Genomic DNA, 144,179 nt, shown 5'->3' with positions numbered 1-144,179 from the left:
GACCCCATCGCACTGCAGGGCCGTAGTGCCGCAGTGGGGAGTATCATCATTCTTCACAGTACTCCACTTGGATTAGACTGGAATAGGATAAAATTTCAAACATGATAATTTTAATATAATCCAGATTAATAACATTATTTTAATGTTCTTTTTTGAATATGCATAAATATTATTTCAATATCATCTCTAAGTTATGCAACAGGCCTTTTTGTCACTTTGAATAATTGGTAATTGAAAAATCTTCCCCATCTGTTTATAATAAGAAGCATCTGTTCAACATCTGCCAGGAAAAAAGTCTTTGGTGGAAGAGAATGTGTGGATTATGGAAAACAATCTCTGTTCGGAGGCCAGAAATCATTGGGAGAACCTGCATAATCTACATTTTCAGATTTTAAAAGAATGCATTTCCAGACAGAGATAGTTACTGAGGGGAAGAGGAAAGGCTGCTGAGCTCCACCTCAGCCTTGACACACAAAATACTCCTTTTTTAACTCTGCCTGAATTTAGTTTATTATAGCAACATTAATGAGAATCACCCATTCATCCTAGAATCACACCACTTCAGATATTGACCTATATCTTAAAAAACAGTTATTTGCCATTATATGCTAAGTCAAGTCTGCTAACATCTTTGCTTTGGGCCTTAACTGAAGCCTTTAAAATCATCAGTCCCTTTGCAAGGTGGACATCTACATCTGTTAATCATTCTTTTTCTCTGTCCACTATGAGAAGAGGTTAGTCATGTTCCTCCAAAATTTTTATAGTATTGTAAATACCATGCCATTATAACCTAACATACATTCTATTCTCCTTGACTTTTTTACCCCTTTTGAAGCAATAAGGAAATCATACAATTTGTTTCTTGATTCTAGATGAAAGCTTTTTACTATTGATATGATCCCAGTCTGTAACAGAAAATCAAAGAGAGCACATCTCTCTAAAAATATCAGTGGTTTACCATGAACCATATACATGAAACACTTTTTCTGAGGAAAAAAAGAGATCAGGGCTGAATTGCAGACTGTAGTATTTGTAAATAAAGCAGTAAGTGGAATGAAAAAAACCCCAGTATTTTGCTATTTTTGTTATGTTTCCCAAGTCTTTCAACATAAAGGCAGTATAAATCAAAATTTGGAATATTCTTTGCTAGTCACCTGTATATGCCTTTCAAAGCACATGCACATACTGTCTGCCATAGAAGCACTGGAAAGCAGCAAAGCTAAGCTCTCCCACAGTGCTTGTGTTCCCTCTGATCAAACCTAAACCAAAGTGGGAATCTCCCCTTTATTTCCTGATGTCATTGCACACACATGACCATATGAAGCTTTTCTGAGCAAGTTTGGCTTTCTTAACAGGTAGCAGGAACACATTGATAAGCAGCTGGGAGTAAGTAACTACAAAATCATAATCCTTTGTTTTGGTTTCAGAGCAGTAGCCTTCTGAAATGCATGAAAATTCAAATTCTGTTGGTTACAAAGCTAAGCTAATGCTGTTCCAAAGCAGATTCTCCATAAAGCAGTGGAAGTTTATACAAGACAGAAGAGCTAGGCAGTATTTAAACACAGGCTTCCGAACATTGCATTTAGGAAATGATAAGGATTTTGATTAAAATTAATTTTTTGCCTTTTTTTTTGGAAAAATATCTAGTAAAGTCAATTTACATATGATTTAGTCCATTCATAGTATGGAATCTTCTATTCCATCTTCCATTGGCTCACATACGTGAAGGGCTTGAGGGACTAAATGAATGATTATATATTCTATAGCACACTATTCCTCTGATAACTTTTCAAAGCAGAATTAGGAAGCTTGCATATTAAACACCCGCGATCCATGATAATGATAAGGTCAACTTCAAGAATAAAGATAGATCTGTACTTGGAAGTTTGTAACTCATTATGTTCATATAAAGTTTCAGTTTGATCTAGAAAGATCTCTTCAAAATTAATTCAACTGAAAATTCCATTTTTCCAGGTCAAAAATACCCCTAAAGAAAACTTAAACATTTCTAATATTCTTGAGCAATGTCCTGGTAATAGAAGACATAATGGATTCAAAGAGGAGTCTGAATCATATTCCATATGAAAAGGGGTTTTCCTTTTGCAAAGCAAATTAAACAGATGTTGCAGGATTATGGGATTTTATATTTTTCTTTCTACTAGAGTCTGTGAATTTGATGTTGTTTTAATCCAAAGAACAATCTATTGCATATTAAATATGTATCTTTAAAATACATTATTATATATTGTTGTTATTATAGTAGAATAATAGAATTGTTTAGGCTGGAAAAGATCTTTAAGATCATCGAGTCCAACCATCAACCCAACACCACCATGCTCACTAAACCACGTCCTGAAGTGCCACGTCTTAAGTGTTTCTTGAACACCTCCAGGGATGGTGACTCCACCACTTCCCTGGGCAGCCTGTTCCAATGCCTGACAACCCTCTCAGTAAAGAAATTTTTTCTAATATCCAACCTAAACCTCCCCTGGCACAACTTGAGGCCATTTCCTCTTGTCCTGTCACTTGATAGAAGAGAGCAGTACCCACCACGCTACAACCTCCTTTCAGGTAGTTGTGGAGAGCGATAAGGTATATAGCTGCTGTTCTAGTGTTGTTTAATTTATTAAATATATTACATTATATTAGGTTAAATTAGTATTACATTACATATACTGATATTTACATTTGTGTATTTAAAATAGATGTGTATTTATGTGTGTTAAGCTGTATCAGTGTTGTTGCATGGATTTGCACAGATACAAAGGCAGGCAACTGAAGTTTCTGCCGCATGTTCTTTGATGCTGCTGGAAAACTGCATTCAAATAATACCAATTAGACGTGGGCAGGCTGTCCCAAAAGAGCTTTCCTTTCTCTCGTTATTGCTAATTGTACAAGCTTTAGTCAAGAAAGAGTGGAATTCAGCCCTAGGAAGCAGTTCTCCTGTCTTTTCTAATAATGTCTCAGAAATCCTAGCTTGTTGGAGTTTGAAAGGCGACTCATACTAAGCAGGCTGAGGTAGAGGAGTGAGTGGGATGCATAGCGACAATGTACCATAAAATGGGAGGGATTTTTTTGATTAATGCTTTATCTGAAACGCACATTAACTCCGTTGGTTCTGAGATATCTTACAGATAGCTGGGTACTTCTGTCATTATCTCACGGTCCAAGAATATTCATTTTCTTTGCAGAAATGCAAAAAGACTGAGGATTTATGGTAAGAAGGATGGGAGGACAGTGCATGAATGCCTAGAATGAAACCTGTTTAGAACTGTGCAGTGTTTCCTTTTGATGTTAACAGCCAATGCCTGGTGTAGCTACACGTGTGTGTGGTACAGGCAGAGGCAGGTAAAACCCTGTGTGTGGATTGCTCTGCTTGAAGCAAGGGGGAGGTGCATTGATACAGGTCACTTTTTGTAGGAGTGTTGCCTGATGCTACAGTGGTGCTACCAGTTAACTCAAACTCTAAATGCAGACATACCAGAGGAATTCCTTTTAAGCTAATACAGTTTTCTTTCTTTCAAGCGAGAGTAACTTGGGACTGATCTATTTCAATAGAAGAGTTTTGCAAAAGGTATCCACATACTTAAGTGTTTTATCAGTACATCCTGTAATAGAAAATACTTGAAAGCATGTTCTGCTGCTAGCGAAGAGTACTTTGAGATGGCGTGACTGCTTCGAGATGGCATGCGTTAGCTTCCTTGCCCTGATCGCTGTGGAGAGGCAGCGATCCTGAAAAGAAACAAGCCAGTTTAAGGCACAAGCTGCAAGATTTCCTGCTTGTTTCCTTCACAGTTTTGAGTCAGTATCCAAGGGTTCCCCAAACCCACAGTTCAGATCTCAGACTCTTCCAGAGTCTGAGGCCAGCTGGCATTCTGGCTGCTGGGATAGCTTGTCAAGGAGCCAAGAGTGCGAGCTTACCTGGCAGCCTGGGAGATGTGGCCTTGCTTCAGTCTGCATAGCTGTCAGCATGGACAATGCCAGGGTTCTGACAGAGCAGCAAGCCTTCCAGAAGGTAGTTTTGTAAGAAACAAAAAAACCCGCTTGCCCAAAATGCAATGTTTGAAATATTTATTATGAATTCAGCTGGTGGTGCATAGGGATTTGACAGGATGTACCTGACTTCGACTTGCAATGATACAGTTACTTGATGTGATACTTGAAGTACTAAGGTATATCTTCTAACATAAGCAGATTCACAGGGTAAGGTTTGTCAAGAATTGTTTTTACAAAACCCAGCTACTCCTGTCCAGTCCTCTTGCTGATTACCTGCACAAAACCCCCCCCCCGGATTCAGATTTTGTTCTGAACTTGAGATATGGACAGTTTTCCAAACACCACTGCTCTAATGCTGGATGCTGAATACACATGCATTTTATAACGTTTTACTTTTTAAGTGTAAAACTAAATGAAACAATATTGCCCGTTTTTAGCAGCAGCATTTAAATACTTAACCAAACATGAAGTTTAGCAGAACTTTGGAGGTGAGTGCAGAGCCATAAAGATCCTGGGATGTTTTGCACAGATTCTGCAACGCTGGAGCTGAAGAGAGCAGCCAGGAAACAATATTGCTGAGCCCGCAGGGACTGTTGCCCCAGCTGGGAAGCGGGTGAAGGCTGTCTGCTGCCTCCTGCCTGCCCCTGCCCAGCTCTCCTGGCTCCGCTGGGCCCCCCCGGCATGTGCCCGGCATGGAGAGGGGAGCAGGTGGCGAGTGTCGGCACAAGGGGAATCCTCATCCACTGCTGCCTCCTTAAGGCATCTTTCTGCTTGCTTTGTTCTGCCTCAGCTGGGGCCAAGAGTCTGACCATGACATCTGAGATCTGGCATAAATTGCCCTTGTAGATGTTAACCTGATCGATTATTCTGTAGTTCTCTGTAGTAAATTCTCATTTTGCATTAAAATCGGATGTTGTCTCGTATCATAATCCTGTACGTTGTTTCCATGCAAGCAGAAGTTTATCTATAAGAGAGTATTTTCTTATCAGCTAATGTAAAGGATAACTGCTCTGTTCTGTATAGCTCAGTCCATAATGAAAAGTTCATATAGTTTTGCATTGCTGTTACCTCTCATCTTCTCTTTGATGGTCATACTGAGTTTAATGTGTGTAGGACAAGAGTTGTAGTAAGCAGCTGTTTTCCACAGCCATCCTTTCTTCTGCTGTAGTGTGCTGTTTTGTGCCCTCAAAGATTACTAAATCCTGCCTGCATTTATCTCTTCATCCTTCTGCGATATGCACAAATGCTTTTGTTAAAACTGAATCAAACAGTAGGATGACACATATGTCTGCACTATAAGATGACGCATATGTCTGAACCTCTTCCACTCATTCACATTCTCCTTCTAGCCACTCGGGTAGAAAGTATCTTCAGCTCTAAGAAACAGGAGTCTCTTCTGCTGGCCTAACTGATTGACAAAGTTGTGCCTTTAATCCCTTAATCAATGTCAAAGCCAAATACACAGAAGTATTAGTGGAATAAAAGCTTTGGTAGCGTGGAATACATTAGAATGCTGCCCTGGGGAATCAAAGACAGTGTCTAGCAGGTGACTGTTACAAAGTAGGCAAACACAGGCTGAGTTTGCATGGCAGACAATCAGAACAAGCCACCTACAGCTCCGGGTTGTTATCATTTGCAAACAGTGGAAACAGTGACATAAGAGGTGCAAGAATGTCCTTTGAATGGTGTTTATTGACACAATTTCAGATCTTCATTTGATTGTATATTTATTGAACTGCTCAAGTAACACTGAAAAGTAATTATCAAGCAATTACATTGACCTAATGTGCCCTTTCAAAATTTGGTTGTATGTTTTGTGTCATCTTATCCTGTCACTCAGTGAAATCATAATTAGGTTTCATTGCAGCGTAAATGTTAGTGAAATGTGCTGTCCAAGTCAATCAGTGTTATGAAGAAAATAATCTAATCCAGTTCCTCCTCCTCATGAACTTCTTCATTAGTTGCTAGATCTTATCTCTAGTCTGTACAGGTCAAGCAGAGAGTGGCTTCAGCAACAGTGGTGTTACCTCTTTGTCTGGGGGCTTTGTCATTGCATCCCCATGTGAAGAAGGCAAGAAGCGTACCTTTTTATGGAGAGCTGTGTCCCGTGGCCGTAGATCAGAACATGGGCTTTTAAACGTGGGAGATTTGCTTGTGACATGGTTAGAACACAAATACCGCAAAATGAGATGGGGCCTGAGCCTAGCACCGTCGATGATGGTAGTGCAGGGTTTACCTGTCACAATCCTATCCCATATTTGACAGTACCTTGACAAAATGTTTAACTACATAGCAATTAAAGAGCAGCAAAGAGTTTACAGTATAATCTTTTGTATGTAGATATCACCAGATAATTTTGGTGAGAAATTTGTTTTCTGTACTGATGATTTCTTTTAAGATTGCCATGATTGTTGCCTCAGTCATCTGAATATCAGTAACTCAGGAGTGTTGAAGATGCAAAGACAACAGTGTTGTCAAGATGCAAATGCTACAAATTCGTGAATCCCTACCCTTTGTGATTAAGTTAGACACAGGGTTCATTATGTGATATTGGTCTTCTATGTACAGCTGCAGGATAAATTATGATTTGTATCATATTTGTTCATCAAATTATTATTTGATAAAATAGGATTTAAGGTGCAATACAAGAAAAAGTAAAGTGCTCAGATGTAGCTCCATTTTTCTGATCATTCCCTAGCTTTTCATTCTTCTATTGTAGTTCCTTTAACACTATAGTACCTCTGGTTCTGGTATTAATTATTCAGCTGTTCTCCAACAAAGCAGTCAAGTGCAAAGACAGTCTTTTGTTAATGCTTATTTTGGTGATGACTCTGTACGTTGCAGTTAAGCATGCGGTAAATAATAGTGTAGCATCCTTACCGCAGCTTCCTATATGAGTCAGCAAGCACGTAGACAGGAGGGTTTTAGTCTTTATTGTGTTTGGGGTTCTTTTTCAGCATATGATTAGTATCAAGTTTCTTTTCAAGTGCTTTGTTTATGGGTATTTCTTGTTAGAGCTTTGGTTTCCAAGATACTGTTCTTCCTCACTGAAAGACAATATAATTTTTCTGACTAAATCTTGCCTTTTCATCAATTATGCCATGAATTTCCCCTGATGATATGGGGGGGGAAAGATATTTCATTTCCGTTTTGATGACAAAATTCGCTTATATGCAATGGTGAATGGTTGAGATCCTGACCTGATCTAAAATCTGCTGATATCAATGAGTATCTTCTGTTGGCTTTTGTTGTCTTTGGATCAGGCTGTGAGAGCATGATCCTGTCCACTGAAGTCAGTGGCAATTGTGTCTTTGATTTCACTGAACACTGATGAAGACATTTAATGAACAGTGCATTTAATAGCAGTTGGCTGTTTCTCTGTTAAAATGAGCTACTTGCAAAAACTTTGTTTCCTAGGTACATAATGTTATAGGTGGAGAAATGAAAAGTCAGATAGTCAAGTCTTCTGGAAATTCCATGGGCTTCTCATTCTCCTCTGTTTAGCATTTCTTTATGACCAGCATGACAGCAGTCATTATTCCAGATACTGTTACGATAAAGCCTCATGTATCATTCAGCAAACTGAAAACACAAAGTTCTGTCCAAATGTACTGTAATAAAAAATCCAGGAGTAGAGCTGCTTGGGGGTGCATTTCATCATGTTTAGTTTCAACATCCTCCCAGCAGCCCTCATATCTTAAGTGATGCATCACACCCCTGTATGGGCCCGTTTGTTTATTCATTTTAAACGAGTTCCATCATCTGCAATCACTAATATTTCAAATACATTGCTGCACAGCTGTAAAATTACTTTCTATTACTACCCCTGGGCTGGAGTCTGGCCGTGTTACTCTGCAATCTACAAATCCCATTGCTTGTTCCCCAGGGACACTCAATCCCCACTGAAGAATCATTTCAAAATATTTTATTGGCAGTTTGGGTCTATGGATTAACGATAATTTGATGACAAATAGTTTTTTCCTTTCCCTTTTCTGTTCTGAAAGAATCATCTCCTTGCCTTTTTTGTTGTGTCTATGGCTGTAGAGCTATGGCACCTTTTCTGCCACAGGGTCACATTATACCTCTGTGTTATCACTCCTCTTCTGTGAAATCTTCACAGTCACCGTAACAGATAAAGAGAAATGTCTATGATTGATTTACTGCCCTTCTGTAAATTGGAGTACAATACCCCTTGAAGTTACAAAAATCCAAAGTGCAGCCTGAGTCTCTCTGTTCCACTTTCTCATTGCTCTGCATTTCTACAATAAATGAAGTGCTACATCTGCTTTTCAGCTTTGTTTGAGCAATCTCATGATCATTAGTCCCCTGGGATAGAGCGCAGACCAAGAGCTCAGGTGATCTTTACTAGCAGAGACAGTACATGACAAACACTTCTGCATATCTCATGTTTCTGGGTTTCTGTCAGAAAAAACAGCCACACAATCTGAATTTTCTATTGCTTGGCCCTTATTCAGTACGATGAAGATAGACTATATGTTTTCATACAGAGTGCAGCACATATGCTTTGCTGTAGTTAGTCACATATTGTAAAGCTATTTTTTTACATCATCTTTTACTTTTCCTGTTTAATTTTGTGTTGTCAAAGAAATAGTATGAGATACTGCATAAAGATTGATGTCACGAGCCATTCTGTTGTTAACAGTATTTTATGGCAAGTGACCTGAGGGTACATAGTTCTGTTCTACCCTTTTCATATTGGCATGTATGCCTGTAGCCTCATGATGGAAGTTTCAGCAGTTTTGGAGCTCAAACAGTGGGCTGGACAGGCAAGCAAAGAGCATTGTACGAGTGAGAGGAGGAGGAGGAGGCTGAGGGGGCACCACAAAAGCCAAGAATGTCCTGTTGACTCTCCTGGAGCACCCAGCACAGGCGATGGGCCAGTGCTTGGGCAAAGCGAGCAGGCTGCCATCAGGAGGGCACTGTGCTCATGCTGAACTGCTCCCCGTGCCGTGGCAGCAGCAGGGTGACTCTCGGACACCTCCCTTTGTCAGCTGTGCCTTTGCCATTTTTTTCATGTCAAATCTAGCAGTGGCCTAGGTTGCTGGCTCTTGCCATTACTGCCGGCCATACCAGCCTCAGCTGTTTGTCCACCGATCTCTCAGGAACTTAGTTTACCCTTTTCTTTCCACCTCTCCCTAACCGGAGTAGAGCCCCAACCCTTTCTTCTTATCATTGGTGCTTGGCAGTGGCTGAGCACTGGGAACATCACCCTAGTTACTCTCCTAGCTTCTCAAGCCCCTGAGCCATTTGGGGATACATCTGCATTTCTCTTAATGATGTCATTTGTTCTGCTGTGCGACTACAATGAGGGGAATTCCCCAGCGTTCCTCAGGATGTCCGGTACTGTCTTCAGCCGGACAGCCTGGAAGATGTCTCATCCTGCTTCCTTTATGCAGACACCAGATTCTTTGGAGCACATCATTTATTACCATGGAGTCATCAGTCAGACTTAATAAAACAATAACTTTGATGGGGCATTTAAAAATACACGGCTGTTCATAATGAGATCTGATGCCGTGGAGTTATAAAAGGAACTGTAGGGGTACATGGGTGATACTGCAATATCGCTTTTGCCTTGCGGGATTTATTTTGTAATTTAATCTTCACGTAAGCAAATGGCATTATACATTCCTGAGTTATTTAATGAAGAGCATGACAAAGTGGTAATTGTAAAGGCTGCTCCTTCCCCAGGAGTACATTCCTTTTCAGCTGGCTAATCCCAGCATCCTGCTAGATATAATTTGTCTCTGTGCTGCAGCTTTTTCTGTTTCTGTCTATGGACTTTGATTACAGTCCACTTGGACTTTGTTTTTTTGAATTACATGTGAGCAGGTTCAGTCTGAAAATAATAACATCTTTCAGGTTTTCTATTTTCAGTTCTTTTCCGTACTTTTTCCATTGGGATGCCTCACCTTAATTAGTTACAGTAGCTCTTTAGTTTGGCACATTATGGATCATCGTTTACTTCATTACTGAAAAGTCTAGGACTGATTGATAAAAAAGGTTTTGCATTTTGTTGTTAGCTATAGTTCTCGTAATTATTTTGGCTAATTGCATCCTAGAGGTTTTATCTTTGTAGGCCAAGATCAATTTATTAATATTTATTATTTAGACAAATTATTCAGAAGAACACTGACCTTTCATTTTTATGTGAGGAATAAATCTTGATTCTGCCTGTTAGTACCTGAAAAGGTTAATATCATAGCTAGAAAAACTTCCATTAAGAAGACACTGAAAGAGGAGATAACGTACCAGCAGTGGCACATACAATAAGTGTATATAATGTGATGTATCAGTCTTTTTGTAGATGGAAGTAAACAGGTATTGGTTTGTCCTGGGAGGAATTGGCTGTTTTCACTGATCTATGTTACGCAAATTCCCATAGGCGTCAAATGTTACTATGTCCCAGCGATTGAGGTGCTGCGTTGATGGATATTGCACTTTTCTGTGGTGAAGAGCTTCTTGACTAAACTGGTTCATAGAAGAGAGGATGACAGTGAAACAAAGGCAGAGTTTCCCTAAAAATTGTTGCGCCTACACAAGACTCCCATGCTTCTGCTGTGGTGCCCTGTCTCTTGACTGTGGCAACTTTTCTGATTTGCTGGGACTACTATGAATGCTAGTGGGCAAATGCAAGTACATACGTAACAACGCAGAGTCTTCTCTCAGTTTCCTCAAGGCAATCGCAGAGCTTAGGACAAAATATTTTTGCAAGGGTTCCTTGATTCGCTCTGCAGGTGTGTTAGATGAAGGCTATAGCAAACATGCATTTCTGTTAGAGTCGGAAGACAGTCATCTGCACAAGTTTGTGTTTGTGTTAATGAATTATGTGCAATAAAGCTGTTTTGGGGTTGATCATGGGCATCTGCTTCAGAGTTCGGATCACTCCCCAATCATACTGCTGAAAAAACCGTCATTGTCTACCTCTCATGGTGTAAAGCGTTTATGAAAAAATGCAACTGATTGTTTATAACACACTTTGTAGATTCTGCCTTGTGACTGAAGTTTAAGTTGTGATTCTAAGTCAGACCACTTGGTTGATGACCTTTGGCTAATGGATCACGGTTGATCTTCCATCCTCTGGGATTACCATTCACTAGTGGATACTTTTTTCAACTGATTAAGTATAGTGTCCCAGCAGCCTGGTTTTAGTATCTGCACTATCCCTTCTTGATTTTCCTGTGCTAGCGTGGGTTTGCTCTCCCTCCTGGATGACATGGCAGGTTCACTTCTTGCATCCATTTCAAACTTGGGAAAACTCTGCTGACACAGCTGAAGCTGTACGTCAGACCGGTGCAGAAGAAAGAAAAAACACATAGACCAACTCTCTCATCAGTCTGACCCATTGGCTGTAGTGCTGACAGCACAGAAAGCCTCTAGTGAAAACAGAAAGTCTTTTCCATGCAAACAGATGAAGGCAGCCTCAGCCCAGCCCTGGCTGTGCCCAGAGTCAGCGGAGCAGAGGCTGGCCCTGGTCCCGCAGCCAGCCGTGCTGAGAAGCCTCCCCTGTGCGGCTCTGAGGCCAGAGCTGGCCTGCACAGTGGGCACAGTGGTCAAGAGCTGTCTTGTAGCTGATGGTACGGATGTGTCCCAGCATAGCCCACACGTAAAATAATGCCTGGCTACATTTGGTCACTTAGCATTAGTTTTCAAGGCACTTCTCATTTTCTTACAGGAACATGTTTAGCTAACCCTGTATTTAATAAACTGTAACTTTCTTTCCCCTTGACAGCTGTTGGGTTTTCATCTTCAGTATTTTATAACAGTGTAAAGGTAAAAACCACTGAACAAAACAAAAAAATAAATAAAATGCCTCTTTTTCATTGACTTGAGAAAACAGTGAGTAAAACACACTTTATTTCTACCCTGTATTTTTTTATCCCAGAGGGATTGTCTCAGGAACCTTTGTGGTTTCTGAAAGTTTCACTTTAAAGGCTCATTGAAAGCTTACAACTTTTGAAAATAATGCCGATAAATAATAGAACTATTTGGTTTTCTTTGTTTCCCAGGGTTAATCTTTATGTACTTCACATCCCAGTGCCCTTGATCCCTCCGAACTTACCAGTCTAGTTTCCACTATGTGTGCCCTGAAGGCCCATCACTGGTTGTAGGGCTGCACGTGTTCGGTGAATGTGGTGTAATACAGGACCTCTTTCCTGACACGGGGCCTCGGATGCCACATAGGTGTCTGGTCCTGACTTTGTTGCTGAAGAAGAGTTTTGCGAGCCTGAGGAATACAGAGCCTGAGGAATACAGACCAGGTTCTCGAAGCACCGGCTGTTCCTCTGTGTACAGGGTAGCCAACATGTCCGCACCACAGCTGTACGTAGAGCTCCTCAGTGACCAAAAATGTGAAACCGAATGTAAGGGACTGAATGGCCGTGGGGTCCATTCTGTTTCCTCTTCAATGTGTGGGGAGCCTCTGGCAATTGTACAACATTAATTTTCTGTGTGTGTATTATTCTTAATTGTATGTTGCATCGTTGCCATATGGTCTATATCTGGCACTTAGCTTTAGAAGCCAGCCGATTTCTTATTATTACTGCAGGCAGCAGCACATAGATAGCATGACCTAAACCAGCTGGTCTCTAAGGTGGAACTCCCTTGGTACTTAACTTGTGAGGCTTTCTTTATGAAAGTGTGCAATTAGTTTAAGGCAGTGGGTTCAAACCTTATGCCTTGTTTCTGTATTTAAAGTTAATATATTTAAGTAAGTTATGATTGCAGTCATACAGACATATGATTTTAAGAATGTTCCCTTGTTTAGGTTCATTGCAGGGTAAGTATAATGACTTCATGTTATCTGGAGCAACATTTGGATGAGAGATCTGTCATCAGCTGAAATTAACCTGCACATGTCTCAGAGGAAGATGAAGAGCATTTAAATATGCCAGCTGGAAAGCATTTGCTGTTTCCTTTTATTCCCCCTCTAACAGTGAAAATCCCATAATGTACATCTGTGTAGGTCTCATAGTGTTCCAAGTAGCAGGAGGTTTGTGTGGCATTAGGACATGTTAAGCCATTTAGACAACCTTGATGTGTCAATAATCCCTCCCATGAATTAAAGCTGAGCAGCATCTCCTGCTCAGCCTCTCAGGCACTCTTGCCTACTCAATTTGATTTGCTTAGGGTTAGCAATGGCTTTATTAGGAAGTGAAACGCTTTTGTGAATATAACCTCCTGACCAAAGCTGGTGGCAGGCTGCTACGGATTAATCCCACCCTCCAGTCTCAGACAGCATCTCTGGATACCGCTTGGAACAGAAATCACTCACCATTAGAAGTGCACACAAAGACATAACTAATGAATCCAGTTTCTCTTACGTGTTGGGCTAGAGCTGCTTTTCTCCTTTTGAGTGCCCAAAGCCTTCCTTTGTGTGGGGTGGGAATTTAGCTGAGGAGGAATTTATTCAAATATCACTGGAGTTTCAGTGTTGCCCAAGGATTAAATGAAGCCAGTCTATTTTGCACCACCCTATACCAAAACAGTTTAAATCAGAAAGCTAAAACAAGATAGGTTGATATGCGCTCCATAGGCCCTAATCATTGAATAATAGCTGTCCTTGCTTTCTGATTCTGCAGGAATGCAGACATATATTTCAATATAGTTTTGCTGACAGAACAAAGCTGGCCCCTCACAGCTCAGCTCCAGATGTCAGCCCTGTTCTTGGCACGCCTGCTACACAAGACAATCTTCACTTACCACTTCATCTCTGAAGACCCCCTTCATGTGGAAGACATCTGCTTAATCAGCAGCAAAGTTTTGGCCATGTTTTGACATGAGAAAACTCTTTGTTTTCTTTAGAAGGCTCATGCAATTCCCGACTGTCTTCAACTGCTGATGACAAAAATATGACAAAAAGAAATCCTTCCCACTTCTCTAGGGATGTAAGTCATAACCTGTCTCTGCAAATGAGGGAGAAGGCAAAGACACAGCAGGCCCTGAACAGCTGCAAGTTAAGGAGTGGATCTGCACTTTCATTAACTGCCCGAACAGTAAATGAGTTTGAATATCTGAAGCACTATTCATTTTTGTCTTCAAAGCTTGGGAAATCCATCTTGCTTTGTAATAATATGGAGAAAATAACTAAAGCAAAAGGATGCTTATTTACAGAAATGTACAATAAGTTGTAGCTAAAAATACATTTAACCTCAGCTAAAAAATCAGAATAGCATATCCCAGGGCCTGCTTCATCGTTGAGAATGGAAGGATAAAGCATTCTTGATAGATCAAAAGACAAGCCTTGTACAGTAGGTCCCTCATTTTGGTCCATTTTGGGAAATGTGTTCAGCAGTGAGAATGAAAGGGCACACACTGCTCTGGCTGATGAAAAGCAGGCCTAGATGTTTCAGATTAACATTCTAGTGCAACCAAAGAGGCTCAGCATGTCTGAGTAATTTACTGCAAATTGGCAGATGGCTGTAGTAAAAGGATTACCATGAATCAAGTAAGATGGCAAGTGTAACAAAGCAATAGCAAGTAAAAATAATATTGATTTTCTCATTCCTATTAAAAACTAAGTGAACACCAATAGCTTCAAAGCATATTGAATGGCAGCAGCTTTTGACGCCAGCTAAGAGCTCACCCAAAGCTCCTCTTCAGTTTCTCATATCCTGTCCTGACCTCCCAGTGGCTCTGTCCCCGCTGCCTGCACTTGCACTGATTGCCTGGAAGTTTCTTCCTGCCGAGTTGGTCTGACAGCATCTTGGCTGCTGCCTAGTTACTGTTGCAGGCAGAATTGCCTTTTAGGTGCCCCAGGAGAATCACCCCAACATCCTTTGTTCTTTATATCATCACCTAAAAGCCTCCATGAATGGAATATGTCAAGCTTTCAGCCATTCGTGTCCAAACGCCTGAGTATGTAGAACTTGGGCTTAGGGACTTATTCATTAATATAAGTGTTTGCTCTGGCGTGTCCTCTTTTGTCCTTTCAATGTTCGGTCCCGTCTTCACTTCCAAGTAATGGAAGAGCCCACTCCAGATGGATCTAAGACAGCCTGTATTAAGTTGTAATGAGATGATCCCCTGGGTTGGCAAGAGAAGGTGGGACAGAAATCATCTCTTCCTGTGCTTGCCCTGCAGGATACCCAGCCTTGAGGTAGGTCAGTGTGGGACGTAGCTGATGGTGGAGAAGGCACGTAGGTGCTGTCTCCTTCTCCCCTTCCCCAGCACCAGAGTGACCCTGTTCCGTTCCTGAAGCTCTTAGCTTTTTATCCCACTTCCAACTGCAAGAATTTCAAGAGGACATACCTTCCTTGTTTGGGAGGATAAGGTTAGTAGTTATAAATGAAATGTGAACGGATGTTGATGACTACTTTTCCTGGGCTGCTGATTCTGAGTAATTAATTCTGTATGGCATCCCATTTGACGTTGGAGGTGCAGCTGACAGCCTGTGATGAATGAGCTGTATGGCTGCTTTCACACTCGCTGGAGTTTGGTACAGACACCCTCTAGAGTTTTACACCACTGCATGCTCCCGTGTCATACCGTGTTAATAACACGTCCTGTATCCCAGGGGGGACTGCAGCATTAATGGTTGTCTGATCTTCCTAATTAGCTTGACAGATTGAGAGGTCGGGGCCCTATTAGAAATCTTGTGCCAGGTTAGTTGCACTATGTTATTTTACTGTTGTATTTATCACATGCTAGAATTCCTAAGTGCAGTGTCAGATGTGTTCTGACTCAAGGAAAAACTGGAAAGTAAATTTGGCATTCATTTTGAAAGAGCTTGTTTGTTAAAGGTAACAAAAATGACTTATTTTGAGTCAGATTTTACACTATTTTCGTTGTGCATGTACAAATTAAAGAAAAAAGGAAATATCGTTTCCAGCAGAGTAACATTTAATCGGGGGTAATGTGATTATAAAGATATCCCTTTCATGAAAAAGGTGATAAATATTAACAATTTAGTATAGATGGTGGCTTGTGAGGAATCTGCTATCATGTTGTAGTGCTACAGCTTTACGCTTTGTGGGAGCTGTGGCTTGTTGCCAGAAAGTGGGAAAAATCAAGTCTCAGGTGTATTAAAATGCATTTAGCATTTTAGCTGGTGATACTCACGTGTAACTGCAATATAAAAACCTGCTATGGGAAGCCAGCTAGTTACATCTAAAAGGAAAAGCTGGCATGATGCCATTTAGGTTTACAGCAATTTCTATTGATTTAGTGTTTCAAAAGTGAGTGTGTGCTTTCTGAATAGGGAGAGCACCTCAGTGTGTCATTAGTCTCTCTCCACTTTCTAACACAAGGGCCGCCAGTGTAGAAGGATGCAGGTTTGTAAAGAGAGAAGGATTGCCTGGCTCCACAGACTGTGAATTTCACATGAAAAAACAGAATTGGCAGAAAGCCTGCCAAAGGACAGGTCTAACTGGCACATCGATTACTTGATTTTTCTGTGGTAATTACTATTTAGTTCAAATAAGTACCCAAGCAAGGCCATAATTACACGACACATATGTCCATATCGCATCCAAATTTACAAAAGTATAAAAATAACATCTGGCATCTGAAACCCAAAACACCAAGTTAGCTCAGAGTTAAATTTTCTCTTAGGCAGGTTGTTGCAATACAAAGCTTTTCTCTAAGCAGAGTTTGTTGAAACTTACTGCATTTCGCTTTCAGTTGGAAAACATTTCACAGGACTCCTGACCAGGAGGCCCGTTTCCCCACGGTGTTGGGGTGTACTCTGCAATGGCCATCAAGGGACAGATTCCCACCTCAGCTGTATGTGCAGAATTTCACCCCACTGCTTGGAAGCCATTAGGAGTCAGTAACATGGTGCCCAGGATAAATCTCAACAAGAGATTTCTATCAGGCTTTCTGTTCCTGGAGTCAACACTGCAGATTCCTGTCCTGGTAATGCCTACAGCTGGGCAGTGGAGTGGGGTGACTTTTGGTGAAGGTTTCATCTCAAGGAAGACAAGTTTTCCTACCGAGCATTGCGCAGTATAGAGTCTATTTGTCGCATTATATGTACAGTGCAGTGCGTTGCTTACTTTTGAAATTGTGTATGTCACAGATGTGTATGAAATAATTAAACAATAAGGTTGAATAAGCAGTTGTACTTTGCTCTTGCTTGATAAACCTCAGAAATAATAGTTTGCTTCCATCTCTTGCTTTACTGGTTATTTGGCCTTTTGGTTTCAGACTTAGATTTCATTCATAACGAGATCACTCCGTTTGTGTTTCTATACTCTAACTGCAGCACGGGAGGATGAGCCCACACAATGCATCTTCTGTTTTAAACACTTTGGTCATTTCAAAGTGCTGCACCCCTGATGAATTAAAAGATGAGCTCATATTTTCAGAGCAAGCTAAAGCATTAGAAGAATGTGATGTGGCATGAAATGTCAACCTTTCTGTTGATGAACTCTGTTGGTTCCTTCATTCTCTCTCTCTCAGGCTAATTTTAGAGCATTTTCAGTAATAAGAGTCTGGAGTGTGTTCAGATGTTCTTATATATTGCTTAATCAGAAATTTTTGTAATATTTGAACTATCTGCAGTGCAGTTGCTTTAGCTCAGAGGACAGTAAACAGGTATATTAGTTAGACACAGCACTTTTCCTTAGTTAATAACTGTATTTTAATCTGTAATGTTTCTTACTCTCATTATTTGTGTCAGACAAGATCCAGGAAAAGTCAGTAACGGACAAGGTAGCTAGCTTGTGAGATGCTGTACAGAAGATGGACAGAAAAATGATGACCAGCCCAAAAGTGTCACTGTCTTTCTGCATGCTGTCTTCTCAGAACTTGTTGAAGGACTTTTCTTCCCCACTCAGCTGAACATATATTCTGTTTCTCCTCTAAGTATTTGATCAAATACTTACAGGATACTTGAGTATCTGGTACTGATTAATTGGTATGTGATTCACTAACCAGAATAGTCTGATCAAAAGATCAGTTACCTAAACAAGATCTCTTCATTCCTGTTTCACTTCAGAAAGACGTTGTATTACCTTTTATTGACAGTGTTAGAAATGACATTGGCATATTTTTTCCAACAGAGATTTTGTGTAAATACCTGCCCCTTCAGATTTTACTGGCATTTATTGTTTCATATGACTGTTTTCACATTAATTCTTTATTTAAACAGCAGAGTTTTAGATGATCTTCATAGTGTCTGTAGCCCTTATATTAATCTTTTCTCATATCTGCCTTATTTTTCAAACTTTTAAATTTTCTGAATTATCTGAAAATAATTGCTATTTAAATACATACATTTAATGTATTTATTTTAATAGTGGGCTTTTTTCTCTTATTTAGAGATAAGCTTTAATTTTCACAGAATTATTTTATATCAATATGTCATAACACTATCATCATAATGTATCTCTAACCATGGATCTTAATCAAATGCAATTAGAGAACGACTGGTTGAGGATAAATTGCCACTAGTGTAACAGGAACTATTAAAGCAGTGAGCTCTAAAAGGAGGGAATGTGAGCTAGTAGTTGCCTGAGCATCAAAAGCATTTTGATTTTATTTTAGACTCCGTGTTGTCCTGAGTAGCAAGCGCCAGCTTGCACTCTACTCATACATAGCAAAACTGGATTCTTTACTACAATGAGATTATTAATGCCATAAAACTGATTAAGCTCTCTTACCTATTTACAAATCAATAATGAACCAGCTTTGAGCAGCGTCTGTGGCCCTCTTCTGTATGGCACTTTCTTACCTTCTCAAAAGCGTACCGCACACATATTGCTGTGTTACTACTCTATGAATAGTCTCTCTGCCAGAGAAAGAAGAGTTGATACCCACTTGGGCAGTTACAGATTTCACACATCCAACACATTACAAATCTCTGAATTCTGCTAATGGTTCAAAGGTTCATTAAAGGAAAACTTTCCCAAAGGGAAATGTATAGAAATGAGGCTATCAGGTGAAGTCCTTGCTGTGCCTTCCTGGACAGCATTTGCTTTTGCGTTTGCTTTGGTTTTCCCCGTTGAACTCTGCAGCGAAGATGCTGGGTGACTTTCCTCCTCCTCTCGCTCCATCAGCTGGAGGGGCTGCCCTGCTCTCGGTGTAGCACTGTGCGTGGGGTTTCTGCCCGAGAGGGCACACTGCAGCTAAACGGCTGCTTTTGGGGTCCACATGCAAAATCGCTCTCCAGTGCACAGCCTCCAAGGGGGCTGCCAAATGCTTAGAATGACTTCCAGAAAATAATGAGATGTAAACAAACAGCAGTGGTGTGTGACAAGCATTTCAAGCCCCGCAGCTCTCCTGTGGGCCACCCCATGCAATTGAAAAACCCGGCATATTTCTGGGTTCTTTCTTATATAAACTCTTCCTTTAATTGGGAACTTGGAACCTGAGAGCATCTGGCTTCTCCTCTCTGTCCCTTTTCTCCATTGGCTTTTTAGTTCCTTTAGTTCTCATGCCACTGCTTTCCCCCTCCTGCAGTTGGGGGCTATTTTCTAGCATCTGCAGTGAGATTAGGACTGGGATCACGACTTCAACATTGCTGGGGTCCCGTAGCCAAGCCCTGGCTGCATCACGCAGCAAGGCAAAGCTGGCTCCAGCTGACAGACAAGGCAGGCAGTTGCTGAGAGCAGTGTCATTTCAGTGGCAACAAATCATCCAAAACCAGTTCTTGGACAAGAGGGAGAAGATAACTGCAGGCTGGTAGGGGAGGATATTTGCCAGCTGGCCTCGGGCAGCAGGACTGCTAGAGCCAGCTGTATCTCCAGCTATCGGTAGTAAGGAAGGCAACAGAGGAGTGGGTGGGCCAAGCCAAAAAGATAATCCTTGCTGTGACAATACAGCGTGTCTGGATGCAGGTCAGGGGAGCTGGCCTGTATGAGGATAGCTGTAAGAGAGTAAATTCCCAATGGATGTACCAGGGAGCTCAAATCTGCCAATAAATCTGGGATTGCTGGCAAGCTCTTCTAGGAAGACTGCTTAATCATAGTCTTGAAACTGGAGATCAATAAGGACGAAGGTATGATGGATTTGACTGCTTCAGAAATCGCTTTTTTCCCCCCTCACTTTTGGGGTGATTCCAGCTGATGGCCTTCACCAGTTGGACACTTACACAGCCTCTGACAGCCCTACTAGCACAGGATTTGTTCTGGTAGAAGGGAGTCTAATGCGGCACAGCCCCTGGTACCAGTGTTTCGTAACCAAATCCCATGCTCCTTGGGTTTTATGTAGGGGGTCTAGCACAAGGGTAGAAGGAAAAGTTTTAGACTGCTGGCAGACATAAAGCGTGTCAGTAGTGCAGTTAAAATAGAAATAGCTTTAAATTTGTTATCTTTGGTACCCATAGGACAGAGCCCTTCTTGAACTCTGCATTTCCACAGCTATACTGTTACCAGCGTGATTTTGGGTATGTCTATGTGGCCACACATTACAGCCCCGCATATGCACATCTTCATGTGCAGTGCATGGTGCCGCGATGCCGGAGGCGGCAGACCTCCGTCACTGCAGCGCTGCTGACAGTGCCGCCAGCGTGATCCCTGACTGCCTCTCAGCATTGCCGTACAGCTCTCAGGCGTCAGCCGCTGTATCTACATGTTGGCAGGTGTACGGTGTGGATATGAGCTTAGGCACCTCCTTTCCTTAGGAAGTAAAGAGGCGGTCTTTTTGTTTTTTCCCTTTTTTGCGGTAAGCTCCCAGGCATCAGTCCTTGGCCAGCGCGTTGCAGTAATGCTGCTTCCTCACAGCGCAGGGCGGGATGGTGTTCCTTACTGCCAGCAAGCAAATGTCAAAGCTGATGGCACGTTCAGGTACAACAGTCATGGAACTAAGCCATTAAGTAAGTTCGTGCGTTTATGTAGGTGTATATACATGTGTATGTTCACGGAGAGTGGGAGAGAGATTTAAAAGCCAGATACTTTACCTGTCCTTGACATTGTTTTGTAAGTGGGTAAAACTTCTGATGGTTGGACTGAAGGAAAAAGTGTGTGTTGCCTTTAGTGTACAGTACAAATGCTAAGTACTATCCATTAGAAAACAGCAAGACTAATTACATAAAGCTTTATCTGATGCTAACATCAGTGGAGATCTTCGCAAGAGTTTCAGCAGGCCCAAACCATTAAGTCTTCAGAGGAAGAAAGTACACTAGATTTTAAGGGACTCTTTCTGTTCTTGTTTTTCTCCTGGGGTTGTCTTTCCCTACTCAGTAACTAGTGACTTTGATACTTCATATTTCTGCTAAGGCAAATATTTCATTTTACTTTTCATTAGTTCAGATTAGCCAAAATTTGAAAGATGGACTAAGCAGGAAGTACTGCAAGATAGTTTTGCCATGTAAACGAGGCAGGAAACTCCCATCTAAATTGTTCCTGCAAGTTTAACAAAGTGAACCCTCTGCAGGGGTTCTTATGGCATGAGCAGAGGGTAATTAGTGGTGACTCAGTACAGGGAAAAAATCCTCAAACCTGGCTGTCACAAGTTGTTCATCATCCTCTGACTGAAATGAATGGCAATTGCTGTAGTGCCACTTTGTGGTGAAATTGAGAAACAGATACACATAAACCTTTCCTTTACACATAAACAGTTACCGAAGTGAGGAGCTGAGATTCCGACCCGTGGTTTAACTCTGCTCAGCTTGGGTGCCCTGGTGCCCCTGATCTCTGAGCTCACTGACCTCCTCGAGAAGGGTCACAGACTTTGCCCTGAAGGTGAATGACCTCCAGGCACTTTGGCCAAAGAGGGCAGATGTTCTCAAAGCACTGCTGACTTCACCAGAGTACCACCCTTCAGCCTCTCGAGAGCAAAGACACTTCCAGCCTTTTGAGCTAGAGCACTTCATTGGCTTCATCCTAATCTAAACCTGACTTTAATCCAAAGATTTTTTATGCTGTACCAAATATCTTTTAGGCTGTGCTATGTTCTAAATTGTAAATTGCCTGCAACTAGTAAAATCTCAAACCAGGCACTTGCATCTTGACTAGGGCACTGGGGCCTGAGCTGAATGGAGCCATCACAGCAGCTCCTCTGGATACATCTGTGTCAGTGGGGCCTTGCTTGGGACCCCGTGCTCTGGGCACGATACTGTGGACGATGTAGCAATGCTCGGTTGCATCTCTTTTGGTGTCCCAGTTATCAGGAGTGATAACCGCAGACAGGAAAAGTATGGCATTTGCTCTTTGGGCCTCAAAGTAGGTAATTTATTTTCATTTTGTTATTCAAGTTACTGTATTCATGAAGGCTACTTGAAACCAAAAAGATGGGCAAGGCTTTATTCTCTCTTTTCTGGCATAGGCAAAAATATACTCTTAAAAATCATGATATATCTAGAAGACAAGATCAACTCAAAACTCCATGAACTTCAGAGGTGTCACTTTCCTAAAACTGAAAGCATATTCCTGAATCTATTTCTCAGACTTCAACTTCATGTTCAAGTATCAGGGAGCATTATCATATCAACTATCATGACATCAAAATTAAATCAATACACATTCCATACATGCTGCATGCACACAATGCTGTTCCTACCCTGCCCAACAATACTGATGTAATTTCCTTGATTGCAATGGAGCATTACATGTGAAGTATGCCACCTTGCATCAGGACAGAAAAAGGAACAATATACTGCTTTTATTAGCGCAGATACATCCAACTTCTAAGTGTGGGCCAGTATCTGCACAGCTTTGCTGCTATGACACTGTCAGCCAATATTTAGGTCATTTCTTGTCCAAGAAATGTTCTGTTTGTTGAAGAAACACATTTGCATAGTAAAAAGCTAAGGTCCTCTTCAGTTCATGGACTACTAAATGTTTCCAAGAATCACAGCAAAGGACTGTAATAACCACAGGTTAAAGGATTTTCTATTCAAGGCCAAAAAGCCATGAGGTAACACTATTTGTATTTGCTGGGTTTTTTATTGTTTGGCTTTTTTGAGAAAGGAGAAGGGGCCACATGAGGATGCCGGCAGTGGATGCCTCTACAAATCCCAGGCTGTCTCTTTCCAGCTCTAGCATGCAGTCCCACAAGCCAGGCTCAGTGAAATGAAAGCTGCATCCTACAGAAAACAGGATATACACAAAGAATCCTTGTCCCACAGCCCCAGGGTTTAAGACTGTGGCTGTTTGCTGCAGCTGCGGATCTCCAGTGGTCTCGCTGCTGAGCCACCCCACTGGCAAGGAGTGTCACGGATGCCCAGGGATCTTTGTGGCTGGCTTGCCTTCTCCTCTGCTGCTCTACTTGTTGATCTTTCCTACCTTTTATCAAGTTTTACCTTTTGTACCCCCTGTAGACAAGTCCTGACTTTCTCTTCTTGTCCCTTTTCCAGGGAACAACATGAGCTTTGCTGTGTTCAAGGCCTCCTGTTGCTATGACGTGATAGTGGAATTATGCTGTGGAGGACTGTGCTGAGGTAGGTGCCAGCAGATTGCCCGTTGTACTACCTTCTCCCTTCTAGCTTTTAAACTAGAAAGTGTGTCTTCTGCATCTCCTAAGAGGATCAGATCCCCTCATGTCCTCTTAAGTGTAAACGTTGTTGCCCTATTGATGAGCCACGCTCTCATGTACTAAAGCAGAGTGGGATCTAGCTGGGCCACTGAGCCATTGCAGGCAGCTTCTAAAACAATAAAGGGAGGAATTCCTTGTTCTCATGGCATTGCTGTGCCTTCAATGGTTTGTTTTCCATTCAAGTGAAATCTTGTCTTTCATGGTAGATTCTATATGTATTCTTTATTTTATTACATTTTCTTCATCAAAATTATTCAAATGTTGGTTTGGGTAGATTCAAGGTATTAGTAAGAAAAGTTCAGTGCATTGCCGTGTTTTCATGCTTAAACCTTGTGAGAAAACTTCTCTGAGACTTTTTATCCTCTCTCCTGATAAACGATAGGTGCTAGGAGGCCAACAGGTAGATACTTTACAGCCTGATGGCCCAAGAGAAGTGGCCTAAATCAAGCCTTAATTGCTGGCAAATCTGGAACAAAGTGCCCAAGATTAATTGTCAAAGGATGGCAATCTCTAGCCATAGTTTCCAAGGCTGTTCAAAGTGAACATTGCATTTTATTGCTTGCCAGAGGCTACGGAAAAATCTAGAGATGCTGCTTTCCCATAATGGTCTTTACAAGTACCAAATATTGATCTGGTATTGATGACTCTAAGGTCTAGTCATCAACTAGATGTAATGGTAGATAGACCGGTACAAAAATGTCTGGGGAGGGGGAAGAATGCACACACTAGAGGAAGAGCAGGACACTGTTAGTTGGATGCAATTGTAATTGAATTTTGTATTGTCACAAATTAACGTTTTATCTTTAAGAATTACCCGACTGTTCTACAGTGTAGAAGTGACTGGATGGACCTTGGTCCTATAATTTAGTAGCCAGAAGAGCACAGAATTAAAGGACAGCCCAGGTACCCCATAGAGAAGTGTGCTTAATCCTTAACTCTGGCAAATGTGCGCAAACACACAAGGGGCTGGAACATCCTCATTCTTCGGGTTTTTCTGAATCCTGTATCACGAGGGCTGTTTGTGCAATTAACTGACAAACTTCCATCAGAGATTTAGTTTTTTGTTTACCAGTGTTTTGTGCTACATCATACTCTCAGCAAACCCTGACCCAGTATGAAACGCAGAGTTTCACTGAATGTGATGGTACAATAGATATTTATATTACAAATGAGGTTTTTTTGCTGTGACTGAGATTTCCTTGAATACCCACATAATATTAATGCAAAAAAGCCATAACCCTACAGAAAGTGAATGTCTAACTTTCTAAACCACCTGCAAGATTTTGTTTGCCATCAGATTGTCACCATAATGCTTACAATTGAGAGTTAGGTATTTTTAATAATCTCATTTTGCTGGTGATTTAATCTCCTCTTGTGTTTTTATAGTGCATCCTTGTGACTGAAATCCAAGTATCGGGAGTTCCTCACAGAAGTCCCGCAGCAGAACCGTTCTTCAGGAAAGCAAGTTCTGGGCATATAAGGTAATGTTAAATTCCTAACATAGTTCCACTGAGTTGTCTTAGAGGATGAATGAGCTAGAACAAAGTGAAACATTTCTCCCCTAGTTAGAATGTGAGGGGATGTTTTTTATACTCTGTGCTTTGATCAGATTTTGAAAAACAGATCAGTAGCTTAATTTCAAATAAAAAATGAGACACGTTGCAGGTAAAGTTAATTCTTACTCCTGAGATATTGTTTTATGTGATGATAATAAACAACCTTCTGTTTCGATGGTTTTGGCAATGTCACAGAGCCAAAATAACAAAAATCTGTGTTTTCCTTGGAAGTTTATGAACATCTGATATCTCAGGTACGTATGAAGAAAATAAACTCATTGTGTCCATATTGCAATTTCTAACTTTCATTCCAAGGTAATTTTTCCAAGTATGTTTTTCAAAAGATTATATATGCAAATGGCTTTGGCACCAGGATTAGCAGTTTTAAAATTTGTTTTCACAAACCTCCATGAAAATATGGCAACAGAGATAAAAACTCCAGGGAGAAGGCAGAATGAATGGAAACAATGCCTCTGATTGAATAAGGTTGAACTTTGCTTCAGTCTGTTGGGCCTCTCACAGTTACATTCCCACCCCCACGAGTCAGTAAGGTATTCATCTGCACAGGCAATTGAGATACACAGTTATTCATTTACAGAGGGAAAGTTCAAAGCCAGGCAGGAAACAACTGAGTGGAGACCAAAGTTTCCTTATGGAGAAATGGCAAATTCCAGAGTTAAAACTGCAGGAAGCCTAATAATTTCTGTGCAGAGCAGTGAGAAAAGACTGTAACAATGTCAGAGAGATCTTCACAGGACGAGTTAGTGGGGGGGGTTATGTTCTTTTTTTTTTAAAAAAAAAGAGGTTTATAGGAGAGTAAATGTGCAGCAGTGCTCTATATCTCTTTTAATTTTCATTTCTAAACAATAGGTCGGAGTGGTCCACATTCAGGAAAGGTCTCCCATTAATCTGAAAGAACTGGAACTGGCCTTGGCCTCTGATTTCATTACAAATAATGGAGCTCTTTAAAAAATTAGGTGTTTGAAGGCCTTACAAAAAAAGAATCACATTTTTTAATTGCAGAAGGATCAAAATAATTTGGATGACCTGTATTCAAAGATCCCAAAGCTTATATACCAGGATGGCTGTGCCAGTTTTGCCAATATGAGAATGAGAACCAAAGCCAGCTGAGATGAAAACAGTTTCTGAATCAGATTAGTTTAACATGAATAAACTCCAAGTCAATATCACAGAGTTTTGCTGGAATTTGGGGGAAAGGAAGTGAGGGAGCAGAAGAGAGTTAAGTTCTAGTCTTCAAATTTTTGCTGGGGAGTAAAAGCTGTCAATTAAGAAACAAGTCCATATTGCTCTATGAAGCCTTTTCTAAGGTTTTTGAAGTTCTGCTAGTAATGCAGAACAACTTTTCTTTTGTACCTCATCCTGTCTCATTCAGTCTGTCTTTGTCCACCCAGAACACCCCAGGCTCCTGTATTTGGCCATGTTGACAGTTTTGCCTTCTGATCCTACCGGCTGTGTACCCATGTTTGTAACTTTCTTGCAGTGTTTCTCTTACACACCTGCTGACGCTTCTTTCTGCCTTACACATCTTCAAAATCTGACTAATCCTTTGCCAGTGTCCAAAGATCATCAGAGGAACTGACAAAGGAATCATCAGTTCCTTTTATTTAATCTCCACCTGCATATGACTGGTCCCTCACTGCTTTCAGCTAAAAATTCTGCAAGAGGTGATGAGGTAAGGTGCAAGAAATACCACTGAGTTCAGAAGCTTTACAGAAATAATTAGTGCTGGAAATTGCAAAGACTAAATTAGCCTCGTTTAATGTGCTAATAGGTGGGCTGTGCCTCTGTACTTTGCCCAGGGCAGAAGGTAGAGTTCAGCTCTTCTGTCCTGAGTGGGCAGAGAGCAGGAACCCGCCATCTGCCTCGTAACCCACTCTTCCCTGCCGGCAGTGAACGCTGCTCTGCCCTAACCCCTCTCTGCCCTGCGTGCATCAACACCAGTACAGGGTGTGTGTGTCTTGGCCTTGGGTCTCTGGTGTTTGAGGGGAGAAATAATGATGACAGAGCAAAACCAAACTGCGTATTCAGTGCCTGTTTTGTTGTTCAAGGTGAGTAAGGAACCCCAAGTCAGACTGAGTACTTCTGTCTCACCTCTAGTTATTGCTGAGCATGCCTTTAGTATGATAGGAGGATAAATAGGGAAGAAGCCTGGGTTTGACTGGCATTTGAGATACAAGTGCAACTGCAAACTGGTAAAAAGTATCTTTCAAGAAATCCACACAACTTTACACTAAAGCTTCATAGAAGAATGTACTTGATGTAATACTCAGTTGTTGCTTAAAAATACAGTAATATTTTGGAGTCCTAAAAATCACAAAGCTATCTCTAATTGCCATGCTTTGTCAAACAAAGTCAGTGTCAAAATGGCAGTGATTAATGCTGACAGGGACCCTCTAAGTTACACAGACAATGTTAGAAGCAGGGGCTGCTGTAGTACAAGCAGCGTGGTGTATCTGACACGATTACAGGCAGCCTTCCAAGAAGGGGCAGAGTTACACCAGGCACTGGTGAAGCTCTGCCACCACGGGCTTGTTTTCACATGATGGAACTTGCTGTTCTCCAACTTTGTCTTGCATCACTTTTTAAGTCACTAGGCTGCTGGTATTGGCAAGTGGTGGTTTGGGGGTGTTTGGGGAAAAATGAGATTTTAATGGTATATTCATGTGGGCTGCTGTGCAGCTGTGCTGCGCAGCCATGCTGGAGGTGTGTGCAGCTTGCTGGGAGGTAGTGCTGGTCTGGGACCAAGGCAAGGACTGACAGAAAGTAAGTGGGGAAGTAAGTAAGATGTAGCGGAGTAAGTGAGAAGAAAGAGCCAAAGGTTTTACAGGTGCGTTCTTAAGCAACAAATGCATTACCTAAGGTCCTGAAGTGCGATGTATAGACAGTTTAAGTCCTGTTGTAGCCTTTACATGTCCTTAAGAGACAGTCCCTCTCCTAGCAGGGGCAGTTACCTGCCTCAACACTTACTGCACCTGACACTGAAATGGAACCTAAAAACCCACACCCGATAGCAGCAGAGAAATGAATTAAAATTTTTGATGATGCTTACACCAACTGTATTCTATACGTGGGCTGTACAGGAACGTTGGCCGACAAGAGCTGGCTGTGGCTTCACAGCTGTTTAAGTCGCAATCACAAGATGAAATCAATGCTGTAGCTACAGCTGCAGAAATTCCAGAAATTCCTGCTCTGGGTTGCCTGCAATGCAAATCAGGGTGTGAGTGCAGGAGAACCAGTGCTAATGCTGATCTCTCTCTCTCTGCTTCCTCCCAAAATGAGTGCTTGCTTTTCTTTAAAGAAGATGTGTTTTACCCTAAATTTATCAGAAAAGACCAGATAATTGGATGATATAAACTGGCATAGCTCCAGGAATGTCAACAAGCATTTAATTTCTGGAGTAATTTCTGCATTACATGGCAGGAGGAACTGCTGCTTTGTGGTAGACGGTAGGGCACGTGGATACTAAAGCATATGCAGTAAGACGTATTGTTACCTAGTGATTAAACTACGATAGTGTATTTTAACAAGTTTGCATTGTCTTAATCATTGAATCCAGTCTGCTGGCACTCACACTTAATGAATTTCTGCATGTACATTACCTACCTGGAATTAAAACTTTTCTGTTTTTCAAAGGTACCATTGTTTGTGCCTTTCCAAAATTCTGGCAAAATGTATTTGACAGTAAGCTCTACAGTCGGGGACTTGTCACAGTGCTTTTAGATCTCCAGATGTTTTGCTTATTTTTAAGTCCAACACATACACTGTAGTTTAATGAAGAAAAAAACAGATTTTTTTTTTCATCTGTCATCTCTTTATCACTAGCTCTTGGTGAATGACTAGAGGATTTATGGGACGCAGATGCAGCCCTCGGCTCCAGTGACGAGATTATATATAGTGTAGTGCAAAAACTACACCCTGGCTGCAAATGCCATGCAGTTGTTACAGTCATGTGCCATTTTTCTGAAGGAGTCTATAATACAAACTCCTCTTGGATTTCTAGCACATCACTGGGCTTATAAATATTTCTGAGGTTAAAAATAAGATGAACAGCTCTGTCTAGTGGCAATTTTAATAACTACATCAGAAGGTCATTATTTCTAACAGAATTCAGCACATATGTGTTGAATCAAGTGAGTTTAAAAATAGCTGGTTGGCTTTCTTTTACACATGGCAAATGCTTCAAGTACTTCTGGAGAGACACTGGATAAACATGTGAGGCCATCTTCTGCCATGAGTTTTCTGCAAGTTCTTTTAAGAGATTTGCTGCCTTTATTTAATTTTCACCAAAAGCAATAAAAATCCCTGATGCTTTGCCATTCCTAAAGCTGTGGTTGTAATCTGTAAGGCCCTGCGCTTTCCCTACCCCCTAAAGTATTCAATGCTGGATGTTCAAAATCCATCCCACGCTCACAAGCCTGTCATACTGTGTTGGAAGCCTTGCAGGACCAGATGTCATTTTGGTTTGGGTTTTGTGCAAGTTCCATGATGCTTCCCTACGTAGTTCTTAACAAAACCACATAAATGGGTAAATTATTGTGGACCCTGCCAGAAATTGGGGGTGGGGGATCCCCCACTTTGAACAGTTCTGAGGCTGGAAAGGTCCTGTTTCAGACCACTGGTGAACAGCTCCCTGTTTTGGGCTGTCTGTGCACTCACCTGATGTGGAAAGCATGAGTATATTTTAGTGATCTTAAAATACCATCGCTCCGTTCTCTGTGTGCCGTAAGGTCAGGAGTTGAGGTGGCTCCGCTTTTGGGATGGAAGGTAATACCCAGCGGGTGGGAGCGCTCCGCTGGACTGGCCTGTGGCGTCTTCACCTGGCCCCATCTTCTCCCACCCCATCTGTGGGCTCAGAGCAGCTGGCACCAAGGGGATGCGGGAGTGTGATGGGGAGAGGGCTGCCTTCAGCTGCCTGTGGATATTGGGAGCGAAAAAAAACCCAGTTACAAACAGGACATTGAAATGCCCCTCTCTGTGGAGAGTTCTTAGCTAAGAGTTGCTGCCAAAGGGCAAATTATCTCTGGGCCTTTTGTTCTATACAGCGAGTAATACCTGTATCTAATGTTATTGTGTATTCTTCATGACAGCCCTTTGGATAGCTTGCTACAATCTGAAGGAAATTCTAAAACACTAAAACCAAAATGTCACAAAAAGATATTTTTTTTCCCTGAAATATCAAAATTATTTATAAAAACGTTCTTCAAAGAATTTCATTTAACCTCATGATTTTGGTACCATAAAGTGCATTGTATGATGTATGAAATGGGAACAAAACCATACAAATCATCTGGTGGCTCTTCTGTTAACAATTTTGGTTTTTCTATCTCACAGGATGCTTCCGTAAATTTGTAACAGGCTAATGAGGCACATCCATAGATGCTACTGCTTGTCATCTGTACTAAATCACTGTTCTGTTTAAGAACATGGGTCCTGGGGGGAAAAAAAAGGCTTAAGTGCAAGGTGGTTCAGGTGAACCTTTGCAGAGACATTTGAAACTGCCAGAGAACTAAGATCATGCCTGTAGCAACTTCAAACAGCAAGAAAAGCAAAAATTCTTTTTCTATGGTGTGCTCATAGAATATTCTCAGGTTTTCTGTAGCGTGCAAAGCCACCTTTTCGACAGTGCTGATTTAGATTGTGCCTGTGTCTCAATTTTTGGTAGATTTAGACTGTGTCTCAATTTTCACAGTGGTATTTTGTAATAGAACACTTTCAGAGCCCTGCAAGCTTTAGATAAAATATATTTTCATGAATAAGTTCTTACAAGTTAGGAAAACAATGATCTTTCTTTGAACAGATCATCTCTGTTAACAAGTTGAATGTGAGAAGTAATTAAAAAATACTGATACTAGCACTTGCACGCCATTAGGTTACAGAAATTTTCCATGAGCTTTATACCGCGTGAAATATTCCAACATTGTCAAAGCAGAGAAACCTTTGAGTGTAGGCACAGCAAAGACCCGCATGTGAAAGGCAGCCTGTTGTACTTCGTGTCTCTGGTTTTCTGCGTCGAGGGTTTTACCCAAGGTGTTACAATATGTGGTCATCTTGTCTGGTGACCTGTTAATAATGAGGCTAATACCAGCACGGTTAGATAATACCTAAGGTGACAGTCAGCTGCGAGGCAGGGTGATGGTGATCCCCCACTCCTTCCTTTCAGAGTTTGCACCTCGGGTTTCATTCAGGTTGGCATAAAGGCAAGTGGCTGGTGTTCCACTTGATAGAAGATGAAAGGGCACAGCAAATGCTTACTTTATTTGCAGATGCCCTGGTTATCCCAAGTTTTTGGATGCAAACACTATTAGCTTGAGTATCTTGAGGTTCAGTTAAAGAAATGTGCTGCACCCAGCAGCCTGTTAAAAACCGTCTGCACTCTAATAGAGATGAATTGGACTGCGGCATTTAGCAGTCAGTGTAAGTACTAGTCTGGAGTAGAGCATATTGCCCAGATCCTCCTTGCACTTGGTCGTTAGCAATTCCCAGGTGCTAAGGTGTTATCTCTGGTCTGTAAAGTTTTAGCAGCCTGACGCCCACCTACTCGGTCTTGCTTTTCTTGCTCTGTCATACTGAGTTGTGTGCTCATCAAGATAAAGAGGTTTTGGAAACCCAGAGCCAGCCCACCTGCCCTCCTCCACACCCACCCACTCCTTCTTATCTACTTTAATTGATTCTTAGAGAATGATTCAAAGCATACTTGTTCTTAGGATGTTGATGGTAAAAAGTACCTTTCTATCAAAAGGGAAAATGGGTGTGAAGGGAGAAGTTAGTGAAGTTGTTGGTATTATAATTGAGTTGTATATTTGTGTTGTATATGTGCATATGCATCTGTGCATAGTGCTGCCTAGATCTGAGACTACAAGTGCCTGTATTAATTGTGGTAAATCAAAATAAGTAAGCACAGATAATAAAGACATTGTATAAAGCATTTCAGGGTAAAGATTCAGCATGCTATCCTTGTCTAATGACTTCAGTTTACAGGAGGATCAAAGGTCAGCCTAAAAGATGGAAGATGAGGTCACTCATCTCAAGTGGCTCAAGATTTCAGATGAACTGCATACCCAACAACAGGGCAGACAGCACGTCTGTGCTGCAGTAAGAGGTTAGAGCTAAAAAGCAGATGCTGCATAGATGGCAAAACAAGTGGCACAATCCTTTTATATTTAAAACTCTCTTGAAACAAGGACTCTGCTTTTTCTAGGCAGGCAAGGCTTTATTTCTTAATCATGGCAAGCAGGTAGAGACAGAAATAAAGCTGTGACTAGCTGAAAGAGCCATGTGCAGCAGAACTTTAATGTGAAGTCTAAACTTGCACGTTTGTCTGAAATGTCCAATGAAGTCAACAGAATTTTATAAAAGGAATGCATTCTTGTTAAATCTGTCTCCTCCCTTGCAACACCTCCACTCAGCAACATAGCCTGCAGCCTTGACTCGCTTTTTGCATAAGCAAAGACTGAAGATAAGGAGAGAGAAACGATAATAGAAACCTGCAGTTTGCAAATTGCCCTGCCCAGAAAGAATTCTGGACTTTGATTCAATTGCTTTCTCTGGACTATTGCTTTATCCCAGTTCTCTGCAAGCGCTTTTCCCTGTGCACCCTATCACTTCGGGTTGTTGTCTTTCTCTGTCATATACCAGATCAAACCTAGCGAATTAGGTTTTTCAGTTATTTTTGTCCAACATTTAAAAGCTGCAAGTCCTGGATCATGTCTCCTTTTTCTCATTCTCCCCTTGTGCTGGGCTTTCTTTCTTATATCTCCTTTTATAAGTTCTGACTCATTTCACTCTCTTTGTGTGCTCTCATTTGGCATCTCCCATGGTGTCTGCCTGCCAATTCCTTGCAATCCCCATGTCGTCTTCTGCACTCGGTATGTTCTTGGCCGCCTGCCAATTCTCAGGCTTTAAACTTCAGTATTTCTAGGATCTGCTCTCTTGAGATTTTTCTCCTTTTTTTATTTCCTCTCTCCTTATAATATTTCTAATCATTTCTCCTTTGGCCCTGCATTGAACTCTCTCTAGGCATAAGGAAAATAAGAATATTCTTTTGCAGCCTGACTTGGACCATATTGAATTCAGAAGGGTGGTATAGAGATTTGTTTAAATATGCTCCTGGAGGCTTTATTCAAAGTGCAAGGGTCTTTCAGCTCCATCTTTAATGAGAAAGATCTGTAGATAACCCAAAATTCAAAGTTTTAATATGCTCCAATGATCTGTATATGCTAAACACTTCCCTTTGTTCACAAACTTGGGGAAGGCAAGAGATGACAGGCAGCATTATTCTGGCAGTTTTATTTTGTTCTTTCTATTTGCTATAAAGGGCGTTTCCCACAAGCAATCATGTACAACTGGATGAGAGAAGCTAGCTAATTTACAGGGAAGAAGAAATTCTGGGATTTTTTTCCATGCCAACACTTTGATAAGTACTGCAAATTTGAAACAAGTATGTCAATTAAAATGTTCACATCTGTACCTTTTTACTAATGGCTCTTCTGTTCTCTTTATAAACACATTTCTAAGCCTTACTTTAAGCTCACTGCTGCTTTGGAATTCTGTTGGTGTTCTGGTGGTTCCAGTTTGTATCAAACGGTTGTTTTGCCTGCTTTTTTATATAATAGTGTATTTCAATAACATCTAAAACAAACTTGCATATTTTAATATTAAATGGTCACAGTCACTCTCTCATACTCTTCTTTTCCCTTGTCTTTATTCTACCTCTGTGGGAAACAGGGGCACAGAAAGAGATTAAGTCTGTGGATCTAGAAATAAATACGTGCTTGTAGAAGAACTTGCCAATCTATACCTGAAATGCTCCGATCTGCATGAGAAGTCTGTATCAGACTTACTAGCTGGATGAACATATGTTGCAGGCTTGGTTTCTAACCTGTAATATTAAGGCAGTAATTTCTCATGTCATATTTGCCAATTAATAACTAACATAATAATCACATACTGACATATACAAATAGAGAGGGAAACTGTCGCCTCATCCTTAGGCTAGAATATTGTGTTATTCATTAATCTGTTTATACAGTTGTATAAATAGGCCATATGGACACTCATTAATGAATGTTCTTTGCAAATTTAACCCCTTCTTTCTCCTTCTAATAATTCAGTCTTGACTTCTGCAAAGTGTTTGCACAATTGGAATAAACTTACGTGCTGGACTAAAAATTGTTTAAGTCAATCAGAAGCTATAAGTCTTTCCACTAAGTTGAACTAAGTTGGACTCATATACAGTATAGATATATTTATAATCAGATATTTCTGCCTATGGGTTTTTTGCATAATAATTTTGATCATATTGATCACTCATATATGACTTATCATGTAGGTCAGACACTACCTTTTTTTTTTTTACTTGATTAGATATTTATAACCTCTTCCGTTGTAATGTCACCTTCATCAAATTGCCTGAGTAAGGATGTCTACTATACATGTGTGTATGTATATATATTTAAAAATATAAATTCCATTCTATGTACATGGTTTCTGTGTGGGCAGAAAAATACAATTCACAGACATTGCTCCCAAAGCTATTGTTTCTCGAACAGGCAGAAATAGTTCTGGTGGTTAGCTGTCCTACACTTAGTTCCTTCAACAGCTAGTGTACACTGCATTTTAAACAACCCTTCAGCCATTCTCGCTGGAACAGATTTCCTTCACGCAGCATTCGGTGTCCTTTGCCAAGCTGAAACCTGACCAGTAGCTCAAGTTCATGCTGGGCAAATGATGGCCAGGTAAGCATTGTCCACAGCGCAAGCCCACAGTGCTGGCTGAGTAGCCAGCTTCCCATGGCAGTTACACGGACCTGCTGGATACACACTGTGCACGTCTGTGATGTGCCACAATTCATACTGGCTGATCAGCGCTTACCAGCTAATACCAGTCAGGAGGTTTATTTACCTTTGCTTTAAGGTCATATAAACTAGAAGTATAGTGATAAACTGTGCAGATTTTTCTGTTACAGACCCTTGAATACTTTCTTTACAATTTAGTGTTTTTATAAATAACTGTTTTCTATTTACTTTCATGAGTTGCAGTTGACAGCAGTGGGACTCAAAAGTATGTTATTTTTCTTATTAATGCCAGATGTGTTCATCACAGCTAAAATACTGCAGTGAATACCAAAGAAATTATGCCTTAAGTGGAGTCTGCAATGTAAATCTCAGGGTACTGTTCTCCAGTGATTCATGTAAACTGTCTTTCATTTGTTTGCTCCTTAAATTCTTGTATTAAAGATACCCTAATCTGTAAGTATAACTGTCACTTAACAATGCTTATATTTAGAGCACTCTGCTAAGGATCACTGCTCTTTGCAGCAGCCATAGTAAACAGAGCAAGCATAAAGGTCCTAGAACCAAACACTGAGTTTTCGTGGAGGAAGAAATCGGAAGGCACAATAGACTGTGTATGAGGGTTTGCCTGTTTACATTCTTCAAGAAGAGTCGGTAACAGGGTACCAGAACATGCAGTGAATGGTTGATAATTGCTGCGGTATGCAAAGTGGAAATCAGTAAAAAGACCATTCCTTCATGTCTGCTCAGTGGTAGGCATTAACCCAGAGAATATTGAGCAGGAATGCAAGATGGAAGGCTGTAATAGATAAGGACAGTGTGCAGTGGAGGCATCTCAGGAGTCAAAGACAGTGTGAGAAAAAACAGTGTCTGGAGCTCAGGGTCACTTGATGCGTTTGCAAATAATACATACATGTGTTGCTGGTTGGATCTGTTTAAACTAGTTTATCTCTTACAAACCGATTTTTTGCAAGTGATTTAATTGCTAGTTGGATGAATGCTTGTAACTGCCTGTCAGTCATTGTTTAAAGCGTTGTTTGCATTTTTGTGCCTCAAATATCTAGCATTAATTCTGGAGTAATATGATGGGCGAGCTAACATGTATATATTATTCTGTTCTCTTAAATGAAAATAACTATTTATTAATGTCCAATAGCAATTATCACACTAGATATCTTAGCTGCAGCTCTATTTCATGTGAGCAGAATTTAAATGGGGTTGGGTCAGCAGTAATTCAGCCTGATTAAGAATATGGGTTTTGGACTCTTTGATGGACTCCTATTGCTGAGCTGTATGCACATTTGAAAAGAATAGCATCAGGGAGCTGGCATGGATGTAAATGAGAACAAAACTTACTCCATAACTGTTTTCTTTACGCATCTGCTTCTTCTTTTATATGTGCAAGGGAAAGGGACAGGTAAGGAAATATAAATCCATGATTTTGTGATGTGTGAATTAATTGCATTGATAGATTTAAAACCTCATCCTATGGAGAGAAGTAAATAGGAATGTGTACTGGATAAGTTGCTATGTGGACAAATTTCATAATACTGTGCGTTACTTTTTTTAGGAGAGGATTTTCTCAAAAACTCAGATTGCTGGCTTAGCTTGATTGTCAGGCAAGGATACAAATCTTGCCACTCACCTAATCAGAACAAAGTTAGGCTAATGATGACAATTTTAGAAAGTTCTAGGCCTAATAACATTTTTTGCACAACAGAAAAGAATAAAAGCTGTCTTCCTTTCTTAAAAGCAATTGTGTAGATAATTTTGCATACAGTAGAATGCACCACATCCTGGCACTTTGCCTGAGTTGCCAAATGGCATCAGATGCAGGTTTGCCTGGGTGTTACCTTGAGGTCTTTTCCTTGTTTACTGCAAAATGTGGGCCTTCACAGCGTTCTGCCAAACCCGCCTACAGAGGTGGCACAGATGCATCGGCCCTCGTGTGGAAACCCCTCTCTGGGAAAGCCTCCCAAGAGAGCGACCTACCTTGGCTCAGGCTCTTTCTCTTCTGGGTTTACATCAGACTATAATACATGGGAGCTGTGAATAATGAAGATGGGGATTATGCTTCTCTAACAAATAGGCAAAGAAAAGCCGTAGATTTCTCTCAAATTTTCCTGTGCCTTTTATCTTTTACTTTATCATCTATCTTCAGGTGAGATCAGTCAGTTGTGGAAAAACCTTCATGAACTCAGCTTGGGCAGTTTTTGGCAGTAGATGAAAAATGCTCTTAGGAGTGAGCCTTAAGTTGCAAGGGAGGCTTGGGGAGAAAGTTTCGTCCATTTATAATCTAATAGTTTAACCAGCGTAACTTTTGTCCCGAATTTTATCTCCTCGAGGACAGGGAAATCTAGCTTTCTCTTCTTCATTTGCTTCTTACGTTTCTGCTGCTGCTAGGCTCTTTTTTGGGCTAAAATAAGGTGAACAAAGAGTGAATCTAGTTCTTCTGTTGCTACTAGATGAAGCAGTGGCTAAGGTCAAACACTTCCACACTTTTTCCACCTTCAGAGTTTTAGTCATACTACATTTTCAGCTGGAGGCTTGCCAAAGTTGGTTGGAAACAAGCTTATCAGTCTAGGAATGTAAGTCATGAACTTCTTTAGCTCTTTATCTAACATAAGAATTTGAATACAGAAGAAACAAAGGACTAATAGGCCTTGGATTTTTATGTCACAGATGCTATATTGTCTATTACTGTAGCATACAGCACAAGGAATCCTTGAGCAGCGATCTAACTATAAGCCTGTAATTTCTTTGTACCGAAAAACTAAACTCGAGTTGTGTATGGTTAGGCACTAACGAGTTGGGTGCTGATGAGGGACAGGTGCTGCTGGCTGGACACTGGGCAAGAGTGTCCTGGAGCATAGAGAATCTTTTCCCTGGTTCCTTTCTAGCAAGGAAAGAGCAATGGTGAAACCATCCTCTGAAGCTACTCCAGTGTGATTTCTAATGTAGCTGCATAAGCCTTTCTGCACCTGCTGATTTTTCCATGACGTGAAGGAGATACCAGGTGCCTGAGCCTGTGCTCAGCTCTTCTGCTGTCCATCCATATGTTTACAGAGCAAAGCAGCTCTCTGCAGAGCAGGCGTGGTGTATAGCTCGTGCACATCTCCCCAGTGAAAAGTAGGTGGCTGTGTTCGGTGACATCTTTGCTTGCAGACTGGTGAGCCATTTCTGTCCACCAGCAGAAAGCAGATAAGAGGACATTCGTATCTTAATGGTTCCTGGAAAAAAGTCTGGTATTCTAGCTCAGGTCCTGGATGGGACTTAGAAGACTTGCTCTAAACATGATTTAGATTTGACTGATGAATGAACAGCACCTGTTGTAGGCTGGGGACAATGCTCCGTGGCCCTGGGACCACCACGAGGCCCACGTTACACACCACACAGGGAGCCACGTGGCAGCTGTGCTGGGGACGTGATGGACCATAACCGTTCCTTGTGCCTGCTGATGATGGACCTTGTGACTGCTGCCCTGCCGAAATCCTGTACTGAGCTAGATATGGCAGAAGGCAAATGAAGAAGCCCGACAGAAACTTTCTCTCAAACTGTGGAAATCAAAACAGAGGCCTCATTTATTAAAATAATTAAGTCATGTATTCATTTTCACTGACTGGGTTTTTGCCCTGTGAATGGAGAATTTGGAACTGCTTGTTCTTCACTTGTTTTTCCATGTCTTAGACATTCTCACTCTGGTCATGTTTTGTTCCATCCACATCCTTTTCCGTGTAAGAACACAGTGTCTGCTGAGCAGCGGCTTTATAAAAGAAATTAATCTCTAAGGCAGTGCACTTGTGCTTTTTGTCTTACCTTTAATAGGTGTTAAAATGTATGAAATATTTCCTAAGTTTTTTAAGAATCATCTCAACTACCACTACTTTACATGTTGTTATTTTTTTTTAAAGGACTCCTTTACTAATTTTACTCTTTATTAAGTGAACAGTCTTTAATAGTGTTTATCACAAATGCACATTTAAATCTATTCTGTTCCATTCTGGTTTTTCAGAACAGTCTTTTCACTTCTCCATAGAGAACAAGAAGGGACAAAAGGTGAAGCATGTGTAAGTGAAATGATGGTGTACAGCCTGGTGGAGAAAGTGGATCTTTTTTTTTAAAAAAAAAAAGTCTTGAAATCTCTCCCTTAATAGATTCAGAAGTTGCCTGCTTCCTTGCTTGTTAATGTGGGTCTATTATAACTGCGAGCTCAGCTGCCTCTGTTTAGCTTTGTGAAGAGCTTTTCATACTGTATTTTTTAAATACAGAACTAAAACCATGCTGAGCTTTTCTTTTGCCCCGACAAGAGCTTTTATGTGTGTGCAGTGGCTGCCTTCCATTTGCTATCTTGTTCTTTAGTCCTGGGCAAAGTTCTGTATGTTTTAGAAATAGACAGCCCTACCATCCTGGCATCACCTCTGGTTACTAGGAGCTTCTGGAAGCACCCATTTTTGGATTCATTATTTGCCTGTCTTCCCTTTGCATAAATCAGAGAAATATGTGTTCCCTTTGGGAGGGATAGGGACAATGGAAAATAGTACCCTTCTTGATAGAGACCTCAGACTCTTTGTCAGTGACAAGTCAGCTGTGAATATTTGTATTTCCCCAAACAAACATGTACTGTACATATATGCTGATAGTCTATTAAAGATCCTTAACCTCAGCTGCTCTATCCAGCAGGTTTGGAAGTATGCAAGGCATGCAGAGTACTCTTCTGGCAGGTAGCAATGATGCGTTGAGAAAAATAGTCTATGACAGAGTGATTTCTAAGCTAACTATTTTTTTTAAGAAAGGTGTATAGAATCATAGAATTGTAGAATAGTTTGGGTTGGAAGGGACCTTTAAAGGTCATCTAGTCGAACCCCTCTGCAATGACCAGGGACATCCTCAACTAGATCAGGTTGCTCAGAGCCCTGCCCATATGTAAGTATATGAATACATACAGGTACAAGACTAATGAAAATAAACATGCTAAAAGAAGAAAAGAACTTGCTTTAACTTTAACTTGCTAAGCAACATGTTTGGCATTTTTTGTACCTCTCTTAACAGTCTGAATAAAGAAATTAAGAGCTGAATGGGCAGAAAGCCAGAGCTCCCCTTCCAGCTCTGTTTCCCTTTGGGACTGCTGTATCATTCAACAGGGGACTTTTCACATGCTTCTACAGCCCTGCCAAGGGCCTCTTGAATCCTTTCTGTACAACTCGCTTCCAGCTTCTCCAGCGGTCCCATCCTTGGTAAAGGGGATGTGGCCATTCGGTCTGCCCTTTCAGTTTTGGCTGCATTTGTGTAAGTGTCAGGAGTGGTGTAATGACATCTGTCCTTGTCCCTTTTCCTGCCTGCATACCTTTCTCTGAGCCCGGGTCTCTGTTATTTTCAAGCAAAAAGAGCTTCATGTGAAAGCAAGTCTGGGAAAGCCAGGCAGCTGTGGATGCATTTGGTGATTGTGGACAGAAGGAAGATATATCACTAGGGAAAAAAATATGTGCATTTATACATATAAACATATGTATTTAATAATGTGTCCAAAAAGCCCAAATAATTCATTAACAGAAGTATGTAGAATAAAAGCAGCGTCTAAATGTTCATCCCAAAACAATACATCCCTCTTTCCTGTTTCTGTGATGAATGCCAGTGTATAGCGTCCACAGTATGGACTGCAGCCATGTTTCCGTTACACCCTGATAGAATAAGGATAGGGAATTTACCCTGTCACTTGGCTCCTGCTGGCCTCTCTTAAGAATGGTGAGGGCTGCCAACAAGATCTTAGAGGCATGTATTATCACATGAATGAGATTCCCATTACAAGGATGGAGCCAAAGGCTCACAATTTAAGAATCCATTTTAATGTTTTTAATGGATTAAGGCCATACTTTTATTGTGCTTTCCTCTGAGGAAAAAAACAACTAGACTTGTACTTTAAGAAAAAAAGGTGAATGATAAGATTTTAGGTAGTTCAGGCTGATCTTTTTAAACAGACATCATCTAGTGGAAAGAGCAGAGTAGCTGCAATTTGTTGCTCTAATTTTTTGAAGACTGTGCAATTAATTGAAACATGGTAGAAAAAAATTATTTGTATGGGGTTTATAAAAGCAAGATCTTGCAGGATTAAGATGTGTGAAACTAGAAAGAAAGATTTTCCTTATCATTACCATCTCCCTTTCCATATCAATTTCCTATTTGTATAGAACTTCACATAACAAATGCAGATTTTTAAACCGAAGATTTCATTTCTCTGCTGTGTTTGAACTGTGTCTATGGTGACATAAAATAGAGGAGAACTGAGAAACCCTTTTTTAAAATTGACACCACCCCCCCCCCCCCCCCAACTGGTTCAAAATACAGTGTATATAATGCCAAATATATTTGTACTTAAAATCCCTCCAGGTGCAATAATGCAAGGAGTTTATTAAAACAGGTATGGACTGTTGTTAAAATAGAGTTTTCTTTCTGAAATCATAACCGTTGGGTAATCGGTTGGGTAATTAAGAATCAGAATTTGACTGTACAAAGGGCAAAGAAAGGTTTCTAATTATATTGCAATTTAAATAAATCTTTCAATCAGAGTAGGACTCCGTGAGAAGGGCTATTTTTAGGCTTAATTTTTAGAGCAGACCTCTTTTGTTGTAAAACGGTGTACTTCTAATAAATCTCCTGTGTTTCAAAGATCAACTTTCAAAACTTTGTGACACAGAAGCTTGCTCTTTGTATATTTTTTCCCCTATTGGAAGCGTCTCAATTTTTGTAGCTCTAGTTTTGGATGGCTAGTTACAGTTAAGTAGTTTAGTCCAAGAATATTCGTGTGGTTTTTATCATTGTGATTGCACTGTTCTGTTAATGGTTTACTTAAAACAAAGATATATATTTGCTGTGGAGTTTGCTGCCCAGTCATAACTATCTGGAGTATTGCAAGTATTTCTAGGTTTTCACTCACAAGGATAAGAACATCTGCAGCTGGCTGTCCTTTCTAATTTCTCTTACTTCTGGCTTAAGTATTTCTCTTGGAATTCTCAGGAGATTTGTGAATGGCTTTTTAAACTTTAAATTGCTGATTAATTTTCACTTGACACCTAGCAGGCTGTTCTGGCTGATACTGTGCCAGAAGAGTCCACTGCAAAGCCTATTAAAATGAGTGAAGAGGCTTCCGATGCCTTGACTAAACTGCCATCTCAGTGATCCAGCCAGCTCACGGATGGCAGAAAACAATTTATTTCAAACTCCCTACAACAGATTTTGCTTATCATTACGAACATGGCCAAGTTAGAAAGGGCCATCTAGACTTTTTCCCTGTACATTGTCATGGACTATTGCTGCAGCTATCGTGAGTACAGCGGATGTTTGCCAAAGGTCTCTCACAGAGCGCAGCTGGATTCTGCCCTTGGTGGGAGCCAGGTGCCTGCTGCTGGTGACTGGAGCATTTGTGATTCGGGGCAGTGGTTAATAACCTACACAGCAGTGATTAGTACTGTGTAGCTGGTCAAATGTTTCTGCCTTGTCTTCAGATAGGATCTGAGTATTTCTGGTTCTTGTGACTCTTTGGTGCTGAGGGCTTATAGTAATGCAAAGTATGGCCCATTTCAGAATTGATTTCCTCATGCTCTGAGATACTACAGTGAATGTTATCATTAATAGAAATAAAGTTAAACATCAACAGCAAAGAAAAGAGAATCGGGGTACAAGAGGAAAGATCATGTATTTGTTTCGTTAAGGCATGTCTTTATGGTCTGCAGAAAACTTCCATACATTTATTTAGTGTTTTAATTTGTTCTTTGGATAGTTAGTTCCTCTAAGAAGTTATTTATTTTTATCCCACTAAAAAAATGAAGTTAAAAAGACCCTGTCATACTGTTTATAGTGGATGATAGTTGATTTGCACTTTGCTGTTTCTCTAGATAGCCTAAATTCTGTGTCGAAGCTACTGCAGGACACCCCTCCACATCCCAGTTGTACAGGGTGAACTATAATTTTTATTGTATCCCCATTGGATGGACTTAAATCTGTTTAAACCTAGAACGTATAAATTGAGCTTAAAAATTAATTGTAAATCAGTAAACTCATTTAGGAGTATTTACAAAGGAGTTTGGACAGGCTTAACTGAACAGATGATAAAGAATTATTAGTTACACAGCTCGAGAGGTGTGGATTGTGCCATGGCTCAGACTGTAATGTAAGACCAAATTCCTTTCCTGTGAGCTTTACTGTATGGTTGTTGCCAAGTCACAAGAGTCCATAAAGGCACATGCAAACTAGTGTACAGTAAAATCCATAGAAAAGATCTGGATAGAGACACATGTTGCTTGACAAAAATGAACATTCTCTCCAAAAATGAACATTCTCTCCAATTCAGCACATGACAGTTCACCTCTTGCAAACATTTGTATCTGATATTTAACATCCCTGAGCTAGGTCTTAAAAATAATTGCTCTTATCAAAGAGCCTATATAACTCAAAGTGACATGACTTAAGATCATTTATTTTGCTTATTTTGCTACTTGAAGAATTGATTATGATACAGAGCAAGAAGGTATCAAGCTAAGTATACTGGGTTGTAATACATTCTTCTCTTTTGTCTTAGAGAGAAAAACATGTTCTCTGTTTCCTTCTGGCTTCTGGCTTTTATCACTGAAAAAACCAAGAACATAAAACGCATCATAACATTGCCTGGCAATGTTATCCATTGTTTCAGTAACCTCCTGTTCAGCCAGTGAACACACTGACACTGCAGTGGGTTAGTTCTAAACGTTGGCCTGAGAAGTGCCATCTTAATTCAGTACTGTAGGACAGAGGATGCCAGCAATTCAGTATCTCTTTTCTTATTTGTCTGATTTTTTAAGAGAGAAAGAACATGCAGAAACAAAAACAGGAAGCACTTTTCAGTATCATAGGCAAACTGCTGCTTGCAGTTCTCTTTTTAGGTTTTCCAAGTAATGACACAAAGGTTAATTTTTTTTTCTCTTGCTTTCAGACTGCATTTTAAAATATTTTCAGCAACTTTATTTGTCTTTCATCTCCTGAGAAACTTTGAATAAAATTGTAAGTGAAACATAAGCACTTTGACACCACACATGAATCCAGACATGTATTTAACAGCACAGAGCTTGCTAGGAAGAAGGCAGGCAGAATTTTCTGAGAGCTGTGAAGAAACATTCTTGCTGTATGTGTGCATACCTTAATCCACTCTTTACTTTTTTTCTTCTCTACCCCAGAGGAACATAATTCAACATTGAAAAAACCTCCATACAACATGCATAATATCAGCCTGTAAAAATAAAAACCCAAAGCACCGTAGGTAAGACCATGTACAAATAACAAGCAGTATTGTAACAGGAACCACAATCCACAGAGCTTCTAATCATTCAGAAGACCACCGAGCATTGTCACCTGTGCTGTAAAACCACTGAGAAGTCTCAGGCCATGTACTAGCTCAAATGACTTTTTTCAGCTCCCTAAAGCAAGCTGAAAACCAGCACTGCTAATAGTTGCTGCTCAGCTTAATGGATCATGAAAACGTTAGAGGTGATGTCCCAGCGCATTCAGGGCAGTTCGTGTTTTGTTTCCATGGCCATCAAGTGAGTGCCATGTTTGCTTCCAGTTTCAGGTACTTGTAAGGCCTTTACAAAGTCAGTGGGACTCAGCTGAGTAAGTGCTCATCCTTTGAGAAAGGCTCTCGTCTATTAAAGCTCTTCCCAACTAGGTAAAGTATGTGGACTTGAAACTGCACGAGCAGTCTGCTCTTTGTTAGGCCCACGCTTACGCACGCTGGCCAGCTGACCTGCTGGAATAAATAAGTTCGCATGACTCTCATGCTAAGATTTTTCAGAGTAATTTGAAAAGTATTTAAACTCTTTATTAACATTTATAAAACAGCTTATTCTCCACGGCAGCTATGCTGGGCAAGGTTTCTGCTTATTTTGGGTCCAGTATTGCCTCTTTGGAAGAATGCCTTTTTCAAGGTCTTGATCACCTTCAGTTTGATTTAAGGGATAAAATTAGTCTGTGACTAATTTTGAAGCCAAGTGAAAAGCAATAAAAATGTTTTGTCTATGGGGACTTGTTTCACAGATAAAATTAATAATCTCATCCAAATTTACTGCTTAGGCAGAGCGCACTAGCTGTTCTCCTTCAGACAGAGGCCTTTGGCAAAACAGTACTTTCTCTATCTACTTCTTTTTTTTTTCCTTCCTTTTGAATCCAGAGTTCTCTTCTGGGATTCTGTTCTGTTCTTGGCTCAGTAAGCGTCTCTACCCCCACCTTTTCTCTTTCTAGTCTTGTTAGAAGTGTTCTATGAATTCTCAGACTTCTCACTCTGCTTCTAAGTTGCTGTTGTTTCAGCTGAAGGTCCTTTTCTTTTCTGCAATATTCTGTCTTACATACCGCCTCTCCTTTTTGTCTTCCTCATGACTGCACCTATCAGTTCTAGAATTTCAATTGCCAGAACTACCATTTACAAACCATGCAATAAATGTGCTTCGTAAGTTGTGCTTCTGTTAACACTTTGTGGTACTGAGACCTGTGCAAGCACATCACTGTCTCAGTCTGTTGAGACATTCGCCTCTGCTTTGCTGCTGCAGGAGGAAGTACTTCTTGGTATCTGTTACAATGGGAGATGTAGTGCTATCGAAGTTGTCTTTGAAAATAATCCCAGATTCTCTGCTTTTGCTTTTACGAATCTGCACTGAGCACAGGCCCTTTGGGAGGGAGATGTAAAAGGACAGCTGGAGATCTCCTTTGTATAGGGGAGATACTAAGCTATAGAAAGCTCTGGTGTTGCCAGTTTTGTATTTCTTATTGCAGCAGTGATGTAGTGGACGTGGGGCTGAAGTGTATGACTGACTCCCTGACCAATCCTTCTTTATATAATGACTCCTGGCTGGTCACAGGCATGCCATTTATGTCTTCATGATTTGACAAGAAGCTGGGGAGAATGGTCCTTACCAGCAGAGCAAAATACAATAACAGCACCTGAGCCGACCAGGTATTAAGACAAGTACTTTTAAGAGATGATTGAGTTGCTTAGTTAATGCTTGTGCTTTCAACATAGAAGTGCTACATCTAAGTGCTGAGATGTGCTTTGGGAGTTTGTGTAATTGTTTTATATAGACATATATATATACACATAAAAACCTGTATAATTTAAGGATGAGAATTATTTTGGTAGAGCTATACGTGTTCTTGTGCATTGTGTATCTAATTGTGTTCACTATTAGTAGTCTCCCACCTTAGTTAACAAAGTTATTTGAGAGAAGTGAATAATGAAAATTATTTCAGAAGGGCTTATTGTCTGAAGAAGAAAGATTGTTGAAAATGGTGGTGTGGGGGATGAGAAAATGGAATTTTCAGTCTGGGGTGTGTCTTTTCATTCTTAAGGACCTTTTGAGAAGCAGAGATATAAATGAACTTTTAAGTTCTGTATGGTAGGTTAGGAACTAAGTCACAGCCAAGGTGAAGGATTAAAAAAAGACTTAGATAATATGATAGAAATTATTTCCAAATGAGAAGAACACTTAACTGACTGCTATAAAATAAGAACATGAATCTGACTGGAAAGGAGACAACTTGAGAAAACTTGAGCTTAGAGAAACCATATAGCTGAATTTTGGCACACACAACAACAGAATAAATCCCACTACTTAAAATATATTTGAGCTAATTAGCGGGTTCAGAGTTGAATTACGAACATTTCTAATAGCTTGAAGAGGAAAGATAATAAAAGAAGTGCCAATTTTTCAAAATGTTTAGGAAAGGGACAATCTTACATATACTGCTATCGACGCATTATTTGGACAATATATTGTGCATAGCACACTGCCCTGTAGAAGGGACTGGTGAAATCTGAGAATGGCCTCTCACTAAGTAGATCGGGAATTCTATCAAACTCACGGTTATTCAGGTCCAATTAGTCCTACTGCAGCCAAAATCATGGCCTTGTTGAAGTCAATAATACAACTCCCACAGCCTTTTGCAGAACCAGGATCTCAGCCGTTATGCATGCATTGATGCATAGTTTCCACTGAAGGAACTTCAGCCAAGAAGCTAAGTGAAGCGTGGAATCTGAATGTAGAGAGTACAAATGGGAAACGTGAATTTAAGGAGGAAAGGCACACTTCAGAGTTTCAGCTTGTTAGAGAAAAACAGATACAAGCTTTCATGCCTCACAGTCCAGATTTCCTCATTTTCTGATTCTGTTGCTATGGCATTCGTAAAATTCCAGCATTTTAATGCAACAAAGGGGGAATCTGGTGCACAACTATGGGTTAATCAGTTGTCCAGTTGTTTGAAACTAAACCAGGTTCAGTGTTTCTGAAAATCAGCCCAATTTAGGTAAGCCATTAAGTAGGGCTTAGGTATCTAACCTGAGAGATTCAGGTTTGAAAATCTCAGCCTCCATTTACAACAGCTGCCCCATCTGTAGAGGCCATAGCACGGAGTTCACAGTGCTCCTGTGGAGGTACGTGGTAGTAGGTTCAGCAACCAGCAGAGGGAAAGCGGAACCACGTCTCACTTGAAACTGCAGGGCGGGCTGGCCAGGTCCAGCGACACAGAGAGGCTGCCACCACATAGTGGTTCCTAAATTTTATAATTTAATTTCTGTATGAGCAGAATGTTCATTCCTTAAAAAAACCAAAACCAAACCACAAAAATCCCCAACAAAAAACAAACTTAAAGAATAAGAAGCAGCTCTTTGGAGACATAGCCACAGCAATGATCCTCTCTTCCTCCTGTCACTAGTTCGGGCATTTTCTGTGCAACATGAGGACAAAGAAAGAATAAAGAAAGAGCAGACATAGAAAATAGTGTCCTTTGGCTGCAAAGACATGTTTGTGAAGGCTCCCAAGCTTTCTTTAGTTTCTAATAGCAACCACAAAATGTCTTCAGCTATGGCAAGCAAGGCTTCAGTCCTTGTGTCAGGAAATGTTTGAAGTACCGTATCTTCCTGCTAAACTGTTTAAATAGCAACATCTTATGAACTATAGTAATCAGTGAAAAGAATTTATATCTACATTTTTCAGAGACTTCAACTGTTCTCCTATAGAAAGGATGTTCATAGAATTCCTGAGATGAAATTGACTGTCAGAATTTCAAACATGTAAATGGAATCCTAAAACTGGAAAAACAATGTATATGAATAAGCTGGAGATGAAGGGACCCTGTTTTCAGTTTCACAATTCTCCTTTAAAATTCAGATTCATTACACATTTGCTGAACAAAAAATAGGTGTAACTTCTGGAAAGTTTGATAACCCTTTACAGAAATCACCTACTTTAACAGTAGACAGGCCTAATACTACTGGACCTAATTATTTATATTGAAGTCCATGAGAGTTTTACTAGTGAAAATATTGTAGATATAAGCTTTGTTGGAAAATAAAAAGTAACAGCAAAGGAGGACATATAATTCAAGCAAGGCAGGAAATGGCTTTCACATCAAAATTTGAAATACCACATACACACGCAAAATTTGGTTAAGATATTGAAATCTCCAATATTTCCTGTTGGAAAATACCCAAGCACCTCTAAAAATTATGGAGTTGTCAGGTAGCTGCCTGCTCTCGCAGCAGATGATCTCTGGATCCACTTCTGATGTGATAAATGAAGAGACATTATCAGGAAGTACTGCTGTGAAAGCATTGGGGTAACAAGTAATATCAGCTTAAGTGTTGGTAAACATAAGGTTATTTTTATGATCATGTAGGCAAGAAATTTATAAGTTGCATTACAAGAATCAGAGGTAGCAGTACCTCAATCATTAGTCATGTTTCTCAGGGTACTTGTTCTTTCTTACTCTTTTTCTGCTGTTCTGTTCCAAGCTACATCCCAGTTTAACAGTAAAAATAGCATCTTGTTTCAACTTTGATTCCCCATAAGCATTAACAAGTTCTTTATTACTGCAGTACAGTGTGATTCGGTTTTCCCCTAAAAGCCTTTCGTTAATGCTGCAAAGCTTTCTACTATTGCTGATTATTTTAAAACAAGCTAAAACAATTAAGAGGAAAATAGAAATAATTAACCTATCTTCTGCTGTCTTTGACTGATTTATAGTTAAAGTTTAGCTGAGCATTATTTGAGTAAAATCTCACAGTCTACAATTGTATAGAAAAGAAAGAGGAGGGGAGAAGCTACCCTTTCTACGTGGCATGGCTGTGACTGCCTGTGAGTTTGCCTGTGTTGCTGGAGTAACAAGTGTCCTCTTCAGTAAAATTCTGCTACTCTCATTGGCAAGAAGCTTCACTCCCTTGCAGTTCATGTCCCTGCCAGAGTGGAGAAAAGCGTAACAGAAGTATTTCACCAGTGGCCTGGCTCCGTCACACTTACATCTCGTCTTTTCTTCAGTTTGTGGTGACCTCTGTCACTCCTGTTGTTGTGGTGGGGTTTTTGTGAGACAGTAAGAGTCTTATTCCTTCATGCATGCTAATTACAAGATAGAGATGTCCACTAATCTTCTGAGAAGAGTTGGCTCTTATTCAGTTGACTGTAAACAGACTGCCCGAAGTCATGAAAAGAGAAGAGTTTAAAAAGAATGTAATTTATATTAATATTTCCTAGCTGCCAGTTAATACAGATGGGACATAGAGTTGATTTCACTGCAGATTAAACAGCAGCTAGGCACTTCCCTTAGGGCCATTTCATCCCCTTCACCTCTGCTTGTAGGCACAGAAGGGGACAGATGTTGCTGAAAATGCCAACTGCAGGAGGCTGGCTGCAGCAAAAGAGTTACGGACCCCAAAGAGCAGCGAAGCTCACCTGCACCGTTGTGAAGTTTTAGCGGCATGGCTAGTTCAGGACCTGGTTTTGGGAGAGGACAGCTTCCAAAGTAACACAACTCGCAGCACGTGCATGGGAATTATTTCTGCTGCAGTCAGTTTCCACTGGCACAGGTTCTTGCTTCACACCTCCCTACACCCTAAAACTGACTGGGAGATAGAGAGGACTGATAAAAGTATGGATTAAGAAGCAATGATAAAGCAAACAGAGTAAGTAAGTTTATTTAAAAACACTGAATTACAGGTATTTCCTGAACATCTCTAGCTATTTGCAAGGCTGAAGAGCTGTAGCCCAGCACACACCAGAGACAGCCCTGAGCTTGATGATAGATTTTAAATGTTTTTGGAATTGAACATACAAAGCGTCCAAGTATTTTTCTTACTTTTCTGTTGTTTGCCAGAAAGCACAGTCCCAACTCTGAGTTTTTACACATCTCCTGTAAGTTACTGCATGAAAATTTGAATTTGATTTTTACATTAAGATCTTACACAAATGTATATATTGAAACCTGTAACCTTTCTAAAGCTATATTTAATCTTCCTGACTTGTTGGCTTGTTATCCTGAGAGAATCTCTCATTTGGATCTGAGTGACAAGATATAATACTGAGGTGGAGGGATGAAAATGGTGTATTTAACGTAACTAAAATGTGTAGAGTATGATACTGATTACACTGCCATCTATTAAAATTATCCTACAGGACACATACAATGAGCACTGCATTTGGGACTGTGAAGCACGGGCGTTTAATTCATAAATAAAGCCAGAGTCTCACGAATGCTTTCTCTCTTTGACTTCACAGAGAGGAAGAGTGTGCTCTTGATTTGGATGTGGGGAAAAGATGAATAATCCTCTATTTTCCTTAGTAGATTTTCAGGGAATAACCACATTCACCACTGAAAATATCTGTGCGTGTCTTCTAATCTTGATCTGTCTCGTACTGGTTATGATAAATGTAGTCTTCTGGATGTCAGGGAATGTTTAGTGGCAAGCAGGTACAGAACTGCTTTCTGGTTTGGTGCAAATTCATAACACTAGCTTTTAGGTCTTTTGTATTAGCTAGGAAATGGTGGATTGACTTAAAATTTTCACTGGTAGATGTTCAAGGTCATTAACTGGATTAACCCAATTGCTGTGAAGACATGGCTGAAAGCTTTACTGGCAGATTTCTTCCCTCTACATCACGGGGTGTACAGTGTTTCAGGTTTTACGGTTGGTAAGCAACTGTGCTTTGTCTGTAATGGGCCCTACAGAAGGAGGAAACGTTCTCCCTGCGGCTTAGTTCCTTTCAGTTTTTTTCATTTTTGGAAAAGTATCTCAGTGATTTGATACTGAGACCTTGCTTTGTATGAGGTGTTAATAAGTACATTTAAATTTCTTTCTTCTCTTAAATCATATAGTTTTTTACATTTCTTATGATGGCAATTTTATTGTAAGGGTTTTCTTTCTTTTTCACTGTGTATGAAATTGAACACTGAGGTGGCTGTTCAGAATAAAATTATTCTTGTAATTGCATCATAGTTAATAAGTATGTGTAAGAGAATAAGCTTGTAAAAGCTGATTACCTCAGTTATTAATAATTAGGATTTATGAGTTAAGTAATATGCTGCAACTATATCCAATTCCTTGGCAATTTCGTGTGGAAAGTTGAAAGATAATTTTAGAAATAATGCTGTGTGTGAATTTTCTTTATAATTAATGCATAAGGCTGTGAAATCCTAAGTGACAACTGAACTAGCATTTTAGGTGATGCTTGTGGCTTCTCCTTGTGTGCTTTGGCTGTTCGAAGCTGGTGTAGCAGTTTGAAGCTTTGTCTCATTTGTGAGACATACAAATTTGTCAATTTTAATTTAATTGTGCTTTGCTTTATTTTACTCTTAGTAAGATTTTTGTTCTTCCTGGATTCTTCTGGCAGAAGAATGAATACATCCAAAGTTTATGTGTGTGAACACGTGGCTGGCTGTTCCTTAGGTTTTCTTCTGTATTTTACTACCTACTAAGCAGGCTTAGTATAAATAATAGGTTTTAGTATCTTTAAAAAGATAAGAGAGTAATTTTAATCTATTCTCAATTTTTCTGATTCAGTGATGTATGAACTCTTGCAAGTCTGGAGAGAACAATTAAAAACCTAACGATTTTTTTTCTGGCCCTTCTCCTTTCAAGTTTAGCCAGGGGTTTAAGCGAGTGCCCATCTTCAAATAAACAAGTTATTTTGTTGAACTTGAGTTGGAAACTTTGCACTCTCAAAGTCAGGCATGTGTTGATGACCCAGAGTGAATTACAGCCTGCCCAAGGCTACCCTGGCCCTTTCTCCTCTGATTCCATATTCAGGCATATGTTTAGGGGGGGATCGGTTAGACAGCCTTTGCAATACAGTTTGCCATCAAATCTGATGATAGCCCTTCTTTTTGTTACAGTTCTCTTTTCTAATTAAATTCCTTTCTTGTAACAAACACGACCATCACCTCAGCTTTCAGACTTCCTAAGTATCAGTTCAGGATTTGGTATCTGCCAAGTAGAATCCTGGTGGGGTTTTTGGTTAAACATACTCTCAGGGAGACGAACCGCCCCCCCTTGCTCCTACCAACCCTAGTGACTTGAACACTTTTCTAAATGTGTGTGCTTTTTCTACCCCGAGGACAGAGCTCTCATTGCTCATTCAGGAACCCCCTGTGTCACAGATGCATAGCACAGGGCCAGCTCCGTGCCCCCCAGAACTCTCTCCTGCAACCCCCCAGTTGGTCTCCAGCCCTGAAGAAAGCCCTCCGAGGGGCTGCTAGGTGGCAGGGCCCCACTAGCGAGGCATCTGCCGTATTGTACTGCTGGTGTGTGTTGCAGGGCCAGTCTCTACATCAAAGCTTTTTGTGTTACTCTTTTTCAGTTAAAAGTCTGTGGAGAAATCCAGCTTTGCATCTTGCAGGTAATGAACGCAAACTGCCCTCTCAGCCAGGTGTGAGGAAACACGTTCAGCCTAACAAACCTTTTGCTGCTCCCAGCTACTTAGCCGTTTCCTGAAGGTCACTTAGATGTAAATGACCTGAATGTTTCACCACTGATTTGGGCGACAGAAAACTTGAGAGTGAAGGCCAACATGAACAGGAATAGGCATGTGCTGCACGTCCTTTGGTGCCTCATTGTCCCATCGCCAAACCTCTGGATGGCAAAGTGTCTGGGGCTGTGAAGGCAGGGTACTGGACTTGAGCATCTTCAAGCACTGGAGGCATTTCTGTTCTGCCGATCCAGGCCGGGTGCATTACACAGGCACAGAAATCACACCTAGATTTGATCTGTGATGCATTTGAGGGAAGCCTGACAAATAATTCAGTTTTGCAATGCAATACTAGCAAAGCATTCTAAATTACATTTTATGTTCATATCCAATGTGACATTTAATAGTGCAGGTAAATAACTACTCATGCTAGATGCTCCACATACTGTGACAAGATAGGGATTATTTTTTTCCAGCTCAAGTGGAGACAGATTTTAATTGCGGAGAAGCAGATAGTGAAGTAAGGGCACGTTGTAATTAGTATTAAATGTAAGAGAACAGAAGAAGTATCCGTGTTACTTATTTCAGGGACTCTGCTGCCGAGGCTCTCCCCTCCTGGCAGCGCAGGGACCTGTGGTGTGGGCAGCAGGAGCCGGGCAAGAGCTCGTACCCCGCTGGGGCGAAGGCAGGGCAGCACCCCGTGCAGGCGTGAAAACGTGAACCATGTGTTTCGTTTCGCTTTTTAAAACCTACTCTGTTCTTCTATCTAGGTTTAAGTTCTGTGATGTCCCCAAGTCACAGGTGAGTTTCAACGTTTTTGCAGACACAGGTTTTCCAGGGCGATGTCAGAATTCCCAGCCGATTCACGGTTTACGTCCTGTTTTCTAACCAAAAAGCTGCTCCTTTTCCCAGCTTTCCCCCAGCACGACTTCAGCAGGCGGCAAGCCAGCCTCAGCGGGCAAGTCGAGGGCTTCCCCCGGGCAGGGCGCAGGTGTGCGGGCGTGCGAGCCTCCGCCCGGCCTGGCCCAGCTGGGGTGGCACACGACTCCGGTCACGACTCCTGTCACGACTCAAGTATCAAAATCGGACGTTTTCCCGGCGCGGAGGGTGTTTGTGCATTCCTCCAGCGAAAAGCCCGGCGCCGTCGTTAGGAGGAATTGCGGCGGTTGGAAAAAGGCCCCCGAGCGCCTGGAGGCTGGTCGGCTTCTCCACCCACCGAAACCGGTCTGGATGTCGTTCCTGCCGCCGGCACCCCATACTGCGCGCGGGATTACGTCAGCGCCGAGGTGAATTAATCCAGTTTTTGACGAGGTGCGACTCCGGTGACTCCAGTCGAGTCCCGGGCTCCTCCAAAGACTGCGCTGCGCCGCCGGCCGCGGCGCTTTGCCCTGCCTCGGCGTTTCACCGCGGCCGGGCCGCCCCTGCCGGACCAGCGCCCGCCTCCCTGCCGGCCGCCCGGACCGCCTCCCGCTACCTGGGCGGCGGGGGCCGGTGGAGGGCGGGGACGCTGCCATGAGGTGAGGCTCCGGGCGGGACGGCGAAGGGAGCGGGCCCTCCTTCCCTTCTCTTCCCTTCCCTTCCCCTCCCGCCGCCGGGCGGCCCAGCGCGGGCTCCTCGCAGGTGGGAGCGGCGCCCGCCGAGTGCGAGCCGGGGGTGTTGCTGCAGTTGCTGCGCCACCTCTCCTCTCCTCTCCCCTGCCGCCCGGCCCGGCCCGCCGCCCGGGGAAGCGGCGCTGCCCGCCGCGGCCTGAGGAGCGGTGCCGTTTAGCTTCCCCTTCGGCGAACTGCGGGGAGCGGGCGGCGGCGGGAGGTGGTTGGTGCCGCCACCGCCGCCCTGAGGTTTCGCGGCGGCCCCGAGGAGCGGGCGATGGATGGGGAGGGCGAGGCGGATCTCTGCGGCGACAGGGCGGCGCCGCGCTGGAGGAGGAGGTCGACCCCCCGGCCGCAGCCCCGCGCCTGGAGCAAGCCCCGGCCCCAGTCGTACCAGAGCCCCAACGGCGTGCTCTTCACCGACTTTCCCGTGGAGGACAGGTGCACCTTCACCGTGACTCAGCCCGCCGGCACCGTCAGCACCTGCCCGGCCAGCGGAGCGCTCCGGAGGGGCCCCTCGTTTTTCGGTTCCGGCATGGGGTCGGTGTCCCGCGGGAAGGTACGGCCTCCAGCCTGTAAGGCGGTCTCCCCCGAGCGGTCCTCCCCGGCGCTCGCTCTGGTTTCGAACAGTTCTGTCGGCTTTACTGCCAACGGCACCGTTACCTCACCAGGAGGCCAGCTGGGGCACCCCCTGCGGATTTCCAGTCAGTCGGCGCTCACACCGCAGCAGGAGCAGGTCGCTCCCAGAGGCAGCCCTCGGCTCTCGCCTGCTGGAAACGCGCCTTCCTCGGACAACAACCAGGCGGCAGCGCTGCCCCTGCCATGCAGCCGGCTTCCCAAAATGCCAGACAAAGTGCCGCTGGGCCCCCCCGAGGGTGCCCGGGCCGCGTCCCCGGAGCAAGGCGTGCGGCCGCGGCGGCCGGCGTCCCCTCGGGAGCCGCCCGCGGAGCAGCCGCAGCCCGTGGTCCTGAGCACCAACAGCCCCGCCGCTCTCAAAGTGGGCACGCAGCAGCTCATTCCCAAGAGTCTGGCTTCCGAAATAAAGGCGACGAGCAGAGCCAGCAGCCAGACCGCGGAGACGAGCAAGAGGGTGCTGAAGGTCCGCAGCATGGTGGAGAGCCTCAGCGTGCCTCTGGTCGCCGACGGCGAGGAGGAGGCCGAGGGCGACCTGGACAGCCCGGGGACCCTGAGGCGAGGCCTGAGGTCGACGTCCTACCGCAGAGCGGTGGTGAGCGGCGTGGACTTGGACGGCTCTTCCAATCTTAAGAAAAAAAACAGAATGTCCCAGCCCGTACTGAAAGCGGTTGTTGAGGATAAGGAGAAGTTTTCGAGCCTGGGGAGGATAAAGGTAAGTTGTGCCGGTGGGTGACGCGTTGATTGGCATGGGGTAGGCTGTACGGGAGCGTGATTTGTAATCTCCGTTTTCCGTAAACGCTGGGGGATTTCCCAGTTTGCTTTTTGTTACCGCAGAACTTCTCGTAGCTATTGTTGAGTCTCACAGATCACTTGCAGGCGTTGTTTTCAAAGTAAAGCGGTGGAGGCTTCAGGGACGCTGTTCTGTTGAAATCTGGGCAGCTCAAAAACGTGTTGATGGCAGCCTGATGCTTCCATTTCCTGCTGGATTCCCCAGCACATCGAGGTTTTCTTGCACAATCAAATCGATGTTTTAAAACTTGTTTCCCAGAAAGTAGTAAACAGGAAAAAGAGAGACGTTGACTTAATGCAGTCTGCCTGCTAGAGTAGACAGACTGACAGAAAAATGAACTGCCTCCCTTACTCCTCCAAGACATTATTTTTCAGGTGTTTTTAAAAATCACAGTGTGATTTTTTTAAATTGATAGAGACCACCTCATGTATCTTTTTGTAGCTTAATTTTAATGCCTGCAAGTAAAAGCAGAATGCCTGGTTTTAATTCTCGATTGTAATTCCTTAGGAGTAGTAGATTTATGTTGCATGTTAATGTATTAAAATTAAATTTTACAGACTTACTGAAAATAATGCTACCTGAAGATATCATATTGTAATCTTGTATTTCCTACCTTTTAAATATAATTTGTTCCTTTAAAAAAATATACTGGTAGATTTCTGCAGAGTGTTTGGAATTGTGTAATAAAGTACTCCAGGCTAAGGGCTAATGCTGTAGCTATTAAAATAATTATCAGCTTTATTATGACAATTTTCAGCCAAATTAAAAACCCCATTAGGGTTATGGAAGCTTTTGTGAAAATGCTAGAAGTGGTGGCATAGGAATTGATCACACTGTGAACCACTACTGAGTAGGGAGGTGGTTTGGTTTGGTTTGGTGTTGGTGGTAGACTTTAACAGTAAGTTATGTTTAAAATAGGAGGACATGACATTGTCCTGTCTTTACACACAAAACTCTTTTTGCTGGTAGCATTTTTTTAAATAGACTTCTTAGACCATGGGACTTGTTGCACCAAAACAGCTGTTTTATTTCAGAGGTTTGTTTTGGCCTCAAAACGTTAGTTTACAGAATAATTAATGTGGTGGTTCTTTGCAGAGTGTGTGCAAAAAGGCAGCCGCTCAGTCATGTACTTTACATTCTCGTAGAAAAGCCTAGTGACAGTGAAATGAGTTGCAGGGTCACTGAACTCTTGCAAAGCTAGTGTACTATGCTTTTGAAACACAGGAAAAATGAAGTATTGGGGACAATTATGCATAAACAATGCGTGAGAGAAGGAAAACTAGAGTAGCTTTTCACTTTCTGTGACAAAACAATTGTTTTCATGAATACTTTTCCAACATCAGAAGTTTATAGATTAGGGCCTGTTAATTTGATGCCGAAGTATCAAATAAAACAGAAGTAGTTGTTACTGTTGGGTATTTTGCATTCTTTTAATGTGTATCTATCTTTTTCCTGTTAAAATCAGAAGAAAATGCTGAAAGGACAAGGGACGTTTGATGGGGAAGGTAAGCCCTTTTTTGTACAGACTTGATAATATGCTTGATCACAAGAGAAGGGAACTCGAGGATCATTTTGCACGCTACTTTCATACATAGTCAAAGACTAAGTACTTTGTTTTTCAGTAAACTGACTAAAATATGGAACCATAATTTTGTCACTAGACAGACTTTAGGGAATATTTTAAAGAATGTGGAATGGCAGGCTAAAAGTGGGTTTTTGTTTGGCAGGCTTCTTTTCACTTAAACTCCTGTCCCTCCTAAAAGATTAACTGATTGATATGTCTATCTCAGTCCTAACAGTTCTGTAGAATTACATAATGAGGCTTGTTCCTCCAGCTGTGACTCTTTCCAGGTGCAAGACATAGCTTTTGTGGATCAGCTTATGGGTTTGGGGTCATCACTTGCAGCAAACACCTGAATTGTTACTCTCCTAGTTTATGGTTCATGCAGCTGTTTCTCTTTTACTCATCAGGCAAGGGTGCTGGGGTAAATTCTTTGACCTTGTAATCTTGCTACCTGGGCTTCAAGTTTAAGTGTCAGAAAAACACTATCCATGTATCTGCTTTTTTATGTTACTCATTAATTCTGGGCTTCACCAAGTTTGCTGCTTTTCCCAATATTTCAACAAGAAAAAAATTCTTTCCTGGCTATGAGTCCATGGAAGTTTCATTATAATAACTGCTAGTCTCTTGGCTTTTCTCTGCTTAATGCCTCCTTAAGGTCATCTCAGCTGCTGCGTTGCCTTCCTTTTCCTCTTGTTTCTATTTTCAAAACTTTCCACATTGTTCTATTTGCATCACCCCCTATCTTACTCTTACTTTCATCTTTTCTCACACTATCTTCTCATGACGTTTTCCAGATTCTCTTCCAATGGCTCCCTTCTATTTTGGACTGATCCCAACTAATAACGTTCTCTGTAATGCCTCTCTCAATTCAGTTGCTGTACGCAATTTCCTGTCTTAAAACTATATAGACACATTCCAAAGAACGGATGCAAAAGGCCAGATCCTGTATAACACTCAGCCAGGTCTGTATGGTCTGGGCAGGTGAAACAGATCCACCCAGCCTGGAGTAGGACTACAGGAGTTGCAGCTGTGCATCGAGCAGCCAGACCTTTCACTTCATTCCTCTTTCTCTTGTTGGGGGAGATTGCATATTGTCCAAAGCCTGGCCCATCTCTAAAGTACCTTTTAGAGCTTGCTTTCTTAACAGCTTAATCTGTCTGTAGCTTATTCTGGTCTTGAATTTCTTTGTCCTTTCTGTCTGCTTTTGAAAAGGGTGTGTGGTCAAGGAGGTTGGGAAATGGAAAGGCTGTGCTCCACACCTGTGTTTCTTTGCCGTTGATATTATTGAATTAATACTGGCAGTACTGTAACACATAATGACTGTATTTTGTCATAGGCCTCATGCTTATTCACGCAAGCTTTGAAGTTTCTATTTGGAATAGTTCTGACCTCAAATTTCTGAAATTTGGATCGTTTCCTTCTCTTAGTGAAGTGTGAAGGTGGTATTTAGAGCTGACAGAATACAAGTTGGCATGGGTAGTGGATTTACAGTGGTTTTGTAGATTAAAATAGCTAGACCTCCAGATTAGTGACTCTGCACTACTGACACGCTTGTTCCATTTTTAAATTGCTGGCTAATTATGAAACATTGTACAGCAAACCAAGGAAGAAAAAATTGTTTTCTGTTTTTTCTTGACAAAGGACACATCTGTTCTTTAATTCAGTCAGTGTGGATCTTTTTGGTAGTGGTACAGTGATCCATTGTTGCTGTACTGCACCATTGTCCATCCTAAATAAGATCCTATCTTTGTCTGTTGGAGTTTGTGAACGGCACATTGACATTTTGGTTTCTTTCATTGTTTAAATGTTACTTACAATTTTTATGAAAGCAACTAAGCTAACTTTCTAGCAATTAATGACATACTGTTGTTGTTTTATAGAAAATGCTGTATTATATCAGAACTATAAAGAAAAAGCTCTGGACATAGATTCTGATGAAGAGTCTGAGCCCCGAGAGCAGAAATCGGATGAAAAGATTGTTTTTCACTATAAGCCCCTGAGATCAACATGGAGTCAGCTGTCCATTGTGAGTATTTGATCATTGTATAACCAGACAAAGACAGAGTGTGTAAGAATGCATTGAAGCAAGTCTTTTCACTTGCTACCGGAGTTTTTGGGTGAAGTTTGTCATCTTCTTTTCCCTTCCAAAATATAAGGTGTCTCTGAATATTTTATTTTTTTTATTGACAAGTTTGCAAGTATTCAGATGTTACTAATCCACATCCGGAGGGTTCAATTTAGCTTTTGTATAGGTTTTATGTAAGGTAACTCCAACAACTTAAAGCATAAATCATGTTTTCTCAGTCAATTTTAGTAGGTATAGACTGATGCTCCTGCCAGAATCAGTTTTCCTGGTTACCTGACACCTCCCTTTTTCTAGCACAAGTGTTTGTAGGCTCACGTGGCCACATAACAGACTGGTTAGAGTATGTGATTTGAAATTACCAAGAAAAAAAATTGGTCTAGTTTATGATGAAATTAAATACAACTTTGAAATGCAAAGGAATTAATATTTCATAGTTTTATGCTTTAAGATACTTTTTTTCCTTTAAACTGTGCTGGACAAAAAAAAAATCAAGCATGCCTCTCTTGTTTGCACATTGAATTCAAGACCCTGACTTTGTATGTCCCACAGTCACTCAAGATGGCTGCTTAGGCCTTGCCTGCACAGGTGTTGGCAGCCATACTGATGCAGGTCCTTAGCAGAGTTACAGTTTATGCTAATGTATGTTACTGCATCTGGTTGTTCTGAATGAGATGGTGTCAGAAAGCCTGAAAACACAGGTTTAAATCCTACCAGGATGTAAACTCGGGAGTGAAATCTGTGCTTTGTAGTTCCTTTCAATAAATTGGAGTGGTGTGGACCAAACTTTAAACAGGATTTAGTCCTGTTGGGTTTTTTGGGGTTTTTTTTGTTGGTTTTTTTTTGCTAAACTTTGCTTTTCACTTCATAAGAACGACATTGAAGTCCTGATCAATTACTGATCTTTGTTTTACATAAAAAGCAGTGCAATTGAGAAAGTTCATTTTAGGGTCCTGTATTTGGCAAAGACACAGCTGATTCATAAAAGAAAAAAGTGTTTGAATTCACTAAAAGGGTGAATTATACTAAAGAAAAGCTGCAGTTAGTTGCAAACAAGTTTCTTTTGAATTGTTCTAAATTGCTGCAAGCCATCTCTTAAGTTGATTTGACTGTGTATGTTTAATGGAAACCATTTTAAAAAAGCTGAGTGTTCAGATGGTGGTATTCTGCTATCCTTAATACAGTCTAGGAAGCATCTGCAGTGGCTTTTTCTTAGTAGCATCGTTAAACAAAATAGAATTCAGCTGTTGTAATCAATATTATAGTCTTTGTAGCTTCCCTGCTAATAAGCTGGCAAATTAATGATACTAGGTGATATTTCCACAGGCTTTCATTGTATGCATGATTTTGAGACTAAAGAAACTCAAAATTCTGTGTTTCTCTGGTTAATTTTATCCTTTGATCGTTTCTGTGGCTTCTGGAGGGATATCCCTAAATTGAAGGGTTTGGGGATTTTTTGGTTTTTGTTTATGTAACTTGTAGAATGTTGTAGAACCTCATCTCTGTATGGGGCATAAGAAAGATTATAACGTACCTGATCACCTAGAATATTTGACAGTTGGGGCCACTGGCTGTATATATCCTATATAAATTAGTTATTAAGCCTCAGCAAGATCTTTTAAGGCTATTTAGATTGTCTGTTTAGAAGAGCTGTCTTGCAGATGTTGATGACCTTTTGCAGTTTAATGTATTGAAATACGAATCCCTCTTTGATTCAGTAATTATGAAGAAGGCAAGACAATGTGGTTTTGAAAAGATTTGCTTTCAGTTTTTCAAGAAATCAGATACTTTAAATGTAGTTAATTTCGTTAATGTTACAAAAAAGTTTGTTTAAAATGAAGTAAAATTGGATTTTTTCTGCCTTCTAGGCAAACTGGCAGTTAAATGTTCAACAGCTGAGGTATTTTGGAAGGAATGCTATTCAGTAATAATAATAATAATAATTTAAAACCACTAATTTGTTGTGAGACCAAAATAGTATAAAGATCATCTTGGTAAGAGAACCATTCCTTGCCATGCTTACAGTTACATAAACGAAATTGTTCTTTACGATTTCTAGCACAGCAGACTTGTTCAGTGTCTTTACTCGATTTACGAAGTTGGAAGTGGGGAGTATATGGGAAAAGGTAGTGCACTGTGAAAACAAACAAAATATGGGAATCTGAATCTCATAGTGTCTGTGTTTATAACTCTCTGGAAAAATTACATGCTGTCAATGTGTATTAAAAAGTGAGTGTGGAATTGTAACAGGAAGTCAGCTGGAAAATATCAAAGTATTGGGTTTCAACATGGGTTAGGCAAGGAGGAGAATGGTAAGTTTATGCTATTTGTTAGCAGTGACTATGCTAGGAAATGGAGGAGAAAGACAGCAGAATGAATCTACTTTCTGCAGGATGTTTCTTTGGCCGTATAGGCTTGACAGCTGATGCAGTTCTGACCAGACTTTCTGTTTGAGGGGGGTAGTGAAACCTTCATGTATGAAGTTGTCAAATCCTTTATGATAATAAAAAAAAAGGGTGTTTCTATCTTCCTGCAGTGTACGCACACATGTGAAAATAAGATTGAGCTTTTTAGATAGCATTTAAAGTCTGAATAAGAGCGCTATTTAAATCCAGTTCCTTTCAAATTCCTCTCTTGAACCCTCTTCCTCTTTAGATTCCTGTTACAGATTAGACAGCTAGCAGCAGCTAAGCAGATGATTGGGTAAAGAGCTACCTTATGCACTATCTTTGTTCCTTCCAACCTTCATCTGTTAATTTAAAAGTTTAATTTAGGGAGAATAACCAGTATTTCCAAAATATATTCCAAAAATATCCTTCAATATTTTTGAAGAATTCCAGCAGTCATAGGCAGTGATATTAACTTGTGTGCTACATTAAATGTACTTACTTCCCAACAAATGCAGCATTCAGTTGGTAATGGATAATGGCAATGTGTATTATTGTGCATGCAAAGAATCACAGCATCAGTTAGGTTGGAAGAGACCTCTTGAGATCATCTTGTCCAGCCCCCCTGCTCAAGGAGGGTCAGTTGGAGCAAGTCGTCCAGGACTGTGTCCAGTCCTGTTTTTAATATCTACCTGGGCGGAGACCTCACCCCCTCCCTGGACAACCTTTTGCAGAGTTTGACCTGACTGGTGGACTTTGAACTCGAATGTCTGTTTTTTCAGGTCCTTACTGTCCAGCGTGGAGAATATGATGCATGTTCACTTTTCATTACTACTATCAGTGCTGCTGTAATTCTTAAAAAATACTCTTTAGATCTAGCACTGGAAACAGATGTCCCATAGCTGTAATGCTAATAATTACTGAAGTATTTAATATTAAATGGGTGTTTTAGCATCAAGTCCTCCATTTCATGCCCAGAAGATTCAGTGTATTCATAGTGCTGCATCAAGATTTTGCATGTTACCTCAATTGCTGTCTCTCTAACCTGAAACACTTTCCAAGCTTTGGTCATCTTGTGTTTCATTTTTCTGATGATCTCTTTCTCTGGTTTGGGACAAGCACGGTAGTGACTTTTCTCATTCATTTAAAAAGCTGCAGCAAGTTGCTTTACCGAGCCACTCACACTGTCACCTTTCCATGGCTGCCTCTTCTGTGTGGTATCAAAATAAAAACTACCTGGATTTACTGTCAAGGATCTTCAGGCCTGATCTCTGCATTAGCTCTCATTTCTCTCCCAGTATCAAAGGGCTCATGTTCAGTTTGGTGTATGGTGCAGCCACTTACTGTATTTCTCAAGGAAATATATCTGGGGACTTTTCCCCCTGCAGCAGCTCCTTATTTTGGAGGAACTTCTTGTAAGTAACCACAGAGTTAACCTGTCATTCTTCCACCCGTTCCTTCTCATCTCTATGGTTGAATCAGTCATAACGGAGTTGCTGGAAAAAAGCAGTCCAGTGTGACAATAAGAACGTTAGTAGCTGTAGTGTTGGGCTTCTTCCGTTCTTTCTGGTTATGTTCTTAGCTTATATTAAGTTTTTGTTTGCATAATAGCACAAACGTGATTTTTAGGGTCTTTCAGCTAAAACATTTTGGACACATCAAAAATAAGAATTGAATTTTTCACAGAGTGTGCCAAAAATAGGCTCCATATTTGGGCCTCTTTCTCTTTGGAAGTGTTGCCGTTGATTAAGAATAGAAGGTTGAGCCATTTGCTTATGTGATGAATTTATATGTGTACTTTGTATGTATGCACCCATATATGACAAAATAATGGTCACAAAACACAGCAACAGTTTTTTTTGAACAGGAATACAGTGGTTGCTGATTGACCTCACTGGAAATTTGCAGTTGCTGTACTAACAGGCAGCATTGAAATCTCCTGGATATGTTCATAGGTATTTCCAGCATCAGCATATTTTTAGAAAAGTCTTCCATTGCATCCAGAAAGAAGTGACATTGTACTCCCTAATGAGTGCTTTAAAGCTTTCAGGTTGTTGATTGAAAGGTACTTTAATAGAAAGGCATCTAATTAGTTCTTGCTTGGTATTCAGGCGTGTATGCTTGTGGTGACATAGGGATCTGTAACTTGTGTTCAAAAGAACAGTTACTCAAACACTGGAATATTTGTTACTTTTGTAAGTATATACATGTGCATATATACTTCTGTGTGCATGCAAACCAAAGTGCAATGCTTCTTAATGTTGTGCCATCTTTACTCTTGAGCCTGCTGTCCAGGTTTGTGGCACCTGGTATGCAGGAATAAAAAGGAACAATATATCCTTCAAAATTCCAGGGAATAAGTGGAGTAAGGAGAGAAAGCTGTTGATTTTAGTATGTTAGGAGCATTTGGAGAAGACTGAAAGAAAAATGGGAGAATGGAGTGCATCTGTTGGATCTCATGTCCTTGTGACATACTACTGCTCCACAAAGAGAACAGCATCTTGCACGTGTGTAGTGCTGTGCAGTGACCTCTTTCCCCTTCCCTGGTTCACCTGGTTCAGCATGCCATACACAGGTGACCCTCCTGATTTGAGGTCCTGTGTTTAACACTCCTCTAGGAAATGCATGAAGTCAGTCCCTCCTTGGTGCTTTGCATTCTGGTTTGTTTGTTGGGGTTGGTTTTTTTTGTTGTTTGGGGGTTTTTTGTTTGTTTGTGGTTGTGTTTTTTGTTGTTGGGGTTTTTTTTATGTTCTCCTGATAAGTGACATAATGTGTATTTGCACCAGGAAAGGATAAAATTCAGGGGTCTCTGGTGTGGAATTTGGTAGCTGAGCATGTGGCTTCAGGCTGTGGAAAATGTGGCTGCGGCTGGAGTTCGTGATGGGTGTGTATGGAGACCTGGGACAAACTTGTTTTGACTGATGTGGCTTTAGGGTGCAGAGTGGGGAGAGACATCATTGTAGGGTTGAGGATAGAAATACAGGGTTATTTACTCAGGCATTTGCCATGTCTGTTTAGGGTAAAGCTGGAGCTACTCCAGAATAATTTTTTGGTTAACAAACTGTCTAGGTAGTTTGTCTACACGTTTAGGTGCGTTTAACAAATGAAGACACTAAGATTTTTCAGGCTGACTTGGAAAACGAACCTTGTGATGTACGTCTGTCAGTTAAGAAATCCAACTTAAAAGGAGAAGGCGGTTTTCATGCTTGTGTGTGTGTGTAAAATCCAGGGAGGTTGTGCAGGGTGACCATGATTCAACTGTGCATGCTTTTGCTGCAGTAGTTCTGTGTTTGTGTCTTGGGATAGTTTTTAATGAAATTATTTAGTTCTTTCAATAAGTCAAATGGCAGATGTTACTGACTTAATTTTTTTTTTTTTATTTCTGCTGGTTGATTGCTGTCTTTCTGAAGTGGCCAGATTCTTTAGCTGAATTCTTAGTGCAATGTTTTGATAGTCCTGTTTGTTTTATGTTTGGGGTTTTTTTAATCACATTTTTCTACAAAAGATGTTAATTTTTATTTTTTAGGTAAAGAAGAATGGATTATCAGAAGCGATCGGCCAAGAAGAAAGAAAAAGGCAGGAGGTACTCTTTAAAGTCACACGTTCTTTTACGTTGATTGTTTAGGGATGCACTGCGTGCCTGATTTAATACTTTCTATTTGTTGATAAGGAGGCAAGTTCATCACACTGCTTTGTGTCCTAGAGTGAAGTGTCTTCTCTCCCCAGGGAGAATAAATAAACAAAACCTGCCTCTTGCTGATGTGCATATGTCCCTGCCATGGGTCTCCTGCCAACATCCGCGGCTCTTGCTGGAGGAGTGGCTCCTAGGTATGCTCACTCCAGCAGATGCAGCCTGGTTGATGTCTGCTTGGTAGCAGCAGACAGTCACTGCTGCAGTTGCTGCTGCTTGCTATATTGGGGAAGGTGTAAAATGAACCTGGTGTTCGCAGAGGGTAGGAGGTGGCACATAAATTTTTAAAGGCAGTGAGGAGCAAAGAACAGCGTTTTACAATGCCCCTCAGTTGTAACTAATCCTGTGAGCAATTGTGAACAATTCTGAACATGTGAGCACTGTGTATCTGATGTAACTAACCTTTTTTCTTTCACACTGAAATGGAGTAGGTGCATCCATGCTGTCAACAGTACAGACAACAGCAGCAGTTACTGATGCAGTTATCTTTTTCTCTCTCTGTCTCTTTTTCCCCTTTGCTCCTTTTGTCCTCTTTATCCGCTTTCCTCTTCCACTTTGCTCCTTTTGTCCACTTTATCTGCTTTACCCTCCTTCCTTACTTACAGGGTCTATATCAAAATGAATGAGAGGTGTTGAAAAGAATAGCCTGACCTAGCCAGCTATATACCGGCAGTTCTTGAGGTATGTCCTTCAATAGGAAAAAACCCCAAGCTTTTTTGACTAGAAACACTGTAGCATTACCTGCCAGGTAATTTGTTCCAATATTTTCATTTCGCTTCAGGACATACCTCAGTGAATGTAGCTGAGTGAGACCTGACTGGGGTTTTCTGTGAAGTTCACAGATGTGTATAGTGAGCCTCAAATATTAATTTAGCTGCATGACCTACAGCTGTTGTGTTCATACATGGAATACAGAAACATCTTGTATTGTGTATATGAGATTTAGACAATGGTTTGTTGTTTTTTTGTTGTGTTTTTTTTTTTTAATAATGCTACAGTTCTTTCTCTATCTTCTTTTGCTTTTTTGGGGGGAGGAGACTGTGCAGCAGTTCGGGCCATGTGTTTTGCTTTTCTGTCTCCTCCTGCTGGGAAGCTTTGAGACACAAGGCATTTATTTCAGTCATATCCTTTAGGACCCTTTAGTCTATGTTTCCTAGAGTCATATTTACATCCCTTCAAAGAGAATAAGTTCTTTAGATGCCTTTTAAATGTAAAGTCTTTAATGTTACCAAAAATGTTTTCAAGCCTGAGGGATTTTTTTATTTGAATATTAGAGGCCCATTCTTTCAGAGGGAGCCTAAATAAATGTTCTTAAGATGTAGCTGTACTACCAAGTTGTGCTTGTGCTGTATTTCTTTTAAATTACCTTTTATCAATTATTTTTCATCTATTTCTTAAATTGCTTTTTAGACCCTATTAGATTATATTGTCACTGCAGAAAAAATATACTTGTTTGCTTCCTACCTTGATCGAATGGCAGTGTCATGCATTCATATGCATCCCACTTCCAGAACACATTAGTGAGATGGATCTCTGCATCTTTTGTCTAGAGAAAATGTGTCATATAGACAGACTGATTAGAACTAAATTTTCGATAGATCTTTTTTTCTTGCAAGCTGGAAACTCTGTGTATGTGTGTACAAACTGCAGTATACATCTGGCCTCTTAAACTGTCCATCAGGATTCAAACATCTGCTTACCTTGATATCATGCAAATGAACTACAATATGGTTTCAGATGTCATTCAGAAACACTGTTAGCAAGCACCTGGTAAATGCCACCCCAGCCTCTGAATGTGGTGTAGTTACTCTATGTCAAAGTCAAGATTGTTTCTTAATCCTTTTTTGTTCTCCAAAATGTGTTTGGGTCATGGTAGGATGATATTGTCTCCCTTCCTTACACATTAGAAGCAAAGTATCTTTCTTTGACCCATTTATTTCTGACTATGCTAATGACTTTCTGTTACCAAACTGGAAGAAGTCTATGAGGGTCCTCAGTAAAAGCATAAACAAACCCCCTCCAGAACAATAATAATAAGAGAGCTTGTATATTTTCTTGTGTTGAAAAATATCTGCATAGAAACCAATTAGCCGTGGAACTCCACAGCAATCGTTAGGTAAATCCTTTCTTTGTGAGCACAGCTGGGACAAGTACAGTGAGGCTGAAGATTGGAAATGTAAGTTCTGGGCAAAGGCCAAAATGCCCTTTTTATGCACCTTTCTGCACGTTGTTAGCCAAGCAGTAGGTAGATCTGCCACCAGAGTTTGGCTGACGTGTGTGTTCTCTAGATTCTTGAGGCTGATGGAGTTGGCAGGCAGGCGATTTAATGTTATTTTAAGCATCACCTTTGCATATCTTTTTGCTCAGCAGTATTCACTCGTGAATAGCACGTAGTATGTGGTAGCTGTTACGTAGCTGCTGCTGTATCTCTCACCAGATCCTTTTAGCTTTTTAGGCAGGTAATAAGATGAAGACACTACTGATACATACATTAGACTTCCTTTCGTTGTATGTGTAATGGCCTTTGGGTTTTCTGTGGAGTGCAGTTGTCTTTGCACTGCATAAACCTTTAAAGCTTCAGCTAAAGCAGAATTTTTTTTTTCTTCCCCAAGAAATCAAAACCTTGTTATTTCATTATTAAAATCTCAGTTCTTTGAAGAAGACTTTTTAGAAGGTTAGAAGGGCAAAAATAATTTTGAAAGCACAGTCTGGGAATGCTGAGACTCAGGATACCCAAGAGAAATTTTATTTGATCAAGAGCTTACCTTAGTAACACCAGCAGAATTCACTAGACTTGAGCTCTTTGAGAAATCTTATGAACAAATGTCCCCAGCAGAATGTTCTGCATTTTTTTCCCAGTATGGTTTGTCTCAGTGCAGCTGGGAATATTCAGGAAGACTGCCTTCAACCTGCCCATAGTCTCCCTTGCCTTTATACCTGGTCATGGAAGAGCAGGGTTTCTCTAGAGCACGTACATCAGACCATCGAAGTGAACTCCTCCTGTAGACCGTCAGGTGCAAGACCCTCTCGCTGTCTCTCTCTGTGTTTGTAGGGGCATGGGCATTAGCCTTTCTAAATACTCAGATCTGCACTGCTGCATTTAAAGTATATATTTCTCCTTTGGTTTGAGAATGCCTAGGGAAGTTAGTTGCAAATAACTAATGAAATTATACATGCAAGTATTAACAACATTGGTTATATTGAGAACAAAGTTGCGTTACCTCTGCTGATGGTATTATTCTGTGTCAGTAATGCCTGGAAGGCATTGATGACAAATGTGACTTGGAGCTTGTGACAAAAGGCTACATGAAAATTATTTTTTTTTTTCCGTCTATATACGTACAAGAACTCTATTAGATTAACAGCAAATAAAGCCTAGAGAGGCAGAAGGTATCTAAAAGCTGAAGAGGTTTCTATGTGAGATGTGAAAATTTCCCATGGAACAAGTATGGGTATTTCAAAGTCCAAGAGTCCATTAAGAGTCTGCTTTGTATGTCAGCCAGCTGATGGAAGTTACAGTGGCTACTCCTTAAGTGGTAGGCTGATAAAACAGAGAAGTTGTTTGTGGGAGGTGAGGGAATGTACTGGAGGTCTGCCTGGCTGGTGTCTGGTCACTAATCACTAACGGGGATAGTGGCTGCCACCCCCTCCTGTCTGCTCTGCCTCCAGGCTTCTGTCCCTGCTCCAGATAGCTCAGCTTCTCATCTGCCTGCTCCTAACTTGATGTTTTAAAAGTGATCGAGGTATCACTGCTGATGCATGACTAAAACCTGAATTTTGCAAAGCGTTTTGCTTTTCTGCAGATGCTTCGGTAAGCAGAGTTCTGTTACCCAAGAACGCTTTCAAGTAAATAACTTAGCAGCTTCCGTTTAAAAAGAGCAAAAGCAAAACTGGCTGGTCAACAGTAGTCTGACTGACATGAAGCTTCCAACCATACCACAGAAACAGATGTGGTTTTGGTTTTTGTTTGGTTTGGTTTGGTTTTTTTTAATTAAAACCAAAACCCACCTCTCAGGAGTATGAATGAGGAGTGAAAATAGTTGCGAAAATATTTAAGTTTTTAATTTTCAAACTTTTTGCAGTTGCATTGAGAAGTCTGAATATAGACTTTTTTTTTAAAAACCTTTTTTTCTAATATTACATCACTTATTCGAAGTAAATGGTGTAACTATCATGGAAATGAATAATTATGTTACAGTCTCTAGCTTATATCCAATAACTTTCTCTTTGCACCCTTCCTCCACATTTTCCTTTAAAAAAAAAAAAAAAGGTGCCTAGTCAATAGTGAGTCTTTTCTCTCCTCCCTCCACTTTGCAGGCGATATTTGAAGTGATATCTTCTGAGCATTCTTATTTGCTGAGCTTGGAGATTCTGATCCGGATGTTTAAAAATTCCAGGGAACTGAGCCTCACAATGACCAAAACAGAGAGCCATCACCTTTTCTCCAATATCACAGATGTTTACGAAGCAAGCAAAAAGTAAGTGTAGCAGTGCTTTTCTACATTTTTTTAAAATTATGCATTTTTAAAATTATAAATGTAAATTAAAAATTAACAATTATAAATGTATTTACAATACTGGGGTTTTTTTAATTTTACCTGAGGGGTGATTAGTGGTAGTCAAAATATCTTTCAAGCAAGTAATGAAATGTATACAAAGTAATGTCTTTAGTGTTACCACAAAATGAAGGAACAGCTGCAAGGTAGGAAATTCAGCAAAAATTTAGGCCTGACAATTTAAGAATGAGATGTCAAATGTTCCACGTGTTAATATGCAGAGTTGTAGTTTTTTATAAGCTGTAAATAAATCAGAATGGAATTTGATTCTCTGTTCTTTGAAAGCACCAAAATACATGTGCTCGGCAGCGCTAAAGAATCATTTCAAGTAATAAAAAAAGCTAAGGTTTTATTTTGCTAACCATAGATTCTGTTTCTGTAATATGAGTAAGCCCCTTTTTTATTTGGATTGTATTTTCCTTATATATCTCACAGGCAGCTCCTTGAATAGTAGAGCTTTGGTTAGTACTATCTGTGATATGTGGTAGTATTTGCAGAGGCAGGCTATGCCTTACCTTTGCTCTTGTTCTCTGAGGCATCTTGCTTTTATTTGGAAAAATCTTGACTTTTCTTGCCAGAACATACTCTATTTTTAAAGTTGAACAGTTGTTTACTTTTCTGGCTGTTTAGTAAGGAGAACTTACAGGTAAGCTGACAGGAGATGTCAGGCTATTATTTTGATACCTGTTTGAACATAAAAGCAGGTTTCTTGTTGGAATCTCAAGTAACCATTTTAGTGGTAACCATTTCTTCCAAATGTTTGAAGATGGAAAATATGAGTAACAGTGGACATACACATGAGTTTGACAGACTCACGTTGCCACTATGTTTGAGCTCACATTTAATGGGGATAGGCATGGTATTAGTTTCCCTGAAAATTGGTAGGGAAGAAAAGAACATAGTGTTTTTTAGTAGAAATAAGCAGGTTAATCCTTCAAATCCAAACAGTTCCTAAGCTAAATGTTGATGCATTAAGCATTCATACCTAGTCTTTGCAGTGTATCAAATTAAGCTTAGTCTGCCCTTATTAAACTGTTAAAAATTGAGCAAGAGTTTCATACTTGCCCTTAAGAACTGACTCTTGCCAGTGTTTTACTTAATCAGATGAATCACTGTTTACTTTGTACTGAGTACTCAATGTGCAGCATACTGTGTGACTGTGGTATCTTTTATGTAAACAACATAGGCATTTTACTGTTTATGAACAGTGCTGTGCATGCCATAAGCACCTGACACAGAGACCTGTATTTCTGTTAAAAAGATGATCTGCTCTGCTTTTTTTTTTTTGGTAACTTTCTTCAGTACAAAGTCAATAACAAGAAAAAAAAGTTACAATACAAATAGTGCCTAATGAAAAGGAAATGTTGGCAGATCTTACACAATATGAATGCTGAAAAGTGTGTTTTATGATTGCTGATAATTACTGCTAGCATTACTTAATACAGGACAAGCATATGTACATGCACTCACAGTGTACTTCGGGGTTACGAATACTTGAAGGTCTATTTCAAAAAGTTGTTTAATGAGGCTTTTATTTGTTATAATTTGTTTGTTATCCTTGCCTGGTTAATAGCAATATCAGCAGGTGAATTACTGTGGTCTACATAACTAAAATTAAAAATGTCTATGCTTCTTTTCTTATACCTTATTTCCAGCTTGAAATCAAGCACAATGGCTAAAGAGGATGCACATGGCCTATTTAAGATACTGGTTGATCTTAACTGTAGCACTGTACAACTTTAAATATCTCTCTCTCTACCTATGGAACAGAAAAATACTAGCCTTCTTTTGGAAATGGGGCTAATGGTTGGATAAGGAATCTGTCAGGCTAGGAGTATTTTTGGAGTCAGTCCTTCCCACCCTTTCAGTGTTCTTTTTTTTTTGTGGGGGGTGGGTTTTTTTGGGGGGGTGTTTGTTTTGTTTTGTTCCCTTTTTCTTTTGTCCCCTTTGTTTCCTTCTTCTAGAAATAGTGATGTTCTGAATTCTTCAGCATTAAACCCACATTTACCTTTGTGGAACTTCTCAAGTTTAATGTTCCCAGTCATGGTAGTGTCCTTTCTTGGCTTCTCTTTCTCTGAAGCCCCACGAAGTCTGTGGATTTTTACATCAGTTGTGCAGCGGTTTGACTTTTTCTTCTGAAGTTTATGCAGTAATAAGATTTGTTTCATGGGGCATACGTGTAAGAATTTAATGTATTATGTCAAGTGCAAACCTAATTTAGGAGCTATATAATAGGTGTACATTTGGACTTATTCAATATACCTTCATTTCTCCTTCCCCCTGTTCCCTTTTGTTTCTCTCTCATTCTTATAATTGAGGTCTTTTGCCAGAAGTCGGATATTGTCTGAACCCACAGCCACCACAGGAATGAGGGTTTTATGACAGCAGTGTTGTCAGGGAGTGCAGGTTATCTAAGTCCTTGTTTTCAAGCAGTAGTACTTTTTAAAGGCTTCTCCTACATTTCATGTAAAATGTGAATTGTAAAATATCATGAGCCTTTTTTTTGCTAGACAAGTGTTAATGTCACGGAATCGTCATGTATTAGAGGGCAATTGCCATCTTTTTTAGATAGCTTAATAGAAATCAAAGGTTTAATTGGCCTGTAGTCTTTGCCTCTCCTTTGGATTGTTTCTGTAGGACACAGCTGGCTATACTAGTACAGCTATATGCATAGGTGTGTGTGGGGGTTTTTTCCCCATGTTTTTCCCTGTGTTGAATAAGCCTTCCAAATCATTAAATCCAGTTTCTCACTTAAAATATTTAAAGCAGAGATGGGGGTGGGGAGAGCAATATTTTTAGGGGAATTCTTATAACCCTTTTGATTAATAGTCTTCAAAGGAAGTTGGGGGGGGGGGGGGGGGGGGGGAGAAAGAATGGAAAAATACCACACTAGCCTAAAATTATAATCTTATTCTTTCTTGTGTGGAAAGTCAGATGGTTTAAGAACTTGGTTTTTTATAACTTGGAGTAAAAACAGAATTCATAACTCCTTCTTAAATTTAAATGAAAACATATTTTGTTTCCTGAGTTACGTAATACTGTTAAACTATACCAAAATTTTGTGTTGGCTTTCTACAATCTTATTTGTGTAAATAATGAAAATTATTTTGAAACAGAAGCCTCTTTCTTGGCATCTCCAAACAATTGCTTCCCATTTTCAAGGTCTTTCAAGGTAGCAAAATCCATCCTTTTGTTATAGAATTGTAATAAAATTGAGGATCTGTCCCATTATGCTGTATTTTAAGCAGCCTTTCCTTTACTAAAAAATACAAAGTCTTGAGTATGAGTGTAGTTATCAGTGGTTTTGGTTGCTCAGACAAAAGTTTGGTGAGCTGAAGAACGTGAACTGATAAAAATACCATCTTTTAGTCAAAATTGCTTAAAGCTTATATCTAGGAACTTTGACTTAGAACATGTTTAATGGAAACTCTCCAGAAATGCCAAGATAGGCTTCTAATGCATGACAAGGCCATTTCTGAGGGAACAAAGCTGCCTTTGTTAGAAGCAGAATACAGACAGCAAAGACTGTCTCTGCTTTTGGGAGCTCATTGGAATTTCTCTAACAAAGAAGAATTGATCTGAATAATTTGTGTAGCATACAATGTGTTTGTTTATGGAAACATCTTGTAAGGTGGCTTCAGAAAGCTTAAGTCTTTTATTGTGTATTTGCCTGTGCATGTAATATGGGAGTTCATAACTGATAGAACACAAAATCACACAAATTGCAACCCGAGTCAGTGTGAGCTGTTAGATTGAGATGTAAGCTTGTGGGGATGCCATAGAGATAAAAGCTTGTGTAGTCTATGACAATACTGCACAATCAATCTCACTAGTAAGAAAAGCTCTCTCTAGTCTAAGTACGTGGTGCAAAAGAGGTCAGTTTCCCAAGAGCCTGTCTTGGGAAAGAGGAGTTACAGGGAAATTTGTGAAATGTCTTGAAGAACAATTGGTCTGACAGGTCAAATCATCAAATTTGTAGGAGAAAGGAAAGCTTTAGCATGTTGTTTCTCTCTGCCATTAGGCCAGCAAAAGGCAAAAAGCTTATGAAATATCAGAGGATTAGCATTAGCAGAAAAAGACACAAACAAAAAGTATTTTGACAGGTTCTGACTGTTCTTAAACTCTGTGTCTTGATTTCGGTAGAGAATCCCCTGTGGGTTTGTGGGGTAGGTTAACATCTTGTCTGAGTATCTTTAATTTAATTTTATATGTGTGAATACATATTAGGAACCAGGTAAGCTTTCTCATAGCACTTTTTTGAAATCAGGTTAGTGTTTTGCCTCTTTCCAACATACTTTTAAATGATGCAGCTTCATCTTTTTCTATAGGAAAATACAGTCCGAGTGTTCATTTAAGAAGTGTGTGTATTGAATCAGTTAAGTAGGCATTAAAAACATTACTTTTAGAGAATGCAAAGTTCTGTTGCTCAGTTTCTTTGGAAGATTGCACCCCCCCCAAAACCTGCATATAATAAAAAAAAAGTAAAAATAAAAATTTAAATGCTGTAAGTAGACCCTGGGTGATTCAGGTGAACTCTAATGAAAGAAAACTATTCATATGTTAGAGATCACCAATTTGATTTCCAGGTAAGACAGTGATACAAGTCATTAGCATCCTTTTTTCCTATTTGGTCTAGACTGATGGTCTTAGTCTCTGTTCTGTATTTTATCACAGTTCTTGCCATTAGCAATTTTTGAAGAAAGCTGAGTAATGTCTCAAGGGCATCCAGCTGAGTGTGGTTACCCTGTTGGATAAGTGACACTGAGGTGTGATCTGGGGGAGAATTTCTGTGCTCTTTCAAAGAAAGTTGTTCGTACTGGATGTTTTGAAGCAGATAAGTGGCTTCCTTATCAGTAAAGCTGAGTGATAATGTTGGACATAGTGGACAGAGTAATGGGAACAAGAGGGACAAAAGTTGTTCCAGATGATTGGGAAGCAGGATGTGAGGCACCTGTGGCTCTGTGCAGAAGCTGGTGTGTTGCCCTGACCCACAGCAGGTGCTGGAGAGCACTCCGACCATACATATTCTTGGGTTTTCCAGGTGTTGCAGAGCACTACTGAATTTACCATTTGTGGTTTGTGCCTTTCTCCCAGCCTTGCTGCATGATCTGCTTTTACTGCTGATGGGGCCTTTTTTGATTGTCAGGAGATTCCAGGGGTTCTAGAGGACGTATTGTAGAGCAGTGAGGCCAAAATGCTGTATTTTTTTTCTTTACGTTTTAGATGCCCACAGAACACATTTATGGGTTTGCATCATATTGACGAGTTGGGACTGTGCATTTCTCCTTGTGTTTACTCAGATTGCTTCCTTCGTGATTTGTTCTGACATAAGCGCTCTTTGCTGAACTCTTTGGCTTTAGTATGTAGGAATTATTTGTTTAGAGGGTTCTTCTGGCAGCTGAAATAACTCTCTGGGTTGACCTGCACTGTTTCTTTGCAAATGACTAGCAGTGTTGGTAAACTAACTTTAAAATAATATGCAGTTGGTATTTGCATTCCTAACCCAGTGACTGTTTTATGATTTAGCTTCCTTATTGGAGTCAAGATTAGATATATGACTTCAATACTTGGGAACAACAAATCTGAACAGAATCATACTTCCCTCAGCTTATTTTCTTGGGTGAATGCAACTTAAGAGAAAGAATGCAATTTTTTTTTCCTTAATGAGTTTAGAAATTTTTTTACATGTATATGCATTGTATAATAATTAATTTAGGAAACACCTGGCAATTACCTATACAAAAAGTGCCCTTGAGGAAAATACCTAGTTTTTCAGAAAATACAATAAGCCTTTAGCTTCAAATTATTCACTTAAACATATTGAAAAGAATACCCCAAACTCACAGATATCCACCCATCACCTTCATGGTGTATTTTCATGCTATATAAATAGACTAAACTGTTGCCAGCTGCTGATAACGTGTAGGAGAAGGACACAATAGGAAGATATTCAGGCAGTGACTGCCACAGTGACTGGAGAAGGATGAGACTGTGTGCTCCGCTGTGTGCCCTGCTGTGTGCCAGCCTGTTCTTCCTGACACGGCTGCACTGCCCTCCTTGGTAAACCTGGACTTGGATCCCGTAGCTCTCCTCTCCTGTAGCTCTGACGTGTCACCTGCAGTCACAGGGGAGACCAAAGCAGGGAAGTGCTTTTTTGGCCGGTACCTATGGAAAAGTTTCTCAGCCCCAGATATTCACTGTTGATAGTGAGCTGTGGCGTGGTCACCAATGGGGATGGGTTTAACTCTTAAAAGATGTTCTGAGAACAGTCAGTGGTTTAACATGACATTGTTTTAGAGTAGGAAAGAGAAGTGAAGTGTTTTTCAGTGCGTTCCCTTCTGTCCTGCGTAAAGTCCTGTTCAAGCTGTCCATTGTGTTTGCCATTTCAGATGCCCCTCTGAAGGAGCGTCAGCTAATCATAAAGAAAACTGGATCTGTTCACAATTTGGTTGTCTCTGACTTGTGCGATCCTCTGTGAAATTAAATATAGCTTATGTTAGATTTCACAGTCTCTACTCGGGCATCCTTATCTTTGTCTTCACCACGCCTGCTCAGAGGTGTTGTAAAAGATCACTTTTGGAGAGGCTGTCTGAGAATCCTCAATGACGCTGCGCATGGCACAGAAAGCCTTGGTGGAGGGCATTTGCCGTTGTGTGTCTTGTTACCAGTGAATTTAGCCTGAGCCTGAAGTCAGTTATTAAAATCAGATGAGACTAGAAGCTGGAATAAACTTGCCTTACTTTGTCACTCTGATGGATTGTACAGTATCTTCAGGAAACGCCAACATAAACATAAAACTTCAGTTGTCTTTATGGTTCTTTTTTTCCAATGCCGGATATATGAGATTTAAGTTTTAGTTGCATAAAACTTGTATTTCTTCAGAAAATCTTCGGTATCCCGGGGTCATTTAAATGCTGATGATGTGACCATGTTTGTATTTCTCTAGCATCCTGCCTCCGTGGTGTTTTACCCAGCAGATCTTTAAATGCTTGTCAAGCTTTGCATAGACACAGTTTAATCCCTTTAAAATAATATTAGCTGGTGCAATCTGTTAAGGAGACCTTTGGATTGTGTTAATGATTGTGTTTACTTATTTTGCTAATTAAAATAGACACTATGTAGCTGGATTTTGTTTAGGAAAAAAAAAAATTAAAAAAACAAGGCAACTGATTTGCCAATGTTTTCCACATCCCTGGAGTTGCCATCTCATGCTTTGCTCAGAGTAGACCCTTCAGGGCATTGTTTCTGAAAGATTACGTGATTACTACATTAGTAGTACATTAAGTATCTTGTTTGGGTTTTAGGGGTTTTTCTATTTGACAGTGTAGATATACCCTCTATAGATGAGCTGTTTTTACCACATAATCAAAACCTAAATGACCTCTGTTTGCCAAGATCAAGAGTAACAGATGAAGGTCCTCTCATTACAAACTGCAGTACTGACTGAAGGATAGAGGGAACCCATTCTTTTGATGACTTTTCTCATGAGTTTTCTAGAGTAAATCAGGGTGTTTTTCAACACTTTCTTTCCCCCCCCCCTAACTTCACTGAAATAATACGATTGCAATATTCTCAAGCATTTGTATGCCAGAGGAAGAAAGAATTGAACAGTCCTGCTCAACCTTCCTCTGTGGTAGCGTTGAGTTCACCTGAAAAGACACAGGATACAGGCTGCACCTTTAACCACTTGGCTGTTTTCTGTGTTACTCTGGTTTTCTCTTAAGGCCTTTGCGATCTCTCCCATGTAATACTCTCTCTGGTTCTTCTTCTCTCTTCCCCACAAAACATGATTCTACTTCCTTATCTCACTTGAACTGGCCTGACAGCAAATGCCAGGGAATAGTGAGCGGTCATGTGTATATTTCTCAGAAAAAGGTTCAGTAAAAGAAATGGGAAAGCACCAGAGGCTGTGAGATATCAGTTACAACTGCTGCGTCATCTCAACTGCCTGATTGTAGATGTGCATTTTTATTGATTTTTTTTTTTAATTGTGGTTGCTGAAGCTTGACAATATTAACACTGTCAGATGAAAGGTAATTTAAGTTTCTATTTTAAATTTATTAAAACGGTGTTCTTAAATAGTGGCCATTGGTAACTTACTTTGTTTTACCTCTCTCTATAGAGAGTTCTAGTAATCTTTTTCTTGCCTGTATATGCTTGTATTCAAAACTTCATCTGCATGCTGTCCTCTCGGTATGCTTTATGTCTTGTATTAATGCCAAAATTATTTTGACAAATTAATTGTCTTTGTGTCCCTTTCTGAAAAATTTATGACTCTGAAGCTCTGTACTGTCAATTTATCTTCCTATGGAAATGCAGCACAGATGGTGTGTAACCCAGTGTCTCAGATTCTTAAGAGGAGAGACTCACTGTCAGGTCCCCTTGGAACTTTTTCTCTTGTAATTAGATTACTTTTCAAAACTCTTCTGCCAGTCCTTGGTCTAGGACTTCTGTGTTAAGTTTTTCCTTTACTTCTATCATTAAGTGCTTTTGGAGATACTTTTTTCTTTTTTCTCTAGCTGAGGTCCTCAGCCTAAGAACTGATATTTCTCTAATTAATTGTCTTCTAATGACTGTTTTTAATGTTAACAGTGTAGCTTCTTTTCTTAAAAGAAAAAAAATGCCACCCAACCCCCCAGTTTTTCCTCACCAGTGACTGAAGATGGTTTTTGTTATCCAGCAACAGATAGTTTTGGCATCAGATAAAAATAATTGATTTTGAGATGAAATATTGTCTGAAGCAAGGATTGAAACCATATTTTAAACCATAGGATTGAAACCATATCCTAGATTAATGGCTTTAAAATTGTGAGTTTAACCAAAAGAGTCTTAACAGCCCTCTGTTGTAGAGGGCTGTTGTAGGCCCAGTATAGTAGAGTTTGTTTGTTTATTTGTATCCTTTATTTTTTGCACACTGATGTAAAGGGTTTGGTTTTGGTGCTGGTGGTGTCTGGAGGTTTCCCTCCTTCCCTATTACTCCCTCAGTTCAGCCAGCTGCTAGCCAGGTGAGATGTAGCTGAAAAATACACCGCAGAACAAACCTGGCCATCATTTTCTTTCTGTCACCTCCTTCGCATGCCCATTGGAGCAGTTCCCAGACCTCGTCAAGTGTCAGACCACAAGCAATTGTGGTGACGTACCTGAAAGAGTGTGGTAGGAAAAGGAATTAATAAGTTGGACAAGAGCTGTGGAAGCTGGCATTGCCAGAACTATGGCATGAAGCTGCCATCTGCCATAGTATTTATTTGTACTGAAACCCATCTGTATATTACGTAAACATATTCTCTGTTAAATGAAGAAAACCCACCCCAAAAACCAAACCCACAGCAGCATTTGTAGCTGACTTCTTGGAGCCTCTGGCTCTTCTTCTGTGGCCTAAACTCTGCATACAGAGTTACTTATGTGAATATTTGTGTTTAAGGACAGTAGAACAAAAGTAATTTTAAAAAATTTTAAAGCCTTCCAGTTGTAACCCAAAAACTATTTATTTAGTAGGTATAGATCCTCTCAAGCAATCGTGCTTTGTTGTTGGGTCTTGCAGGGTTTGTTCTAGTCGCAGCTTACGAATCTTTCACCAATTTTCAGATTTACTGTTGATGCAGGAAGCACAAAAGAGGAAAACTGTATTTATTTGCATATTTCTTTGGTAGTAAAGTGGATGGATGTTCAACAGTTATTTGAACTTGCATCTCTGCTTTCCTTGTACAGAGACTGATAAGGAACAAAGAAGCAGCCTTTCTTAGTGAGACTGAGCGATAAGTCTTCAAGAGGTCAGTCTGGTTTTAGAGAACTGCCATTGCCCTTATAGCATAAAAAGTATGTGTAGCTGTAGTTGTTAGTAAGTCTAGAAATAACTGTGTTTAGCAAGGCTGTCATAGTGGGAGGATATATGTATATTCCCTTGGCTCCTCTCCTGTATCATTGGGTCAGCGTGCTTTGTTTAAATGAGATTTTAAACCTCAAATTCATGAGATGAAAGCTTGCATTGCAGATAGATGAGTTGTGTTGCATTGCTCCACGTTACTCTGGACAACGGTGAGGCTGGTCTGCAATTATACCTAGGAAATCTTGTCTGCTGAAGTGTGGTATTTGCTATCCTATATGTCATACTGTAACTTCTACTATGGGTGTGGCCGTATCAATATGAAGATCATGTATACAGACGTTTATATATACATTTTATAGGACAAGCAGCTGTATGTGCAGCAGTATCAAAACCCGCAACTTTCTCCCTACCTTTAAGCATGTGTGATAGTTTGCTGCCCTGCATAACTTTGTCTATAGATGTGTAGGAAAGAGGCTGAAGCGTCTGCGGCAGCACGAAGAGAAGCCCAGCGGCACTTGAGGCAGCGCTGCGTCGTCTCTGGCAGCGCTGCGTCCTGCCCCTTGGCCTTTCCCCTGACGGGCATCGCTGCTCTCCCTTCTGGACAGCGCTTGCGCAGGGCTAAAACAGTGTAACGTGCTGATTCATACACTTGCACTTTGAACTTGCTTTCCTTGGGTTATGGACGTTAGGCGGTTGCCAACTTGGCACAGGTGCCCTCCTGAGAAAGACGAACCTGGGAGAGTTTGCTGTCTGCGTCTGGCGCAGGGCTGCTGGGAGGTGTGCGGCCGTGGCAGTACCCACTGGGCTCTGAGAGGGAGCGGGGCAGGAGCCTGATGGGGGAGTTTGTCATTTGAAATGAAATGACACGTTCCAGACTTTCTCTGGAGAGTTTCCTGGGCACTCTCTAAATCACCGTTATTTCTAGACTGTGGTGGAGAGTTCCCTGGCTGATACCTTCCCTCAAGACTAAGCAATGCTTAATTTATGTTTTCGTATGGTTCATATTTTTGTATTAACAAAAACTTCTTCCCAAATATCAGGATTGGTTAGTTCTCTTACTGTGAAGGTGCAGGTGACAGCCCAGGTTTGTAGAGCGTGAGGGAAGTTATGCATCCAGTTGTTCTCCTCCATTCTCCAAGGTCTCTGCTTGCTGTGTCTGTTAGTTGGCCATTCTAGCAAGTGTGTTATATGGGAATAGCCTCATCCCTGTTGCTAGAAAGTTCACAAAATGATTTATAAATTCATTGTTTGAGACAAGCAAGAGATCATTTTGTTCTGTGACAAATGAGTATGTAAGTAACTTTTCAGACTTAGGGAGAGGGGCAGAAGCACCCTGCTTCTTCTCAGTAGTATAAAAAGCATTATTTTGTTCAGCATGGGAAAGGTTTTTAAAATGAGGACTCCTGTTGTGATGTCTCCATAATTTATCAAAAAGATTTACATTTCTAGTGCCACAGAGTGGTCTTTGTGGGTTCATTTGTCAGTGGGTATTAATTGGTTGAATCAAGATTTGTTTTTCTGAAATGCATACCATTGAACTAGATGCTATGAGCACTTACCCGCTATCTGAAGAATCTCGCTGTAACAGAATATATTGGCAGGGTTGCCATGGCCTTTTTATTGTTCTGGATTCCTGCCAGAATACTATAAATAGTTGAAAAGGCAAGTGACTTGCCGTTAGGATAGTTACTTGTGGGTAGGCTTGCTGAAAGTTGTTCCAGTTTGTTGCAGAATAAACAAATAGGCTGTCAGGGTCTGTCATTTTTTTGTGTTTGGTTTTTTTTTCTTTTTTTCTTTCCCCCCTTGTTTGGTTTTGTAGTTGCTCAGTGGATATTACCTAATAAAAGGTATTTTTATGGACTGTTAGCTTTGCAGTGTTTAGTGTTACAAATATATGTGGATGTATGTATTGTTTTCTATTATTTGGATTGTGGTAGTTCCTGTAACAAACTGATTAATTTCAAACACCTGTGGATGCAGTCCCTCACTTGATTCACCCTCCTTTCAGCCATTCTTTTCCTAAAAGCTCTGATTCAGCATAAAAATAAGGCTGTAATTTTCCCCATTTTTACTATTTTAAATTCCCTCTCTTCCCTTCCCCATTCCTCCCCCCCCCCCCCCCAAAAAAAAAAAAAATTAAAATAAATAAATAGTGATGCAGATGTTAAGCTTCTGTTCCTGATGAGAAGATTCAGATTTGGAGAGGCTAATCAGAATTTTTTTATGACTTTTTTATCTGGAGTTATGTGGAATTGGTAATTGTTTTTCCAGTTCCTTATCTCTAAGCGGAGGAAGCTAAATTGTACTTGCTTCCACTCCAATGGTTTTTTTTCCTGTTAACTGGATAGTAGTGTGTCAGCAGCAACATCCCTACAAAGCTAAATCTGCATTATAATCTTCTTTATGCCAGATATACAGGTCATTATAACTTGGAAAACATTAAGCAATAATAATAATAATAATGAACTTTGAAATAAGTGATCTACAAGCCAGACCACAGGTCACTTCCACATACAGAATGGCTTTGATGGTGATGGACTGATATTTTCAGTGACAGAGCAGACCAATAGCACTGTCCAGAAAGGTGAGCAGTAGAGGATTGCATGGACCTGCAAGGAGATAAAAAATTAGTACTGTAAGCAGTAGGAAAAAAGTCATAAATGTTTGAGAACCTTCATTCTATGAGTGCTATGTAACCTGTATACAAAACTGCAATGACATCTGGCCCTCTCACCAATCTGGTAATGCTATTACGTGTATTCTGTCATTTTGCAAACAGAATAAAATGATTTTATAGTAACTTTATCAATTTTTTTTTTCCTCTTAGCTCTCTTGGGTGCTGATCACCTGGTTCTGGTAACTTCTGGTGTTCCACATTTACTTCAGTTTCAGACAGAACTTCAAGTCTGTTCGTTCCCAGTCTCACTCACAAAAAAGGCTTTGGTATCAGTTTTCTTCTATAGTGACCCCTGATGTAAATGAACTATTTAGATTTTTTGCAGTACCTCCGACCTTTCTGTATATTCCTTTTATGTCCTGTCATTTGATTCTGCATGCTTTTTGCTCCCAGATAATAACTGATTCCATAATATAATTATTTTTCTAACTCTAATTTGGCCTGCCTACTTAACGTCTCTTTTACCTGCCTAATCAAACTTTTTTTAATCCAGTGCGATCTAGTTTTGGAATATCCAGATAGCAAGATACAATATTTGTAAGAATGTAAGTCCTGCTCAGTTAAGGGAGAGTAAATGTTGAGAAGAAATGTGGATCAAAATGATTGATATTAAGGCATTTATTTTGTATATTTCTTTATGGCATCTGATTAAGTAGAACTTTGTTGATGGGAGTTTTGCAGTTGTAAATGAGACGTAGTTTAGGCCTTATAAAGGTGAATTGTATGGAACGGTTCATAACACTGTGCATATACCAGTGTGCATTTGTGTTTATACAGCTGAATTAACTAGAGTTTTTGAGAAAGTTGTGGATATCAGTCATTGATTAACACAGTGCAGATGAATGGGAAGAAATAGCTGAAGAAAATTGCGTGAGCAAGTATTAGGACTGTTGTTCCTGGTGGTGATTACCAGCTTGTTAATGATCTGCCTAAAGACATGGGAAAACCCTTAACACCAAAAGTTCAAGGAGGAAACTCTTGTCATAAAGACAGGGCAAACTCCAGTGTTGGTGAGAATCTCTAGTGTTTCTACATCTTGTGCTATAAAAAGAAACAAACAGGAAATTAATTAAACCTACGTTTCTAAATTTGGTACATAGCCTTTAGGGGAGGGGGAGTTTTAGAATATTACAAATTGGATGTTTCGCTTACACAACATAAGGGCAAGATGAGGGAAATCAAATGCTGTCTTATGATGCTGTTTGACTTTCACTTAACTGGTTCTAACTTTAACCAGAAAAGTTCCAGACTTAACAGAAACAAATGTTTTGCATAAATCCTTCTGGTGTTAAATAAAAAAAGCCAGTCACACAGCACAACTAATTGCAACTACTAATTTGTAGTTGGTTAAATTGAATGTAATCACTCGATCGCTGATCTTTATGACAGAATCTGTCCTAAAATTTTAAGTAAGAAGTTTTTATGATGTGTGTGGTTCACTGATTATATATAGTAATTAGCAGATTGGATGCAAAAAAAGACAACCTTTGATTCAAGCTTTGATGCATGATTTCCAGAGGTAATATTTCTTGTAGTACATGTTGTGGGGGATGGGACTTGGGTTTGCTGCTTCTCTCTGCCCCCTCTTTTTTCTGTTTGTTTTTTTTTTTTTAAATCTCCTGCTCTCCAAGATTTTTACTGTTCCTTACAATGACTGTGACTACTGATGTCATTGATGAAGCACCAGATAAATTCTAAAAGTGGAAGTTCTAGCCCAGCATGGTCAAACACCTTGTCAGCATGCCATAACATACGGCAGGAAGAAATGTTGTATTTCCTAATTTCATGAGGAAAGTAAATTGGCAGCATGCTGAGTTCTCCCAACTACAAATGTCTTGAGTAGAGCAGAAACGAATTCCAGTTGTCTGCGGTTTTTGGTGGTCAGTGGTTGAAGTCTGACTGTTGTGGTTCATGAGAAATTGTAGACTGTGTGACTTGGAGACTTTCCTTCCCTCCCGCCTCTTGGACCCCAGTGAAATTTCAGGCAACTGTTAACTTCAGTGTTTGTCCATGTATTGTATGAGATCGCATAGCAACTTAGTATGCTTTGCCAGCTAGTACTGTTCTTGATACTAAAAAAAAAAACAAATACGTAGCATAATACAACTCAGTGACAACTTGAAATATTTTGTGCTTTGAAATAAGATGGGTGGAGGACAGAAGGATGCTGGAAGACTCTGCCTTCCAAATGTGGCAGGCTATTAAAAAATACTGCTGCACCACTTAAAGGGGAAGAGCGGGTGGAAAACTGCACTGTAGTAGGCAGTGTTATATCTATTTGTAGGCAGTGTCCTGTTTTTCATTAAATGGTAATACTGATAAACATCAGTCAGTTCAATCTGCAGTTACTGTGTCAGAACTTTAAAAAACAAAACCAAACAAAAAATCCAAAACCAAAACAACTCCTCCGCCTTGATTCTTTTGACTGTGTGATTGACCAAGTGAGAATCTGGCAACCACTCAATTTGGGCAGCTGCTTCTAAGCACACCTGGAAAAAAAATTCTTAATTTAGTTAACCCATGTTGTTAAACAGTGTATGATAAGCTTCTGTTCATCCTGTTCTCGTCTTACATTTGATGTTTGTAAAACAAACTATAGAGAATATTGGTGCAGCACTTAAAAATGAAATGCTGCAAGGTGACAGATTTTGAAGAGCCAGTGTTAGTAATGAGAAAATGTAATAAGGGACCAAAATAAAATAGAACTTGTTTCAAAATATTTTAGCTTGATGTGAGATGATGTGTTCCAAGAATTTTTTTTTATTAGCTGGTTTACTCTAGGGACTTCAGGATTCTTCTAGTGAATCATCTTGTATAAAGGCTGCAGGCAAGACTAGTATATGAGAGATTTTCAGCAGCTTCTAGATTTTTAAGGATTACACTGATATCAGAGTGTCAGTGCAGGTAATTCTAGTGACCTGCCATAGTTGGATCTGTGTGATCCCTTACACCCCAAATAGTAAGACATTTCTAATGAGCATCACAGAAATAAAGGCTTTTTTTCCAGGTGAAATCAGAAATGTAAAAAAGGAGTGGAAAGTTTTCAGAGGCCAAAGGGACTCGCATGTGGAACAGAGGACAAACAATAGGGAAGTTCTTAGAACAAGCTTGTTTAGCGGAGAAAGTCAGCTCAGAATTTTGGTTTCTGTTCCCATTTTCACTGTTTCCAGTCGATGTTTGTTTTCAGTGGTAGATGAAAGTATTTGGTACGTGAGCACCTTGTCCAGCTCAGCCTGCTGTATGTTTTTTTGCTGTTAGTTCAGCAGTTCACACATAACTTTATTTCATTGAATGTTCTGGGTTTGTACATCCTTTATTACAAGAGGAAATGTGTTAATGTGAGCTTGAAGTTGTTTCCTTTCTTTTTCAGCCCTGTTTCTGGACATTCTAGTCTAACCAGATCAGTAATGCTGTTTTGGTTTTGGCAGCTAGAGAATGGGAAGTAACTTTGCCAGCATTGCTTATGTTGAGCTCTGCCAGGTGACACTGGCAGCCTTTGACTTCTATCATGTAAAGATTTCCCTTATTGTTCTGCCAAAGGAGATATGATGTCACCCTTTCACAAATCATTCAAGTTGTCATTAGTTTACAAAAGTCATGGGTTGCGTCAGGTGAAGTGTAAATGTTGCGAGAGAAAATCTGCTAATTTTTTTTTGAGTAATTTATTTTCTTTTTTCACAGGTTCTTTAGAGAACTTGAAGCAAGACATCAGAACAACATCTTTATTGATGATATTAGTGATATAGTTGAAAAGCATACTTCTTCAACATTTGATCCATATGTAAAATACTGCACCAATGAAGTCTATCAGCAGCGAACACTGCAGAAATTACTGTAAGTACTGATTTTAAAATACAATTGCAAAATCACCCCCTTTGTAGTAGGGGGCTGTGCAAAATCTGTGGCTTCCAACTAAGCATGTACTTACATGCGTAGCTTTTCTTAATGTACACAAGTTCCTTTGAAGTAATCAAGAGTGACAGTGTGGCTGGCTGCATAGTCCAATCCTATTTGTGGTCATGTGTTACGTTCCCTTTCCACTGGTAAGTACAGCTTAATTAGTGTCAAGATATACTTTCCTTGTTTGTTATGTATGAGTCTGTCTGCACTCAGTCATGTATGGGAGAACTTGAGGTTTCTAAATCTCAGTACTGGTCTTGCATATCTACATAAATAAAGCTGAAGGTTTAGTTGGTATGACTCCTTCAAATCACACTTTCCTATTAATAAAATTATGATTTATTTAAAATCTAGCAGCTGTCACAATTCTTTGGTAAAACATACTGTTTAATTCTCTCCCCCTTTTTTCCCCACCAGAGCCACAAATCCAGCATTTAAAGAGGTGTTATCACGGATTGAGTCCCATGAAGATTGCCGGAATTTACCAATGATCTCTTTCCTCATTCTTCCCATGCAGAGAGTTACTCGTCTTCCCTTACTGATGGATGTAAGAACATAGTTATTTTTCTGTTTTTCTTTGATGTATGTTCTTTTATGTTAGTATTCCTTCCTATTCCATTCGTAGTTCAACCCAGTCTTTTGTATCTTCTTACTTACACCAGGTGCAGGGCTGTAGATACTGGTCTATTGATTATGAAGTGCTGTAGCATTTGTTTGGTTACTGCGATGGGTACCTCCTGCTCCTGATACCTCATTCAAAAGTTGAATATTTAGACATTTTCATAGAAAAATTGTACAGTAAAGGGTCAAAATGATCCTGAAACCAAGGAGGAACCTAGCACAGAAATTGTATATAGTGTTAGGATTAAAATTAAACCCTGCAGTTTAGAAAACAAGACTCCCTAACATTTAGATTAGGTAAGGGTCCTTTTGCAGTAAATACTTTCAGGAAGAGGGTTGTTAAGCTCCTCAGTTATGAGGGTCACAGTGTAACCCTGCAGAGTGAACTCCGTTCTCAGGGGCACGCGAGCTGTTCGTGACTGGAGCAGTATTGATGTGCTCGGTTTCACAGCAGCGTCTTATGCTGTGAGATGTTCCCTTCCTGTGCAGGTTACCGGGTGACTTGGGAAGCGTGGTGAAGTGCAAGTGAATATTCGTGAAGCAGAGTTCACACCAGGGCTTGTGGTATTTCGGTTAAGATGCTAGAACTACATTTATGAGCTGGACAACCAGCAATAGTGGTTGGGTTTTGGTCATCCAAAAATCCATGCTCAGATTCTAGCATTGGTAGGATCCAGAAAGAGGACTGATAATTTTGTTTTCCTATATATTTGCAAATTGTGCACTGATGAGTTTGATCATCTGGATAGTTACTTAGTTCATTCATGGACATTGAATACTCTTTGTAGTACATTTCTAGGTAAAAAATGGAATAATAATCTAGTATTATTTTTGGTGTTTCAGTAGGTATGCGTTCTGCTTCTTGGTTTTTTTCTTATCTTCATCTCCTTCCTCTCTTTGGCTAAAAGACTCTAAACAAGTGAACTAAGCATTTTATTTTCCACTGTTTCAGTTTTGTTTATTTGTTTTCTTGGAGATGATTGTGTAAACCTTTTATTGAGACTTCAAAGTGAACTTGATTTTTAAGGCTTCAGTACCAGAAATAAGGCTCTAACTACATTTAGAGAGGAGGGAACATAATTAAACCAAAGACTAATTTAATGTGAAATATCTTACGATGTTCTTGTTTCTCAATCAAAAAAGTGATTTAACTGGCCTGTCATTGATTCAAAATGCCTGTTTCTGGTAGGGCTTCACCTTCACCTCTGACTCGTATCTATTGACAATTTATTCTTAAAACCATCGTGTAAGTCATAGATCAGATTTACTTTTCATTACTTTCCAGCACTTCTGTGTTTGGATGCTGCAGCCGTCTTCCCTTCCATGTGTTTTTTTGTTTTAATAAAATAATACTGTTATGTATATTTTTCAATGTTACACATAACAGTGTAGCCTTAAGAGCCTTTTCTGTTTTTCTTTTGGAAATACTTACCTTCCACAAAGAGGTCAGAGAGAGGAATCTGGTACAGTTTTCTTATTGCAAGTATGGTTGCACATAAATTGGTATCTCAACTTCCAGGAAAAGCTTAATATTGAAGCAGGAAGAACCTGTTATGCACAGCTGCAATGGGATTTCATTGTGGCTTGCAAGAAGTTGGGACACGAGATGGCAGAAACTTTCCCTTTCCTGGAAGGATGTGGCTGGCCTCTTCCACTGCCATGGCTGGAGGTTGGCCAAGAGGTGCCAGACATCACTGTGCTCCAAAAAGCTTTCTAGGGAGGCATTCCTTAGTGTGACAGAGCACTCTGAAGGAGGGTCTTAGTATTCCCTCATTTATCCCAGTCTACAGCTGTGACTTCACCTCCTTGATTTCAAATAATACGTATATAAAATTCTGTATTTGTTACAATCTGTGCTGCTTAGTCCTCTGAAGTAACTGACACTTTGTTTCAGACTATTTGTCAGAAAACTCCTAAGGATTCATCGAAATATGAGAACTGCAAGCAAGCTCTGAAAGAAGTGAGCAAGGTGTGTTCTTAAAAGTTTAATCTGGATGCAGAATTTGTTCTGCTCTGTTCTCCTTCCTAAATTGTACTGCATGCTTTTGTCTTTCAAAAATCCGCTGTGAGAAGTGGCTGCTTTTGGTTTTTGTTAGTCATTTGATGTTGTGCTTTAACCCCAGCTGGCAACAAAGCACCATGTGGCTGCTCACTCAGTCCTCCCCCCTCCAGGGGAATGGGGAGGAGAATCAGAAGAAAAAGGTAAAACTTTGTGGGTTGAGATAGGGACAGTTCAATGGGACATCACAAGGAAAGAAGTAGCAGTAATGACAATAATGCTGATAAAAGAATGTATAAATCGAGTGATGCACAATGCAGTTGCTCACCACCCAGAACCTGATGCTCATCCCCCACCCGTCCTGAGCTCCCTCAGTTACATACTAAGCATGACATCGTACAGGTATCGAATATTCCCATGGCTAGTTCTGGCCAGCTGTCCTGGCTGTGCCCCCTCCCAGCTTCTTGTGAAAAATAACTCTTCCCCAGCCAAACCCAGGACACTTGAGAGTTAATGCTCATGTTTATTACTCATTTTGTTCGCCTGTTTCGTTGTGTAGTTGGACAAATGTATTCTGTTTGCTCCCAGTCATTCCAACAGAAAACCTTATGGTGGACCATAAATATAGAAAAACCCAAACCACTATCCTGACAGTAGAGAAAAGAAAGTCTGAATCTTCTAAGCAAACTTAAGCATTCTTTCTTCTTTTATCGTAAGTTAACCAGGTCACCTTCTGTCAGTTGTTCAAAGTTGTTCTCTTCTCCTCCTGTAGTCATGCTTTTTTGCCAAGAATTGGTGGAAGAAGAGCACAAGTCCATTTTCCTTCCATGTGTAGATTGTAAATTTCAGCAGCATTTACTTGTATAATAAATTCTGGTTCCTTCCATTTGAACCTGAGTAATCAGATTACTGATTTTTTATTTTTATTTTTAAACTGGTGGGAAATTCCAATCCATCTGTTTAATGTATTTATGTTCTGGAAATAGATAACTCTTTAAAACAGAACTTTGTGGTATGAAAAGAAAACCTAAAGATCTAAGGACTGGCTCTTTTTTACCTCCAAGATCTCAGAATTTCAGAAACTATAGTGCATCATAGACTGTTGTGGAATGTGAAGTACTGGGCGCTGTTTATTAAAACAAAAAAAATCTTTCTCTGCATGTTGGGCTAGACATTACCTTGAGCCTTGAACATTCTTGCCTACTTTAAGGGAAAAATTGATGTTTTCCATGCATAAATAATGCAAATGGGAAGAGCACTGAAGCATTAAAAACTAAATTGTTTTATTTAAGAAAGGCCACTCGGGATCATTTTTATGCCTAAATTACTGTCTGTTTATTACTTAGGAAAATACCCTAAACTCGGCAGCACTGTACTGCTGCCAACACAGTTGGGTTTTTCTGCAGGAACAGTGCGTGGTGTGTGAAGTGTTTGATTACAGAGGGAGGAAAAGGCCCGTTGGTGGCTGGGAAATCCACGTGTGATGTTGCGGGGCCAAGGGGAATGCATTTTCATGTCTTTCTGTCTTCGCTCCCCTGTTTCTACGTGCTCCCCACCCCCACGTGCAGACTTCAGTAAAACTATAGCCTGCTTTAAAACTGCATTTTGAAGGTCAGCTGCAGTAAAACTTATTCTGGGATACTGTTTGCCTTCGTTTAACAAGATGGTACTGTAACGTTTGCTTTGGAACTTCCTCCTGTGAATGAGTTGGGTGTGCGAGGTAGACCTGGCAGCATGCTGCACTGATGGGTTGGTCTGGAAGGTTGTTTATTTTGGAATTGGTCATTAACTTGGATCAGAGAGCTAGAACTCTTCCCAGAGCTTTGGGCTGAACCTTTGTACCATCTGGACTCCCCTGAGAATAAATAATTATCACAGTATCATAGGATAATTCAGGTTGAGGTGGATCTCAGGAGGTCATCCAGTGCAGCCTCAAGGCAGAATCGGCTATCAAGTCCAACCTGGTCACTCAGGGCCGCATTCAGTCTGGTCTTGAAAGCGTTATGTCTGTGACCGAGTGTGAAAATGTCAGTTCCTTTTGGAGTTTTATGCTTCCCCAGAAGAGCGTTTTATAAAGGAACAAAAGTTTGTATTGCCAGTCTTGAGTACATTAAACCTGTTAAATAAATGTCTCATTTCTAGCTGGTGCGTTTATGCAACGAAGGCGCTCGGAAAATGGAAAGGACAGAAATGATGTACACAATTAACTCCCAACTGGAATTTAAAATCAAGGTATGATGATGATGTTTCTGACCACAAATCATGTAGCATATGAATAGCTTTGACTACATCTTAAGTTTTGATAGGTTCATTGCCAGCATAAACAAAGTAAATTGGTGTACGCTGTGATATTGACAGGACTTTTCAGTCAGGGAGGACAAGTTCATATTCTGGGGTTGCTGAATCCCTGGAAACTCAAAGAGTAACTAAGGGCTGTTGCATCTAACCAAGCAGATGAAGCTTCAAGTTGAGGCTTTTCAGGGAAAGAGAGTATCGGGTTATATATTTTTAGAAAGAATACATTAGCATTAATTACTGCAGAATGGGGTACGTCCAGACTCTGGATTTACCTTTGTGGACGAAACCCTGTCCCTGTTGGGAGTGACTAAACCGACTAATACCAGTCATGGCACAGTTTTATGCTGTTTTATGTAACTCATAACAATGTGCGTGATGGTCTTGTCACCATTCACACGCAGAATCGCATGTTGCCTCTGTGTCCCCCCTCCTTGCCATCCATTTCCTCAAGGTTTGCCAGGCCTTGAATTGTTGGGTTTTTTTCTCTCTTCTTCCTCTTCACGTAAAACAAAAGCGGAAGAATGGACAGCATCATTTCTGATTTGTACAAGAATTGGTGCAGTTCTCAGCTGCAAATGGAGGCCATGTCACTGAACAGCACACCTGGTTAATTAACTGATCTGTTGAAGTCTCTTGTAGTGTGGGAACTTGCTGGATGGATTAAAAATAAATTTTTGGGGGAGGTGTTGCATTGCAAAGCAGTTCTGTTTCTCATTTTGGCATGTTGTCTGGCAGCGTGTGAACAAGGTCTGATAAATTTCATCACATGTGAATTGATGTTTCTGTGAGCTGTAGGTAGTTTTGAAGTTCTGCTTAGATTTCTAACTGCAGTTGAAGAACCACCATGTGTTTCTTTAAAGAGCGAACTAGGATTTGTAATTGATAAAGTAAACAGTGGAACTTCAGTAGCATCTTCATATCACACAGTAATTCTTGCAAAGAAATGATCTCTTATGGCTGGATAAAAAACAAATTGGTCAAGTACTTTAATTAGAAGGGTTATGTTACAGCAAAATGTTTTTCTAATTGTCTAAACCACGACACTAATATATATTGTATTAAGTATTCTTTGCCTTAAAGACAAAGATAAGTTGCTGTGAAGATTTTGCCATTAGGAGAGAGGCCAACTGCTCCTGCTTGGTGATGAGATGTTCTCATGTACGTGATAGGAAAAGTATGCCCAAGTAAATACTTAGAGACCAGGGAAGGTTCCTAATAGTATTTGACACTCTGGATTTACAGTGGCATGAAACAAAAAACCAGGCCTGTTTCAGGTCACCTTAGGATGTGTTTCTTAGAATTATGATCCATTTCTACAAGATTGTGATAGTCTGCTGTAAAAACGGTCAGTTTGAGGAGTCATCCTCAAAGTAGGAAAAAATAGTAGGAAAAAATAGCAGACATAGTCACAGTTAGTAGGGGTTTTAGTGTACTTCCAAGATACTTGAAGTACATCTACTTTTTTCTAGTCAGTGTTTGTTAAAATACCATTTCTGTAAATAATGTCTCAAACCATTATATAATGAGTTTTCTTTTGTGAGAAGAGTTTATTATCATACATGTAGTAAGAAGAGGTTCATGTTTTTAAAAACACAGTTCTTTAAAGGGTCTTGTTCAGTCTTTGAGGAAATGCTGTCTCCAAAAACTAGTTTTTCAACTTGTTTGAAGTACTTTTATTTTCAAACTTGACATGATGACAACAACAATAAATAAAACACTTCTTAACAAGTGGCATCACTACATTTGCTAACAATGGTGATTATAGTATCAAGTCTTTGGAGAGTCTAAAATAGAGTTTTGGGTAGTCCGAAGTCCTTGGGTGATCCACTTTGTGGTTTTATTCATAGTTTTCAGATCTACAGACGTACCTAATGGTGTTTAAGTGCTTAAATGGTTTGTAGTCTCTTGCTCTCCCTGTGGAAAGAGGATGCATGCTATCGATCCTGACTTTGCAGAAGCAAAAGGCCCTGTATAATTCTCTGCGCATGCTGTAACTAGCAGCTCTCGCTAGTTTCATGGGAGTAATAGCAACTTCATGTATTTTGTTTATCTGTATTTTTTTAATGCAAGGTGTTTTTTTTTTTTCTTTGTGCATCTTAAATATAACCATTTAGTGGTTTAGACCTATCTGTGGTTTGAGAACTTGCCAGCTGGCATATAAAAGGCTGCTTGGCCACATGTCAATACATTTTTAAGTTCCAACAGCTTGTTTTATGTAGAAAGGAGATGGTATACATGATGTACTCTCTTTGGCAATTAAGGAAAAATTAATATTAAAATAAAAACAAGCTGCCTCTGGAACATAGTCAATTAGGAAAATGTGATGAACTCACTCGGAGTACAGATTAGAGGAATTCTTAGTTCATCCTCAAATAGAAATTTTTAAAGTACTTTTTGTCTGTAAAACAATCATCATGGTGCTATAATTCTGTTTTATAACCATTATAAATTAGGTAGACTATTTCTGTTCTTGCTCAACCTCATGGAGTGTTTTGCGATTTTTGTTTATTATTTTATTAGATATAACTGTAGAGTATTGCATGGGAGGACAAGAGAAGCTACTCAGTATGTCACTTGTACATGGCTAATCTGTAGAATTCAATTTTTAATTAAGATTCAGAAGTTTTTATTCTTAGATTTTCATCTTTAGCACCAGAAAAAAATGGTGGTGTTTTTTTTTTTTCTGCAAACATGCTTTTGTGTTCATGAAACAAACTTGTTTGTGACTTCTGTGTTCAAGGACCATCTAGCTCAAAGCCTTTCAATTTTGTAAAGTCACAAAAAGCGCAATGGCATCACACTGTTAGGGTATGGGCCGATGTTTCACAGTCCTGTATCGTCACATGGAGCCGTTTCTGCGCTGCAGGAAATGTAAAAGCCATTTGTTTAGAAAATTCGTTTTCCTGTTACTTGAAGGTACTGAACCAGCAGAGTTTTGACTGAAAGTATGCCAAATTTTTTTAAGCCAAATGTTGGTATAAAACTTTGATTTCAGGGGTGGAGCTTGGGAGTTCTGCTGCGAGTGTCATGTCCGCGTACTGAGCTAAATTGGCCTGTCATAACCTGTGAGGTGTCTGTAACAAAATGACCAGCCATAAGAAAAATTACATGATACGGTCCTAGGAGAAAGTAATAAACTTGGATTGATAGAAGTCTTAAGTTAGCCACTGATCTGAGATGAGTGACAGTATCAATCAATGAACTTGAAGCTGCAGTGATCTATAACCAGATTGATTTACTCTGACTCACTAACACTTGGATAAAAATCTATTTATGAAATATGGATTTGAAACAAAATTCTGCATTTCCAAATTGGAGTATATGATAAGCAAATGCATTTAATAAACTGATGGGTAATACAAAACTAGAAGCCTGCAAAGAAGTCATATACATCAAAACAGAGTATGTGAGCTTAGATAAATTGGGAAGAAACGTCCAAAGGGAATTTTGTCAAGATTCAATTCACTAATACTGTCTTGGTAGCATGAATGCAAAAATACTAGGAATCAAAGCAAATAAATGAAACGTGTTGGTATTTATCAGTAGTCACTTTGAAAGAATACAGGTTTTGAAAGGTACCTGGTGTAAAGCTACAGTATAGCAAAGGCCGTGTTCCAGTGGATGTCTGTGTTCAAGTACCAGGTGAGGGTGGACATCCATTACTGCCTGTTCCGGGTATGCTGGGACACAAATCAGTCTAGGGCAAGGGTAGAAAGTGTAAGGCTTCTTTAATTTGTAACAATTTGCAGTAGTTCTGGAGGGCTACTACGCTTTGCAATTTTGAGCAACCTTCATCTGCCATCAGTATGCTACCTCCTAAGGGAAAGCACGAGGAAGAGTTCTGCGGTGCTGCGTGGTGGCAGAAAAAGCATCTTTGGAAAAATTGCTTTGTTGTGTGCCATTTTAGAGTCACTGTAAAATTGTACCTTAGAATTCAAAAAGAAGGGGGTGGCTGCACATGAAATCAGGGAGTTGTTAATTTGTTGTTCCAGCAGCAAGATCACAGTCAAAGCACTGCATTTTGGTTTTGGCATACTACTATGGGGCAAGTATTGACAAGTTGAAGTTAGCTCAGCAGAGGGCAGCTGAAGTGATTAAAAGGTACAAAAGACACCCCATGCAGAATGAAGACGACAGCTTGACAAGCTGAATGTAGAAATATTTCTTGAGAAGCATGTGAAAGGTGCTTTAAATGAGGGGGAAAAAAGCTGTTGTCTGCATTAGTCTAATCATGCAAGACCGATAATGAATTTGAACAGCAGCAAAGAAAGGAGGAAGTTTGATAAGCAGAAAGCCAGTTACATTGAAAGTAGAAACAAAAATTTTGTTATTTTGCTTGGGATGACTGAAAATACATAAGCTCCATAAAATTTAGCAGTAAGCACCCATTTACTGCAGCAGGTCTTAGGTACAAATGTTAGTAAGCATGGGCAAAGCGGATGCCTCTTCTTTTCCAGCGGCAGCATGTACCTCCTGCTGGAGAACCTGTAAGGTACAAGTTGTGCAGCTCAGGCTTCCCTTGCTGAAGTTACCCCCTGAGCCCAGTCCTTTTCGGTACCAGTGGGGGGAAGGTACCAGGTATCTTCAGATGCCCTATCCAGCATGGGGGCGATACTCAAAGTTTGTACATAGAGACAGAAGTACCAGCATCTTCAGTATTCAAATTAGAACCCAAACAGGTCATTCCAGCGATGAGGGGTGAAACCTGCAGAGGAGGTGAGTATCTTTGCTTATCATATTGCCTAGTGACAGCACAGTCCAGCAGAAAGAACCTGTCCACTGTGTGCCGTTGGAAAAAATGTTCCCGCATACCAGCTCTGCTGGGTTCAGTGCTAGCGACAGTCAGTGACATCACTGACTGAGGAACCCTGGTCAGTGGGACAGCTGCAGCGCCGCAATGGACCTTTGTCTTTCTGGCGTCGTATGTCGTGGTACAGCTTCAGAGGTGATCTGTTCTCTGTATGACCAGGACATGCAGTCTTGCATCTCCCTTCATGGTTGTGGCCCAGAGAAACAAAAGGTCCTTCTGTGGTGTCTCTTTCTCCCGCAGCTGGGAATAATTTGGATTAATAAAGCCTGGTCTTCACATAAGGCAGCTATGATTCTCTCTGGCTTGCTTCAGCCATTGCAGGTGTCAGTCCTCACCATATAGAGAAATGGAGATCCTGCTCCACAGAGTCTAGAGTTCAACTACATCAAGTAGGTAGGTGAAGAGTTAAGAGGAGCTATAGTATCCTTAATTATTCATCTTAAATAAAGCTATGACAGTGGACAGATAACTGTATGATATTTCAAGAGCTCCTAATGAGAATAGCAAGTATGTGGAAAACTTCCTGAAGTTCATTCTGAGGAAAGACAGTTATTTGTTAATATGGCCTTTCATAAGCAGGGATCTAAAGAGACATGCTTTAAAAACTTTCAGACGTGTCTTTCAAACCACTGGTGTATTTATGATGTCATGAGCAAACTCTTACTGTTTTGGGATTAAAATGGACAGCTTGTTCATAACCTACATATCACATACTGCTTTACGCATTCTTTCACAGAGCAGTGTTGTAACTTCAGTTTGTTTAGAGCGTAGAAGATGGATGTTACCGCATTTGATTGCTAAGCCTTCTGGCATTCCTCACCTTACTTTTTAAGGGGAAAAAAAGTCTGCATACTCTGAACATCTCAGTAATAATGTTCAGTACTGTATTAGGACCAATCTAATCTTATATGCTGTCTCCGTATCTGTTTATGTCTGTTTTAACGTACTCACAAAGTACTTCAAAGTGGATTGTACAGTGTATTTCTCTGTTAAAGGATTTTTATATTTCTTTTATTCTGTGTGTGGTACAGAATGTACCATCAGAAAGAAGGCACAACATCATTTTAGCTGCCCTGAGGGATGTGATGAAATGGAGTTTGCAGTAGTCCTCATGTTGGAGATAAGAAGCTGAAGCTCTTCTTTCTGACTGTTTAGGTAGAAAAGCTGTGAGGTAACTAGAGGAAAATACAGTGTTTGTATGTGCTTAAAGAATGACTCCTTATTCCACAAAAACTTACATATTCGTGGAAGAAAGTATTTTTAATCTCCTTAGGAGACCTCATGTAGTCTGTTCCATCCCAAGTATGACCAATCAAGTCTGTTCGTTTTTATCTTAGATGAGTGATTTTTCAAGTATTTGCAGGCTATTACTTGTGTATTACATGAATTATGAAGATACCTTAAAACTTGATAACTTCTGCTTTGTGCTTGTACTTGTGATCTCTGAGTTTTGAGTTTATTCAAGCATTTTTCCCAGAATATATATAGTAGTCTGTTACCTGATTTTTAAAACCTCTACTTTTGAAAGATTAAAATGTTATTTTCTTGCTTTGTAGCCATTTCCATTGGTTTCCTCTTCACGATGGTTAGTGAAAAGGGGCGAATTAACAGCATATGTAGAAGACACTGGACTTTTTTCTAAAAGAACTTCTAAACAACAGGTGTACTTCTTCCTCTTTAATGATGTCCTCATTATCACCAAGAAGAAGAGGTAAGAGCTTCACCAATATAAAATTGCCTTTGTGTTCAACTCCTTGAATCACAGAACAGCTGAGTTATCCTTGTCTTAAAATTATCGTGACTGTTGTGTGTGCCTCACCCTGGGCGAAATGAAAACTGAAGCTTTCTGGCTTTGGAACGGCAAACTTGATTGCATCCGCAGCATTTTTACATATTTTCTAGTCACTTGTTTGAAAGAATGAAGGAGATTCAAAGAGTGGACCTCGTACATTTGCAGCATGAAACAGGAGGAGATACGGACTAAACAAGTTTCAAGTCCAGTAAACACTTTTAAAGCTATTTAGATGTTTTAATATGCTGTGTTGGAGAAAGTAAATGAATTAAGATAAATTTGAGTTTCTAATATCACTCTATCAGACTGCGTTTAGAAATGTCAAGTAACTACTTGTTAAACAGGATTTATTTTTCGCAAATGCAATTGAAATTCCAAATTGTCAAATAAATTGCAAAGTTCATCCTTGATGCCTTAGCAAAGGGAGGAGTTTTGGAAGGATAAAGAAGTAGTAATTTTTATTCCCCTCCACTCTTTCCACAGTTGGGCTAGTTTTGAGAATGACGTATGGGATACAACTTCTAACAGTCTCCATTTAAATTTAATTTATCACTAGATTTGAGGGGAGGTTTAGAAAAATTGAATTGAATTGAACGTATATCTTCTGATGTTGCTATTAGATGATACTTGATAGATAAACCTTATTCCTGAGGCTGAAAACTGTTTTGAAGAACAATTATTTTGCATCTGGGTTGGCCAGTTAAGCCTAATACCAGCTATTTTTAAAAGATACCCTTCTGTGAAACTTGAAATCCATAATTTAAATAAATTTTGAGGAATGAGGTATGATATAAAACTTGGGAAGAAAGTGCCAATATTTAAGCAAAGAGAAAGCTAAATGAAAGTGGAGGGGAAAAAAGCACTTAAGGGGATTTTTTGCAAAGATGGGAAAAAAAATGAATAGATTTCTCGCCAGCTATCTTACTGATGTGAACATCTTTCTGAGATTCAGTGTTTATCAAAGCTTATGCTGAAATATTTCTGTGAAAGTCCCATGTTAAATCACTGGCAGCACATCACAGAGTTGTATCACACTTTTTTAAACAGTGCATTTCTTTTCTTATGGGACTACCGTTAACACATATTATTGTGTTGGTAGCTAAGTAAATGTTTGAGTTGGGAAAACAGTGAAGAATATATTAACTGTGTTGTTACATTGTTTATTGGTTTCCTATGCGATGGCTTGTTGTCCAGATTATAAAACAGATTTTTATAACAACATCTCTTATCCAAACTTTGGGGTTTTGATTTATAACAGCTTCCAGCTGTTGGAATTGAAATGTCCTAAATGGGCCCAGAAGCCAAAATTAAAGAACACTTCATGTTAATGGTCAGATTCACACAGTCACTCTCCGAAGACCCCTTAAACAAATGGATGTAACTGAAAAGGACTAATTTCTGTGAGCCTCCCAGAGATTCTGAGTATGAAGCATGTACTTTGCCCAAGTGAATAAGCTTATTAATAATATTAGAGCTTTTGGTGATCTATTCTCCCACCCGCAGTGTTACCATGGACGCCACAGCAGTGGACAGAAATATTTGTTGCTAGTTGAGTTTAAATGTTTGTATTTTTACTTGAGCAGTTGCATTTCAGAAGATTCTTAACATTGCACAAAAAAACCCCCACTCCTCACTACTGTGCTAAAAATACCAATTACTTAGTGCTCCAATCATGCTGTTTAATCTTTACCCAGAAGTTAATCTTCAGCTATCCCGTCTGAGCAGTTTGCCATATATGTAGAACCTCGCACACGCAGCCAGCAATGGCTCAGTCCCGACTTCTTAAAGGCCGGGCTTGATGGTACCTGCTGGAGGAGTTGTGTTGGTGACTGTGAAGTAAATTGAGTTCACTTGAAGTATACTTGAGTGAGTAAGCTTTCCAGAAACCTTTTCATAATGAGAACTGTTACATTTTCACCACAAAAAAGATAAGGGAGGTCTTGTGTTGGTGTATACTTAGGCATGCTCCAGAGTTCTTATGTTTCAATTTTAATGATACTTTGTTCATCATAATCTTCCTCAGCTGCAATTTCATCTCCTGGTATGAAATCGCAAGGTTTAACTGTCTTCTGTTGCTCATTAAGTAGGTTAAACGGAATTTAGCTACCAAAATCTTTTCCTTTTTAATGGATGCTGTGTGGGTGTATCTCATGCCACTATGAAATATTTCAGAGGCTTATGCTTTCCGTGTCAGCTGCCGGATGGTCTGTTTTTGTGTGTGTTACAGATACCTTGGTAATCATTTAGGCTCTGATATGTGTGCTGTAAAGCAGCAGCATAGTCAGTTGCTTCATCACGCTTCCCCTTCGAAAAAGTAAGGCAAACGGCTACTGAATAAATACTCAAGACTGGTTGTTGGGATTAGGCTAAAAAGGGACACATGAACTTGAGATATATGTCATTCTGCACCAGATTTTGGAGAATAATAAAAACCTGCATTTCTGCACTGCTCAGCTTTTAGTTTATTGGGAACTTTTTTCCTGTTCAGTAGTCCTTTCTTGTAGCTCCTTCTGCTGTGTAGAAACAATCTGTTTTTTTAAAATGTAATTTAAAAAAAAAAAAAAAAAGACAGACTCTTAATATGTGAAGTTTTAATGCATTACCTTGAAGAGAGTAGTCAATGCGTCAGGCTGTCCAAATCTTGGTGGAAAGGCCAACTTTTATATGGTTGGTGCACAAGAAGATACCAGTTAATTCTTGTTCATGTGAACACGGATGTCAGTTGGATTATGCCATGAAGCGAAGAGGTGGGTGATGTCAGGACTGCTCAACGTACTCTTCCAGGGTTACCTGTGCAGTCAATGGAGAAGGCAGGTCCCCTTAGAGAGCAGTTCGAAGTAGCAGCCTAACTCGGCTTGCCCTCTAGAAGAGCATCCTTCTCTGTTTAGGTAGCTCTGGGAAGTTAACTTAGAAACTTGTAAAGTTAAGCACTATGAATACTCTGCAAAGATCTAAGTGTAGACTGACTTCAAGTAACCTGAATATTTCATGTATTGTTCATTCAGCTTTGTGGTAGTGTTTTACCCTTTAGTTTCATTCTCTTAACTCCATTCTCTTTTTGTTCCTTTTCTGGCTTCTGTTCTTTTTTTATTTACCTCCTTGCTGTACTGTGAATTGTCATCATTTTGGCCATGACATCCACTGCAGGGACCACTAAACCAACAGCTTATGCTGACACTGGATTTTAAAGGTAGCATTCTGACAAACAGAGTAACAGGCAACATAATTCGTATCTTAGAGTTGTTCTTTCAGGCTGCCTCACAATTCATATGCACTACAGGACAATTGTTACTTGTGTCGTGCTTGGGAGATTTGCTTTCTCTTGGGCTAGTGAAGAAACTATTCCAAGTTCCATGAAGAATGATGAAATTAGTGCTTTATTAAAATATAGAACACTTGAAATATACATGCTACTTTTATGTTTGTATGCATTTCCTTCAAAATGAGTTTCCAGTTTTCTCCCTCTCTCTAAAACCACAGGTATAAGTGTGTCATCCATAGCTCTCCTGCACAGCTGAAGAGTGTAACTGTTGGGTTTAGATAATGTATTTGTCTGTTGCCAGGTGTGGTAGAGTTTCTATAGTGGACACTTTATAACTGCTGCAGGAGAGAAGGCCAAGCTAAGGAGATGTTTTCTCCAATACCTTTTGCAGGCTTGGAAGCATACACTGCAACAATATTCTGCTAAGAATAGGATACAGCTAGCTTTGAACTCTACCAAAAGTCAAATGCCTCCTTTTATTCCTCACACCCTCCTGGGACCATGAAGATCTGGTTACATATTTTAGTTGTTATTGCTGCCTATGAGCTGGCTCTGTGTTCTGTGGAGTTCAGGAGAACTCCAGAATTAATAAAGTTTTGTTATATACAACTCAATAGCTGCCTTATGCGGCTATTCAGAAAATCCACCAGTTACACCCTCAGTGCTTTTAGAAGATTTCAGGTGAACTCCAGAGAGGCTTATATTTTTGAATGAGTGTAGATTTATTGAATATTCCATTTTCCATAATCCCCTAAGGGTACAACTAGAATCCTGTCTTAATGCCTCTGTGGCTTGTCAGCTCCTGAGATACCTTGACAGCGGAATGCCACTGGACTTCATGCACTGGAAATCACCCAAAGGTTCACTGCTACTTGGGAATGTTACCAGTTCAGAGCTGCTTGCAGAACTATGGTTTTTCTCAGGGTGCCAGTGGTGATTCTGTAACTAAAGTCAAGCACAAATGCAAAGTAACTTCTATGGAAAACCAAGGATTTCAGAGTAGCGCAGCTGGAAAGAGAGAAGGAGGTAGAGAGACTGACCACATGCTTTCTATTAAAGTATAGGTGGCCTAGAACAGATATTTGGTCTTCATACAAGTGCCTCTAAAACTTGCATGTATTCCCTGCAAAGGGATATAAAATAGTCTTGTTGTTTCATGTTCTGAATCTAAATAAAAGTTTAGCAAAAAAAGTGCAGTTTTAAACTGAAAATGAATGTTGGCATGTTTGTATTACCTGATTACAGTAATTTTAAAGAATGTGTTAAATGTCCTTCCTGTTACTCCTGACTGAGTGGATTAAGTTTCTGTTTATGTACATCTGCTCACTCCAGCACTGTCAGCTTTGTCAGCATATTTCATTATCTGTTTGGAAGGAGGAGAGTTTGTGGGCCTCACAGAGGGCACAGCGGGTAAAAAGATGAGGACTGCCTAATAGTTTCAAATCAGACTGTTTTGTTGAATGGGGATAAGAAATAGGAAGGACTTGTAGAGGTTTATCTCTGTTGATTAGTTAGTAAAGAATGCATTTATTATTCGTTACACAAATATGTAACTACATTTCTTTTTCAGATGCAAGGTTCCCAAATAATTACAGCGGCATCCCTAGCTGGTTTTGCTAGTTCTGTCCTTGGCTAAGCAGGGATTGCCTAGACTAAAACACTGAACTGACTTCTTTAAAAAACTAAACAACACATCCACCCACCCCCCAAACCCCACACCAAACCAACCAACCAGCCGCCTTTGCCTGTTGTAGAGTGTATAGTTTAAGAAAAAAGAAAGAAGGAGAAAGGAACTGATAAATATTAGATATAAAATGTTTCTTCTTCTTCAGTAGGGACCCACAGCTACTACAGATGGGACTTGAAACAACTGTCCTCAAGTAGTATCTTTTTGTAGATAAATGAATTAACTGAATCTAGGAGTGGATTTAGGGGAATGTGAAGCCTAAATCCACAGTCTCTACTCCCTCCCCTCTCATAACCTCTCTTAAATTAAGATTCCTTTTAGCATCCCTGGATTACATGTGTGGAAATTAGAATTTAGCTTTCTACATGCTGAAATATTGAAGATTCTCCCAGCTTCTCAGTGTGCTTATGTTAAATTCCTTTAATTGGACCAAAACCTATTTATAATCTGTATTCTTTCTACTTTGGGACCCAAGAAGTCATGTGTAATAGTATAATTAACTTGGCTTCATTTTTGCAGAGCTCTAAGAGTTTTTTGTCTCCATTTTGTTTCCTACGTGACTTGCTTTTTAATTTTTTTATTCTGAGGAACATGGAAACAACAGTCTGATCAAAAGCTAGGTTAATCAAAACTGTGTGGAGAGGTTTTAAAGCCATTTTAAGTTATTTTGGAAGTTTTGGGTATGTTTGTGCCTTTGTCAGTGGTCCCTTAATGGGGAGTTGTGATTCCAGCCCTCAGAGTGGAAAACACCAGTGGATTGTGGGGAATTGTTGGTACCATTTTGAGACTTGGAGAAAAAGAGACAGGGAAGAAAAGTGCTCTTGTGGGCTACAGTGATTTCAGTCCTCCAATATGATAAATCTTACAAAGCTTGTCTGTCATTGGTTCTGCTTCCTTTGTAAAGCCCTCAAATTCCTCAATAAAAGATGAGAAGAAAAAATAGTTGCAAGAAGAATTTAAAAAGGAAAAAAAAGAAATTTGCATCATGAGAAATAGCAACTGATGGCAAGAAAAGAGAAGCCAGCTGAAAAGTCTTTTGTTTCCACTGAAGCTTGTGATCGTATTTCCCAGAATTGACTTATGTGTGTTTGCAAGTTTAGCAGGATATATCATGAACCCAGAACACTGAAACTTAATTACCTCATAATTTCATGTAAGCTTGTAAACTTCTTCAGATTTATTGCCCTACACTGGTGCAACAAGAAAAGATAGAAAAAAACCTGCTTACGCAGGCATAAAGCCAGTTCTTCCTCCTAGCCCATACATTGCTGTGTCTGTCAAATTTTGCAGTAAATCAAATACATCAAATTTTAAGATGTAACTATACATGCTCCTCCTTAAAGTAAAATCTGTTTAGACCTCAAGTCGTGAGTGAAAAGCTATGCTAGAGCCTCAGATTACTTAATGTGGTTCATTAAAATAGTTTAAATTGAAAAAATACTTGAGAAGATTAATTTTGCTGTCAGAGATATACAGAAACTTAAGCACTGATATGATGTGAATCAAATCCCAAACACCTGGAACTGAAGTCTTCTGAAATGCTGATGGTGACATACCCGTTTCTGGCAGGTGCAAATTGAGCATATTCTTCCTTTATGGTTGCTCAAATATTATAGGAAAATGGAGAGATGATGACTTAACATCTGTTGAGATATGTTATTGATACAATATTGATATATTACATCAACTATGTTTCACAACTTTAAAAATTTGGAATGCACAGTTATTTTCCACTTGAAAAAAAACCCGTGTTTCCAGTATTAGCTTGATAGGAATAAGTAGCAAAACCAATAGATAGGATAACTGGTGGAACTCATGTAAGAGTGCTGAAGAATGCTGCTTAAGATGACTGGATATTCTGCAGCTGAAGCAGATGTTGTAAATATATGGTAATGGATTGAAGGACAAGGAGGTTGAAGTAACTGGTCCCTGCTACCATCTATCACTGGTGTATGTGACAGTGTGCCTTGTCCAGACAGGCTTCTTCCTGTCTTTGCCATGTCTTCATCTGTCAAGATGATCTTGACTAGCTGAAGTGAGTCTCACATTTAGAAATAAAAGGCTGCTGTTCAGGGAAGAGTGCATTATTTTCATTTAAGTCCTTCTGTTGTTAAAATCGGTAACACTTTTATGTTCTGATTTGTGATGTCTGCTGTTTTGTCCATCTCTCCACCTGCATTTCAGCCATAAGGAAAGCAAAGCTTCTAACTTGCATCATTTCTGAGAATTCTTTCTAGTCGTTTTTGGGAAGTTATTAAGCATATGTAGTAATCTTTATTTGTATCACTTAAGAGTTGGTATATTTATTTACAAAGTCCATTCTAGAAAGCAAATTGCACAGTGCATTTTGCAAGACCAGAAGTGTATGACAAGCCTTTGCCTGTTCTAAAAATTCACAGTTGACTAAGGTTATGTTTCAGAATAATAGATTTTGGACTAGATCTACATGCAGATTGACAAGGAGTACAAGCTGATCCTATTTAAAATGAAGATCAATAGTGTGTATGTGGAAGCAGTATACGTACCCATAGTTCTACACGTACAGGAAAAGGGAAATTTTACTTTCTTTTCCTATAACATTCTAAAATGAAGGTCTGTTGTTCATTTGAATCTACAGAAGACAAAAGTGCAATTCTCTACTTGCTGTGCCTGTTTTCAAATTTAGTGGAGTTAAGTTGAGCTTGCACCACTTCAGGAGCACCAAGGTCACTTAACTGCGCTGCCAAACAAAATTCCACAGGGTTTAAAAACCGATCTACTTTTGTATCTTGGAAAACTGGTAGTTTAAAAAACAAACAGAAAAGATGAAGATCTGAGGTATCAGAAGAGTCATGCCATACTGTGCAGCTAAAAGTGGATTCTGTGACTGAGTTTGCTTCTAGACATACTTAATGGAAAACTATAAACTTGTGGGTTTTTTCCTTCCCTTCTTTGTTCTGCAGTGAAGAGAGTTACAATGTCACAGATTATTCTTTAAGGGACCAGCTGGTGGTACAACAATGTGATGGTGAGGACCTGACTTCTTCTCCTGTAAAGAATGCTTCGACTATGCTCTACTCACGGCAGAGTTCTGCAGCTCACCTCTTCAGACTAGCGGTCCTCAGTAACCACGCAGGAGAGAAGGTGGAGATGCTCCTGGGAGCAGAGACTCAGTAAGTAAATCGTTACCATTTCTGTAGTTTTTCACCTGATGATCTCAACAGGCTCTACTGCCCCGGCTCCTGTCAAGATAGTATGAAATGCCCAGCTTCTGTCTGGCAAGTTTAAATCAAAATTAAATGAAACAAGTTCCCAAGCAGGCAGTCTTTGTGATGTGTGGTCAGCAGTGACCACAGGAGCACTACTGCAGAAAGGATCCCTTATTTGTCGTGGACCTTGTTAAGCACTCTCTGTGACACCTGCCAACTGCTCTGATTTGCACTGTTTGTATTAAGTGGATACTTTCAAAGCAAGGCAAGGTAACTTTGACAAGCTTTTCTGATTTTTAATGAGTGGCAGAGCAGGACAATGTGCAGCTTCAGCTTATGTAATATCCCCCCAGATACTGGAATAAATATTTATTGGAATAAAATAAAGCCTCTGCAAACCTAGTGCAGTTTCTCTCATGTAATCTTGTCATGAGGGGACTCAGTGGCTGTAAGCCCGTGGTGCCATGTTAGTGTCACTCTCTTTCCTTGAAGTTACATTGTAGGAATAATGGAAAATTGAATGCATATGTTGAAATTCTATAAATTGAAGTATCTGTTATTAGGCGCTGCTGTTTTGGGTCTTCAGACCAAGAATTATCTATGCCTCTGCCTTGGAGATTGCCAGCTCCCTAGCCAGTGAAAAATGGTGTGGCTGTGCTTTGTGGAGTGTTGCTTTTATACCATTACTGAGAGAAGTAACAATCCATTAGAGGGTAGAACAGAAGGGAAAAATGACAAGCAAAGCATCACATGTATGTGAAACTGCTGTGGTCTGAAACAGAGTTCTCCACAAAGGCACCATTCTGACATTCTGTGAGCAGCCAAGTGTCTCTTCTAGACCTACAACTGAATGGAGAAGTACAAAGTCATTGGTGGTGTGTTTTCACCACCTGTGTTTGGTTAAGGAACAAAGGAACAAAAAAGAGGTTGAGGTAATGCAAAGGGAGTCCATGTTGATGGAAGGTACAGTAAATTCTAGTCACAGATTGCTTAAGTTCTTAAAGGATTATCTGTGATAGCTTTGCATAAAAATGCTTATAAGAAGGAACTGAAGATCTTGGTGTTGAACACATTTTTGCAAAAGAGCTGAGAATTGACATATGACCATTCATAAACAGTGCAGAGGTCTGTCACTTTCTGGGTGGAGGGAGTTTTTGGTCAGAGGGAAAGTACAGAATATACACAGAAAGTGTAATGTCCCTGAAGTCAGCAGAGTATCAAAGTGTAATGCAGGCTGAAGATCTGACCTAAAAGAGGTCTGTGGAGAGGAAGATGCACATTTGTGGCATTGAGTGAAATACTGCGCAGATGTAGTTTGTGATTTGATTTTGTACTTTGTAAGCTGGAGAATTGGCCTAATAGAGCTAGAGTTATTCAGACCTCATCAGTGCAGATTTATATGTAAAAGGGAAAGTTTCCGTATGTTACACTCTGAAGTTCAGGCAAGACTACGTCTGTAGCTTTTCTGCAGTCTATGCAATAATAATGCTGGATTACTGAATCCCTTCTAGTTGTTACTGCTGAGGCAAACAAGCAAGGGCTGCAGGGCAGAGATTTAAGCAGTTTGGATTTCTTGGGGGCTGTGGAAAGAATTTCCATTTAAATTTATTTTCAGTTTAAGTGATATCACAGTAAAGAAAAAAAGAAATCAGAGTTTTGCCACATAATGCAACTGTTAAGTAAACTACATGATCTAGTGATTACATATTGCAATATGGAAGTTTCTTACTGTTTAAATTGAACTACAAGTATCACTTAAGTATCTTGAGTGACCACTGGGTTCTGTTGTAGCTTAAGTACTTTTTTTTTTTTAAATACTTCTTTAACCTTCTGAGAACTGGAAGTCAAGACACAGGTTTTCTGCCTAGCTTACCTGTTAACATAGTGCAGTTATCTAATAATCATTATCTCCAGAGAGTGAGTGCCTGAAGTAAACCATAACAGCAAATAGCATACTGTAGTTGAAAGCGCTGGATATATATGCATTCTGCAGCTTGCTTAAATATGTAGCTATCCTACAAATAGTTCGGACCATTACAGACCTCAAAGAGCAGAACTCAGTGCTGAAGAACTGCAGGTTCTTAAATTTCTAATGAAAGGTCCATTACAAGCAGTCGAGAGTCCCAGGCTCTCTGTAACAACGTTCCCATCTCGTCCCATGGCGCACTGTGCTGCTGTGCACACTGAGTAATTGAGCATGCGCATCTAAGTGTAACACAGGTTACTATACGAAATGTTGCTTCTACTGTTGTAGTTAAGGGAGGCTTTCTTGATACTTATCTTGATGAGAACACCTTGAATAATTTGACTGCAGATTCAATTAAGCTTGCTCTGTCTCTGGTACTTCTCTGTGCTGTTTTTTCTTTAAAACAATAAAGTATCTCACCCTAATCTCACCCTCAGTTGTTTTAGCAATGTGGCATTTATACCATGTTATCTGTATGTAGAGCACAGTAGTAGCAGGAGGCGATAGGCACGGGTGCATCCTATGGCATAGTGGTGGTAGCAGGCAGCCGTTGTTAGGGGGGTATGAATGCAGAATGCACTTGTCCTGGAGCAGCGATTTGTGAATTAATGATTATAATGGTTGGATGGTGCAGAAGTGGAAACAGTACTGGATTAAATGGGAGGAGGAGTTTGGCATTGCTTTGGGGAAGCTGTGGAGCTATGCTGGGATAGAGGTGGTCCTTGTTCTCCTGATGCAGTTTTGAAGAGTGTTCTGCTTTAGAAATGAGCAACAAGAAGTGTCTTGTTCTTTCGGGTGCAAATATCCGAGAGGCCATAATTTCTCTGTGGTGCCATTAACTTCCATGCAACCCTTCACAAAAGTGAAAGATTTTATCTGTTTTAGTGGAAGCTGGAGGCGGGACAGAAGACATGAAACAGACTGCTCTAGATGTATCCCAGCCTGGAAAAATTTACAGTGTTAGGTTTGCTTTCAAAGTTTAGAATAACCCTGAAAGAAACTATAGATCATTAATGATTTCTATTAAAGGTCTCATTATAAAGTAAGCAGATGATTCAGACTTGTTTGGAAATGCATTTTTATTGGGAAAAAAATGCAGTGCATTTTTAGTTGTCTGGGCTTCTCATGAAAAGACATTCTGTTCTGCAGATTTATTATTGATTTGCTATATACTGTTTGTAATAGAAATAGCAGCCTAGCAGATTGTCATTCAGAGGAGAAGATTCTGAAAATAATTACTTTATTTGAAAACTACCTATTTTTATAGAGTATTGACATGTATACAAAAGGTACAGAAAAACTTTCTCTTAACTTTTGAGAAGGATGGGAGGGCAATCTACAATAGGCCAAGCTGGGTGGTTTAGAGGGCTTATGGAATGGAGTTTTGCATATGTAAAAATTGAATGTTTTCACTGATCCAAAGATTCCTAGCACAGTTTGATCATGTTTTGTCATTTCACGTGGTGTCTGGTTCCCAAGTACCAAAGTACCAGCGTTAGGTCAGGAACTTTATATTGCCCTGTGAATAAGGCACAAAATATACAGTACACATAGATTATGAAGAAGTATGTACTTCAAGTGGGAGAGAGTCTGGCATTATCCCATTTTTCTCGGAGTTGTCTGAAAGGAAATGTAATTTTCATGTTGAGAATGGTTATAGGGAAAGGAAAACAAGAATCTAAATAAGACCCGTTTCTAAAAAAAAAAAAAAGCCACAAAGTTAATTAATAAGCGCATGCAAAATTGTATACAGACCTATTCTTACTTTGGCTGAAACAGAACAAGTTCAGTACCACCTACTGTTAAATGACTGAAATGTCTAAAGTAGCATGTGTTATAGTTTTGGCCATCCGTATGAGACCAACAGGTATCAAATGTTAGTAGGACATGTGCAGTAGTTCCATCTTTGAGGAAGAATGTGTGTTGGGATTTAAAAAAAATAGATCACAGTTTCTTACTAAATGCTAAAAAAACAGTATAAATATTTCTATTCAAAATAATCGGTGGGGTACTTTTTTCATTCTGAAAGAAGCATGCTCAAAGACTTCCATTCTGAATCCCTTCACCCCCAGGACGTTTTGCTAGTCTGTGAACAGAAAAGAGACTTCTAGAGCTAGCTGGAAGAAAGGCCATGAGAAAGTGTCGGTGTTCTCAGAAGAGACTGATGAACTTTATCGTGGAATGATGCGTAGTGGGATGTTGCAAACTGGACTTCACATGCTAACTACAACCCCTTGCTGAATTGTCTCCTCACTTGCTGAGCGATGGTGCATCTTGGAAGTTGTACTCTAGAGAAGTCTCATAATTTGTCTAAATGTCCCATTTTCTGACACTTCTGAAGATACCATAGTGCTGTTTCCAAATGGAATTTTCTTCCTGTTTCAGATGTTTGAAAAAAATTGGGTCTCAGCAGAAGGCAGGTGTTCTTCATTATTTTTAGTTAAAAAACTGAAGTTAGCCAAAGCTAGCAACAGGAATTTTTTTTTTAGGGTAGGGGGAATAGGAAAATTCAACCCTGCAACTCCCCTGTGTTACTCTAATCTGTACTGATAGCAAAGCCCTTCAACAAACATGGGCTAAAATCTAACTGCAGTGAAATATTTGTTTTAGGAATCAAGCTCAAATTTTGGTTTGTCAAAATTCAAAGTTATAATGGTTAAGTTGTTATAGCTCAGCCACTAACGGGGGTGATTTAGGATTAGCTTTCTTTTTCCTTTACCGTCTGACATCACTTTAGCTTGTTCCACTCCCTTCCAAAATTAGTTGTCAGTAATTTGCATTTCTGTGATTAGAACCTAGGTAATTCTTTCTGCTCTCCTCAGAAATACTGACACATGTAATCTGAGATTGATTATGGTTTTCCTAGGTTATACAAGGTGAGATTCAAATGACTAATTTAGGCATTTGTTGGGTACTGGTTTATTTGTGCTGGCTCTCAGATTTCCCAAATGGACATCTGGAAACATAAATGTGACCAGCACAGAGAAACCTTGGTTTTGGTTTGGTTTTTTGGGTTTTTTTTTTCATTCTTGCTTTTCATTCCAAGATCGGCCTTACTCACAGGAAACCTGTTGGTATTTTATATTAAAACTTCTGTATTGCATTTAGCAGATTCTTTCTACATTAGATGGATTTCTATTTTAGTAAGATTACTAAATAAGTATTAGTCACAGACACTAGCAGAGAAATTTACCTGCATTACTTAAAAATAATTAAAATTAGAGGTATATAAGACATCATGCCAGTACAACCCATGTTTATAGGCTTTTTTGTCCAATCCAACCGCTTAAAATAATGAAATATGTTTGAATAATATGTTGCTAGAAGTAGTATCACACCTTCCGGCCGTATTTTGAGAGGAGGAAAAAGGAGGGTTTGTTTTGTTTTCTTTACTCAGTAAGAAAGAGGAAAGATTTAAATACAGAATCTTGAAAAGGGGAGTAGTCTTGACCATTATCAAGGGTGTGAGTTGCGAAACTGAGTTTTGTCATTGCTGTTTGCAGGAGTGACAGAGCTCGCTGGATTACAGCGCTTGGACAGGACAGAGATGGGCAGAAAACGGACAGGACAAGTAAGTTACAACTAACAGCATTTTGGAGAGCTTTGACAGAAGAATAGAAATGCACTGCCCCTTAGTGGGGATGTGAGCAAGTGTAGATTATAAATACCCTTAGAAACACCTGTTTATTTTCCTGGGCTCTATTAAGTTGCCCTCTCTTCCTGTGCCCACGGGCTTCTTTGAGGAGTTCTGTTTCACACAGTAATTTGTTTGCATTGATTAACTCTGGTTTGGCCAGTGTTTCAATCTGCTAGCAAAAGTGCAAAGTCCCTTCTCTTATGTGTTTATCCCAAGTTTGTGTGTAATTGCTCAGGTAGGAAGCCGTTTGCATAAAACACTGCCTCCTTTGGTTAGGTTTGGGGTTTTTTTTTGGGGGGGGGGGGGGGGAGTATACTCTTAAATTTTTAAAAAATAAATTGTATATATTATTTTAATAAAAGATACTCTGTTATGTGAATTGTTTAATTCAGCCTGGCTTATTTCTTCCGCAGCTTTGGCTCAGGTAGAGATCATCAGAACTTATACAGCAAAGCAGTCAGATGAACTGTCTCTTCAAGTTGCTGATGTTGTTTTGGTTTATCAAAAAGTAAATGACGGTGAGTGAGAATTTTGCTGTCAGTAACTGTCTGTCACCACTGCAGGTGAATCCAGCTAGAAAAATTTGCTTCGTAATAGCATTGGCTGTACAATGAACAAAGGTTTAGCTTCCAAGAAAAATGTGAGCATTTCTGTTCAGGTTTCTGAAGGACAGCCTCTGTTTAGGCAACAGGTGGTCAGAGTAACTCATCGGCTATCATAGTTGATAAATAGCTGCAAAAAGTATGTGCTGGCTGGTTTTGATATGTCAAATGTCCACAGAAAACTTTAATTCAACCTAAAACCATGGACGTCAGACATTTTAGCGAGTGACCACCAGGTTTGTCTAAGAGAAACATAGACAGTGTTGTGTCATATACTGTGCTTCACTGCCTGTTTAGTACAAGGGGTCTAGCACAGGGGTTTTGCCTAAGTTTTTTATAATACCAAGTACCCTGAGATCAAAGCTGATTCTTGCCTGGATGTGCAAGTGATTCTACTAGCATCTCATGTGTTAACTCAGGGATGCTTGAAGCTGTCAGCACTTGAAGTACTAAACCCTAACTTAATGATGTTATTCAATATTACATATGAATCCAAAGATCCCATCAATTTTGCTGCATTGCTTTCTTTAGACTGCAATATTATATTCTTCATACCATTTCAAACTATATTTGAATTACAATATAAAAAATTACACTTGTTTAATATTTACATACTATTTTGTTCCTAGTCTGCCTATATAAAAAAATTATCTGCCAAACTGATCTTAATCTAGTACTTTATTCACTACAAAGGTAAATGTATAATGTGTATGATGACTGTGTCAGCTTTGCCTCCTCAAGTGCAACACACACAGTTCTGACGAAGAATCTTTAACATTACTTGAAAAGGTTTGTTATTCCATGTCTGTTCACCCTTCCAGGTTGGTATGAAGGGGAACGATTGCGGGATGGCGAAAGAGGTTGGTTTCCCATGGAGTGTGCTAAAGAAATCACATGTCGTGCCACAATTGACAAGAACATGGAAAGGATGGGACGCTTACTTGGACTTGAAACCAATGTGTAGACCGTTTTTGCTTCTTTGTACTATACTTCAGGATTTGCACTAACTGCTCTCAGTGGGGGCATGGATGCATGGCCTACAGCACTCGCATGGAAGATGCAGGTCACCAATGCAAAAAATGTAGTTAACAGAGCACTGATGTTTTGGATACTCGTCCCTTTTGATCTTGCGTTTTGAGAGCTCTGAACTGAAACCTGGTTTGACCAGTAGCAGACTTCAACTAGAAGTAGCTTCTTAGGCACTGGAGATCAGCCACGCATCTTTTTTTACTTGACTTTAGTTCTTCCATCCCTGCCTCTATGTATTCTTTCTCCATATGTTTCTGAGCATTTTGACTTTCTTTCAGAAGCAGAACTCTGTGTAGCAGAGAGACTCAGGAGACTGAACACCAGGAACTCACCCAATCCATTGAGCTGGAGGTGAATAGCAACATTGGGGGTTTCCGGCTCCTAAGAAACTGCAGTATTACATTTCTAGTACCAGAGAAGTAAGTTAATGGGATACTTCCCAGTTGTGTCAAAATCTGCGTGTAACAAATGAGAATAACCAAACCCTGTAATTCATAAAGGACTACCTCTCCAGCACAAATCCAGGGATGTCTCATGCATTGTAAGAAGTAACTAGATCTCTAATCGATGTTAGAAAAGCTGACACAAGTTCCAGGGAAGAATTCGGAGAAGTGCCTCCAGGGGTGGTGGTCTCTAAGACAGTGTGTTACTCATTCAGGCAGCTTAGACTTTCTCTTGTCGTAGTGCTGCAGTGGTGAAAGGACTTCTGAAAGCAAGAAAGAGGTACCAAACTCTGCAAAATATGTGATGCTTATTATGTTATTCTCAGATCCATTTTAGTACAGGTATTTTGAAGGAGTAGAACTGCTGGAAATCTCTCCATTTTGCTTCTCTCTTCCTTATGTTTAACTAGATCTTCATATCCAGTTAGTGCTTTAGAGCAAGGGTTTTGATGAGGACTGCAGAAAAGATGAAATACTCTGTTTTGGGCTTGGGGGGTTTGTTTTGGTGGGGTTTTTTTTGTTTTTTAGTCTTTCTGCTCTTCTATGCTAGAAGAGATGATAATTTCCTTCTGTGGAGGCAAAATGTTCAACTGAACTTCAGTTTACCTACATCTTTAGCATTTGCTAGCATCGTGTTGAATCCACAGGCAAAAAAAGAGGGAGAAGTGAGATCCGTAAAGTGTTGTTAAGGTGCCAGGTGGTCTCATCGCTGTTGTATATATAAATGGTAAGACCACCACTGTGGAAAGACCGGGAAGCAAGATAGCTCAGCACCTCACCTTGGTATTTTGTTGTCCATCTTGGCTATCATCTTCTACTGCTGACTTACTTGATGTCATTGGATGCTTCAGGCAGGAGATCAGGAGAGAGGGCAAGAGCAGGATAGATAAAATAGTACTAGGACCTCACTTTCAGAGGAGCTCACATTGGTGCTGCTTCACACATCTGCTCTTCTCTGCTTTAGAGAAGACTTCTCACAATTGCACTACACCCAACACCTGCTAAATTTTTGCATCTGCAAAAATTTCACAGAAAACAACCACCACTTCATGGTGTGTGAACAAAATGCACTCAAAAATGAAGTAAATTCCAGTGCATCTCTTCTGTATATAGGTGTGACAGTTTGTATGATAAAATTCTTCACCTTTTTAAGGACCAGCTGATAACTCAGCAGGGTAGAACACAGGTTTAATAAAAATGAGGGAAGAACATGTAGTACAAAGGCTTTCTTCTTGTTGCCTCCCCTGTCTTTTTCAAAGGGGCTGTATGTTGTTTTATATACGGCAATATGTTGATTCAATTTGTGTGTGAATGAATTGGATGTTTATAAAGATGTGTCTCTAACATTAAAATATATTAGGAAGGCAATTTTGTACAAAAATACTTACCTTGACAGTCTGACAGTAGTTATACACCCTTGTAAATTAATGTAAAATGGACTGATAAAATAGTAATGAGAGAAACCGTTAACTGAACAAAGACTTATTTAACATAGTAAAAATACTGCTAATATTTTAACAAATGTTATTGTACAGAGGCAGATGTTTAACACATAACTGAATGTATAAATCAAGACATTAATTTTATTCAGATTTTAATACATTGTATATATTTTTCATACCTATAGTTTTTCCAAAAATGCTGTAATGTTTTTTAAAGACACTTTTCCTAGTGTTGGACACAGCTCTTCAGGAATTAAAGACTTCTATGTTTTTACAGGACAACAATCAATAAAATGCTTTTAAATCCTTACTAAAAAAAAGCTTCAATTTTTCTTTAAGAAACACCATTAAACTGCAAGTTGTTAATGTCATTCTTGTCAAAGAAATTAAATCTGTTCTGTAGAGATAAATAGCACTATCATATTTCCTCTGTCATTTGTCATAGATCCAATTTACCTGTATGCCCATGAACTTGGAGCAAAGGCTTAAAATGCAGGTCTAGGAGAGCAATGAAGTCACGCCTCAGCCTCCTCTCCAAACTAGACAAACCCAGAGTGCTCAGCTGCTCCTTCCAGCCCTTCACCAGCTCTGTTGCCCTGTATGGGATCCAGTACATTTTGTACACCTGATCTCTAGAAGTGACTGTGCAGAAAATAATTCAAAATTAATCAAGAGAGAAGGATGAAACAAGGCCCTGCTGTGGAGCACTCAGGAAGTCAAAATGCTGGATTCAGGTCTTGTGCTAAACATGACTGCATTAGTTAGTTAACAATAAATGCTGGAAGACTGTATTGCAAGTATTTAATACATAACTTACCTGGGGGATAGTATAGAAAGGAAGATAACAGCTTCAGGCAGCAGGAAAGCTCAGAACTACCCTCTCCTGCCCAATGCCTGCTCTCTGCTGGCCACAAGAGTGGCCTGGGAACCTTCTCAGGAGTGGTAACAACCTCCCTCTTAGCCTAGGAGAGCTTACAACCTTGCTGGTACAGGTGTGGCAGCTACAAATTAATTCATTCCTTTGTATGTTTGTCTCACCTATTTGTTTGCATAGTTTTTGCCCTCACCTGTACAATGCCTGAAAAAAAGGATCAAAATAAAAAAGGTGGCCTTTTGGTGAGCTGCTGAAGCAGCACTTCCTGACAAGTAGTGAGTTTTTTAGGGAAGCAGCTGACACCATCACAGTGTTGTCTAAGCTACACAGCTCCAGTCTGTGCTATGTAATTCCCCCATGCACAGAAACAGACTCTGCACTGCGCTCTGTTTAGCATCAGCATGTGCCTGGAAAAGGCATCTAGCAGGTACAACACTGATAACTGGTATGACCTCTTAAAATCTTTGACTTTCACTCTAAATTCCAACATAGCTCAAAGAGGTCTTAGAAATTTAAGACAGCTTGAAAAGCAATGTATCTAAAAGTTTGTGTAAACAAGTTCTCAAAAGCTTAAGGGTTTTTTTTTTTCCATTTTGTTTTGGGTTTTTTTTTTCCCCTTGTAGTAACTCCACAATATTTTCATCAGCAAAAAAAAAGTAATCTTTTTTTAACTCTGACTTGCTCTGAGCACTTCTATTGCAAAGGGAATGATCTAAACTCATTTTCACTAACCAGTGCATGCACACACACACACATGCATGCTCTCTCTCTCTCCTGCCTGAGGACCATACCAGTATCTCCTTTTAATTAAACACCCCAGCAGTGATGGAATACAACTGGGAGTTTGTTACTGTAAAATTAACTTTCATTTTTGCAGGGCCTGGAATTTGTACCCCTTCGTTACATAACTTCTCTAATCAGGTTTTAAGAAAGTTGACCAAAAACAAAAGGCACTCTTAGTTCCCTGAATCAAAGTTTCATTTTATATGATGCAGTTAAATACACATTATTGTAAGGTGGGCAGAAACTCTGCAAAGTCCAACCTGTGTGACTGGCCCCATGGTTAGGTACCAGCATGCACAAGAACAAAACCTCAGGTTTGCACTTAGCCCTCACTGAAGCCAAGACCTCACTGAATCACATCAGCACTGCCGGGGGAGGGAACCCACTCGGTCTTGGTGAGCCTAGATGCCCATATGAGGTCTGTGTAGGCTGCCAAGCACCCCCTTCAGAAAACCAGTGCCCACCTGCCTTGAACCTGTCTCAGCATTTCCAAATACTCATGACACAACTGGAGAACAGTCATTAATACCTTTTCTGCTTCTTTACATCATCTCTGCAACATAATAAATAGAACATTTTTATCTGCTGAACTTCTAAAAAAGTAACACTATAATGCAGTATTGTTCTTGACTTCTATGTCAAAGAATACATTTGTTCTCCATTAGGCAAAGCCAATTTGCTGAAAACAAAAAGGTAAAAGTAGCACTTTAGTCAACCTACACAACCTCACGAAACACAGTCTTCATGGAGCATCCTATTTACATGCACATACTTTAAACTCTGTACCAAAAGAATATATTCACACAAGCTTTTTTCCTGTATATCCTGTTTCTAAAGTAACACACTTAGTCAAAACAAGTCAACAGAACACAAGTGTTAGAAAGAAACCTAAATTTTGACACCAAGATAGAGCAAATCTGAGGAGGTCTTGTTCCCCAGGAATTACACAGATAGTGTTGCTCTTAGCTCTGCTGTAGTCTGCAAATTATTTTCAGCAGCTGTATCATAACAACTACATCATTTAGGCAAACGAGATAACACGAAGGTCAGGAAAAATTAATTGCCATCCCTGAATTCTGTTTTATTCCATAACCCAGAGTTCCAGGAGATGCCAGAAATGCTAACACACAGACAGAAACAGACTTCATTAAGCACACTATGAACTGGGGAGAGAAACATGGTCTCTGGCTAGCCATATGAAAAAGAATGTTAAAAAACCTTAAATAAGCATTACCTCATAGATTGCTTAATAACCCGATGTCATGGTTTAACCCTGGTACACAGTGCTCACTCACTTGCTCCCTCCCTCCCACCACCATAGGATGGGGAAGAGAATCTGAAGGGTAAAACCGAGTGGTTTGAGATAAAGACAGTTTAATTGTTAAAGCAAAAGCCCCACACACAAGCAAAGCAAAAGCATTCATTCTCTACTTCCCATCAGCAAGCAGGTGTTCAGCCATCTCCAGGAAAGCAGGGCTCCATCACACATAGGACTTGGGAAGATAAATGCCACCACTCTCAATGTCTCCCCTTCCTCCTATGTCCCCCCTCAGCTTTTATTGCTGAGCAACATGGCCATATGGTTGGTGTGGGATATCCCTTTGGTGAGTTAGGGTCAGCTGCCCCAGCTGTGCCCCCTCACAGCTTCTTGCACCCCCCCAGCCCACTTGCTGGTGGGGCAGCATGAGAAACAGGAAAGGCTTGATGCTGTGCAGGCACTGCTCAGCAATACCTAAACCACACCTATGCGATCAACACAATTTACATCACAAATCCAAAACACATCACCGCACACAGCTACTATAAGGAAAACTAACTCTATCCCAGCCAAAACCAGTACACCTACCATTAGGAAAAGGCTAATTTTCAAACTTTGAAAAACACAGATGTTTCCAATACTTTTCCTGCTTAAAAAAGTTAAGCTACATGCACAGTTGGGAAAGTACAGCCAATATCAATATTTACACATTAATCATGTTTCTTTATAAGCAAAGATCTGCCCATACCAACCCATGACCACCTCAGGGTGCATTTCTTCTAGTGATGGCCCCAATCCAGTGTCTGATCCTCCACAATTTGGGGAGGCAGGGGAGGGAACCATCTGATTTGTTAAACACTGGTATTTTTACCCAGGCTCTGCTACCACCACCATTTCTTTTTGCCCTTTGTGTTGTTACGCAGAAGTTTAGCCATCATTTAAGTACTGCAAAAAAACAAGAACAAGGGAGAAAGAAACTGGTACCACCTGCCAGCCTTTTTTTTTTTTTTTTTTTTTGGTGGCTTTTAATCCAACCCTGCCAGTAACAGCGCTACTGCCAATTATTCCTCAAGAACCTACAAATTTGCAACGTGGAGCAGCCCACCCTGCCCCTGCCACCGCACACCCCTCTGCCCCAACGCTGAGCAGCCAGGTACAAGTGGCCCGCAGCTCCTCTCTCAGCTCTGGGCGCCATCTTGCTTTCTCCTCTATCAGTTGCACCTGTCCCAGCGCAACACCCCGCGTTTCCAAAACCAGAAGCCTGATATGCAGCACTACAGTCAAGTTATTTCATTTCCATTTCCACACAAATTATCACTAATCTCCTCCAAACCTCCCCCCCCACCTTCGATTCCAGCGCTCATCTTCAGCGGTGCCGCGGCGCCCTGGATTCCCGCCTCCTCACCATCCCGTCGTGTGGCGCAGCTCGCGGCGAGACCTTCGCAGCACCTCGCCGCCCTGAGGCGAATGAACCGGCCGCCTCCCGCCCTCACCTGCGTCCCCGAGGGTGGACGTCTGGAGGGTCCCGGCGGCCTCCGGTAGCTCCTCGCAGCCCCGCTTTTCGCCACACAACCGCCAGCGGCTCCGGGGAGGGGGACGCCGGGGGACCGGGCGCCGGCCGGGAGCAGCCGCTCCCGGCCGGCGCCCGGTCCCCCGGCGTCCCCCTCCCCGGAGCCGCCGAGGCTTTTGTTTCCCCCCCTTTCGTGCATCCACCGCCCCCAGGCCGGACTGTTCCTCCTCCTCCTCCTCTCTCCCCGTTTGAAACACCTCAGCACCTGGGAGGGGGTGAAAGTGTAAATGTTTGGGGGGAGGGAGGCTGAACTCTGTATTTTTTGCAGCTGTGTTGCATTATGAGCTTGGCATCCTCCACTCCTTGTTAACCCGATGGAAAGCACGGTCCAATCAGTAAGTTAGGCTTACTGCTGTACCAAAAAAAATAAATTAGTTTCACCTGACCAGTTCTGTTTTCTTCAGAATAAGGCTCATAAATCCTCCCGAGCCCGTTGGTCAGGATCTTTTGCAAAGGACAAGAAACAAAACCAAACCCCAAGAAGGGAGAAGGCGTTACATTTCCAGGCAAACAAGACACAAGAGCCTTGTTCCTTGAGGATAATCCTAGAAATAACTACAGCTACGGCTGCAAAGTGAACTACCAGCACTTTTCAGTGCCTAGTTGAACGCCCTTCATCAGTTTTAGCTCCATCTCCTGCCCCTGGTCCCAGCAGTGGGGAACAGAGCCCAACCCCAAATCCAGCCCCCAGGCTTTAAAGGAAACAGCAGTTTGATCAAAACAGTACTTCTCAAACTAGTCACCCTACTTGAAATCCTAAACAATGTCCTTATATAGTTGGAAGCATTCAAAACAAAATGACATTCAAAACTTTAAGAACAAAGAACAGATGAAATAACACTTTAAAGAAAAGTCTTTTAATGTAATAATATAACCCATACATGGGCTGGTTTTAAAAAAGAAAAGTTAGAATGCAGTGAAACCTTAAAGTGTATTCCACCATGACTTTTATCTAATCATGCTTCCTGTAGGCTGAAATTTTAGTTAGTACTGATGACTGATGGGCACAGAAAATAAAGAGTAATTGAATAGGATGAAAGGCAGAGGAGAATATTTCTGAAGACTGTTTCCTCCCACAGTACAAATTTACCAAGTGTTTTCAAGTTTAGTTTAATTAAGCTATAATTACCTTCTGTGGAAGTGTTGGTGAGAAGACTGCTGCACAGCTGGAATAACACAGTAAGTATAATTACCACACAATAAAAAAAAAAGTCTTTTGAGATGTTTCTAGCAGTAGCAAGAACAGTTTAAGTATTATTAAGCAGCATTTTAGCAGGTTTTTTGAATATCTGTTACCTGATAGGGGGAAAAAAAAAAAAGGCTACAGCAAGACAAGAACCATACATCAACTAACATTGCTAGCATTGCATTTCTCTTATTTAAAAAGCTACACTGAACACAGAATACCATGCATATACAGATATTACCAACTATTTTGAAATAACTGCTCTTCAGTATGCGGGAATTAGCAGCTTACCCTAAAAAAAGTTTTTCCTCTAGCTAAATAAATGCTATAAAAAACAAAACAAGGTGAATGTGTTGGCTTTATCGATACAGATGAAAGTGTGTCAACTATAGCGTTCACTCTGGAATCGTGGGGCATAGTTTCTGGCACTTTCATTCTCCTGTGTTGTGATCAAGTCTATAATAGCTGTCAGTACTGCTGTTTCCCTGGATTTAACATCATTCCAGTCCACAGGATGTGGGTTTTCTATTTTTTCTTGTAGAAGATCATCGAGCTCTTGTCTTAAATTCTGGAAAGAGTTGTTGGAATGAAGAAAAAAGAAAAGAAAAAAGAAAGGAGACAGGCAATTAGAGCTACACACAACAATGTTACTACAGTTAAGTTCAAACCCTTGGGCCCTCTGTTGTCCTAATCTTCACACCTGCTGTTCTCCTATCAATTCATTTCAACATTGCTATTTTCAGGATCAAAAGCTACTTCTCAGAAACTAGTAGTTTTACCTTTTATGACAGATGACCATCTCTGGATATGATAGCCTTTAACAGCCTATATACACCCATTAGCTGGCTATTTCAGGATTAAAAATATTTGGGTTTAGAAAAAAAGACATATGATTTCTAGGATCTAATATTAAACAGAACTCTATTCAGCTCCTCCTTCCACTGGAACTTACTACTGCCAGCTGAAAAGTCTCATCCTCATGTTTCCATATCCATGTGGACATTTCAGACTGATCCACGTCATCCTACAGCTTCTGCTATGGAAAACTACAGAGATGAAGTACTTCAAATATCTTACTGTAAGACATGTTTATAAATTCTTTAAATCCACCCTACAACTCTTCTCTGAAGCTTCTACAGTTTTTCAATATCCCCATGAATTTTTCAGGGGCTGCACCAGCTGAACAAGAACATCAAGGCCATACTCCTGATGCTCAATAGGCACACAGCCTCATTCTCCTTAGTCAAGCTATTACACTGGAAACAAAAAAATAAGTAAGTCTGACTGCCTACTCCGAAGGCCAAACATAAAGGAGTACATTACTGTTTACTTCTGCCCAGTTTACCATGTGATGCAGACTGTTCAGAATGTTATTTTTCGTACTGCTTTTTAACTTGCATTCATCTACACACCTTCACTAGATCTCTTTTGTTTACTTTGTGTACTTGAACTGCTTACTGGGAATGCATTTAAAACATTATTATCTCCCTATAGTGATAAACCAGTAGGTACACAGTAATACCTAATATAGAAATCTCTAAGAAGAATCAGTGTTATACTAAGTCTTCCACACACATTATTATTAAACATAGTCACCTTAACTAAGTGCGCTATTCTTGCTGGAGACTGGAAAACAATCCATTCATCCACAGCGATGGTATCCTGATCTTTATCCTTCTGAATGGATATATCTCCTCCGAAGAACAAGAGACAATACGGAGAGACCTCTGTACAATCATACAAGTAAATCTGCAAGAAGACAAAACTGTCCAATCACCCTTCAAAACATCTTAAGTGACATCAGTAACCCTTAATGAAACTAAAAACAGAATTCCAGAAGATCATTATTCAGAGTCATTCATAAATTTGCAAGACATACATGAAGCAACTCAGTTGGAAAAGTTACATGAAATCAGATTGAACAGGTGCAAAAATGGTCCCAAATGCAGTCCTTCACACAAAGTGCTGAAATGAAACCAACTACTCCATAACAATCAGAGGACAACAAAAAAATTTCAGCATATTGAGATGTGTAAATTGGACTGAAACAAAAGTTAAAAAAAAAATTACACCTGTTATTGCCAGAACCTTAAACCCCCACCCCCCAAAAAAACCCAACCACAAAAATAACCCAGTAGTTATTTATTTGTGGAACAATACCACCAGTATCACAAAGAACATAATCTGATGGCATATAAAAGGAATGACCCAAGACAGGAAGGCTTCAAAACAAAGGCACTGTTCACATTGCCTTTGAACCTTGATCCAACCTTATTAAAGAGAGCCACAAAAATAAATTCTACAAATATAAACCCTTCACATACACTGCTAGTTCTCATCTTCAAATGGTACACTAGCCAGTTATAATGGAACTCCGTTTCTTCCACATTAACCGATTTTGGATGAATATTAACTGTTCCATCTGTCTTGGTGCAAACTTTCACCCTTAAATGCAAAAAATAAAAAAGTTTTTGTTTTAGGATTGAAATAAAGTCTTGACAGTTTAGTATAGTCATGTCCTAAGTTAAAAAGCCCCTCCAGTTCTCTACTAGCATACTAAACTCAAAATTTCTTTGAACATCCTTGTACATTTAAACTCCTTTCCCAAAAGATTACAACTGAATCTATAGTACAAATTTTTAGACATCTGTCTCTCTGCATTTAAGAAATTTGATTTTTTTGGTCAAATTTACTCTCTTAATAAACCCTGTCATTGTCTCAATTAGAAAAAACAAGTGGAGTCCTTAGTTTGGAAGAATAATGCCAAGTTACTGAATTTGGTTACACAAGCAAAATTTCAAGCAACTCCTTGGAAACACCACATAAGGAACTTATGTATCTGAATTTTTTGCTAACCGTTAAGCAGTGTCAGTGTGAAACAAGGGACTAGCTATACCGCTGTCAACCAGTCTAGAGTGGTGAACCTCTATTTGTATCACGTGCCTTTGAACAAATTTTACTCAACGGATAACATTCAACTTCTTTGGTTATACTTACTCCCCAAAATCACATTTCCCTTCTAACATAATCATGCCATCAAACAATAAAAAGCAGAAACCAAGCACAGTATGTATGAAGCACAACTGTTCTCTTTCTCAAATTTCAGAGGTGTAATTCTTTGGGTGTGGATCACTGAGCTCTCTACTCCCTGTGCACAGAAGTATGTTGCAAAACACGAAGTTCAGTGTTTTGAAACAGAAACAGGCAGCCTGGGAGAGGCTCTGCAGCAAAGTGGTTAGTGTAACAAATCCCTTGCTTAGTGGATCATAAAATTGAGCCTTCCTGGGCAGCTGGCTTATACCTAGCTCCACCATGCGGCAAATATACAGCGACACAGTAACTTGCATCAGGTTTGTAAACTACTGCATCGAGCACACTGGACTCACTTTAAAAGGGAGTATCAACTGACTGGCAGTGTCAGCTACAGACAGGTCTAAATTATGCAATGTAAAGTATAATTGACTGCATGTTCTTACTCCTTTCATAGAAGTGATCAGTCAGGGGTTTTTTTTGCTTGTTTTTTTAATTATAGACACAATGCTTGCTCCTATCGTTTGCTTTCTCTGCATTATACACCCAGAAAAATCAATCCAAATGTTCAACACCTCATTCTGTCTTCAATCAGGTCCATAAAGAAGGTTGTCTATATCCTGAGTATACTGTTACTGTGAGTAACAGTTAATAAAAATAAATAGTCTGATATTATAAGTAGTGATAAATCAACAGACCAGAATTTCTGGGTTCTATCTTGCCAAAGAATAAGAAAGGACAGTGTTTCAGCTGCTGCTGCAGATCCCAGATAATGGTAGGGCTCCTTTAGCAGCAGTGTTACCAATATATTATAACATTATCCATGGCATGATAAGGTGACACAAATTATTTCACAGGTATCCAAATGTTAAAGTGAAGATCAACAATCCCGTCCTCTCACCTACCCTTCTCTAAATAAAGTAACCCACAACCAAATGAAGTAACCCACAACCGTGACTTGAGCTATAGATTCATTCATGCACTCAAGCCATTGCTTCACCTCACCAAACTACCTAATGCAGAAAACACCTTGAATACAAACCAACAAACCCTCACATTTTTCTCTTTTTGCTGAAACTTGGCCGGATCTTTGCAACTTTTGGATATAAGCCAGCACAGATGACCGCTTTGAGCAGCTTCTCATTATCTGTAAAAGACAGCAAAGTAAATAACGCAGTTCTGCAAACTGAGATTTCAGCTATCAGAAATTTTCCATTTCCTTCCACTGTTTACCTGAGTTGGTATTAGATTTGGGATCCTTGGGGTCTCTGCTATTCACAAATCCAGCTGCAAGGAGATGCTCAGCAAACTGTCCTTTCATGTTATGCAGCATCTAAAAAACAACAAAAATTATCCCAGAATGATGCTGTGCAAAAGGCTCCTCCCCTTTTCCCCACAGACATGATCCTCTTTTTTTAAACTGTCAGCATGTTACCTGGAGTGTATTTGAAGACAGGAAATATTCCCAGCAATAGTCTTTCTCAGTTCTGAAACCACGACGCCGAGTCTCTTCCCAGCCCTAAAAGTGAAAACCATAGTTCAAAGGTGTTTCTAAGTGAACATATACTAAAAAATTACAGACAGCAAAAACTATATAGCTACATTTTTCTCTACAAGAGAGAAAGTAAATCCTTGGATCTCTTTGTTTATGTATATGCAGCACAGAGCAGAAAAACACAGCTTTACAACATTTTGAAAGAAAAACTTCCGTTTTCCATGGTGAGGAGTGAAATCTAGCTAAATTTGCCAGAACTTAATTTGCTGCTATTAACAGTCCTGGGTAGAAACTGCATTCCAGGCCATTTATTTCCTCTTCTTCTCACCCCAACACTATACAGCTAAGTCTCCAACACTTTTGAAGACAGCTTCAGCCTCTTGTAGAGGCCAGAAAGGCAAAAATTAATTACTTCAGTAAGGTAACTGTAACATTATGCTTTATTTGTCTCTTTATCCACAAGAAACTAGGTTACTGAGCCTGAAGACAAGCTTCCTCAACACTAGAAGGGTGAAAATTAATTTGGTTTTATGTTTCTGTAGAAGCCAAGAAAGAAATACTTCAGAGCATAAACTGACCAGTTTCTTCTTTAGAATAATCCATATTGCCCAAATTAAAATTCTAGAAGAAAAAACACCCACCCAAAACATTAAAACAAGCCTACCGTGAAAGCATTCACCACAGTTAGATGATCACTTTTAGTGTTCTTTGACAGCTCCTTTCTTCTTGCATCCGCTACTTTCTCTTTGCCCTATGAATAATTAGAACCTATAAAATATTCATGACTGACATGACAGTTCTCTTTTTCCTAATTAAGGTACATATACAGCAATACTTCATTTGCGGCAGACATAAAAATTAAAGCTACTTCCAATATTCTGTAGGCAAAGACAATACTTCATAGTAGGTGAAGGCAATCTTTTACTAATAAAAATGTAATTAACATGAAAATAATAACTATAACATCTCAGTAAGTCCCAATATCCTTCTGAGATTCTTAAAATCTTATGTGCAATTGTCCTCTTAGAAACTTTACCAGAGGAATGACAAAAGGGTCTTTGAAGCTGAGGCTAGCTGCAATTGTAAGTACTGGATCCAAGCAGCAGAATAAAGCTCCAAAGAGGATCATCTTTCCAATATGTGGTTCAACTGGTAATCGTGCTAAATGGACACCTAGTGGAGTCAGTTCTTCTTGTCTGTCCAAAGCATTCTGTCAGAAGAAAAACAAAGAAGGAAAAAAGAATAAACACAGTATTTGAAATGGGGAGGATTTCCTCAAAATAGCCACTAGTATACCTAGAGAACAAAGGAAAGCCTAACAGCTGGAGAATGCAACTAGCTATAATAAGGTATGGTAGGAAAGTGATCAAGCAAGTTATGGAGAAATAGAAATGTTCAATTAGATCCAAGAAAACTGCAACCATCTTTAATTGTGTTGCAAGTGGTTTATTAGGGCTCAGTGTCTTTCTGGATGAAAGTATGAGGAACTATTAACACTTCAGTGTCTTCCTACTCTAATCAAGCTTATTTTTAGACTTGTATCTTACCCTCAGTATCACTTCTGTTTTTATTTACTCTACCCTTTACTACTATACAGCACTGTCACAGAACACCAAATGTACAGCTGAATTCTAACTTTAATCGAAACATTTATAGAATCATGCCACCAGTCTAAATACTGCCCTTCAACTAAGACAGATGTTTCAGTTTATTGCTACAATTGATTTGTACAAATACTACCAGTGCAGGAAATCAGTAGTACAAATATATCGTTACCCTCTCCTTCCCCACCACCCAAAGGGGCAACAACATACAAGACCTTTCTCCTATATGCCTTATTTGCCCACAGAGAAAGTATCTCAAACTCTTCACTAATCTGACTGGGATAAGGAAGGCTTGGTGGATGCAGCCACGAGCAGGGTGGTAGAGAAGCAGTGAGTTAAGTAAGTATCTGTAGGGAACATAAATGTGAGGTGCATGTTTATGTTGCAAGTCATTTAGAAAGTTCCTCAGGAACTACTCTATGCAGCCCAAGAACACCATGTATTATGTGAAAGTATTTCCTCTGTTCAGTGAGGCTATATAAAGGGTCTACACAATACCATACAGGGTTGCAAATGTCTAAACCTGTACAATCAGAACTGTCTGATAACAAACAAGGCAATAACATGGTTCTAAACAAATTTTTCCTTGCGTGTACATTAAGCAATACTTTACCAGCTCCATTAGATGATTTATAGCCAACATTACAGCATCACGAGATGGTGGATCCATTAGTTTGCTCAGAAAATAAGCAATTCCACCAAGCTTTAGAATCTGAAAGGAAACAAAACCAAACCAAAAACCTCAGCAACTGGAGAAAGATGGCTACCTAAAATTAGTAAGCAGTAACCACCCAAATTAAAAGAGTGAATAATTCACAGCTTGAGTTAGAAATTCACTAATTAGGAACTAAGGACAAAAATAAAAATGTATTAATGATGAAATTTGAAACATAAGGACCTATTCTTCATTCAGTATGCATACACATGGTATTCCTTATGCATGCATAAGGAATTCAATACAAACTGCCAAAAAGAAAACTCATGTCAGTTCTAAAACTACTTTTTAGTAAAATTTTTTTAAGACATCATATCCCTTGACTCACCGACATTCTCACTGAAGCTCCTCTGACTGAATGACATTTGGGGCACAGAGAGGGAAACACAGTCCAGACTTCAGCTTATATTTATACTAAACAATCCTATTTTTCCTGGGTTTGATGCATCTAGATACAAGTATGCATTTTTCAACAGTTGCTGCAATTATTACCTAAATATATTGTGCCTCTGGTGTAACTGAATTTTGACTTGAAGACAACCTTAGGCTCACAGTTGCATTAACTTAATCTCTCAACCTCTTATTCCAATGGAAAAGTAGATTATAGATATGTTTAAAGATTCATATGGTTACCTTGATTTGTAAACAGAGCTCTTCCAAAGGTGTCCTCAAGATCTCAGGTAACTGGTAATCATCTAGAAGGCTAGCACGTAGTCCATTGTACAGATGATAACAGTGGCCTGGCTGAACTCTGGAATTATTCAAGTAAACAATTGTATTTTTTTTTCCCTATGACACTGTGACATGATGATTGTGTTTGTTTATAAACCGCTTTCCAAAACACATCAAAGAATTAGAACTGAAGCATAAGAATTAGAACTGAAGCATATTCAACTGTAAAAGTCATTTCAGCTTTCTGAAACACAGACCCATCAAGAGGAGAAAAGGCATGCAGAACACAGAAACCTCCTATCAACTGCTCAAAAGAAGTAATGAAGAGACCAGAGAAGAACTGTAAGTCTGAACAAGAGAGAAATTATTCCACAAGGTATTTTGGGAGGGAGAGAAATTTCAAAATAATTTGTTATGTGGCTAAGTGATATTAATTTGTAGGCAATTTTCACTTTAATGTACCATAGCCTCAAATCAGGTGTGAAGGCAAACACTACCAACAAAACATTTAAAAAAAATGCAGGACTTATTCTTCTATAAGGAGGGAAACTCATGAGTTAAATGCAGCACAAGTCAGTTTCCTAGAAAGACAAAGAAACCATTCTTTCCATAAGAACAAGAGACAGTTGTGCTAGCATCTGCTGCTGAACATATGAATAACAAAGTAGTATCTTCAGCAGCATGTGCTCCAAGACTGATGGAGACTTAACATCACAAAACTTTTCTAACTTTCCCCATTGTTCTTACCTTCCTGCTCGACCTTTCCTCTGCTTGGCATTAGCTTTACTAACCCACTCTGCTGCCATTGTGCTAATGTTGTTCTGTGTGTCAAAGTGAGTTTCCTTTATTTTTCCACCATCTATAACAAACACGACGTCATCTATTGTAATGCTGTTAAAAAAAAAAAAAGAAAGGAAAAAAATGCAACTCTTCATATCTTTGCAAGCTTGACCTAGGATCTGAAAGGGGTTTACGCTCTCTTTATCCCCTCCCAAACTGTGAGCCAACAATAAAAAAATCTGTGTTTGGAATTTCATTAAGAATTACGTTACTAAGCAGTTCAAGAAAGAGCTTGATTTAGTCTCCTAGGTCTGGTAGAAGTCACCACATGGGGTTATAAAGTCTGCAGAGAGGACAGGCAGCTCAGATTTATCATGTACAACAAAGGTGAGTCATTATATCCATGTTTTAATTGTTTAAAATAATTAAAGGCAAACTCCTGTTTAGTCTATAAACATTTCTAAGGATAGCGTTATAAATGAACGGTACAAACATAACAACATGTATTTTTGGAAACACTAAACAGGTTTATAATTTAAATTATCAATTTCACTTATGTTACTAATTGTATAGGTTTTTTTTGTCTGTATAGCTAGCTATTTACCTAGTCTCTGCAATGTTGGTAGCAATCACGATTTTCCTTACTCCTGGCGGGGTCTTCTTAAAAACCTGTAATTATCCATGGCCCATTTATATGTTTGCCAAAACCAAACATATGCTTAATTTTTTTTTGTTGTAGTTGTGAAATATTGCAATAAAAGGAAAGCATACCTGAGTCTGGTTAACAGTAGGCATCAATGAATGTAAAGGTATGATAATAAACCTATCTGAAAATTAAAAATCAGTAGAAGATATGGTGTAAGCACAGAAACTTCAATTTTACAGGAAAATCAGCTATGCAGAATAGAGAAAATACGCTGCAAGTTAAGTCTACTGTTTCTTATTCTGAATTCACAGGTGTATGTATCATAATGGCAATTTCTAAAGTAAAAAGGTATAAGGGAATTTTTTTTATTACGCTACGATGACTTGACAAGTTTACGAAAATATATGAAGTTGTGTACAGTAATTTATATTTAATTTTCAAATTCTCAAATTATTTAATAATTTGTCAAGTTTAATAAACTGACAACCTCCTCCATCTTTCAATAAATTGAAATTCTTTATCTATGGAAGGTACACAACATGAACTGCAAGACAACTACCTGAATAGTCAATAGCACAGTTAGACAAGTTATATGAAAATGAGTTATGCAAACAGGACAAATTAAAGTGTATCCAATAGGCATAGATTGGTATTTTAGTGTCCTATTAAAAAAGCTTCAAGGAATAAACAGGATTTAAAAGAACTACCAGCAAAGCAGTAGACAGAAGCTGCTGAAGGATCAATAAAAGAAAATGAACACAGAATGAAGAAAGAGTTTAGTTTTGGATGGAAGTTATCATAGCTACAAGAAAGGACAAAAGGAAGAAGATGCAGGTCTGAGATTCTTTTTCAGATTGTTTACTCCGACACTGAGAAAAATGAGTTATTATCATTAGCAAATGAAAGATACCACAGAAATACAAAAAATGCTGAACACACTGCAATCACTTTGAGAGGAGAGATGAGAAAGGAAAAAAAATCCAGTGCAATACCAGCAATCACATGCAAAAATTAAAAATTCCCACGTAAAATTTTTTTTTTTACCTGACTTAAACATGACTTGTGACATCAAGAGATCATGCAAAGTGCTAATGTTGTCCCAGCCTGGAAGAAACACTAGAATTGCACCATCCTATATATAAAAGAGGGAGTGAAGGGAAAAGAGATTAGAATAAACTACACGCTATGCAAAGAACCAGCTACTTCCACACTAATGCACATGTTGGTTATGTGGTATTTGAAACCTCATTGACTCAAATTTGGAACAACATTTATAGGATTGTTTTCTATAAAAGACTTAGCTACATATGTTTATCTGAACTTAATAAATAAAAATTTGATTTTAAACATTTTTCCCCTGCAGTGTTTTAAAAACACAGCCATGTCAACACTAGAAGAATTTAAGCTGCAAATAAAACAGAGATACTAGTGTACAGTTTTCAACCCAGGAAGAACAAAATCGGAAACAGCAACTCATCCTCATTAAACACAGCTTAAATGATCTATCAACTGAAATATTAAGTTATTTGATATTCTTAATAATCAAAATTCTCTTTAAGGAATCAGCCAAGGTATCAGCTCTTCCACAGATGTTTTTGAACACAGAAACAAATATATTACTTCAGGTTATGACAACCTACATACATTATACCTATGGTAACAGAAGTTATTCTTACTTCATGCTTGTCACTGCTTCAGGCAAAGGATCCTTCTGATATTAATATTCTGATGATGTTATTACTAAATAACAAGGTAAGGCACATTTCATGATATCTATTAATGCAGCTGTATTAACTACTAATCTTGACAAGCTGAAAGTTGGAAGAGTCTCCTAGCTGTGTGTTTGGTAAATGTGACTAGACTTTTGCTGCGCTGTATAAAAATTCAGTCTTTGCTGCATCTAAGTCATAGACTACTCAGGCAGAAAAAACATTACAGCTAACTGCACAGTGTAGGTATCAGGCAGTGAATATCAATTCTAAGTATTGCTTTTGCCCTCTCCCTCCCATTGCTGAGGAATTAAGAACAGAGATTCAGCTGTACACCAAAGAGGTTTTCAGACAGTTTTCTACAGCTGTTTCACAAAACATAACTTTTACTACAAAGACTACTACCTTTGACAAACACAGCCACAGAAAGAACTAAAAGTTAAAATCTAATTTGTAATTATATTACTTTACATGAAATAACTAAGATGTATAATTAATTTGAAAGCTTACTTAAAAGCTTACCCAAAAGAAAAAAAATGCAGCAATCTGAATCAAAATGGCACCCAAATCTTCAGGTATCTATCCCATTTTGTTTACAAGACAATCCCTACTTTCAGTGAAAGAATTCAGCTCCCTTGCTCAGTAGGGACCATAGATGAGTGTATCAAAGATATTTGTAAGTTTTCCAAGTTTCTTAGGTACATAGTTCTCATTAATACCCACAACTCCTACTCAAGAAAATGCTTAGGTATGTGCTCCCCTTTAAACATAGATTCTATCCCATCATTTCAATAAACACTGTAACTAACCACGTTCTAAACTCAGGGCTTAAATAGTAATTTGATATTTAAAAGCTGCTAGACTACTTCTCAGAAGAGCAAAACAAAAAATTATTCTTCTTTGTATCTGTATGATAAGCCAAACTAACTATCAGCTCTGAAATTCCCAACAGCCACTGATCACAATGCAGCCACATCATTAAAACGTGATGATAGGAGACAGAAGTGTACCTCTTCTTCCAAAACGATGTGTCTGATAAGTGCTGCTATAAGGTCAAGGTCGACCTTGTCATCATCCATCATTTCCAAGGCATCTATAGTACTTGCTGAATACCTACAGGCATTGAAAGCATACATATTGTTAACTTACTAACATACAAAGTCACGCACTTGTGTTTCTGTTACAAGGCTCTGCAATCACACATCTATGTAACCCACTGCTGATCAATTTATTTCTTTGTCTGTTCAATTACTATATCTCCAGTGTACTCTGGAGATTTGGTTTAGTGCTATGTGCTTGTTTTGGCTGGGATAGAGTTAATTTTCTTCATACTAGCTAGTATGGGGCTATGTTTTTTACTGAAAATAGTGCTGATAACACAGGGATGTGTTAGTTATTGCTGAGCAGTGCTTACACAGAGCCAAGGCCTTTTCTGCTTCTCACCCCACCCCACTAGCGAGCAGGCTGGAGGGGGCACAAGAAGTTGGGAGGGGATACAGCTGGGACAGCTGACCCAAACTGACCAAAGGGATTTTCCATACCATATGATGTCATGCTCAGTATATAAGGCTGGGGGAAGAAAAAGGAAGGGGGGGGACACATGTTCAGAGTGATGGCATTTGTCTTCCCAAGTAACCGTCACACATGATGGAGCCCTGCTTTCCTGGAGATGGCTGAACACCTGTCTGCCCATGGGAAGTGGTGAATGAATTCCTTGTTTTGCTTTGCTCGCATGCGCAGCTTTTGCTTTACCTATTAAACTGTCTTTATCTCAACCCACAAGTTTTCTTACTTTTCCCCTTCTGATACTGTCCCCCATCCCACTGCGAGGGAGGTGAGTGAACAGCTGCATGGTACTTAGTTGCTGGCTGGGGTTAAACCACAACATACTATTCTAACTGATGATAATAGCAAGTTTAAGAATTACCCTGTTATGACTGAACTGCATCTGAAGTATTTACATGATCTCTCTCCTCCTCATGGATTAGCTAGGACCTAAGCAAGCTGCGTTTACCCTTTAATTAATCTCTCACTCACAGTGAGCAGAGGAGGCATCTCACCTGTTCAGCCCTTTGGTTTCATGAAAGCTAACACTATAGAAAGAATTGCCGATTGGTTCAAAAGACAGGGTGGGAAAGGAAAGGAGTACAAATGGGATGAGCAGAGCATGGGATAGGCCAGAGGTAGACCACTGAGGACTTTCTCCTTAGAAAAGAAAGATAAAACTGAGCCACCTTGTCCTGGTTTCAGCTGGGATAGAGTTAACTGTCTTCCTAGCAGCTGGTATAGTGCTATGGTTTTGAGTTCAGTATGAGAAGAAAGTTGATAACACTGATGCTTTCAGTTGTTGCTAAGTAATGTTTAGTCTAAAGTCAAGGATTTTTCAGCTTTTCATGCCCAGACAACAAGACGACTGGAGGGGCACAAGAAGTTGGGAAGGGGCACAGCCAGGATAGCTGACCCAAACCGGCCAAAGGTGTATTCCATATCATGTGACATCACATTTAGTATATAAACTGGGTACCGCCGCTCCCGGACTAACTGGGCATCGGTCAGCGGGTGGTGAGCAATTGCATTGTGCATCACTTGTATATTCCAATCCTTTTATTATTTTTTATTATTCCTATTGTCATTTTATTAGTGTTATCATTATTAGTTTCTTCTTTTCTGTTCTATTAAACCATTCTTATCTCAACCCATGAACTTTACTTCTTTTCCTGATTCTCTTCCCTATCCCACTAGGTGGGGGGGGGAAGTGAGTGAGCAGCTGCATAGTGCTTAGTTGCTGGCTGGGGTTAAACCACAACACACCTATATTCATTATTGTTAACAAGCTGGATGTATAGACAATCCCAAAATGCAGAGGACAAAGAAGACAGGAGAGAAAAAACAGGAAGATGCTATTCTTGAAATAAATCAGCCAGGCTAGCCAATTGATCAACTTATCCAGATTACCAAAGTAGTTAAATGCTGGCAATCAAAAGAATGTTTCAAGTGGACAATCTCTACTAGGTGCTCAAAAGGCAAAATTATTTAGCTTGGTTTTAAACCACTCTAGAGGAATATTAAAATATTCTGAGGAAAAGGCTGTGGTGGGGGTTTTTTGTTGTTTTGTTGGGTGGGTTTGGTTTTGGTTTTTTTTTTTTGTTTTGTTTTTTTTTGGTTTTTTTTTTTTTTTTAAACCAGCACATTTTGTCTTATGTTGACTATGAGACTAAAATACTGTGAGATCTCTCCCAAAGAAAGAGACTGAAGAAGGGGAGAATTCATCAGAAGAGAACTAATGGCCAAAGCTCAAGAAGCCTAACGTTATGCTGAAGACTGTAATGGACAATACCAACATCAATAGCAAGCAACTTGACAGCTGTAGTTCTCTTACAGTGTGCACATGCAAAGGAAGCAAATTCTCTGTGACAACTCTAAAGCACTTCAGTGGTTACCAGCCAACTGTACTGGCAACTCCATCATTACTGTTTTCCACAGTACCAATTATCACATCATTAATAAAAGCACAGTAATAGAATGCAGAACTAAGTTATGTTTCTTAGTTAAAAAGTGTCTAAAAACTTAACACAAAGAGTAACTTGAGAACAACCTGCCCCGCAGCTGCCTTAAATAGTCTGGCCATCGTTCCCTGTAGATTTCCTCTTTCTCTTCTTTTTCTGGTCTGCTTACATGTCCTTGCATGAAGCCTTTCTTCCACCGTGGTCGACGGTCTGTGTTCTCTGGAGTATACCTTTAAATTTAAATAACAAACGTAATTAAATTTTGAAACTAAGTAATTTAAAGCCAGCTGCACAGCAGTTTTCCAAACTATGGACAATATGTCATGCTTTAGCTATACCATGTAAATAAGATACTCAAATTTATTTTCTGAAAGAAATCTCAGGTACCGTGTCTAGCAAGCATAAGAACATGTAGGGAAAAAAAAAAGTCTGAATAAACAGAAAGACTAGCTTGGTTTAGTACCCTAAAAATTCCAAAAGACAGACAAGGGGTTTTTTCCTCCTCAAGACAACGTTTCCAGGTAGCTATGCACCATTTTTAATTACTGTAAAAGGTACTAACCTTTCCTTGAAAGGTTTTCTGTTAAAAAAACAAAGCTAATTCTTCCACAGGTTATTTATACCAGGATAATCTTTGAAAAGACATACTAAGCAAAAACCCCCAAAACACTATCCATACTGGTGTTCAGAAAATATACTTACCTCAACTTCTCAATTACGTCTTCAAGAAGATACTCCACCACAGGGAAAGTGAACCCAGGTATGTGAATCATTGGACAATTATCTGTCGAGGAAGGCATAACTCTGTTTTTAAACAGCAAATAAGATACCGTACTGAAATAATAGAGGCAATAAACATTCTTCACTATTTTTGCAATACAGTTGCCAAGTCTATATAGGGTTTTTCTGTTTGTTTATTTTGAAATTTTCACGGAAGATGCCAAATTCAATTCCAAATAAAGTTGCTGAATAAAAAAAGCATAGGTAGCAAGCAGTATATTGTTCTGCAGCATGTTCATCTGGTTCCAGCTACAGGATAAAGCTGGAAGACTGAACAACTAAAGGCTTCAATCTGGTTGCCCAATCACACCAAGACTTCTCAAATACAGTAAATATTAGTAAATATTTAATATGAAAACACTGTGGAGGTACTGTTTCCATGATACATCTGAAAAGCAAATATAGAAGAAACACATACTCATGATGAGCTAAAACTAAGGGAGTAAGCATCTTCAGCAGCTAGCAACTATTTGTAAAATTGAAGTCATTATGCCTATTAATAAAAATCAATCCTCAAATTTGAGAGCCGCATTATACTGCGGAAGCCTAAACCACTTAAGAGGAACATTCATAGGAAGCATTTCACCTACCAAAATACTCCGAAAACTTCTCTGCATTTAAAGTAGCACTCATTAGTATTACTTTCAAATCCAAACGAATATTCAAAAGATCTTTAATAATGCTCATTAAGACATCTGACTGAAGATTTCTTTCATGAATTTCATCAAGGACTACATGACTAATGCTGGACAAGTGCCTAAAATAGAAGAGCAGGAAGTTAAACATTTGTTTTTAGCAAAACTGAAAAAACAGAGACGAGACTATTAGAAAAAGGTCAGTAGTCAATTAATTTCATAATTGTATTCGGTTTCTTATTAAACAAGAAAACTTACTTATCTGACTGGAGCCACTGTAGGACAATTCCTGTGGTACAGTATAAAATTGAACCTTGTTTCCTTGGTAACCGACTGAAAGAGATACATTAAGAATGCTTCAGTTCTCTTCGGTATTTTACAAGTACTTTAAAAGCTTAAAATCAAAATGCAGATAGTCATTATAGACATTATGAAGTATGTCTCATTCTCTAACTTGCTCACTTACAGTTCAATTGGAGGAACAAGGAATTAGGCCACTGTTGCAGCATTTTTGTTGATGGGGAATGAAGTGCTTGTAATCTGACAGAAGCCCTGACTTCCCAGACATTTTTTGTCATTTGCACGTTGATCTGCTGACCCCAAACTCTGGCAGCTATTTAAGTTCAGCACAGATGACAGCTAAATATACAGTAGTATAACATTCTTGATTAAACAGTAAAGAAAAATATAAATGAGATTCTATAAACTCAAAATGCTGAAAGGACTAAGCTATCATCTCTCACCAGCAGTTTTTCTTCAATGATAATTGAGATTCCATTCTTTGCTGGTAACATTTCAGGTATTTTTTTTAAGTTACAGATGACTCCAAATGCAATAGCTTTTGCTCTATGGCACTAGGTCTACGAACTCTAGTCAATGCACCTGACTTTATTACCTGATCCCAGTGAGATTACTCAACAGGTTAAGTGTAGCAAATACATAGTTTTCTACAGAAATATGGCTTATAGCATTCTCTCCTTTAGCATTTCCATTTTTCCTTGAAATTCATGGATTAGGGACATCAATTTTATCTCTGTCTATAGCAGAGCCTTTTAGAAGAGCTGAAAAAAGGACTTACTAAACAAAGTACAACTTGGTGCTAGCCATTGCTACACGCTGCATAAAATACAATAATCACACTCAAACTTTTTGCTAAATTTCAAAAAACTTATTCCCTACACCAGCTCTTCACAGGAATTCCTTCTGGAGAAAAAAAAATGAGAAAGCAGTCACCTATGTTCAGAACTATTTTTCAAATTTTCTTGCTTGAACAACAATAGATACTACTTTACGTGAATCCACAAAAACTGCCAAGGGAGCCTTCTCTTACCTCTGTAGACGAATTTGGTATCCTGTACTCTTGCCATTACCACATGCTTCTGCCCTTTCAGCAGCAACTCTCTCAGCCACCTTAGAAAAATAAGTAAAATCAAAATAGTGCATTAAAGAAAATTTTAAAAAATACCACAAGGCTGAGCTATGACTTAGCTACTCATCAGCAGGAAATAACCTAGACCCAAGATGTTACATAAACAAGAAAGAAACACCCTGAAAATCACTTTTTCTCCTCCACTGAGGACCATGTTTCCCGTCAGCAACCCAAGAATAAGTTTGCAACCCAGGACATATTTTAAAGGAACACAACCAGTTAGGCATTAGCAATACACTCATCCTTTCAGCAGGGTGAGGTATTTGTCATGGGAAGTAAGGTTCTATAATCATTTGACACTTAACTATCAAGAAGAATAATTATTGTGCACTTAAAAGCCAAATTCTTTCTTGCTCATTAATGTACCTCTAAAGGGCCTGACACAACATTAGTGTTTACCTTAACTCACATTTGCACTCCCCAAATCCATTAAAACCACAGATATATACCATGATTAAATTCAGGGAAGAATGAGGCTTGCAGTGCCAGTACTCTATTAACGACAAAATGAAATATCTAATTAGTATATATTAACAAAATTGTTATTTACAACAGAATCCAAGATGGCTGAAAACAAACACACAAAAAGCCATCTCCACTGTCCACTAAAAGCTGAATGCTTCTCTTGAGCTTTAAATTTAGTATCAGGACATGTGACAGCAGAGCAGTTTCTCTGAGAGGTGCACAGTACCTATCTGGGCATTTGGAATTTCTTCAAGATCTTAACTTCAAATAATCTAGCAGATTGTACACTCAGTTCATAAGCTTGCCCATGGATCCTAGGCCCACTAAGAAATATATTTTCCTTCAATGATTCTGAGTTAGGCAGTAATTTTTCCTCTGATTTATTGGGGGGAAAAAACCAACAAACCACCCCACAAGAAATAAGTTACTCAGTTTGTCAAAATGGCACTTACCGAAATAGCACTGATCCTCCTAGGCTGAGTACAAACAATCCTGCACATAGACCCTTTCCCTCGTTCTATGTAATCATCCAAGATGAACTGTGTAACTTGGGTTGTCTTTCCACAACCAGTTTCACCACTTATCACAGTTACTCGATTATTGTTTATAAGGTTTACAAGTTCCTGTTTTCAAACAAAGAACAAACATTTATTGTATTATTGTTCAAAACAGATTTTAGGAGGATGTTGACAATTCTCTGCTACTGTGCAGTGAACTCAGAAGAAAGTGTCATAGCAACTAAAGAAACAGATATTTATCTGTTTCTCGTAATACTAAAAAAAAAAGTTTAGTTTAAACCACACAGAAGTAATTTCTGCACATTTGCACTTCATATGTGTAAGGTTTAAAGCATATCAATTCTGAACACTAGTTTTAAGTACCTAAGATCCAGCATGAAAATAACATAAAATAAAACAAAAGCCTGAAATACATTGTTAAACTTTTCTCCTTCCTACTTGCCTTCTGTATATCTTTGGTGACTGAAAACAAGCATTTTCCCTTTTGGACTCCAAGACTACACTAACTGAAGATTTTCAGCACAATATTTTAACGTTTCTTATACAGACAGGAATAGATTTCTTACATTTCCAGCCTCCACCTCCCAATCCAAAGGATTGTAAAGGGGATTATAACTATTTTGAGAAACAAACACTAACAGGAGGGATGACATTATTATAGATACATTAACTTTAGAAAGGAAACTCGCTAATCATTCACTGAACCTGCAAAAGAAAACGTAACAGAATACTCGTAATATCTGATTCATACAGGTGACATCAAATGAAGAATTAACATCAATTAATAATAACCCATGCTATCACCAACTTTATATTCTGACTGGGAAGTTAATGGCAGTAATGGCCAGGAATACAGCCATAAAGTCTGTGATTAGAAAAGAAAAACGTTTAATCTGCTTTATATTAAATTCTAAATTGGGCAAGCATTCAACAAACGTCCAAAATTTTATATCTATAAGAAAGCATGACATTTTACATAGTGGTCAATTACTCTATATAAAATCCAAGTAACTAGGAACTATAGAGAAGTTTAACTGGCAGAGAAAGAAAAAAAAGACCTATACTTAAAAAAAAAAAAAAAAAATTACTTAAACATACCTAGCATTCAAAACCATTTCCATGAATAATGCTGCCCCTACTGATAAAACTGGATATAGCCCCAGAGTAACTGTCCATATGAAGCAGTAAAGCTGAGCTACTTTCTGGAAAGAAGTCAAACTCAGCATCAGAACTTGGGAGGCTTCAGCACCTTCATAAAAGGCAACAAAGATTTCCACCTAGTCCCAGTTACACATCTGTTTTCTCCTATTTTACAACGGAGCAACAGAAACACATATTCTTTCAAATTAAATACACATTTACCTGTCTCATCCCGTATGAAGGGAGTTTCTCTCGGAATCTCTGGGAAAAAAAGAAAGTAATAGTACGTATCTTTAAACGCCTTTTCAACACTAAGTAATATAACAGATTTCATCTGTGATTTAGGCTAAACTGAGAAATAACAGGCAAAACATTTAGCTAATACTTAAACACAGGTCCACTGGAAATAAGTTTAATTCCATGAATGTTTTCAGTTTCATTAAATTTAGCAAAAATATTTAAACCCAACAGGTCAGTACATGAAAATGTTTGTGCATACAGTTGTAAGACTAGGGCCTTGCATCAAAGGGAGAACTGCCTGGTCATGGTAAGACTATTTTATTTGACAACTTTATATAGGGCTATTAGAACAACACAAACTACGTTTTTAAGAGGCAATTCCTTAAGAGCCCATTTTTGTGCTTTCAGTTTTAGACATAGGTACAGGGATACAACCCATTAAAGAACAAATGGAAAAACCCAGCCAACTAAACAATGCGTAAGCTTAAAATTTTAGATTTTATGCAACCAGAAATTGCCACTGAAAGTCTGTTTTTTAATCGCTCTCCTATTGATAGGTATGCATTTTGTAAATTCTGAAGGTAATTTTTAGCAAAAGTAACGTCATGACAACTTCCTAGTAAATAAATTGCAGGAAGTTATGGGTTGTTTGTTTTTTTTTAAAATTAAACTAACCTGAAAAGATAAAATCCAATTAAAAGCTTTCTACTTAACACGTGGAAAAGTACCTGCATTTCAATATATCTAGGATCAGATTTCTTCTTTCTTAAGTCTTCTTTAAGTTGCTCATCTAAATCAGTATCTTGCTCATTTTTTTCAAAGAGATATTCCACATCCCGATCAAGAAATGTTTTTTCCAAGACTGGTCTCTGTCTTACAGGAGCTTTTTCAGTATCTGTTTTCACTTTTGCAGGCTGTTCTGGAGTAGGTCTGAAATAAGTGCAGGGAACAGAAACTTCAAAGATTATCCAAGATGTGCTTGGCCGCTGCAAAGAGTACACCGAACCATTCAAGGCAAACCTTAAATCTGTTTTTGAGATGTTACATCCACGAGTTACTTGACCATCAGCCGATGAGAATATGGCATACGCCATTAAAACAATTAAAGTCCGAGAACCACCAGCCATCAAAAATTTTACATCCATATCTAGAAACGTAACACGCTCTTTTGTATCAAAACAAAACTAACAAAGCAACAGAACATCTCCAGAGAACTATTCCTTAACTGGCCGTCAGAACCACTGCCCTGTAATTGGATCATTCAGCAAAATGGAGACCCAAACACCTCATTTCAGTGGACTCAGAGTAACACACCTGGCAGCCCATTTCACTGCTATTACTTAAAAGCCTTAAGTGTTAAGAACGGACAATATTTCACAGAGGCCAAGAAAACGTTCTTCGAGTGCAGAATAACTGAAAGACAAAGTCAAATGCCACTCTGGAAGAATAATTCCAGAGGCCAGGGGAGCTGAAAAATTCCATATATCTACTCTAGTAGGCCTGGACATCAGTTACAGGATTTTATGATTTTAAGTAAAAATTTAACAGCCCAAACTCAACAATAACCTGTAAAAGAGTTTTACAGCAGTGGTTACAACCATTTCAGTATGACAATACATGTCGAGAAAACTGAGTATATCCGTTAACCTAATTCACTCGCTAAACGTAAACATTTTCTGATATATTTTCCTACTAGTTTGTGAGAATTCTGTTCCATTCAAGTAAACAAAAGGATTAGTAATTGTCTCCCTTTACCCTTCTTCATCCCCAGACCACCAGGACATGGCTTCTTGCTCCTTTTCATTTTTAGTTTGGACAGTATTCAACAGCTGCACAATTTGCTCTTCCCTGCGTTCATCCATACGCACAACAGCTCTCTGGTGGGAAAAAAAAAAAAAAAAAAAAAAAGCACCATTTTCACCACCGTGTACTCAGCACGTCTTACTTAGGTATCAAACTAGCGGGACTCTTCGGCACGATCACAAACTTCTTTTTAAGTTGCTCCTGACGAGGCGTTTCGAGGCGCGGAGGCGAACACCTCTTTTTCATCCTGCCAGGCAACACATTTCACGAAGTAGAGGTCTCTGACGCCCGCACCCACCCCCCCAGACGCGGGCCCCCCTCACCTGCTGCCGGTCCGTCTCCTTGCTCTTCTGGCCCTGCTTCCGCGCGTACCACAGCCCGATCTCGCGGCCCTTGAGGTGGCTGGGGTGGCGGCCCCGCCCGCCGCCGCCGCCGCCGCCGCCGCGGCCCCCGTGTCCCCCCGCGGCAGCGGAGGAGGAGGAAGAGGAGGAGGAGGACCCGCCATCGCCGCCGCGGCCCCGGCCCCAGTCGCGGCGGTGCTCGTAGCTCATGGCCGCCCGGCAACCGGCTCCCAGCACCACCGCCGCCGCCCTCCGCCTCATCCGCCGCCTCACTTCCGCCCGCCGCCCCGCCTCTTCGCCTCGCGCCCCGCCCCCGCGGCCGCGGCCGCCGGTTCGAGTCCCCGGCCGCCGGCAGGCCGAGGTCGGGGCGGCAGCGCCCGCGGGGAACACGCCGCGGCGCGAAGCGACACAGCGATTAAATGAGGCGACCTCAACACCGCGGCACGTCCCTCCGGTGCACCCTGCACGAATGTCTCCTCTCGCTTCCATTGCCACGTCTAAGTTTTGAGGCCCGTTTCCGAGGCAAGGGTTTAAGGAAACGTTAAAGGCTGGTCTCTACCATTACCGGTGGGGTTACTCCCCTGTCTGTGTACCAGACGGGTGTTCCTCTTGTTTCTTTTTGAAGTAGAATACACATATTTACATAGGTACCCGTTCTAGGTCTGCTGGCCGACTGCTGCTGTACGTGGTATACTTTCTCCAAGTTCTCCGGAGCGTGGAACTAAACCTTTTAAATTAGATGAAATTATTCACAGAATTATTACTCTTTCAACAGTTAATTACTGTTCTTTTTGTCTCCTTGAATACCATTGCGCAGCTACAAATGCTTCTTCAATCTCGTTTCTTTACATATTCTTTTGCCTTTTCTTCCTTGCTGGTATGATTATATTTGTTTAAAAATGCCTAGCATTCGGATCTCTGAAATACAATGTTATGCACTGATTTTCACACTTCTTTCAGGTAAAGGGACTGCTGCTTTCAAAGTAAACAATTTTCTCTTTTTTTCTCTGCCTACAGTTTACCTACAGTTAGTCCAACAACTCCCAGCAGCTGGATATGTAAAGGAATAAGAACTAGGTGCTCCAGTTAAAGATCTGTATTTTCTTTTTTCCTTTCCCCTCACAAAATGCTTTCGGCATCCAAGCATCCACTTGTCTTGCTGCTAGGCTCACCTTTTTCCATGCTTAAAGAAACGCTTATTTCCACGGCCTTCAAACATGCAAACCAAAATCACAGTGACCTATCATAGCGTACATCTGTATTCTTTTACCCGGACACCTCAGGTGATGGACCTGAATAACAAGGCAGCCACTGGAGCTCTTCTTAGTGATCATGGCAGTAGGTGGAAGATGGCTGACGGGGCCCGTTCCTCCAAGGGCAAAACTGCACCGCGCCGGAGATGAGACCCGTGGTGCACCGCAGTGTCCTGTATGGATCCACCAACTCACCCAGAGCTAATCTGTACATCTACCAATGGCACAGCATCATGCCACAGTCTTGCACAGGAGCGTTCCTGCAAGAAACATCATGTGGTCTTTTTTTAGCTGTACCCAGTTTCAGGTATGAGGAAATCTCAGAGAAGCTTGGATTTTAATTTGAATAAAGAGACAAGTAAGGAATACAGAGCAAGATCTCTGAGTCATCACCACAGCAAGTAGCTGAACTCTGGGTGAGGTTACCCAGAGAAAAGAGGGAAAAGGAGGGGACCAAGAACAGAGAGTACAAGGGCTGGAGGGTACTGACAAAGATCATCTGAAAGGCAAATTACAGGAAGGAGCGTGGGAGAGAAATGAGAAATCTAGGAGGAAATATACTTCTTCCTTACTTCTCCTCTCCTCATCCTGCATCTGTGGCTTAATGCAGAGTAGGGAAGCACACTCCATGACTTCTTGCATTCATCATCCTCCATAAACTAACAGTAACTGCAAAAGCCTCACAGCGATAACCGACTAGGGAGTAAAAAAAGCCAAAGAAAAT

At 39.8% G+C, this 144,179-nt stretch overlaps 2 protein-coding genes across 2 annotated transcripts; one reads left to right on the top strand and one right to left on the bottom strand.

Annotated features, from left to right (window-relative positions):
- The first annotated feature begins 54,086 nt into the window (after positions 1-54,086).
- ARHGEF26 (Rho guanine nucleotide exchange factor 26) lies at positions 54,087-117,309 on the top strand. Its single transcript, XM_049803222.1, has 14 exons — positions 54,087-55,485; positions 57,029-57,068; positions 59,008-59,153; positions 65,124-65,180; positions 69,606-69,766; positions 86,029-86,181; positions 86,665-86,794; positions 88,763-88,837; positions 91,010-91,099; positions 97,532-97,686; positions 105,659-105,868; positions 111,374-111,441; positions 111,921-112,025; positions 112,931-117,309. Exons 1-14 carry the CDS (start codon positions 54,415-54,417, stop codon positions 113,071-113,073), a joined length of 2,604 nt encoding a protein of 867 aa, XP_049659179.1. The 5' UTR covers positions 54,087-54,414; the 3' UTR covers positions 113,074-117,309.
- Positions 117,310-120,343: 3,034 nt separating this feature from the next.
- Positions 120,344-142,463, bottom strand: DHX36 (DEAH-box helicase 36). Its single transcript, XM_049802915.1, has 25 exons — positions 142,185-142,463; positions 141,814-141,935; positions 140,787-140,988; positions 140,041-140,079; positions 138,613-138,783; positions 137,597-137,676; positions 136,525-136,599; positions 136,222-136,388; positions 135,554-135,635; positions 134,941-135,081; positions 132,356-132,458; positions 130,681-130,768; positions 129,762-129,817; positions 129,595-129,659; positions 128,958-129,101; positions 128,172-128,289; positions 127,437-127,535; positions 126,256-126,429; positions 125,884-125,970; positions 125,160-125,243; positions 124,958-125,057; positions 124,781-124,871; positions 123,019-123,139; positions 122,291-122,443; positions 120,344-121,262 (listed from the first exon to the last, which is right to left on the bottom strand). The coding sequence occupies exons 1-25, from the start codon at positions 142,461-142,463 to the stop codon at positions 121,077-121,079; spliced, it is 3,027 nt and encodes a 1,008-aa protein (XP_049658872.1). The 3' UTR covers positions 120,344-121,076.
- Between the last annotated feature and the right edge of the window lie 1,716 nt (positions 142,464-144,179).

This window comes from Accipiter gentilis, chromosome 6 (assembly GCF_929443795.1).
Source record: "Accipiter gentilis chromosome 6, bAccGen1.1, whole genome shotgun sequence".
NCBI lineage: Eukaryota > Metazoa > Chordata > Aves > Accipitriformes > Accipitridae > Astur > Astur gentilis.
The sequence above is the reverse complement of the archived record's forward strand: the minus strand, read 5'-3'. Positions and strand labels throughout refer to the sequence as shown.

Excerpts from the sequence above, each read along its gene's own strand:
- ARHGEF26 (XM_049803222.1), top strand. The coding sequence starts at position 54,415 with ATGGATGGGGAGGGCGAGGCGGATCTCTGCGGCGACAGGGCGGCGCCG. Across the intron at positions 86,795-88,762 it reads GTCTTCCCTTACTGATGGAT|ACTATTTGTCAGAAAACTCC; the intron begins GTAAGAACATAG and ends ACTTTGTTTCAG. Across the intron at positions 88,838-91,009 it reads CTCTGAAAGAAGTGAGCAAG|CTGGTGCGTTTATGCAACGA; the intron begins GTGTGTTCTTAA and ends TCTCATTTCTAG.
- DHX36 (XM_049802915.1), bottom strand. The coding sequence starts at position 142,463 with ATGAGGCGGAGGGCGGCGGCGGTGGTGCTGGGAGCCGGTTGCCGGGCG. Across the intron at positions 137,677-138,612 it reads GGAGGATCAGTGCTATTTCG|GTGGCTGAGAGAGTTGCTGC; the intron begins GTAAGTGCCATT and ends TATTTTTCTAAG. Across the intron at positions 121,263-122,290 it reads GAATAGCGCACTTAGTTAAG|AATTTAAGACAAGAGCTCGA; the intron begins GTGACTATGTTT and ends AACTCTTTCCAG.